Source organism: Scleropages formosus, chromosome 19, assembly GCF_900964775.1.
Source record: "Scleropages formosus chromosome 19, fSclFor1.1, whole genome shotgun sequence".
NCBI lineage: Eukaryota > Metazoa > Chordata > Actinopteri > Osteoglossiformes > Osteoglossidae > Scleropages > Scleropages formosus.
This window is the reverse complement of record NC_041824.1, coordinates 13750505-13894683: the sequence shown is the minus strand read 5'-3', so window position 1 is coordinate 13894683 and position 144179 is coordinate 13750505. Positions and strand designations below refer to the sequence as shown.

Sequence of the window (144179 nt, the reverse complement as noted above, 5' to 3'; positions counted from 1 at the left end):
CTGGAAGTTGTACAGTAGGTTCACATTCCACCTGCTGCTGAAGTACCCTTAAGCAAGGTGCTTGCAATGAATTGATACAGTAAAAACTAACCGGCTGTGAAAATGGGTAAATCGTTGTAAGGTGCTTTGGAAGACGGTGTTGTCTAAATAAAGAACTGTGTTGCAGCATCTTATTGTGGATTCTCAACTTATAGTTTTTTCACCTTGATCCAGTTTTGCGTTAATGTACAATTTCCATAAGCTGCTTCAAGCTACGCCCTCTGCGGAGGTATAACAGCATGGCCTTTAAAGAAGCTCAGCCTCAGTCTTATCCCCCTGAAGTGTTTCCCCGAACAGCAGATGCACATTTACACTCTTCCAATCTCGTGTCACGGCTTTGAAGCGTCCTGTGCCATCCATTGCACCATATTCGCTTAATTTTGAACTGAGCTAAATTCCAATCCTGGACTGTTTTTTTTTTTTTTTTTTTGTCTTGCAGGCCTGTTCATACTCTTTTCATATGAAGGCTATGATTGGTTTTATATGAGGTTTATGTAACATGAAGCCTTACAAGTTATTTTGCCCCTGGAAAGATACCTTTCTTACTGAGAGAAGAAGCCAGCACAGGTTCAGCCATGAGCATTTTGCACCACTTGCAGAGGAGTACATCACTCGAACAGCACTACACAGAGCCACTTCAGATGTTTTTCATCAGTTTCTTATGAAAAATTAGCGCTTCTTTGTGATTTGGGCTCGCTGACATTGTATGTTGCGTGTTGGCGTGCGAGAATGGTTTTGCTAAACACAAAGACTGTATTCATAATTCCTCCGTTTTCAACACACACCCTTATTCAGTGCCATGCAGGATGCAAGCAGTGGACACACATTGCATATGATGTTCTGTTGCTACAATTGTTTTGTTGAGGGGTAGGATGAAGTTATCTTGGTGGAACAGTGTGTACTGACCCGGTGCAGATGTCCACTGAGCTCTGTTTCTCCTTCCATTGCCATGGTGGCCCCTCAGTGTTTTTTTTTCTAAAATGATCTGCTTGACAGATGTGCAAGCAGAAGGAGTTTTCAATGTGATTTGTCTGAGATTTGTTTCCTAGACAATTTGCATAAGGGGAAATATTAACATTTTGTTTCATTGCCCATGGGTGTAGTAACTGAAGGTTAAATGTGTGCACCAGTAGGGTTTTGTTCGGACTCGTCTCTCCTCCTTGTGCTGTTCTTGCTGAGGGGATCTTGCAGCAGTTGGCATGAAGGACTGTTTCCAAGGGGACACCTTGCTGTCAGATGATGCTGCCAAATCATCTGCATGAACTGAAGGTTTTGACCTTAACTCCCCCAACTGTCAGACTCATGCAGGTGTTGGTCACTTCACAACATTCTTCCCATTATTACCTCCTTATGAATGATTGTGAAAATGTACCACAATCTTTTTCTCCACATTTGATTGCGTTTACATTTATTGTCTTTTCTCCAAAGTGTAGCTTTCAGAACATACAGTGTTAAACTGCTTAAAACTATTTACCCATTTACAGTTGGGAATTTTTATTATTTTTTTTAATTGGAGCAATTCAACATAAATACCTTACTCAAGGATACTACAAGAGGAGGTGGGACTCAAACCTGCACTCCTCTGTTCCAAAGGTGGCAAATCTAACGCCGCTATGGTAGCGCCAGCTTGCCGCTCATCTCAGTGAGCTGTTCACATTTGTATCTTCTTTCCCTCTTATTTCTTCTCAGGTTCTCTCGATCAGATGAGCTCTCTCGTCACCGACGTTCCCACTCCGGCGTGAAGCCCTATCAGTGTCCTGCCTGTGACAAGAAATTTGCCCGCAGCGACCACCTGTCCAAACACATCAAGGTGCACCGCTTCCCGCGCGGCAGTAGGACATTGCGGGCCACCAACTGACCCCGAGTACTGTGGCTGAGGGAGGGGGCACGCAACATGTGCCCTAATGTCCACGTGTGGGTCTGTGTCAATGAGCGTTGACATGGCACAGTTACGGTACTGTCGTAATTTATTGTTTGAGGCAAAAAAATAATAGACGAAACGAACGGCAAACAAAAACTGTTACTTGATACTACGTCCATTTGGATGTTCTGAGCTTCTTGCAGATTGATTTTTTTTTTTTTTTGTGTTTTGCTTCTGTTTCTCATTCAGATTTAAATTAAAAAGATCAGTAGTATATCACTCAAAGTATTGTTTTTTGTACTTTGAGATTTGGTTTATTATCAGTAGTATATTGCTCAAAGTATTCTCTTTTTCTACTTTGAGGTTTCACTTTTACTGGTGTACCCTGCTTTTAAAGTCATTTGAACAGTAACGGAAGTATCAACATTCCTTATTTTATATAACGTTGCCTGTTTTTTTTTTTTTTTTTATAGAAGTTGTTGCTTAAATCCTGTTAAGCATACCAAGAAATGTGTGAAAACTTGAACTACTGATAAAAATCAGGATCATGTCACTATAAGCTACAGGCACACTTTTGAGATGTTTGTGTTGTGATATTGAAGCTTCATTAAAAAAAACAACTGTTCACTCATAGAACTTTAACTGAGTAGCAGGTGGTTGGATGAGCAATGAAAATGACTATAGAAAAGAGACTATAGAGTGTGACTATAGAGAAAAGAGACGTGCACATTAAAGATTGTGAGGTATTACGTTTATATGTGAGCCTGCTGGCCTTCTGAACAGTATTGAAGATTTTTATTCATATTTCATTTTTGTTTTATGTTTTACTTTTTAAGCTGGCGGTTTTATCCTTTCTTGGGTTCTTATGTTTCATGTTAACACATCATAAGACCAATACAGTTTGAACACCAAAATGTAACACTTGCTGGACCTTAGCAAAATGAACCAACCTTACAGGGGCCAATGTTTTTAGTTTAGCTATTTATAATTAGCCAGATTTTTTTTTTTTTTTTTTTTTTTTTTTTTTTTGGGGGGGGAAAAAAAAGCCATGCCATCAGAAAAATGATGCATGTATTTGGAAAAAGCAAACGAAAAAAAAAGTTCTCAATATTTAGCAGCAGCCATGGGACTCGAAGTCTCCCTTGCCGACACAACATCTGCCTCAAGTCAGCAACACGCAACTGAAATGGCAACTGCCTTTATAGCTGGAATGGAGCTCTTGCCAGCTGCTGTGTTTGGCTGGGCCACGGGCGCACAAGTTCGCTGGAACCGCAAGGTGCTAAACTTCCTTACGGGCACTTAGGATAAACAGTTATTTCTGTAGATCGTGAAGAAAGGTAGCTACTCTTAATAGCATCACTGCCTGACCCCCATGCATACCTTCTGTTTGTTTAAAGTGCTCATCCGAGATCAGTGCACTGACTGGAGCTCGGATTAGTATTCATTTATGGGTGGTGGTATAGTAGGGGTAGAGACGGTGCAATGTTGGCATCATCCTTTGCGATCCTGGTTGCCCATAAACCAAAACCGTGCTGGCCTTTATGCTACAGTATGATGAACACTCAGTAAAGGGATGCTGTATTTGTGTTTAAAGGGACGAGAGGAGGGAGAATGTGCATATGATAGTGCATTCCTCCTATTCAAATGAATGCTCTAACAAGTGTTTATCACACACAGTGAATGTATGTAAATAAGCAGACATGTACATACGGTTGCTGCATCTTAAGAGACTAAAAGATTCTTCCAATAACACCAGAAATCTGTGACCTTGTAAATTTATAGGTGAAACTGTAAACAAGTGTACATAACATAACAATTCATTATATATAAATATAAATATATATATTTTCCTTGTTCTTCATAAGAAGCATTTACAAATAAAAATTAAAAAGTAAGTTTTGTGTGCTGTAGTTATTTTTTGCCTTTTCATCCCAAAAATGTCTGGCATAAAAAAAAGTATAGAGATACCAGAAGATACTTGAATCTGTGGATAAATCATGACTCCATTATTGTAGTACAGGCTGCATGTCCAACTGAAATGTAACATTACTCTGCAGGTTAACAAGATTTTATAGATAAGTATAAAGAAAAACACTAGCACAAAGAATAAACTGTGATTAATTATTGCTATTCCCTGCATTGATGCCATTTATGCTAAGGCAAACAAAAGCAGGCCAGAATGTTCTGGCAAGAATGTGTAAGGATGGCTAGGTTTTCAAACATTTTGTAAAATTTTTTTATATCGCTTTGCCAGCGAACGGAGACAAGGCTATGTTTTTTGTTTGTGAGTTACAAGGATACTGCACGGACTCAGTGCAGGCCATATGGAGCTCATTTGCAGAGTTATTTTCCCTATTTACTTAACCTGCACTCCAATAGGAAGTTGTGCTAATCTTGGAGCCGTCTCTCAGGAGCCAAGCAGTCGGTGGCCAACGCCATCCCAGAAGCTGCTTAGTCATGCCGCTGGGGGGAAGGGGCTCCGCATAAACTCAGTTCTGCAAAGGCCAACGCTTCAGATTTACACCCTTCCATCAACCCTGCCCCATGCATGCTGGGACACAAGAGGACCTTAATGCAAGCCAGCTGTCCAGGGCCTCTCCGGAGTCATGTCGGCCTTGAGCCTGCTTCAGAGGGTTAGGGACAAGTGGCCCATCCTGTTCCCCTGCTGGGGGGCTAATTTGTTGATCTGCTGCCAGATCAGTGGTTATTGGAAAGGATCAACATGCTTTGTCACAATGCTTGCTGTATAACCAGATATGATGAGCCTGACACATTCCATAGGTTACCATTTAATTAATCTGTGGGGGCCACCTTTAATTTATGATAATTCCATCAATAGTGCTTAGAATACTTCAATTAAAATGGACTTCAAACTGTTCGGTCAACAGCAAGACTACTTTGGCAAGAGAAAGCTACACATCAGTTCAATTTCATTTATTTTTATAGAGCACTCTTCTCACCATTTTGCAATGGACTGGTGTTCCGTCCAGGGTGTACCTGTGCCCAATAATTCTGGGAATCTTCGGATTACCGTGACTCTGCTCAAGGCAAGTGGTTATTCAAATTTGGAAAAAAACTCCCAATCATCACCGAAGCAAGAAAAATAAACCTCTGAGGGTCTTAGTACCAGTTGTTATACATCTCCCCTGGATATTTACTGTGGTAACAGGAGACCTGTGTGTCCACAGTGCGTTGGTCTAATACCAAAAAGACCTGTACAACATTAAGTCTCAGCAACAATCTACAGAAGCTATAATTCATTCTCCAAGCCCAAGGTTGCTGTCAGCAAGTAACACAGTAGTAAGAGCTGCTGTCTTTGGAGTTAGAGGGCCCAGGTTTGACTCCTACTTCCTGAGCTCGTCCTCCTGAGTAAGATTTTCACCCTGAACTGCTCCACTGAAAATTAATGAGCTGTATAAATCAGTGTTATTGTTAGATGCTTGAGAGAAAATGGACAACAAACACAGACTGAATTTGCCTGGCTAAATTCAGAGGTTAATCTATCAATCATGGGCTGGACTGGGGAAGGTATGCCAACTAGTTTGGAGGACAGGTAATCCTGGGCCATTTAAAAATACCCATGGAGTTACACTGACACCAGATGACTCTGTGCACATGTGAGGTTGCAAATGTGCTTGGTAACATGGGTTATATTTAACAATGATGTCCAGCAGGCAGATCTGTGAGCAAAGTACAGAAAGCAGGGTAACATGACACCACACCTCCTCACCTGATCTATGACCAGTGAAGTCCGTATCTGTAGATCTCCGTTACCCTAAGCCCTCAGAGAACATTCCACAACTGTCTTCCTTTGAAATGGTGTCATTGACACCAGGGAGAGGCTAAAAGTGATCTAACTGCTCTTCCTTGTTAACAGTTTGTCTCTAGGCTTACACCATTTTTCCTGTGTTCCTTACACTTTGCAAACTCTGGAAAAAACTGATAGGCGCTTGGCGAAGCCAAATTTTGGAGCTGTCCTCAATGTTGTATCACTCTGGAAATGTCACATAACCTCTTGCTAATAAAGAGTATTTCCTGTGATTCTGAAATTTAAGACAAAATTCTCAGCGGTTATGGCGAAATTTGTTTTTCAGCTTGCAGACTCATGAATTTGGGATGTCAGCTGTAGAGCCAAATGGTCATCAAAAAATTTTACACTTATTCCACATTTAGAGACATGGCTCCAGACATTTTGATAATAGTGGCAGTTTGTTAGTAGAGAGATTTCTCATTTTGCAGTTATAGCACAAGCTATGATACATCTGAAGCTTTTATTCAAAAATCAAAAGCCAGAAAGGTTCTTGGTTCTGGCTTCAGTGTGGTGGAATGATCTTCTTCTCTTACTCAGAACTGTGGGAGGAAACCTGAGCTCCTGGAGGAAAACCAGGCAGACATTGGAGGAACGTGCAAACTCCACACAGACTGAGTGGGGATCAAATCCATGTTCTCTCACACCACCCAGGTGCTGTGAGGCAGGAGCACTACTTGCTGAACCACTGTGCTGACCTAAATAAATGTAAATGAAAACCTTTATAAGGGAAACTCATTACATAACTGATAGTTCTGGGTTTGAATGCAATCTTCCTTTGCCATTTGTGAAATTAGGAACAATCTGCACTTTGTATTTAAGTAAGTCTATTGCATGATTATTATTTTCTGGATTTATTACAGAAGACAGATGGGACAAAAATGTGATGATGATGATGATGATTATTATAGTTATTATTGTTGTTGTTGCTGTTGTTGTTACTATGCTATTGTTATTACATTTTTTTAATTTATAGCTGAAACATTTGTCCAAGGTCACTTAGAACTATATTCTGTGCTAAGCGCCTTACAAGTGTCTACCCATCCATACAACAAATCAGTGCAACACACATGTATACAGTCACACACTAAAGGAAATTTGATGTGTGAACATGGCACAAATGAACATTTCCTTCTTGTGTGTGACATCGAATGCCAGTGGGTGAATTTTAACCAAAGATATATCTTTACAGGTGATTGGAGCCCAAGAGAAAGAACAAATCTGGGGCACACACTGCTGTTTGAATAATACTTTCATATATTACATAAACATAAAAATAAAAACATTTAAATACAGGCAGCAGAACATCTGGGTCACACTAAACTGACCCCATTTTAGTATTGTACATAAAAATCAAGACTACGTAATTTGTTCTTGTTTCAATGATTTAAACAAGCTTTTATGAAAAGTTATTGAACCAAATAAAAAAATGAGGACTTATATACTGAAAATGCAGAAAAATGAAGGCAAATATGAATAAAAAAGTTAAATAACATTTATTATAGCACCAAGGCGGTCAAAAGGAAAAGGTAATAGATTTAGCAAATGGGAACACCAAGTACAAAATCAAAGACACAACAAAATAACAGCATAATATTTAATAACTGCTGCAGTAGCTCTGGCAACTGCATCTGAATAATTTGCATTGAAAAGGGCCTTTTTCTTTCGGCATTTCTTTCTTTCATTCAGCTTTAGTTTATCTCCAGCTCTCTGCAAAACCCTTCTACCTAAAATAATCTCATCGTGTCAGAGGTAAAGGGAGAAAAATCTAAGAAAAAATCAGTACACCACTGCTAGTTAGAAATGCTAGATGAATACAAATTTGAATGCTTGACACAGTCCTCAGCGCGTTAGACAGTTTCGGAGGAACTGAGCAGAGCTAGAGCAGCAGTCATTACAAATGGAATTGTGGGTTAAAAATAAATGGTACAGTATGGCACAATAGGTAACACCGGGGTTAGAACTGCCACCTTGAACCCCAAGCACCCAGGCTTCAATCCCTGCTCAAGCTATAGTACCCTCGATCAACGTATTTGCCCTGAACTGATACAGTAAAAATCACCAAACTGTATAAATGGGTAAATCATTAAATGTAGTTTCACACTGTAATTCTCTTTGGGGAAAAGCATCAGCTGAATAAATAAAGAAAGAAAACAACAGTAAGGAAACAAAAATTAAGCTCTGTACCTGACCAATTATTAATGGTTATAGGATAAAAATTGTTAACAGAATGTTATTAATGTCTAAAGGCAAAGTTATTCTGTTTTTCCCTGTTAACATTTAATGGACCCCTCACTAGTTTCCCTGGCAACCACAGAACGCTTTGAAGTCCAATGATAAAACGCTCTCTTCTTGCTGCCTTTCTCACCTGCATTCCGTGACCCTGGCAGGGGGGCAAGCAAGTAGGTGAAGGGGTGACTGTGACACCAGGGCTGATCAAGGAGGTGCTGCCCAGGATGGCTCCAGGGTGGAACCGGTCCAGAACAAATCCTGAAATGTGCTTGATTTCTTCACGTGTGCCTCCCATCTCTTCCTCATTACACCGGGTTACTGCTCATTCCAGTGACTGGGGGCTGTGAGGACTTCTCTTGAGTTGTCATGGAGATGGTCCATAACCCATACCCTTGATAGGATAGACAGAAATGATCTGTGTGTATTTTTCAGAATGCAAACGTACTTTTATGAGGATCTGTCAGATGACAATGGATTCAGAATGGACAATAACCATTGACTCATGGAAGACTCTACCATGTCCCAAACCTTTTGGAGCAAAGCTATTTGGCCAAGCAAACTTAGAGAACAGAGGGAAATTGAAAGGCTTCTTTCAGGATGGTTTGTGTTTGTGTGCGTGTCATTGTAAAGGAGGGTTCGAGACATGGGAACACTTTTGGACATCACCCTGCTCTTTACTTTGCCCCAAAGCATCACTGGCCTATCAATTTACAACATGACAAATGAGCAAACAAATTTTCTCTGGCTGTGGTTTTTCCCTTCTGTTCCCCATTCGCTTTCACTGCTGAAACAGCACTTTTGTAGGAAATAAATATGTATTCAAACAAAGTTAAACACTACAGCCTGGTAAATGGATGCATCAGCCTGTAAAGGCTCTTGCCCTGAGACTGGCACTGCTTTTAGGTGACAGTGACTGTGACTGATTGCTGTCAGTTTGACATGAAATTCATTTTTCTACAGGTTTCAATTGCTTTCTCGTTGGCACCTGCCAGGAAGCTGTCAGGGGCCTGTAGTTTACCACTTCTCATCAGTGAGACATGCAGCTTCTCTGATGGGTTTCACATTGTACTGCACCTTGCGCATCTTGACTGAGGGTTAAAATATGCTGAAAATTCACTGAAGACATCACACTCCTTCTGCCAGGTACGTGGTCTGCAGTGGGGTCTTGTTGTGTCCTTATTACTGTAAAATTTAATTTAGTGGCCCATAATTATAAGTACTAGATTAAAAACTATAGCTTGAATGGAAATTAACATCACTTGGCTTTTGCAAGTAAATGCACTGCTTAATATGAAAGGGGAAAATTGGTAAACTACACTTGCAGGCACCTCATCGTGCTTAAATCTGTGTAGTTCTTGGGCACCCTGCAAACATATGGACCCTACAGCCCTGAAAAAGAATGGCTTGCTCCCGTTTAAGTACAAGGTTAAAATATTGGCAGTAAAATCCAGAAATTGTCATTTTTCATGACTCTGTCTCCACTATGTTTAGGGAACATTGAAAAAGTCCTATGGATTACATTTTCTGAAGGGTCCCATCTTGACCGGTGATTATTTTGTGATGTTTTGTGAATCACTGATGCAACCATAAAGGTTTTTGCTATAAATCACTCAAAACATCTGCAAGGCATTGCACAGGTTCCAAGTTTCCCTGTTGTTTTCAGCCCTGGGGGGGTGGGGGTCGGTGAATGAAGCAAGAGCAGCTCTTCATCTCTGGTGTTCTAACTGTGTTGTCTATGTGTGGGTGGAAATGAAATGGCCAGTGACATTTTGTGTTGGTCCACCCCCTACGAGTCCCCATACAACCCCATGAATTTACAAGGACTCTGAGCGCCATTCATTGCAAACTGTGCAGCACAAATACACGCCATAAAGGGAAATTAATTGTCTTGTTTGGCAATGCTTTTCTCTTGGCATGTTTCTTTGATTTTGACCATACTCTGTTTACTTCTGCTTTTAGTCTTTAATTGTGTGCAGAAAAATATGGCCTGCTTACCTTTTTGCAGCATGTAAGAGCTGTAAATTTTCTCATTGGCAGGTTTTTGTTGCAACTCGAATGCCTTGTGCACAATGACCATTGTGTCATTGCAATGAGTGTAAGCAGCGGCAACACAGAAGGCAGGGAGAACAAAGGCCTTGAACTTGAAAGATAGCCATTGTCAGCTGGAGCGCTGGTGAAGACCAGGCCATCTTCTGGGAAAATGGCCTTTGAAGGCAACCCTGTCACAAAAAAAGCCTTGTGTGAAAAAAGCCCTCTTTTCCCCTTCTGTGAGACACAAAATTAGTCTGATCAACAATAGAAACAAATAAATAAAAACATATGGGTATCAGATCAGGAAAAGCTTGCTTTGATACATATATTTCTAAATGTACAAAGCTGCATTATATAATTTTATAACATCTTTTACACTGATGTACAGCATCAGCGTTGTTTTTCATAAATTAAATGTTGTTTTGGTTGTTTGTCGGCTGCGTGGGTGTGATTCTTTGAGTAGGTTCTGAAAGCTGTGATGTCGCGCTTGTAAATTCCTCAGGGCTGAGAAAATAAGGGTGCTGGAATACTTTGTTAGGGACTCACAAACTGTTTACAATTATTTCAATTAAGCAATCTTCTTCTGTACACAGGATTTCTGCTGTGTGACACCTAACTGTGAATTTATTCTTTCAGATGATGCTTTTCTCCAAAGCAACTTATATTTTTAAGGTACTTAACTGATTTACCTATTTATACAGCCTGATCATTTTTAGTGGAGCAATTCAGGGTAAGTACCTTGATCAAGGGGACTACAGCAGAAGGTGGGATTCAGACTTGGGTTCTTGGAGTACGAAACAGCCTCTCTAACCATTATGTTACACCAAGGATGAACTAATTCACGCTAGAGGCAGAGTGGCACAGTAGATAGCTGCTGGGCTGTGTGACTGGAGATGGATTTGAATTTGGCTCAGTCTGTGCAGAGTTTGCATAGTCTCCCCTTTTGAATGGCTTTCTTCCAGATACTCTGGTTTCCTCGCACACTCCAAAAACTGCACATCTGTTTCGGGTATATTTTTAACTCCAAATTGCCATTAGTGTGTGAGTGTGTGAGTGAAATGGTGCGTGTACTTGCCCTGCTGTGTAATGGTGTTCTGTGCAGTGTGTAACCTGCCTCAAGTGCCATGCTTCTTGGACAGGATCTGAAGTACTGTGACCCTGCATCAGAAAAGTGCTTAATGTTGATGGATGGATAGAATGGAATGGATGATTTGGAAAAACTAATCCCGTACATAAAATGAAAATGACTGAACAACATGATCAGTGCCAGCACTAAATGCTGAGCTTTAATTTGGGTGCTGAAAACCTTAATGAGAGAATAAAATAGAAAGAGTGAAGGCCAGCCTTCATGAATATAAAATAATTCCTCATTTTTCAGCATGCAGCCGTCTTCGCGCTGCTTGCAGAATGACATGGAATAAATACATATAAAAGCAGCACACACACATTTTCATATGACATTCTGTTGCTACGACTGGTTTTTGGAAACTTGTTTAAAAATGAAATATCTTCGTACACATTATGATCACATCTGTAGTGAAATATGGAAACATTTTTGCTTCTCGAAGAATATAAAAAGCTATAAACATCATCATCTGTCAGATCAATCTACAATTGCATTTATAGACATACAACACCAAATAATTTTGTTGACATTATACAAATAAGCAAATATAATACTAACCACTTACTAATGAATTTAATGTATTTTATCTGATGGGTGAATCAGCCATGTCTTTAAATTTAAGTTCCCTAACAATAAAGTGTAATTAACACATCCTAACTGTCAAGAATGAATGTCAGATTATTTACACAGAGAAGGAATTTAGAGCCCTTAACTACCTCTGCCTTCTTCAGAATCATAGCTCACAGTATAGGCACAGGCAAACCAGTCCCTGTGACTAATTTAAATTAAATCCTTCATTGCTGTTGAACAAGGATACAGACCTAATATATTTCTTTTGACCTCCCTGCCCCCAGTAAGATGGAGTTGGGTTCTCATGTTCTGGGTTGTAAGTGATGCCATGCGTCTTGGTCATGGGTGTCCGCTGAGGTCAAAGTGAATGCTGAGGTGAGTGGGACAAGATCTGGGCACCAAAGAAAGTTATGGGACCCGGCTGTCCTCAATTGGCCACTGCTGCGTTTGCTGATTCAGCCAAAGGCCCTCTGCTCCTCCTTGTTATGCAAGAGCTCCCCTGAGGCCAGGAGCAGGATCATACCATGTATGGTTGCACAACCCGACGTCACCGTGGATCACGGTGCTCTGAGGTCTCTGGTCTGCCGAGTCAGCTGTCCAGCATGTCCAGCATCTGTCTGTGTGCGTGTCTGAATGTGTTTGGCCTCATGCAGGAGGTTAATACATAGCTATCATTTTAAAGTCTCATCCATTGTCTGTTCCTGATCCAGAGCAGTGTGAAAGGTGGAAGTTCATAGCATGTCTAATTGACAGAGCTGAGAACTTTGCCCTCTAGTTCAACTGCAACATGAGGAACTGCAGCGAGGAGACTTTACTACTTACTACTACCACTATCATTCACCTGATAAGCAGATGCATAAAGAAAAAGGTTCAGATTGCGATCACAGTAAAATCAAAGCTGAGAATGGTGAGGAACAGGAAAGTCTCCAAAATGATGTTTTAATTTTCTCTTTCAAGAATTTTGAATAATAACACAGAAGTAGCATGTGTTTCTTGTACACATCAAATTATTTTTAATGACTGTTATGTGCTTATGGCTTTTTTGGCATGCACAATGTGTTTTTCATTAAAGATTAAAGTGTATGTGCATACCAGGGGAGGCACATAAAACTGCACTGCTGGGGAAGAGTGTAGTGCATCTTGGGAAAATTATGTTCCTCTATATTTGACTATTCTACGACTAGACATCTGCATTTTTAGTCAAACAATTTTGTTACTAGTTAAATTAACGCAACGTTGTCTATATAATCTTCTATGTATGGTCCATTCCTTTACTGTTCATAACTTTCTGTCCTAATGCAAGGTTGAAGTGGTCTACAGCCTACCCTGGAAGCAGAGGCCACAAGGCAGGGTACATCATGGAAAGGGCCCCAGCCCAACACAGGGCTTCCATGTGCTGTTGTTGAAAAAAAACAACCTCTGGGGGGACTTAATGAGATTAGAGAGTTTTTATATAGAATAAAAAACAGGACACTGCAACTACATTGATCACTGACATGTCAGAGAACATATAAATCCTAAACCTGGATTTAAAGGCTGAGACAGATGGGGCATTCCTGACAATACCTGGTAGACTATTACAAAGTTTAGGCACTCCATAGCTAAAAGGCATGCCTGCCTACTAAGATCTTATTGATCACAGGTACATCAAGGTAACTCACATCCAATGAAGGAAGACAATATTCTGAAACATAAAAATTAATAATTTAACTGAAGTAAGAAGAAGCAATGCCATTTACTGCTTTATAGGTCAAAAGATTTTGTAATCAACTCTAAACTTAACTGGAACCCAAGGCAGCGATTTAAGTATTGGTGTTATATGGTTATACTTTCTAGTTCTTGGAACAATTCTGGCAGCAGCACTGAGTGGGATATAATCTGGTACAGACAGCCCGATAACAGAGCATGACAATAGTCCAACCTACTTGAAACAACAGCATGAGCTAATTTCTCAGCATCCTGCCTAAATTAAAATTTGCCCTAATTTAGCTAAATTTCTCAACGACCTAGTCAATGGAGCAACATGGGATAGAAATGATGGGTTTCCATCCAAAAAACACCCAAGTCCTTAAAACACTGTATGCATAAAGCTTAAATCATGGTTGATGAAGAGTGATGTGGCTGTGTCAAGGGTTTTAACACAACCATCCACCGCAAGTAACTCTGTATTACTGGCATTCAAAAATGATTACTCATTCACAGTTTTATATTAGTTAAACAATTTGCTAAAGACACAATATGTGATGAGCCATTAGAATTAAACAAAACATAACTGAGTTTCATCAGCATAGCAATGAAAGCTTACATTATGCTTAGAAATAATTTCACCCTATGGTAACATATACAGTAAGAACAATAAAGGACACAACATAGAGCCGTGAGGCACATCATATTCAATCATAGGCAAGAACGAGGGAATGCAGTCATCAGATTGTAGCACAAATGGTTAGATAAATACAAACAGAACTACTTCAGAACAGTGCTCCTTAGTCCAACCAGGGATTCATTTGTACTGAGTAAGATATTATGATCAACAGCATCAAACGCTGCATTCAACTTCAGTAGCATAATGAATGAGGTATGACAAGCATCAAAAAAGTTGAGAATATTGTATCAACCCATGTTACTGAGAAGTGTCATGTTCAAGTGGATAACAGTGTTCATTGTAAACAGTTGGGAATAATGGGAATTGTGGGAAAGATGTAAAATAGTTGTTTAACCGTTGTGGGGACTGACAGGAATTATAAAGGTGATTTGAGTATCTGTTAGGGAGTGGTTCTGGCTGATATCTCATGCTGTGTGCTGATGTTCCAGTAAACATTCATAATGAATGCTTTCTGTGTGTCCTTCTTTACCCCATTTGAACCCAGTGCGTTATAATATCATTAACAACATGGGTGAGGGCCATTTCAGTGCTATTACCAGGGCAGAAACCAGAATGAAATTTTTCAAGTATTCTATGATGGTTAAGCTATTTTGCAATTTGGCACTGATTCCCTCTCAAGAGATAAGAAGGAGACAAGATGTGGCACATGGCTGGGTAATTTTTACTCCAGTAGTTTAAGATGAATACCTTGCTCGAGGGTTCTGCAACAGGTATTTCATCTATCTATGGTCAGGCCTAGAAACAGAAAGTTGGGTATTGATACCAGTGTACTTAAGTTGGCTTTGTTCATCACCACTTGGAAGGTGTTCAGTGCATTAAAGAAGGTGAAGAGGAGCTTGGCATTGTCTTCAGTGAGAGTTTTATTCTGTGCTACTGTCCTGCATGTCACTGACCCCAGCACTGTGGTCAAACACAGATAGCCTTAAAGCAACTTTTTCAGAGAGATATGTAGGCAAAGGGTTATTTCTAGACTTGTCACGCTGCTTCTGCAAGAAAAGAGTTGTACAGAAGGGTAAATGTAACGGTGCAGATTACAGGAGGCTGTCAGTCTAAGTCATTCAGGTCTCAGATGGTTTCACTGCTGCAGCTTTTTTAGGATACAAAAAACTAATTTACAGCTGAAGCACCAAGTGACATGACATTATCCATCACACAACCACAACCACAACCGCTAGTACCAACCAGGGTCGCAATGAGCTGGAGCCTAACCCGACAATGCAGAGCGCAAGGCCAAAGAGGGGGGGGGGGGGGACACCCAGGACAAGACGTCAGACCATCGCAGGGCACCCCAAGCAGGGCTCGAGCCCCAGATGTACCACACAGCGGGCAATGGCTGAATCCGCCACGTCATCATTTTTCCGAAACAACTCAAACTGTTGAACATTACTTATAGTAGTTAGCCATTTATACATCTGAGCCATTTTTACTATATTAATTAAGGTGAAGTACCTTGATCAATTGTATGACAGGAAGTGGGATTTTGAAGCAGGGATTTTTGAGTGCACGGTAATGTCTCAAATCACTGCACTGCCAGCTTTCCTGGTTTAGTGTGAGCTACACCTGCTCTAAGTGACCTTTATGAAGTGCTGTATGTATGGGAACAGCAGGTAGCGTAGTGGATAGACCTGCTACTTTGCACTTTAAGGATTGAATGCACATCCTGTTGTAGTACCTTTGATGAACATATTTGCCCTGAACTGAAAAAAAATTGCCTTGCTCTATAAACTGCTATGACTTTGGCAAAAAGTATTGCAAAAATAAAATTACTTTCCCTTTAAGTTTAATTCTCTCTTATGTCAATCCTCCCATGTGTCACCTTTATGGAAAGTTCCAAACTGTTCGGTACTTGCTCTGTGGTTATCTCATTTGGCAACAGGTTTGAAGGTCTTGAACCTGAGTCCGCTTGTCAGCATGATCAGTGTTACCGCACGCTTTCAGAGTGCAGTTGAGCTTCACCCAATAGGACAAGCCTGCTGAGACTTCACCTTGTGTCCATCAGGACGCACTTTTGTGTACTTTTTGTCTCTTGCCATTATAATCTTGTCCTTCGGCTTAGTAAATAAATGTCTTGTTCCTCCTTCTGTCTTATCCTGTGTTTGAGGCTTTTTGAATCAAGCTATTTTCTTCATTCCCATAACCAGGTTTGGTGGCTCTTATGAGCTGTGGTTGTTCAGGAAGCTTAATGACCTGGACCGCTGGGCACGGGCCAGTCAGGCAAACTGGGGGCACTTCAGGGACAGAGAGTCAGCAATTGTGATTTTCATTTCTGGAGGAAACACATAAGCTCAGGAGGCAAGCATGGTGGTGGACTCAATACTCTAGCCTATCAGAGCTACTTTCATTGCCTGTGATATGAGTGACATGGTACTGCAGAGTGAGATACAGGTCCCTCACAACACCTGGACCATTTGACTGGACATAGGTTCAGTTCCTCTTCAGTCCATAAGCAACTGGAGTGTTGTCCCTGTGTGCCCATATGTGCTACATTGCTCTGTAGTGTAGTGTGTACCTACTGCTGCAATTCATCTTGGGTAAAATTATCACTTACAAATTATTAATAGGCTTTTATTTCAGATTGATATATAGAGCTGCACAGTATTACGACAGTAAGTCACTTTATTGTTCGCTGCCATCTTTTTCACATTGTTAGGACATATCATGAGCTATGATATGCCTCTTTGGGTACAAATATTTTAGGGTGTTGTTGATTATGTGCCTTGTATCAGCCTCCATCACTACCTTTCATCAGTGACTTTTGTGCCACAGAACTGGATGCTTTTTGACTTGCTCAGATTTCCGTGTTTGGCTGCATCTATAGTGTGCAAGTACATTTGCTGGAAACTAGTTTTCGTTCATGAGGCATGTGGTGAACAAGTTTGATCGGAAAATGAGTCAGATACATCTCCCCAGCTCTTCTCCCGCAGCTCCCATAGATTTGGGATACTTGTGTGTTGCTTTCACTCTTCCGTCCAGGTCATCCCATACAAGTATTTTCCGGGCGTCCCACGTGTACTCAAACTTTTGACCAGTGCTGTATGTGCACGTGTGATTTGCACAATCCTGGTACTTGGCGCCTTGCAAAAAAGAGGCCTGGTTTTAATAGGCAATGGCTCCCAGGGGAGGACTCAACTTTTTATGTATGGAATCTGGCTTGTTTCACTGAAAGGAGAACTCAGTTTACAATGGAGAAACACACAGCTGAAAATAGTGAGAGGCAAAGACTCCTGTGGAACATTACTGCCTTGTTACATAACATGTTTGCTTTGCATATGAAATGGTACTTAAAAGAACAGGGCTATTCTTTGCAGATTTTTATTTCCAGTGTATCTAAACTCTTGGAGGCCCTGCTGATTTACCTAATTTGTTTGCTTTTTGCGGCTAAACGCACAACCTAATCAGTGTGTTGCATTTCATAATGCAGGCATTCGTAAGCATATTTGCATAAAGCTGAAAATAACATATAGGCCTCTTCTTTATTATTACTATGGCCCTCTGTGCAAAGGGCTGAGGGGCCCTGGCTCTTCAAAGAGCACAGCTGGGAAGCTCACTCTCATTACTAGTAATGTGGGCCTTACTCTACTTCTCGGACACGCCGACACACTGCTGAGCTTTGTGTTAAAGGGCTTACTTGGCTCAGCGTGCTTTAAGACAGACTTTCTGACATGTGTGCTGCGGGATGATATTTCAAACCATGAGAAATTGATAACCCTCCAAATCAAACGTCAGGCGAAACATTTATGTTCGAGGATCCGCTGCTGTTCTGCAGGGCTGCGGGCTGTATGTGAAACATCATTGTTCTGGGGTGTCTAATACTTTAAACAGCAGTTGGACAAAGGAGGCCTATTTTTCTCGTAACCCAGTTAACACGAGTCCCAGAACGTACTCATTAGAGGGGCCGAACGTTGCACTGCCTGCAGTGCGGATGCCAGTTTCCCAGGCTTGTTAAGCGAGAGGCTAGAAATCCACTGTCCGACAACGTGAGGGGACAGCAGAGGGCAATGCCAATCGCTCCAGCAGCACAATGGCAGGCTGTGCTCCTTTTACACCACTGTCAGTTGTGTTTTTTTTTTTTTTTTTTTTCTTGTTTTTTGGCCGCTTGGCTAGCAGGATAATGTGCTAGCGAGCTAACAAGCTAACGAAGACCTGGATATCCGCTGTCAGTCAAGCCTGGCTGCTATGCATTGATGACAAAGCAGTGTGGTGTGTGCCGCATTGCCAAAACTCACTACAACCCACACACACGTTTGCTGAAGCCACTTGTCTCAAGTGGGGTCACAGCAAACCAGAGCCTAACTGGGCAACACAGGGTGCACGACTAGAGGGGGAGGGGCCACACCCAGGACAGGACGCCAGTCCATCACAAGGCACCCCAACTGGGACTCGAACCCCAGACCTGCCAGCTACCAGGACCCAGCCAAATCCGCTGTGCCCCCTCGCCACCACATCCCCCTCTCGTGACACCCTGTACTCAATATTAAAGCACTGAGCTGTGCTCATCATATTCCTACACAGGCGAGTTCCACAGCCATCTGCTCTGCCATTCGGATATATTATGTTCAGCGTTTCATATGAGCTGAATGGGAGAGGGACACGAAGAACAGCTCTCTTTTTTAATAAATGACATTTCTTTTTTAAATATATGATAAATATTTTTGAATTATGACTGCAATATTCTCATGTCAAGAGCATGAACCAGACCATCTGTGGACCAGTCATCATTTTGGAGATTTGGTTGGACTTTGGTTCTGCTACGTTAGGTTTGCTGGACAGCAGGACCACAGCTGTTGCATTTCTCCAAAGCCCCTTCCATCATCAATCATCACCAAGCTTCCTTCTATTTATATCACACGTAGTGTAATTGCAGCAAGTTTCCCTCTAGTATTTGTGTGCTGTTTCCAGGAAGCTGTTTTATTTCCTAGCCCAAGGGAGGATATGTTGCACAAGCTGGAGCTTGTTGCATTTGTAAAGGTCCAAGAAATGTTTCTTGGCACCGGTGCCTGGATTATCTCTGTTAGTTGTTTACGGTTGCCAAATGTACCCTGAACGCACTTAATGCGCCGATGTCTGTAGGAAACACAGTCAGGCAGTTCTGTGGAGGGCTCATTATGTATATGTGTGTGTGTGTGTGTGTGTGAGAGAAGGCATGTGTGGGATGCTTCTGTGTTCCACTGAATCCCTCTTTCACTGCTCCCCAAACCCCTCTTTGCCAAAAATTTCAAGCAAAAGCCAACAGAGGGTCGCTCGCAGTATGTTGTGGACTGGCACTCACATTACATTTATTTATTTAGCAGACACTTTTCTCCAAAGTGACTTCTAGTGAACTCTATGTAGTGCTATCAGCTCACACACCTTATTCACTGCGGTGACTTACACTGCTAGATACACTACTTACACTGGATCACTCATCCACACATCAGTGGAACACACTCTCTCTGTCACTCACACACTATGGATGAATCTAAACAGCATGTCTTTGGATGGTGGGAGGAAACCCATGCAGACCTGAGAAGAACATGCAAACTCCACAGGGATCAAGCCCACGTCCTCTCACACAGCCCAGGTGGTGTAAGGGAGCAGCGCTACTCGCTGTGGCATTTGAGAAGGTTCTTTGTCAGTTCTACTCCAAGACACCTTGAGACCTTTGCCCTTCACTGGACCGGTAGCTCAACCATTAATATTTACATGTACATTTATTCTTTCATTGGATACTTTTCTCCAAACTGTTGTACAACTCAGAATAAACAAAAGTGCATTTCACCAACAGATGGAGGAATACAGCTGCAGAAATATGATTTATTGATGGTATGCAAACAGTTTAAAGCCCCTGTTTTTGCCTGCATAAGCATAGGTATGCACACACACACACACACACACACACGCACACACACACATGCACACACACACTCTCTCTCTCTCTCAGAAACCGCTTGCCCTGAGCAGGGCTGCGGCAAACCGGAGCCTAACCCAGCAACACAGGGTGTGGGGCCGGAGGTGGAGGGGACACACCCAGGACAGGACGCCAGTCCATCGCAAGGCACCCCAACTGGCACTTGAACCCCAGACCCACCAGAGAGCAGGCACAGGCCAAACCCACTGCACCACCATGCCCCCTACATAGGTATACTATATATAGAATTGATAAGGAGCAATTTAACAGACACTGTACAGTAGTGGAGGGAGGTGTGGTGGCACAGTGGGTTTGGCCAGGGCCTGCTCTCTGGCGATTCTGGGGTTGAGTCCCGCTTGGGATGCCTTCCGATGGACTGGCATCTCGGCCGGGGGTGTGTCCCCTCCCCCTCCCCCTCAGGCCCTGTGCCCTGTGTTGCTGGCCTAGGCGTCGGCTCGCCGCGACCCCACTCGAGACAAGCGGCTTCAGACAACGTGTTTGTGTGCATGTGTACAGTAGAGAAAATTGGAGTAGATGAGACAACGGAGGAGGAGGAGTGGGTCAGAAAGGTGTGTTTTGAGACACTTCTTTAAGGTTAACAGGGATTCAGCAACTCTGAGTCCAAGTAGAACATTTTTCTACCACATTGCAGCCAAAACAAAAAATGCACTCTTGATTCTGGATGCATGGTACCACCATGTGAGCAGAGCTGACGGAGAGCAGCAGTCCGGTTGGGATATAGGGAGTGATGCGACCCTGTAGGCATCAGGGAACAGATTCGTTAATGGTCGCTCACCTTTGCTTTCCTGCTCTCCCCGTCTCTGCTCCCATCTTACTTGCAAGATGGGTCCACCTTTCCTTTCACGGATGCTTGGCCATCCCCTTCTCTGTGGGGGTTTTGCTGGAGGTACAACATGAAAGATGCCCTTCTAAGGCAATATGGGTTACGAGTGAAACAAACTGTGTCTCTCTCAAATAAGCCTCCATCTGGGACACTGAAGTTATTTTCCCTTTCTTGAGAAAACGGAGCAAGCTTACATCTGGGTTTGCTTTCCTTGGTTAATATACCACAGTGATAAAATATGGAGCTCATGTCAAAGAGAGGGAGAGAGAACGTGTGGGGAGGGGAGGTGGAGATAAGACAACGACCGTGGCATTCATACAACAGCAGAGGTTTCGTGTCACGGGGCAATGACAGCACGAAGAAGGGCAGGAAGGTCCTCCAACGTGTGACCCATTATTGTCATAATTTCCCATTATTTCCATTACAGACTCTGTCAGATTCTTGGTAGGTTAGTGAGTTGCTGTTTTATAATAACCCATGACATCTTCTAAAGATTTATAAAATACAAGCAGAATGAAGTTGTGTGCTGGGACCCTAAATCAAACCCCAGAAAATTCCTGGAAAGATCCATACCTGGGAGACGGCTTAACTTTGGTTCTTTAAGGAATTGCATTCTTTTCCATATTTGAGCTTTCAGAGTTGTTGCATCTTTCAGGAATGCTTAGTGAATGCTATTCACACACTGAAGGAATGACGCCATGCACAGTTTTTTGTCCAGCCCACTGAACATTGCCATTACAGCTCCTGAGAATAATACCCAGAATGACCATAGGGGCGCCATTCCTTAACCACCTAATGGAATCAGTGCACCTGATCGCAATAGAAGTAACGCTCAATTCCCAGCTATATAATACAAGTGAAAAGAAGCAGATTGTGGATTCTTGATCAGCCCACAACTGCCTGACCTGTGACAGTTTGCCTAGAGAACACTATTCTTGTGCGTTTCTTTCCCGAGTCCTGTTACTAATGTGTAACCATGACTAACAATTAGACAATGTGGGAACTGATAGCATAGCAGCTAGAGGTGTTGTCTTTGGATCCAAAGGTTGATGGTCTGCATCTCACCTATGGCTAATACCCTTGAGCAAGGTGCTTACTCTGCATTGCTCCAGTAAAATTATGCAGTTGTCTGAATAGATAAAGTATTTAAACATTCTAAGTCACATTGGAGAAAAGTATCAGCTAAATGTTGCATTGCATTGTCTACAACCGTTCATCCGAAGTGGGGTTGCGGTAAGCCGGAGCCTACCCGGCAACACAGGGTGCAAGGCCGAGGGTGGAGGGTCACACCCTGGACGGGACGCCAGTCCGCCACAAGGTACCCCAAGTAGGGCTCGAACTCCAGACCCGCCCAACAGTGGACACAGGCCAAACTTGTCATGCCACCATGCCCCCCTCCACTAAATATAAGTCTTATTCTCCCATCTTTGCAAGATGTTCATGTTCCCTTAGCAACCTTGGTCTCTCACCTTGTTTTCTCTAGAGCTCTGAGTTCCCTCACGTGTCAACTTCTCCAGCTGTCTCCTCACCAAAAACACCTGTGCCTTTTTGTTCATTGCTCACAGTGTCATCCCAGCACCTTATCCCTATTCAGCACACCTGCAAATAAACTTCACGCTTGACTTCACGCCACTTCACACCTATGTCAGTTTGTGACAGTTGCTTTGAATGAGTGACCAAAATCAAGATTCAAACCAGCACCAAAGTGTTGCATCAGTCGCTCTTTCACAATCTCTGAAAATCAGACTCAGGATGAACGTAGTGGGTATTTCCCCTGCAGCCACATCAAGCACACCCGAACCCGAGCAATAGGTTCTTGATGGGTTCTTTACTGCGTTTTCTAGCAATTACCTGCTTGTTCTCGTCCTGTGTTCCTGCCTGAGGTAAGTTATGCTTCTGTGTACTCAGTCAGTTTCCCTTACAGGACACTCTGTGTCCCGTTGCCCTGTGTTCCTTCACGCACTTTGGCAATTTGTTTGCACAGTGCACATACAGTTCTATGCAAATGTTTGGGCACCCCTGGCCAAATTATTTTGTTAATGTCGTAAGCAAAAAGTAACTGCTGCTGGAAAGTGTTAAACATATTTGCAGTTGATAATGCAGTTACTTTATGAACTTCAGAAAACAGGGACAAAGACAATTGTGGCATGTGCAAAAGTTCAAACACCAAAACTCAGTATTTAGTAACACCCACTTTAGCACATAGCACAGCTTGTAAAGACCTCTTGTATACAGTTAGCAGTCTTTCAGCTCCTGTTGTAGGGATTTTTAGCCGCTCTTCTTTGCAGATCACTTCTAATTCCAAGATATTCTTTGGTCGTCCTACATGCACAGCATATTTAAGATCTAATCAGATTTTCAATGATGTTTGCCAGGTGACTGTGATGCCCCTTCTATATCTTCAGCTTGCTTTTCTCCAAGTAGCTCATGGTAGATTTTCAGATACATTTGGAATCATTGTAAAAGCCATCCCCCTGTCAGCTTCAGCAAGACAACTTCTTGGCTGACCATTTAATGCCAGCATCCAGAATTTGCTATTTAGTGGAATCCATTCTTCCCTCTATCCATTAAATGTTTCCTGGGGCATTGGTTGACAACCCCAAGGCATAATGCTTGTCCTGTTTTGCAAAATAAACCTTTGCTGATTGTGGCAGAATAGTTCAATTACTTCATCAGTCCATATCACTTGTTTCCAAAAGGCCTGTAGCTTGTCTAGAGGCTGTTTTGCATACCCCAGACATTGACTTTTGTGATATAGCAGGTCAGGCTTCCTTCTAATGACTCCTTTTGCAATTGTAAGCTAGAAATATTTTGCAGTCTTCTTATAACCTTCTACTGGTTTGTAGGCATCAGTTAGCTTAAATATCAGATCCTCACTCAGTTGCTTAGAGGAGCCTATGGTTGTTGAGTGACAACCCAAAGTCTGGAGTGTCAGGGGATTTATTAAGCTCTGCAGCTGTCAACATGTGACAACTCCTAATGGCTATTAAAGCTTAATGAGGTTATTCGGGTCAAGGACTTTGCAAAAAAAATGTCTTTATCACTGGACAAGTGGAGGGGTGTCCAAACTTTTGCACATACTACAATTGCTATTTTCTTTATTCCTTTGTTTTAATGTTCATGAAATAAATAACTGTGCAATAACATCTGCAAACACGTTTAACACATTATTTCCTGCAGCAGTTGTTTATTACCTTTCCCTAACAAAATTAACTAAATATGTAATTTGGGCAAGGGTACCCCAACTTTTGCATAAAACTCTGTATATATTCAATCTGCTTTTGAGAACATCACCCTTTTTGTCTGCTTTTAGAAGCACAGCAATATACGTCTGTGTTAGCTCCAGATGTGACACTCTTTCATTCACATTGGTCAGTAGGTCTCAGATGGCCACTCACACTGTTTTTCTGCAACCTTTCTGCTGGCAGCTGATTTATATTTGGAATAACAGTTATTGGGAGATCAGGGCTTAATAATAACCTTAATTTATAAGTAAGGTGGAACCACAACCAGCAGGTCCTTTCCAGTTTCAACCTCTACCTTTAGAAAAACTTTTTTTTTTTGTCTCCTGTCCTTAAAACAAAATCAGAGAAGGCAGGAATGTGTCTGTTTTCCGTTCCAGCTGAGCTCTTAATGACCCCCATTAAACCAATTCATTATTTGACTGAATGACAGTTTTTAGCCCTTTGCCTAAAGATATAAGGCTTGGGATTCCAGCTGAGCTGCTTCCGTTCAAGGGTGAAGTTGGTGCCCCTGTCTTAAATGAGCACATTCCATGGAATAAAACTGAACGACTTGTCCTCCAAGAGATGTATAAAACAGAAACGCATAAAGCAGGCTGCATGTTTGCTAGTGCTGTTTAGGAACAGCAAGGACCTTTATGTTAACATGAAACCCTGAATGAATATAGGTTCAGTTCTATGGGTCACACCTTTTTTAAATTCCCTCTCTCCTCTGGCTGCAGAGACTCATTCTTTACAGTGATGCCTCTCTTTATGCCAAACAAAGATCTCAGGATATCACAAGACCTTGTTGTGCTTTGTGAAACTGTTACGTTTATAAAAAGCTCTGCCATCTTTGCTCATTAACCTGTTAATACCGGAGAATCACCAAGTATTTATTTGGGAGTGTGTGGCTTACTGTGACATTCTGCGGGGAATCTCTATCCTGTTTGACCAATATTTTAATCATGTTTACCTATTACAGTTGAATATGTCTCTAGAAATTCAAGTCTTTAAGTGCCTCACTCAAATGTAAAGCTTCTAGTGTACAAAAACTCAAATGCTCTTAAATAGAAGATGAGTCTTCCCAACAAAATGTTAGAAACATAGTCTGAATTTTATCTTTATTTCCTTTGGCTTTATTAATGCAGTAATAATGTTTTGTTGTTGTGGCCTGTATCTGAATGTTCTGTAAAATCAGTATATGCATGACCCAAGGGATGAATTTATTTGCTAGAAAAATGTATTAATTTGCATTACAATTTATTTGACTGTTGGACCCCTCTTTGAATAGTGCAGTTTTTATCCTTGTGTACCCATAAGATGATGCTTCAGTTTTTATTTTGCCATGACCCAGTATTACTGCTGTTGGGGAGAAAAAAGTTGTCTGCCTGCAATCGGTGCATGACGATTTTGTGTATCATTGTAGATTGACTGTGGATTAGCCAGGTGACATATAAGATTTAGACATTTGAAAGTGTTATGAAATGAAAGTGTTATGGTCTGACGTGCCTCATAAAAGAGTGAGACAGGAGTAACATTAAAGAGTGGTTCCTGTGCATGTAAGTATTCTAACTTCTGTTTATCAAAAGCAAAATAAGTTGTGCTCATTTTGCCCATTTCGACTGGGAACACAAAAAAGGTATTCCTGAAAAAAGAGTGCAAGAGATGGAACGGCGGATAGGAGAAGATGTACGTCAGACAGAATGTGAGGTAGAGGCAGACAGTTCAGGAACCTCCATGTCAGGGAGGAGCCAGTGTGTAGATGTGTAGGGATTTAAGCAGTTGAGGAGTGGAGTTATAGCAACATGCAAAAGCGCCAGCAACTGGCGCCCTCATTCAAAGATTGATGATAATGGGCCCTGGTTACATAAGCACAGGAAGACTGAGAACCGGGGAACAAGGAGTGCCTTTTCTATGAGGGCTGCAGGACTGCCAGTAAAACCCATGTATGTAGCTGCCCCACAGCTCTTTACACACATGGTTTATTGCTTCTAGAAACCTGGAGGTGTTTTTTATTTATTAATTTATTTATTATCATCACACTTTGGTTCTGTTTTCACAAGAACTTTAAAAAGTAGCCATCACTTACCCACAAGGAATGCCGGACTAGAGTAAAATGCAATGTACATGAATGGAGTTTGTAGCCAAGGCTGTTCAGAAATACAGGCATGAAAGTGTTGGTCTAAAGTTTAAATGCCCGCTAGGTAATTAAATATGTGCATCTCAACTTTGTGCCGCAAAAAAACAGCTTTGCAGGTATCCCCTCCTTATTTGTTTCTTGATAACCAGTCCTCAGTATAATGAGGGTGTGGTTTAATGGTTAATGTCTGGTACTTAGGTGGTGTCGTACTATTTCGAGCGTTGTGGGACCTCTTCCCTGCCGCCAACTGGCCATTCGCCTCATCGAGTTGCTGCTGAGGCTCCTTTGTTCCCCTGGAGCAGTGACAAGAGCATGGCTGTTGGGTTTTCTGCCCAGGCCGGTTTAGGCTCAGGAGGGACTTGTCTGCACATTGCAGCTCTCGGTCCAGACAGAGAAAACAGTGGCCCCATTGAGGGCTGCCAGAGTGTAAACTGGACTCAGCGGGAACCGCACTAAGGAATGGGAAGTTGACTGGAGTAGGGGAGTAAGGGTAGGGGTGGTGGGGTATCCTTAATGGTCACCATCTGGCCCTCGTTGCTCTTATGTAACACAACTGAACAACACAATGTTCAGGACAAGCTATGCTGCTCTCATCGTTAAGTGCACCCCTACATTTCACAGACAACACACATAAGCACATATGAGAAAATATCCATTCATTAACATAAAATGTATTAATATAAATCTGTTGTAGCCAAGAAAAAACTAACTAGATATATATGGTAGATAACTATTTGCATCTATGTGGCACTATGGAGACAAATGGTCTGAAAGTCAAGGGAATTTGATTGCTGTTTTTGGTGAAGACTTTTTAGATTGGATTATTATTGCCTCAATGGCTCATCCTCTCATTTTCACTTTTATTTAATTGGTTATTAACAACTTGTATAGTTTGGCATTTATGATTGTACATCATGCACCCTAGGATTGTTCCCAAGTGTATACCAGATGCTGTGAAAATGCTTTGGATCAAAAAATGCTTTTTGGCCTTCAGTGCAGTTTTTAATCCCTATTGCGCATAATCTAATCTTTTCTGTGACTGGCCAGAAAGATTTGTGTGGGATGTGGGAGTGGGCGCAGGCTTGGGCGTGAGGCCCGTTCCATACTTTGGCTTCTCTTTTCTCAGCAGGAGGCTCAGAGTTTCCTGTGTCAGGGGCTGGTCTAGGAAAAGGCTCTGTTCCAGTTTCAATATTGTAACCTGTGGCTATGTGAAGCAGTACTCATCTTACATAAGCATAAGCAGACCTGCACATGTTGATGTGTGCTCTTTAAATCTTTTGTGCTGGATACTTCTAAGAGGGAAGAATGTTAAAAAGATTAGCACGTGTTAAAACTCGGACTCTGATCTGGAGAGCTGTATATTTCAATAAAATTCATGAAAATCTGTCTAAACATTGTCCATGTATAGTATAAAATGCATTTTAGAATTGTGTAATTCCACTTTATTATGTATAATAAATGCATTTTGCAATTATATATGTAAATTCCAAAACAGTGGATGGGTGGATTACCTAAGATCATAGGTTGAGACTCATAACCATGAAACTTATTTTCCGGTTGAAGTCCAGGCCAGAGAACCATAGCTATCATACTGTATGCGGTTGCTCCTAGTGGGTCAGTGAGAGACCCATGAAGGGCTGTTTCAGAGATCAGCTGACTCAAACAGGGCACCATCATACAGGTGCACACATCCTGCAGGACTGGAGCTTTTTTGTTTTTGACTGCGTGAAAAACAAACATCATCATATGTGAAAAATTTCACCTTAAAAACTTGAGTATTCATATTTGTGGAGAAGATTGGAGACAAGGACAAAAAGCACAAGTCAAGCAGCCATTGTCATGTTTCCTTTACTTACTTTCCTCCTGCTTTTCCTTCTTGCCGGATGGAGATAACTTGGCTCTCAGAATGTCCAACCTACAACAGGCAGTAGTGTGGACCCCTTCGGTACTGCGCACTGCTGAACTCATTCCTTCATTTTAGAACGCCGCAGGAGAATATTGTTGCTGACAGGATTAGATTACATTATCATTTTGCACAGCCAGTGCTTTTCTCAGCTCAGCTCAAAAACTGCACCCTTTTACCAGTTTATACAGCTGTGGTTTTATCAATGCGATTCATGCTTAGTGCAATAGTTCAGGGGTACAATGGTAGTATATGTTCCTGAACAATTATGTCCTGACTACAACTGCATCCTCTACAGCATAAAAAACTTTTAGAAAATGTAGAAAATGGATAAAAGAAGACATAGCTCATGTAGACATCTCCATGTAAGACTGCTTGCAAGCTTTGGGTTTGACCTTGTAGCCTTTGGATTGAGAATATATCCCAGCTGCTGAACTTCGCTGACGTCCTTGGAACAGCCGGAAACCGGGAGCACAAGGTGGCCTCGAATACTCTGCTTGAAAAGAGGAGACAAAGCAGAAAGATTAGAAGCAACTCATTCTGGGCCTTGTTGACATTTCCCAGAATTCAGTCTTCCTGTGACCTTGGAACCATTTCAGAGCAGAGGCAGCACAAGGCTGTCTGAGGTTAATGAAATGCCACTGATAACGGCCACTGCCATCGTGGGGGACAGGCTTCTAGAAGAGTGTGTCTGGACACTTGCTTAGGAAGTAGGGACAGCAGTATGGCTTCTGGTTTGTTGAGTTGCGGACTTCAGAACGGCAGAGGCCCTCACGGTAAGTAGGAGTTGCATGATAGATTGAGCTGAACCCATCCTTATGTAAAACTCTGGAAAGTCCATAAACTCCCAGCAAAGTTCAAAGTGCCTCAAAGCTATGTGCTTTAAACATACAACACAAAGGAAGGATTTTCACAAAAGTCAAGTAGGACAGTGGGATTCGAACTGAAAGCCGGAACACTCTCTGTAATAGCTGGGAGGTGTGAACTAATCACCTCCAAGCTTTTGGTAACCAGTTGGGAGGGTTGGTCATGTTGAGCAGCAGTACAGCAAATGATCCTCAGCTAAGTAGCACCTGTTGTTCCAGAGGCATGGTTTCACCTTACTGTAATTGCCTAAATGACCTGATTATTTGAAATTCCATAATGGAAGGTATTATTTTTGATAACAAAATTGAAGCAATTATTCAGGGTTTAGGTCAAATTATCTTTCCTTTTTCTAGGGTAGGATTGCAGTGGAATAGTCCTCTAATGCTAACTTTGAAGTTTTGTACCTAGGATGGCCAGGATTGTAGGAGTATGAATATGGATGCTCTTCTTTCCCTTGAAGAAGTATGAGTTGGCAGCAAGTGATTTGAGGGTGGATCTAAATGAAATCTTGGCCTCAAGGGAAACTCTGCTTTTGAAAGAGTTTCCATTTTAGAGCTTCCAAGTGTTAAAAGACTACAGTTGTTCCAGAACTTCTCACAATTCTGCTTTTAGACATTCTAGGTTGCGTAAAGAGGCACTATATTTATAGGTAAATGCAAATTAAGTTACACCACGTTCATGAAGGGAAATCACCTTCTCTGTGAATATTTTAAAGGCACAATGTATTAAACCCCCGGTTGGCTGATCACAACAGGATCTTTTCAATTATGATAATTAGCAACTGCAGATTGATCATTTCAGGGTTAGCTTATATTAAAAACCTACTGAATGAACTTAAAGTGACACCTGACACACACAGAGAGAAAGAGCAAACTAACTGCAGCACAGCAGTCACAGGTCCTCCACATTCCAGTGGAGTACACATTACCTGATGGAGGGATGCTCACCCTTCATCGCTTTGTTTCTTTTCAGACCCTGGCAACATAGCCTGGTCTATTCATCCCACAGCTCTAGTTTAACAGTGGGCCTGGAAAAAGAAGCCAATGATAAGAAGTGATAAGCGTCTCCTGCTGAACATATCCCCAGTGGTTGTCCTTGTATCAGATTTTTTGGAGGCTCTCTACAGAGTCACTGAAAATAGTGGCACCCATAACCCAGAGTCATTCTAATAATGGCTCTCCAATGCTATTGGCCCTGTCCACAATTCAATGTGTAGTTTTATTAAAAATGATTTCTAATCCTGCTATTATGGTTATTATGTTGGTTGTGGTTATCTACTCTGAAGATGTAGTATGCCGATAAGATGACCTGTCAGCATGGAAGAGGAAAAGGAAATATATCTGAGGTTTACTGTGGTTTCTCTTTTCTCCTGCTCGCAGTGCACTTTCAGCAGACCTCAGCTCATGTGTGCCAGCATGTGGCGTGAGGGACACAGTGAGAGTCATGGGCATAGCTGATCACAGCACTTTGAAGGTCTGAGATCAACTATCAACAGCTACTTTATTCAGTAGCTGGATGAGTACTTGTCACATTGGGGAAATGGACATAAAGAAACTCCGTGTTTTGCAAAGGAACTTTTACAAAGTGGACTAAGACAAAGGGAGGACTTCAGTAAGCTGTTGTCAGTGTGCATACCTACACAAAAGTGTATCACAATGCTGACCTGCATTGTGAGCAGGCATGTAGACATGTTGTTGAAAAGACTGCACAACTGATTAAGGGGTTGGGACTGGTGAGCTCCAGTCCAGGTTTTTAATGGATTAACAACAGAACAGAACAGAAGAGAACTTGGTCACAACGACAGAGACATATTGAGATCCATCATTACCAGCTTCTTTTGTTAGTTGCTGGGTGAGTACTTGCCACTTTGGGGGGGGGACCTCATGTGTTTTTGCAGAGTGGAGGAAGATGAAGCAAGGACCTTGATAGACTGCTATACTGACCTAAATTATGAACAGGCAGCAAGACCAAATTGGTTTTGTTTTTACCAAAGGTCCCATAATGCTCCATTATGATATTTTATGTATTGCTACAGGGCCTTCTATCTGGGACAACAAAATAGCTGGGGTTTCTTTGTTGAAAAGAGAAGTGCTGAAAACCAAAGAAGGATAACTGCACTGCAAAATGTGCCAAGGAAGTCACCTGTAGAGTCAAGATGTTCACAACTGCTGCCAGTGGGGAGTACATAGGCTAAAAACATAGACTGGTAACAACACTGTACTTCTACTGAGTGGCGTATTTTAGTTTTTCCACGACTGGACATTTTTTCAACAGAGAAAATATTCTGGACTCTTTCTCAAACCACAAGCCATTTTCCCAGAGCAACAGGGAAAGTAGCTAAGGAATGAAAACAAATTGTAATCAGTAGTATGTGTACTATAAAAAAAAATTATTTAAATTCAAGTCCCGGGGCAGTCTTGGTTACGAAATGTATTTTTATCCTGTTTGAAAGGGGTTTTTAAGAAATCCAGATTTTTCTTCATGCTGCTTCCTATTTGAAAAAGGGGTGGCCTCTTTAACCCCTACCCCATGAGCTCCCTGTGTTGCCTACAGCTGGATCCCACTACACTGCTGAAGTCTCACAATGTCAATCACTGACCATGCTACATTTAGGAAGAGCCCCAGGAAAATGGTGTCTTCCCAGGTTAAAAAATAAATGGCTCCCAATCAACAAAGAAAGGGAGGGAAAAAATCCTCTTGGGGTTCAAGCGTCAGGGGCTGCCCACCCTTCCTTTGAATTCTATTGTGATGACAGGGGACCTGTGCGACCATGTGTTTAAAAAAAAAAAAATTAAAAAAGACAAGTCAAATGTCAAGACTTAGCTACTGTCCATAGAAGCTAAAAATTTGTCATCCAAGTCCGTAGCAGCTGATTCCATTGATTATGTTGTGTTGTGTTGTCATCTACTCTCCGTGGCAAAGTACATCATGCGTTCTGCATCGCTGTGTACTTCAGGTTTACTAGCATTCAAAGACAAAAGGTTTTAGTTCATCCACTGTTGTAATTCTGTAAAGTAGTTAGCTAAAGATAAATCAGACAAAGCCTCATTTGATCTGAAGGAAACAGAGCTGAGAATCGTTAGCATGAAGAATGAAAGGTAATTTTATGCTGTATTTGCATTTACCTATGAATATTATGCTTATTTATGCAACTTAGAATTTCTAAAAGCAAAATTGTGAGAAGTTCTGGAACAACTGCAGTCCTTTAACACTTGGAAGCTCTAAAACAGCAGCTTTCATTCAAAAGCAGTTTTCTCCTTGAAGCTAATAATATGCCCCAGTGGCAGTATATAGAACTGGAACAGTAATGGACCCAAAACTAAACCTTGGGAAGCATAACTGACCTTAAATAAGAATGAAGGGACACCCTCGTTGGATTTCTGTACGAATTGTTCATTATTTGGTAAGTAGGCTTGAAACCACTAAAGAACAGTACCTGATATTCCCACCAGATATTCAAGTCTACTAAATAAAATGTTGGGGTTAACATGATTAAAGGAAGTTCAACAATATAATAACTGAGGTATTTCAGATGAAATTAAAATATTAACAAGATGGATTAATGCTGTTTCTGTGCTATGACCAGAGTGCAACTTAACTAGAACATATTGTAAGACAAAGGTAATAGCAACCATAATGATAGTCTGTAAAAAATTGCCAGATACCTCCTTACAATTCTCCAGGCTAAAACAATGCTCAACATTTTGAAATTTTCAGGAGAATATGTGTGTGTGTGTGTGTGTGTGTGTGTGTGTTTATGTGATAGAATGTTATGGAATTTTCGTATGAAAGGTAAGGATCTTAACAGTGTTAAATTTCCGATTGCTCTCTGGCCTCTGGCCACTATCCCACCCGCCTTCTTCAAAGATAAATGCAGAACGGGCTGCTGGGGGTGGGATTCAGGCTCCGGGACAAAATTTTGTAAATAATGATAAGGAGACCTGTGTAGCCAGATCCTCTTTAAACTTCCAGATCGAAGTAAATACTTGGCGTCTAGCACACGCACGGCAAATGCTTAATACCAAAGTACAGTTGAACTAGTTAATTACTAGTTAAAATTAGGATGAGCATTCACCTGCATTGCCTGAAAGTTCATAATAAAAGCACATCACATTTAAAACTTCTGGGACTGTTTCAGGTTTTTTCAGGTATAACAGTAAATTGTCAGCATAAGGAGACATGCAATGGTTTTTTTTCTCATAGCCTTATATCTATATGGCCTTTTTGTTCCTACTCAGTTCTGCTGAAGATTCAGTCATGTAAAGTGTGAATATTTAATTGAGAAAGATATTCCTATATGGAATACGTCTGACAGCAATCCATTTGTATTAACTTCTGCCAAAAGGTTACAGGAGGGAAGCTTAATTATGCTACTGAAAATATTACTCATTTTAAACTTTTACTTTAATTCAATTCAGTTCCATTTATTTTTATATAGTGCTCTTCTCATGCAGTGACACAGAGCGCTTGAGCACAGGCATAAGGCAAAGAAATAAATACATCAGACAAAGAAGACAGTTGACTACAAAACACAAATAATATGAAATCCCCCTCTAATTTGTCAGATGCTTTCTCTGGATGAAGAGGAAAAACCAAGGCAAGCTCATAATTCTTAAAAATTAAATAACTGCAGAGCCACACCTAATTTCAGCTAATCCTGTCCATCAGCTATGTTGCTTATTAATATAAAGTATGGTGGGATTCTGCTGCCTAAACCATGTATGGTGGCACGGTGGCACAGTGAGTTGTTCTGCTGTCTCACAGCACCTGGGTGGTGTGAGAGAAGGTGGGTTTGATCCCTGCTCATTCTGTGTGGAGTTTGCATGTTCTCCCTGTGTCTGTGTTGGTTTCCTCTGGGTGCTCTGGTTTCCTCCCACAGTCCAAAGACATGCTGTTCAGGCTCCCTCACAGTGTGTGAGTGATAGAGAGAGTGTGTTACACTGATGTATAGATGATTGACCCATTGTAAGTAGTGTATCTAGCAGTGTTAGTCACCTTGCTGAGTAAGGTGTGTGGGCTCATAGTAACACTACATAGGATCCATCGTAAGTCGCTTTGGAGAAAAGCGTCTGCTAAGCAAATAAATGTAAGTGTAATCTATGGGAAGGGGGCGTGGTGGCGCAGTGGGTTGGACCACAGTCCTGCTCTCTGATGGGTCTGGGGTTCGAGTCCCGCTTGGGGTGCCTTGCGATGGACTGGCGTCCCGTCCTGGGTGTGTCCCCTCCCCCTCCGGCCTTACGCCGTGTTACCGGGTAGGCTCCGGTTCCCTGCGACCCTGTATGGGACAAGCGGTTCTGAAAATGTGTGTGTGTAATCTATGGTAGTATTACCCTACTGCACTCTCACTTCATCGGACTCCCTTCTGCACTTGTTTCCTTTGCCGCTTAGCAAATGTTCTGCATGATTACATCAACTGCTGGCAGTTAAGAGACTTTGTCCATTGACTGTCTGGAGTCTTCCTGGTCATATTCAGTAAGACCACATGTACTGTTCAAAGGCCCTTGACCCAGTGCTAATGAGAAACCAAGATAGAGCACGACCCAGAGAATGTGACAAAGGTAACCCATTAAAATCCAACTCTAAGTTAAGTGTCGCTGAACTGTGTTCAGATTTAAATATTTTGTTCACTTTATGCGAATCAGACTGAGTGAAAAATCCAAATATGAGACGTCTTTGGCTGCTTGACTCAAGGAACAGTGAGCATCCCTTGGAGAAATTAAACATATCCATTGATTCTTTTTTTTTTTTTTTTGTTTTCTTTGTTTCCCTTCAAATCCCAGCCCTGTTTTCAATTTGCGGAGAGCACTTCTCTTTGCTTTTGTTGTTCCCCTCCAGCGTGTTCACATTGTACTGCATGGCGGGGCTTTGCTCTGATGTGTGCTCACTCGCACAATGGGGCGACACTAAGCCGTGCTAAATGCTGCCTGTTTTCATTCATCTCGTGGAGATACAAGGAAGTGTTGGTCTCCACTTACCCCCAAGGAAGAGTTTGAGGTTGCTTTCAAAAAGGCACGCACAAGCACTGCTTCACATGGTGACACAATTGTAAACATAAAGTGGAAACACAACAGTGCAGTTTGCTTAAGCAATCTGCATTATTTAAAAATCACTTTTTTTTTTTTATTTCTTAAGAGCTTGAAAAGGTTTGTGCGCTATAATCCTGCCTCTGCCACCTGAAAGTAATTATTAATGCCTCTGATTTTTTTTTTTTTTTCACATAGAACTGCTGAATTAACGTTTCTCTCATCGATTAACATCATTCAGCTTCTACAGCTTTCTGTGAATCAGTGTGCACCCTTTTTATAATTTGGAAAAAGAGAATTAAGGATATTATATTATGGCAACGATTTAAAGTAATGCAAAAAACTGTTGAAGGGCAATTAACTGCATATTAAAGCAGGTTGTGCTTTCAGCTGACATCTAGTCCTTTGCAGTAACTGCAGTCTTCTGGATACAGAAATATTTCATTCTTGTGTGAATCGTTTGGCTTTTACTCTCGCAAAACACCTGCTATTCTTTAACACAGACCCACTTATATGACAGAAATCTGCCTTCAGCTACAGAAAATTACACCTTTTCTCACCATGAAGTGGGAGCTGCAAAGGCATCACTTTATGACTTGATCATTTCAAGCAACCTTGACAGTGTCTGTGCACAATTTGCATGCTGTAACATAACAAAGATTGACATCAGAAAATATTACTAAGTCCAGATAGTTACATCTTTTTTTTGTATTAAGAAAAATCCATCTATCCATCAGTAGAGTAACTCTGTTCCTGTTGATTTTGAAAGTTTTTTGAGTTGAAGCTGCTAGTGCTCGCTTTATTTATTTATTTATTTATTTATTTATTTATTTATTTATTTATCTGCCTAGCAAAATCTTGACTGAGGTGCTGGGTAAAGAATGAAATGTGACCGGCAGCATGCAGTAAAGCGGATCTTTGTGCCAGTGTCAAGACACCAGTGGTCCCAGGGGAGAAAGCAAAGAGACTTATGTGCGTATACATGTATTTAGGGGGGAGGCTCTCCTTCACCATGTAATTTGTGGTGGAATTTCAAAATTGGACCCCTTAACAACTCTGGCTCCAGCTGGATGGTAAACAGACGCGGGCTGTGGTCAGGGTGGAATGTGGGAAAGGGAGAAATCAGAGGAGAAGAAAAATATCCCAGGAACTCACTTTCATAATGCACTTTGGCTTTCTTCTCATTGTGAGTGTGAGTGTCTGTTTTGGAGGGGAATGCTTTGTGGTGGTTGTGAGGAATAACACATTCTTCTTAATTTTATTCTTCTTTTTCATATTATTATTATTATTATTAGTAGTAGTAATATCAGTATTTTTATGCTGCTTAGCTGAAGCTTTTGTTCATATTAACTTCCAGTGTGACCCATTTACACGGGCAGATATTCTACTTGAACAAACAAAGCTGAGAACCTTTCTCAGGATTACTAACAAATGACACTTCCTAGTCCTTGATGTGCCATATTTTGGATTGCTCTCTGGCCCCTGGCCACTACACCACCTGCTGTCTTCAAAGATTAATGCAGAAGGGGCTGAACGGGCTGTTGAGGGTGGGGTTCAGGCTCTAGGACTCTCCAAGAAGATACACCACAGACACACTAGTAAAGCGGCACCTTGAAGTAAAAAGGATAATTCTACTGTACATTGCACTCGCTGCATTGGTCCCTTTGCATCATGTGCTACTGTAAAAGGCAATGAAGTAAAGGTTCTTACACAACTGCAGTCTTCTGCAGGCTCGATATCTCAGTATTGTACCACAGCATTTAGTCTGATCGTGCAACTTTTAAAAGCAAGTAGAGCAATACAATTCTCTTAAAGACAAGCAGTTGATTAAACCAGGTCTGCAAAGGGCTTTAAATGAGATCTCTTGAAAAAGTGTCTGTTAGCAATGGGTTACGCCAACACTAAATAGCATATTTTTCTCAGTGCTTGTTGTACTTAATAATGTGTGCAGAAGGACTTAATAATTCAATGAATGCAACAGTACAAAAGAGTTCAATGAGCATTTTTCAGTCTTATGTTTTGAAAGAAATATGAATTAATCTCTGATTAGCAAATCAACTTGGGGACTATAACTTAAAGGGTAGGAATCTAGTTAAAGCCAGAAAAATGAAATCACACAGCTGGCTGTGTAGCAAGCTGAGCCATTAATTTAAATGGTTTAATAGGAATGGCTGGTGGTATTCACTGAAATAGTTTAAAGGAAATGACTACATTCATTTAAATTCTTTAATGAAAAATATGAAGTCTGTGCCCAGCCATATTCCCAGGGTGCGAATGTCTTCCACGGTCAACAATGAAGTAACATCAGAGAAGGTCACACTGCAGCAACTTGGCATTGTTTTCATACAAAACTGTCATTCATCATATTGGAACGTAACTTCTATCAATTCAAGGTTCTTTGGAGTTTCGATTCAATTCAATTCATTTTTATATAGCGCTCTTCTCACGCAGTGACACAGAGCGCTTGAACACAGGCATAAGGCAAAGAAACAAAGAAGACAGTTGACTACAGACTAGCATAAAACATTAGCAATACTTTTATAAAGCTATAAGTATGCCTACTGGCCAAGGAGGAAAGGAACAAAAATTCTCAACTGAAAAGCAAGGGAGAAGAAAACCTCCGGGAGTCCAAGTGCCAGTGGCTGCCCACTCCTTCTGGGCATTCTAGATTAAATAGGACTTCTTATGACTAATAAGATTCAAGAATAAGGCAAAACAAAACTTTAAAAAGTGCCTTTATTACCATTCTCACCAGATGTTATCCATCAAAGATATGCACACCTGCATGTTTCTCCTGTATTTTCCTGTCGTCTTGTACCAAGAAGTGTCAGTGCTGAATAACATAACAATCATCAAAGAATAATTAAAAGCAAAAGTAATTCACAGTAATGAAAACTCAATCATGGGGGGCACGGTGGTGCGGCGGGGTTGGCCTGCGCCTGCTCTGGGTCTGGGGTTTGAGTCCCGCTTGGGGTGCCTTGTGACAGACCGACATCCCGTCCAGGATGTATCCCCTCCCCTTCCAGCCATGCGCCCTCTGTTGCCTGGTTAGGCTCCAGTTTGCCGTGACCCCACTTGGGATGAGTGGTTTCAGACTGTATGTGCATGTATGTGAGAAAACTCAATCTCAGTGTCTTAAATATGAAAAGTAAATAATACATTTGTAAAAAAAAGACTCATCAACAATTAGTAAAATAAAAGAGTGAATAGTGATGTAATCAAAAGCCAATTCTAAAATTAAAAGACTAAATACACTCCAACAAGCGGATCATAATTAGTTTCTATGTTCATATTTCTGAACCACTGTACTTTATGTGGTGCAGTGGCACAGTGGGTTTGACCGGCGCCCACTGTGTGGCGGGTCTAGGATTCGAGTCCTGCTTGGGGTGCCTCGCGATGTCCTGGCATCCCGTCTGCCTTGCACCCTGTGTTGTCGGGTTAGACTCCGGTTTGCCATCGCCCCGCTCGGTTCAAGCAGTTGTAGGCATTGTGTGTGTGTCTGTGTCTGTACTTTACTTATTATTATTAACATTTTCCTTTATGTTCCTGCAATGTGAGTATAGCACTGTGATTTTTATCAACCACATTGTAATAGTTTGGCGGTACACTGTCTCCACACGGTGCATGAGGTCGTTCACTTTAAGAAGCTCAACGCACTTCTGTTCTCAGAATGTCAGGGAATAACGGGGCCACATCATTGCATAGCCTTGAAACGATCACGTTTTGCGAAAGTCTCATCAATAATGGTCGCTCTGCAAGCGTAGTCAAAAATTTCCATAAATTTGCAACTGTGCTTCTAAGTGCAGCTTCCCAGAATATTTGCACAATGTAAAACATATGCCTTGACCAAAGCACCATCACTCCAGTACATTGTCATATGATGTGGGGAAATATACTCTTAATTGGAGGGTACCCTGCAGATCGTAATGTTAGACTGGAGTTTACAAGGCTGTAAAAAAAACACACACGCATAAATCAGTTTGTATATGACTATTTTGTGAGAAAGTGCTCTGAGTTCAGCAGAGATGTCTGAAATTGATCTTAAACGAAACCCGTGGCGTGTGTGTACTGTATGTGTGTGTATCTGTATGTCAGTGTTAAACTTATGAACGTGTGTAGCCAACCACAAGGGACGTTTAAGAGTCACTGTGGTCTGACCAAGGAGAGAGGAGTGAAAGCGGCTCGTATGGGCTGTTCTGGGCCGTTCTGGTTTGGACTGGTTTAGTTCGCTCTGCTACTATGCGTTTCCCCATTTGTACCTGAAAAGTTTTCTTTTTTCTATTTAAAAACAATTAAAAAGCGTATCTGCCTTTTTTCCCTTGTCAGGTTGCTATAAACCCTGATTTGCCAAAATATACTAATAAGCATTAAAATTATTTTTTAATACATCATCACATGTCACAGTATAGTAATACGTATTTGCAACACAACCACAAGGCTATTTTCACGTGTAGATCTCCTCAACCACATGAACTCTTCCTTCATTGGGCTCAATGTTGCCTTGTAGTAGAAGGACCCAGGTTTGAATCCCACCTTCTGCTGTGGGACCTTTGATCAAGGTACTTACCCTGAACTGGTACAGTAAAAAAAAAAAAAAAAATTGCCAGTTATATAGATGGCTAAATAATTGTAAGTAGCTCAACATTACAAGTCAATTGCATAGCCCGGGCTTTCTGAACAAACGTTCTGAGATTCCTGCGACAAGGCATAGAGCCTGAACCGTTTCAGCAAGTTTCCACCCATACATAGTCGAAAATACAGAATTTTTGGCTCAGCGCTTCCTACAGAATGTTGTTAAATGTAGTTTAAAGGGCTTCCGGTGCACAAACAAATAGGGAGAGAAACAACAATAGCAGTGAACGTCTGCATTTGGAAAGGCGTGTGTGTGCGTGTGTGCGTGTGTGTGTGTGAGACTCGATGATGGTTCGAGGCCCCTCTCTGACAATTAAGTGTGAAGACGCTAGAGCCAAAGTCTGCGGCCGGGGCTGGAAGCACCTGGGCCTCGGCTATCCTGCCTTCGGGAAACCGCTTTGTCCGGACCTGCTGCTGGTGCTGTAATTGCACCGGGCTGTGGGGACATGTTATGATCCAGGGTCACAAGGATAAATGAAAGCGCTTCCTCCCCTGAGGTACGGCCAGCGGAAACACCATTTCACTGTTTCTTCGTTTGCCGTAGTTTCTGCTCTGTTTTCTCTACGGAAAGACAAAATGGATCTCAGAGGGATGTCACATTTTTTTCATCTACCTAATCATAACTGTAACAAATAGACACACACTGTCTGAAACCACTTGCCCCAAGCGGGGTCGCAGCAAACCAGAGCCTAACCCAGCAACACAGGGTGCAGGGCTGGAGGGGGAGGAGACACACCCAGGACGGGACGCCAGTCCACCACAAGGCACCTCAAGCAGGACTCGAACCCCAGACCCACCAGAGAGCAGGACACAGCCAAGCCCACTACACCACTACGCCACCACACCCCCCCATAACAAATAGGAAAGTATAATTATTCTATAATTACTTGTATACCTCTGAGGTCGACATTTCCTTTTTTATATTAATATGAATCTTCATCTGCCTCTTTGTGTTATCTACAACCAGAAACAAATACAGAACCCCAGAAATAAGTTTAAGCATGGAACCTAAAAGGGCATATATTTGAGACCACACATCCAAGAAGGGGATCCAGAGAGAACCACTAAGCAGAGATCCTTTCCAATCTCAGCTTTCGTTCCAGAAAGTACAGTAAGTTCCTTATGTCCAGCTTCGGTTCCTCTCCCCTGCCCCCCCGCCGCCAAACCCTGAGATAACTTTATGGATGAAACCCTTATTTACCCGCCTTTCTTCCCGCCACAGGTATTCCATTCATCTGCAGTAAAACCTGAGACCGCAGTTCCTCAGAGGATTCGCGAGCTCCTTTCCAAGGCTCACTTGCATTGTTCTCTCCCTCCTGCACCCTTCCTCCTCCCCGCCATTCCAGCCTCCTTCTCTCTCCTTCACTTGTTCCTCCAATTACATCAAGATATGCATTTGCCCGTAGTGTAGAATGCAATGTTCTTGCTCCACTTTACCTCGTCTTTGTCTTGTGTTTGAATGTGACGCAATCCCTGGATCGGAAAGAGGTGCGGAAATGGAACAGGACTCTGGAACCGGGCCAAAGCAAAGTGAGCCTGTGACAAAAGCATGTTAAGCTCATTCAGACAGAGAAACACACAGTTAAGGCCAAAAAATGAGCATCATCTCGCCTTCAGCTGTACGTATGGATCCTGAGGATCTCGCTTTCTTTTCAAAGTGCTCTTTGCCCTGAAGAAAGACAGTAGAAGTACTGTGATTTTTTTTTTTTTACAACAGGTGTTACTACCGATTTTCTTACTTTCGACTTTAATACAGACCCTAGCCCTTCTAACACACACACCAGGCAATATAGGGAAAAAAAAACTTGAAAAAATCAGGACAAAGTTAACTATGGTATTATTGTAGTTGGCCTTTCCTCTATGGAGAGAATTTAACTGTGAAGAACACGTTGTGAAACACACCATGTGGTTTTGAGGAGCTTAAGCAGTTTAGTTTGCCACTGGAAACCATGTATATCCTGGTAAACACAGTAGTTCCACCGACAGAATGCAATCTGTTTATCATCACTCCACCATTTACCGCAATGAGACTTTCTGAAAAACTGGAGCTTCTCAGCCTTCCCTTATCGCCTACTTTACTCAAACACTTTGTGTTTTTCTCTGTTTTTTGCCCTTCTTTTGGAGGCTGACAGATTGCCAAAATATGAATGGGTGTTCCTTGAGCTGAGCGAGAGTTCGTTTGTTTCTTCTTAGCCCTGGTGGGTGGTTTTAAAGGCTCAGGTATCCACCTGCTCTTGCACAACCTCTTCCCGCTGTCATTAGTGTTTGGCCCCCGCTGCGGCGTTGTCCCGGACCAGAGCCGAGAAGTTTGCGTGTCCCTTTATTATTTTCTCTTTTTGTAGGAACACATCTGTGTGTGTATGCATTTGCGTGTAAGCACATGCCTGTGTTACACATGAGTGTGTACAAGCTGCATTTGCCTATACACGTGCACGTTGCATGATAGGGACTTGTTCTCTCTTTTCTAGGTTTATCATTGTAAGTGGTGTTGCTGAAATGTTTCCTTCCTGTGAGCAGAATGGAAAAGCCCTCTGTTTTGCTCTTATGTGCCCTGAACATACACACCGTAATGAAGACGTTCTTCGTATTGTGCGAGTTTTGCGCTTTCGTTGAGGCGAAGTGCGCAAACGTGTTATCTGGAGATCAGGACAATCTTCTTAAAAATCTGAAGAATTTCGTCTCGTTATTTGAGGACGGTAACAGAGCCGTTCTCTCATGGCCGTGAGATTCCAGTTGTGTCTTATAAAAATCCCGCTCACCTGTTCCGTGTTTGTGCAGTTACATGAGCGCATACCTGAGACGGCTTCATTGTGGAGTGAAACAACTCACGTCACCCTGAACACGTGAAGAGCTGTGTCGGAGCCCCCATGTAGTTTTAAGGCAGCAACCTTCTTTTTTATCCTACATAAGACCACCTTATGCCATAATGAGACTGCTAAACTCTTCCACCTCTGCCTGCTTCGTGGTCCCATGCACAAAAGGTCCAAAAGCTCAAAGTTTCTCAGTTCTGGCTCCAAAGTGTTGGAATGAATTTCGCCCATCACGCATAAACTTCCACTGCATTTTCTGTAAAAGAATTGCGTTAAAAAAGTATATGAATTCTATATACAGCTATTCATGCTATATATGATGGCAAAAACAGTGACATTGAATAGACTGTACTTTGAGAACCACATCTCACCATCTGTACCTCTCTGTCTGCTGGTAGAATGCACTTCTGTTTACTTTGAATTGTAGACCACTTTGAAAGAAGTGTCTGATGAATGACTAATCGTAAATTTACACGTAAATACAAAGAGTACGGCAACCAGTCCAGTGGAGGGCAAAAGGTCTCAAGGTGTCTGAAGATGGTTCCTTCTTTGCTTTGGAGAAAAATGTCTGCTGAATTAATAAATGTAGCTGTTAGATTGCAATAGGGAGAGAAGAGTTTGTTGTGGGTTTGAACTGGTGTCTTGCTACATGTTGCACATCATGGATGCTACGTTTTGCCATTGGGGACAAAATACATTTACCTTTACATTTACATTTATTAGTTTAGCAGATGCTTTTCTCCAAGGCGACGTACATCTCGGCGAAAACACAATTTCTATATAAAATGAAAATGACTATTATGACTCCAGGACACTATGATAGTGCCATCATAAATAGTCAATCATCTCAGAAAGCCATTTATGTTGACTTTTGAGTGAATGTTTTTTTTTTTTTTTTTTCTGTTGAGAAAATGCTTTGATTTAAACAGCAGTTACAGATCTCTCTCAGCTTATGGAAGGGTTCTGTTCCAATGACCAAGCAGCCACTTAAACATCTAACCAGTCAAACATTTTAAACTCCAAAATATGCTAAAATTGAAAATTAACATAAATACTAAACAGTATTATGTTTTCATATTACACTGTTAGTTTGACTTTAATTTCTAAACCTAATTCTAATCATTTAATCTGTACTTTATTCGCTTTTTATTTTCTGCACCACCAGAATACTCACATTTTTACTTGTTGGCCCTTTTAAATAGAAAGTAACTTGACTGGAAGCACAAACCGAACATTCTGTAAATAAAACAACATTTTTATAAATAAAATACAGTAGCTGACAGGGCTTTGCAGCAGTGAGGCCATCTGATGTTATCGTACAGCAGATGATGCGCTTAGTGTTCGACATTATGACCAAAACACACACACACACACACACACACACACACACACACACACACACATTTTCAGAACCGCTTGTCCCCTACGGGGTCACAGGGAACCGGAGCCTACCCGGTAACACAGGGCGGAAGGCCAGAGAGGGAGAGGACACACCCAGGACGGGACGCCAGTCCGCCGCAAGGCACCCCAAGCAGGACTTGAACCCCAGACCTACTGGAGAGCAGGACTGTGGTCCAACCCACTGCGCCACCGCATCCCCCATGCATGACCAAAACATCTTGACTCAAAAATAATATAATTACGTTGAAGGAACGGCTGTCTTAAGTCTGGATTTTGGTAAGATGCATGCATCATAAGTCACCCGCTACTTATACACCATTTAATGTTCGACATGCATCCTTGTGTATCTGAACTTTGTGACTGTTACAAAGTGCTTGTGGAAAGCCCACTGAAGCCTTTGAAAAGCTCCTTATTGATCCGGCATGTTGCAGCAATTTTATTTACAGTGTTTGCGGTTGCTCCATTCAGCCCTGTCTGAGAAACTGTGCCCCGAAGGCTCGGCAGCGGATAATACAAGGTACCCAACGGTATGTAGCACACAAATAATAACCGATGCACGTGTGTCCTCACTGGGTCTCCCTAAGGTCCAGGTTTAGAGAGATTCACAGATTTCATATTTATTTAGGAGAGGGCAAAACCGTGTCATTTCTAGTCTGCTGCTCTGCGTCTGCACATGCTGGCTTGCAACCTATTCGCTTTTCTTTATTTCTGTTATCAACTTATACACCCTTTGCTGTAACTACAACTCATTGTGTTGACACTTTCTGTTTTCTGCCTGAACATCCACATTTCCCTTTCTCCCCAACCTTTTAATTCCAAATTCCCATTCTCCTTAATACAAGGGAGGAGCCATGGATGGTTCAGTGTAGAGGGGGCAAAAAAAGTGAAACATCAGCTAGGGAAGGAGCTGCAGGGAGCAGACTGCTGAAGAATTGTGTAACTCTGGTCACAGGCTGCCGAGCAATGAACTTCTGACCAGATCTGTGTCTTAGTGACAGCGGTGGGTCTGGACTTCCACCACATCCCTCGTTCTGGCTAATGGATCACTACAGTGCTGCAAAGTCTTGGTGCTGACAATCAGCCAACCTTTCTGACAAAGTGTCCACACCATTGCAATTTTATTTATCTTCATGCAGCTGGGTATTTTTAATGGGTCAAAACTGAAAAAAAATGAACTCTCCAGGTTTCGAACTGGTGCCCTTACTCATTAATCATAAACTTTTCCCCAAAGTAACTCGTATTTGCAGTGATTTACCCATTTGTACTGCTGGGTAGTTTTGGCTGGAACAGTTTGCAGTAAGTACTTTGCTCAGGGGTACTACAGCGAGCGGGATTGGAACCTCCAAGTCCAAAGGTAGCAGCATGAACAACTGTGTGATGTGGGGAAAGACCTCTCCTATATATCAACTCCTTCAAGTACATGTGCCAGTAACAGGTGCTGAGACACATTTATAGATGTTTTCACACAAATTCAAGCCGCGACATAAACACATGAACATTGTGGGTAGGAGCACAAACAATCACACACCCATGAGTGCACACACAGTCATTTTTCGGGAGTTAGATGGATATTTATTACCTTCTTGCTCTGTGTTCTGCTAGATGTTGTAGCCAGAGCAGCACAAGTTGTGTTATTTTAGCAATAGCAACCCTTTAAACCACCCAGCATTCCCAAGATACATCCAAGTTCCAAAGGAGAAGACTTCTTATTGCCATTCTGCTCTGTTTACCAGCCCGACTGGGGAATGCACCACTCCTACTGGGCCTTTCCATGAATAGAGCCTTGACAGCAACTGGGCCAATGAACCCTGCTGCTGGGAGTGTACAAGACATGTTTAGCACTGTGAATATCCCCTTCAGTGTATCCTCAGGAAGTGGGGGGCATGAGGGCAGCCTGCTGTACAGCGAACCATTTTAAGCTGCCGATGTAGGTGTGACGTCACGGCTCGCATGGTTTTTCTGACCTCTCAAGTTGTTTAGTAAGTTCTTGTGATTTGTGATTGTATGCATAGTGCATAAAGAGACTTGAACTTGATCAGAGTTATGGAAGCACAAGCTCATTCTAACATACAGAGAACATGATGTATGGCAGTGTTGCTAAGACTGAAATTTTTTGAAAAATTGACAGTTTTCTTCTACCTTCAAAACATCCTATATATAAGTATAGCCTGGCACATAAGGTGCTAATAACAGACGGCAGGGAAGTTTGTAAGGGTCACTGAAAGGGGGGTGTTACTGTGGTGAAGGGAACAGCTGTCCAGTCCCGATTTTCCCACAGCCCATCGTTACCTGTGTGAGCTCTTCAGGTTGGCAGCTGGTCATGCCTGGTTCTTGGCTCAGAGCATGGTGCTTTCAGGAATTTTCCTAGCATCTTATGTCACCTTGGAGAGAGATTGGGAAAGTGCCTGTAACGTCATGGATTTACCCTCAAATAGGAATCCGGCGATGGCAGCCGTTTGACCATCTCGGATGAACCCTTTTCAGACAAGTTAGCGGAATGTGTTAAGTGGTGTTGGGTTATTGCTAATCCTGGCCTTTACAACCACTAGCGGTATTTTTACAGTCGCACGTCCCTCAAGCATGCCCTCCTGTGGCCAGGGGAACATTCCAGAGATGTTTGAGGGTATTTCCTGTTGACTGCTGGTGCTGTCTCTCTCTGGTCTGCAGGTGGGCACCGTGTAACATCGAGAGGTGGTGGAAGAAAGAGCGCACGTGTGCCGTGGCAAGGCTCCAAGGCAGTACGGGGCCTGTTCGCAGCCAGGGGCCAAGAGGCTGTGCAGGCTGCACATGGGGTAGAGGGGCGGCCCTAAGGGCTCCCCCATGCAGAGCGGCAAACACTGATGAGACCCAGATGTGAGCAAGAATGAGCTGCCTTGGACCACCGCCGGGCCGCGCTGCAACACTGGGTTTTATTGTGTGGTGCTGAGGGCTGAAACTGATTGAAACAAACGCGGCTGCCTGACAGGAGTGTCACCACATTTATTGAGAGGCACATCCTGCTTTTTCTTCTCTTCTTGTCCAAGGAAGACAGTCATTTACCTACCCATAGATGGACAGCATTACATACACACGCTCACACATACATGTACACGCGCGCTTGCATGCACAGTACGCTAAAGTACTGGCAGCAGTAATAAGCGCACTCCCATGTAAAAACGTGAACATACACGCACAAAATCACAGAACGTACATACAAGCCTGAGTGAAAAAGATGATTACCTAAAGCCACACTGTATCCCTATGCTTTTTGATGCTAAATTGTGAAAAAGCAAAATTGCCAAGGTTGGGGACTGTCACACAAAACAATGCACAAAGCCTCTTTAGCAGTCTTATGTAATATACTTACAACGGTCATCTACAGTACGTGCACAACACTTCCTGGTCAACAACATCGTGGTCAGTGTTACGACACCGCAGGTTTTCTTTTTTAAGCACATCAGAGCCCTGTTGTGTTTTTCCAACAGAGCCAGTAATGACATTCATACCATGTCCTAATGCAATAATGACTGGAGAGAATAAGAGCCAACAGAAGGGTGGGGGATGAAGCGATGAAGTGCTCTGATGCCTGCCAGGCTGGTGGGGGACCAGGTGCGAGGAGTGCCCCATCGGGTACACGGGTTCAGGGTTCTCGCGCAAAGGCCACAGCGTACAAATCAACTGCAAGTGTTGTAGCCGAGGACACAGCTGTTGAGCAGGTGACCTGTTAGACGGGGAATAAGGCCCCTGTGGTTGGTTTACGGGTTCCGCAAAGCACACATGGCCTGCGCTGTTATTTCCAATGATTCTGTTCTAGCAAATGTTTCTCACCGGGTGTCTTTTGGAACCCCACAGTCGACATTTCCAAAGCAACGTTCCACACCTTCACGAAATGCCTCCGATTCCAGTGTCACCCTGTGTTTCTTTAATTTTTAATCACACGCCTTGATGAAATTTTGGTGTCAAATTTTCCGTCTTACGTATTTATCTCTGACACCTCTCCAGCTGCAGTCTCTCAATCAGGAAGTTGTGTCTGAGCTGACGAGCGTTATTGTTCGGTCCTAGCTGTCATGTTATGGAACCTTTTGTTTTTTAATCCGGTTTCCTTTAAATTGAGAATTCATTCTTGAATTATTTTCTTCTTCTCACTAATTCGTCATTACCCATCTAAACATCTTTCATATGTGTAAGTGCACACCTGGAGGCATGCGTACTGAAGTTGTCAGGAAGAGGTTTAGGGGTCTTGAGACACTGGTTTGTAGAAATGCATTTACTACTTGTGTTTTACATGGGATGATCACACACCCATTATCTCTAGGATTGTGCTCGTGATGTGGCTATCACTGTCAAGGTAGGGTTACTTTTAATTTTTTTTTTATTTAACTGACACCTTTCTTCAAAGTAAATTACAGTCTTAAGCACCTTCCATGACATAGCCATTTGGACAGGCGAATAATTTTTACTGAAGCAATCTAGGTTAATTACCGTGTTCAAAGATACTATAGTAGGAGGTGGGACTCAAACATGGGTTCTTCAGGTCCAAAAGCAACACATTTACCACTCCACCCCATCTGCTCCAGCTGTAGTGAGTGCCTTATGGCTGCTCCAGGGTACCTGCAAAGGCTAGTGAATAAGGGACTTAGATCTTTAATGAACTCAATTCAGTCACCAACTTTCAGATGAGCTCAACTCCTCCTCACCAGGACCTCCACACAGGAAACAGTGTGAAATGTTATACCCCGTAACATGTTCAGCCACCCCTTACAGCTTGCAGCTTGTGGAAATGTGAGATGCAAAAGATATCCATTGGCCACCTGGGAGACAGAAGACAAGGTTCTGAAGGTTCTCTCCAACGGTTCTTATTCTCTTTCCAAATCCTCCAACACACTCCCCTCCCAGCCTCTGAAGGCTGTTCCATGTCTTGTAACCAGAAAATTCATTCAGGTCAGGATATTCATTAATTTAACTAATTTGACAAATGTATTTAGTCCAAGTGAGTTAACACAGCACTTGTAAGGCCTACAATCATACATCTGCTGTATTACTCTATCATGGTTTCTTTCCAGTACAAGCTTTTCGTTATATACTCTCTTTCTTTGCCTTTTGTGTGACTATTTCCCTCAGGACACATTTTCCGGGATAAAGCTGCAGAATATCCCTGCGCCAGCCAACAGCTGAGCATGAGCGTAGAATTGACAACAAATGTTTGGAGAACTTTTTAAAGAGAATTTTGGACAGGTTTGCAAATGGCTATCTCCGTAAGAAACGCCCATCAAGCAGAAAAGAGCTTGTTTTCATTTCTGGGAAAGGGAGAGGATTTTTAATGTTGAGCATACATTATTGATCAGTTTGGCCTAATGCAATAACTTTGACCTTTTCATCATCTCTAGTGAAAGATTAAACAAGCTCACCTGATCTTTGGGAAGTAAGCCGAACATCATCAGTATCCAGACCTTCGGACAGCAGCTGGGTTTACAACATTACAGCTCTTCCTGCGGTTATTCTGAGCCCAACAAAAACCTTCTGTTGCTGAACATCATGAGGTTGGGATACATTGGGATTGCAATGAATGGCATTGTGGGTGAGATTACATCCATGGCTGCAGGTGTTTTAAACCCTGCTCGCCCTGTATGTCAAGGTCTCATGTTACAGAATCTTGAAATAAATGGAGCAGCAATGTGGCCATTCAGAGTGCTTCAGCTGAGTCCTGCTGGTGAAGCTGTCATCAGGGTATGCTGGAATGCTTGTAATTATTTCCATGTCTCACCACAAAGTTTCTTCATAACTTCTTCCAAGCATGCAGCACGACGAAGACCTGAGCTTTGAAAGGAGCGGGTGTAACGTCCGTAAACGGAGTTCTTCTGCCAACCCCAGCTAAATCAATGAGTTGCTTTTCACTTAATGTTTCATATGCACGTCCTTGCACAAATGCACATACAGTACAAGCATAGAGACAGGCATATGCACACACGCTTACACATGCACGCAGATACATGCAAATGCTCACGTATGTGAGTGAGAACATAACAATGGACAGCCATGAACAAGCACACATTGGCCTTTTACTCACAAAGCTCACTCTATGGTACCCCCAGAGACACCCCCAAGTGGGCAGCCAAAGTCTACAGGTATCCATGTGACCTCAGGTTCCATTTTCCACCAAAACATCAAGTTCCGCTCCCGGGTGCCAACCAGCCAGGAGGGGAAAACGCTGTGTCCCGCGTAAATTGTGCATTATGACGGGACCGCAGAGGGGCCTCTGTGTTTCTGCACCCAATCACGGCTTTGTCAGACTTCAAATTGAAAGTAACAGCTGTCTGCTTTTGTACTCGTGTTCAGTATTCAAGCTCCTCATTAGACCTTTGCAGTATTCAGGGCAATACAACACATTTTTGAGATGTGCACGTCCAATGCGTAAATGTATTTTTACAGCATGCTGAAATTAAGGACATTATACTGAAGGTATTTGAGTTACAAGTGGGAGATTTATGACAAAGATGTTTCATCTGCCTACACATTTTCACTTTTTTTGTGCAGCAAATCTAAGCTTTTTTCATTTTGGGAGTCAGATATGGTTTTGCTTCACTTAATCTGAGGCATTAGCATTAGCACTTCTGTAGCAGTCACCAACATCAGTGGCTGATGGGCTGAAAAACTGAGAGAAAACCCAAGTGGACCAGACTACATTTGTAAGGAACCGTAACGGCCCACGTTATCGTGAGTTTGAGCAAGAAAATGTGTTCATTGTAAATAGTTGGCTGTCGGGGGGCGCGATGGTGCAGCGGGTTTGGCCGGGTCCTGCTCTCTGATGGGTCTGGGGTTTGAGTCCCGCTTGGGGTGCCTTGTGACAGACTGGTGTCCCATCTTGGGTGTGTCCCCTCCCCCTCCAGCCTTATGCCCTCTGTTGCTGGGTTAGGCACTGGCTCACTGCAACCCTGCTTGGGAGCAGCAGCTTCAGCCAGTGTGTGTGTGTAAATGGTTGAATTATGGGAAACATGGAATTGAGTGTTCAACCACTGGAGGGAATTGGGGGAATATAAGGGGGTGACTGTGTTTGCCAGTGGGAAGGGGATAAAGCCTTGGGGGTGCTAAGCAGGCTGGGAAGGGCTGGCTTGAGGTGCAGGTCCTTGAGAAAAATGGGTCCTTCGACCGAGAGCGTTATTTTCCTGTGTGCTGGTGTTCCAATAAATGTTCGCAATGAAGGCTGCCCATGCGTCCTCCTTCACCCCATCTGAACCCAGAGCGCGGCGCGCTACAGTACTATCCTTGCAAAGAAGAAAAATACTATGTGAAAATATTCAAGATGCTGTGGCATGTGTTATGCTATACTACCGGAATGAAGATGTCATATGATATTATACACAGCATTATAATGGCAGGAGTGACCCTAATGAAACGAAGCAGGTGAGAAGTCAGGCTGGTGTCACGGCAACAGAATAGGAGCTTCAAACATGAGGACAAGCTGGTTTTGTTTCCAATCCACCATCAAACAGGCTCTGTGAGAAAGCCGTGACTGTTTTGTATATACTTCTTAAAATTTCACACAGAGTGAATAAACAGCCCTGGGCAAACACAAACGAGCTTCAGCTCTATTGATGGACAGGTCTGTGTGTGAGCACAGTATGCACATTTATATGTGACTGGGTGCGTGTACATTTTGTCCTTCTGCTCAAGCACACATTGACTTTTCCCAGATCCAAACCCATGGGAAGGCTTTGTGTGATTGAGTCAGATTTGTCTCATACCATCCACTTGCATGGCTTTCTTGGTAAGAGAGGGTGCAAAAGTGGTTTATCGTTGCCTTCTTCTGTCCAAGCCTTTGGGCTGCAAACACAGGGAGAGGATGCAAAGTGTGCAGACTGAGTCAGATTCGAACCTCGGCCCGAGCAAGCATCTTAAGAAGTCTGAGGCACCAGCTTTCCCTGCTGCGCCACCATGTCGTCAAAACCATGGGATGGCCATATTATTTTACATTTCCATTTATTCATTTAGCAGACGCGTTCTCCAAAGCAACGTACATCTCATAGAAAATACTATTTGTTCATTAACTTCGGAGAAAGAGACGTAGCTGCAGATGTGTGACTCTTAAGTACAGTTAGTTTGTTTCCTTCACCATATGCGCCGACGTTCATCACACAAGTATCTGCATGAAACTTTACCAGAATATCGCTGATTTCTAATCACTTTCCTAGTAATGTTTTTTAGATACATATAAACAAATAAACAAATAAATAAGCAAATAAAAATTTTGACAAATACAAGGCCCAAACCCAAACTGAGGCCGGCGTGTCGGCAAGAAGTGAGACGCACATTTATTTTGAAGCTGTCTGTTTTTCAGCATCCAAGTTAAAGAACCTGGGTTCCGCGCTGGCGTTCATGTTTGGGAGTTAGGCTGTGTTTGGTCTTGGTTAGAGCTCAAAGACTCCACTACAGCCCATCCAATAATCAAGTATTCTTCAGATGGAGGGTCATATGTCATCATGTACCTGCCACCTTACTACCACGTACCAATGTGGGATCAGTTTCTCTACCACAAACATTGGCACAGCATATTTAACACTTGCACTCTCATGTCTTTATAATAAAAAGCCTTAAGATTGTGAGGTTTCAGCAATCTCCTTTAAGAGATTTGAGTTGCGTGTAATGTTTTGCAAGGGCAGTTGACTGTGGAAATGAGCATGTTGTGGCAATATTTCACGGAACATTCTGTTCCTCTGTGCTTCGCTTGTATTTCAGATCAACGCTTAAGTAAGCTTTCATTACTAAGTAGAATGGCACACCCATACCTCGACCATGTCAGAGGATGCATGCACTATCTGTGCAACACACACGGCTTTGTGCGGGCTCCCCAGACACCAAACCCATGAACTGTGTACAGTTCTAAATTACAGCCAATGACTGGACTAATGCACCCAGTGGTTATTGCTTTAAATATATTCTTCAGCAAGTGAGCTATTTATGATCACCGGCTATCAGTCCAACTGAGACCCAATTCATACGCAACGTGCAATGGAGATCAGAAGATGTCTGTAGATGTCTGTGTGATTTTTGTAGGAATTCGGACACAGACAGGGTGGATTTTTGGTGAACTACTCTGAGGGAGGCTCTAGGGACCGCAGGGCACCGTTGTGCTAGGACTCCAGCTTGTGACTGGGATCCTTTCCTCAGAAAAAAAACTTTTTAAGGAATAGCCCACAAGGGAGCCTGACTCTTGCTGCACTTCCTAGGCTCTGGTCATCATGGAGACCAATGTAGAGTTGTAATCCAAGAACACTGGGGAATTTGGGGATATGACCTGCCCCAGCAGTTGTCCAACTCAATGCCTTCTCTGTTTGCACTTGATGTCACTTGCAAATGAAATGTGCTGTCACCAGGGCTCACCCCACCTGTTTGTGTACTGTTGAGTTTCATATTGGGCAATGCTAACACACACACACACACACACACACACACACACACACACATTTTCTGAACCACTTGTCCCATACAGGGTCACAGGGAACCAGAGCCTACCCAGTAACACAGGGCATAAGGCCAGAGGGGGAGGGGACACACCCAGGACAGGACACCAGTCCATCACAAGGCACCCCAAGCAGGACTTGAACCCCAGACCTACCAGAGAGCAGGACCATGGTCTAACCCACTGCGCCACCGCACCCGTCAATGCTAACACTCCCCGCACCATTTCCAAAATGAATATTCTTTCAAAGAAACTTTTATTGCTAACTACAAAATAAGATGGCATTCAGATGAGTAACCAGGACCAGCCGTATGGACTGGAAGGGTTAGAATTACGTCAGCACAGATACAGTGAACACTAGTCATTACATGAAGTCTTAATGTGTCTTCGGCAGGCTGTGTACATTGTGAGATTATATAAAGAAGTTTCAATCTTGTGAAGTCCACCCCAGGTTATCAAGCCAGCAGTTTTAGAAGAGCTCAGAATTTAAAAACTGGTTTGTCATCTGGAATGAATAACTTTATTGTCAAATGCACTGCTGAGGACTACCTTTGGCCCAATGCCTGCTGTATGTTTCCCTTTACTGCAAAAACAATAAGATGGCACAGCACATTGAGACCTAGAAAACAGATTTGTCATCAAACATGCGTTTGTGGACATCCCAGGACCACTAAATGTGTCCTGGGGTGCATGCAAAGGCGGTGTGGAGCCCATAGACAACATATTAACAGACTCCCATAACAGAAACCCAAGATTCAGGGGAAGGAAATTTTGAGTATCATTAGACACGAAAGGGTTTGATAACTGTAGAGGAAATGACAAACAAAAGAGACTGCTGACATATAGACTACTGAAGTATCATCTACAGAACTTAAAGCTCTGCATAAAATATTTGAGAGGGAGAGAGAGAGAAAGAGAGAGAAATACATGACTTCAGTACTTTTACACCTACCTTTGACGTCAGCATTCTCACACTCAATAAAGACAGTGTGAGTTCCCATTATGGACAAAGAACATTATTATTCTCTTTGACTTTTATTCTTAAATGTTTTACAGATCACTGCAGAGCACTGCCCCATGCTGGGAAAGTAGGCCCATGCTCTGTCAGGACACCTCTTAGCGAGGTAACCAGGCACAGTGCTCATGGCTGCTGGCTAGGCGTGGGTTGAGATGCTTATTCAACCTCCTTGTTCTTTCATTCCTCTCTGAATCCTTCCTACTCCTCACCAAACAACACAGCCTTCTACTTGACTTCATGTCCTTTCCCAGAGCACCACATTAGTGTCCCAGTGTAGCTGACTTCATCACTTTTTCTGGCAGCACAAAAAACACCATTAGATATAACGTTTCACCCTGGAACAGTGGCTCCTTCTGGGGCCTTTGATGGTTTTTAATTCATGTTATGAACTGACAACTTTCTGTCTCTGTGGAGCTGGAGGAGCTGCTTTCTTGGAACCGTAAAAGATGACGTCCCTGACAGTTGTGTGCAGCGAGCCCAGTCTGTCGCCTGTTGTCTTTCTGTTTCTTTAGGAAGGAAGACGGGACACAATGTGCCATTTCAGCCCTGTATTATGTAACGTTGTTCTGGGAAGGGCTGGTTTTTTTAATAAGGCATACCTTTAACCTAGAATCCACAAGTGTGCTTTTTCTTGACCCTCACATGTATCTTTGTGCCATGGGAGTAAATATGCTTAATTTTATGTTTTACCATTCCAGTTCATTAAACTATGTCTGTGTAATGTCTCGTATTTCAGGTCAAAAGATGAATATGACTTGAAAGTACAGAATGCCAGCTTTTATTTGTGGGCAGTGTTTTTCATACAGGTTAAATCATGTGGGAACAATGTCATTTATTGTGTTCAAACCCCAGTTTCAGTTGAGTAAGTATTGTAACAAAGTCAAAGAAAAGAAAGTTTTATAAAGTCAGTATTTGGTTGTATACCCCTTAACTGCAATAACTGCCTCGGGTCACTAACACATTGATATCATCAGCCTCTTGATACCTTTCTTTGAGATGCTCTCCCAAGCTTGAACAGCAGTCTCTTTCAGTTGATGCTTCATCTGGGGATTTTCTGGCTTCTATGTCCTCTACAAGAAGTGAAATGTACCCTCAAATTGTCACGATGAAACGGGACGGAAGGACTCAAGTGCGGGGTCGTTCGTCTGTATTCAGAGGATCAGGCAAGTTGTTCTCGGTATCGGGGACAGGCGGAGGGTCGGTCGATCGGCGGTCTGGGTCAGAGAGGGAATCTATGGGCGAGGTCAGGAGACGAAGCGAAGAGTCGGTCGAACTGCGATTGGAGTTGAAACGAAGATCCGTGGACATGGTCGTGAAACAAAGCGAAGGGTCAACAACCGGAGAACGTGAACTGAGAACTGGAGATGAGCAAGGAGTCACAAGGAAGAGTGGTTGTCTCTGATGAGATTCCACAAAGGTATGGGAGCTGAGGAGGGTCTTTTAAAGGGTCAGTGGTTAATCTGGTGCTGGAGCAGAGTCAGGTGTTGTCGTTTGAGATGTGGGCGTGGACGTGACACAAATGGATTTGAATCAGGAGGCTGAACTGGCCAGTTTAAAACTTCCCAAATCCTCTGCAATAGCACTAACAGTCATAACATCTTCACAGTTGCTTGTTTTTCTGCTTTTCTTGCTTTTCTGTCAATTCTCTAGTTTTCATTTTGGTTTATATCTTTTCGCCCAAAACATATTCAGAATGGAAACTCCAATGGGTACAACCAGTCCTGCACACTCAGGGCTCTTTTATGTTTCACAGGTGAGGGAACACGGAACACAATCCAGTACTTATGATCTGCTGAAATTGGGGGAACTAAATGCAACAGATGACACTGTTCTAACATGGTGTAGGATGAATGAAAAACATTACCTAGAAATAAAAGCTGACATTCTGTACTTTAGCCTCATAATGGAAATCTCGTGAGTATACAACAAAGCAACCAGATTTACTTCACTCTATACTTATGCTTCCAACATCCTCTGTGTGTGCTTTTATTAATTTAGAGATATTGCAGACAATGTGTCAGACAGACTTTTGCCTAGGGGTGACAAAAATCCAAGTCCTCATTCCAGGGGAAAAGGGTGGTGGGGTCGGTTTTGATACTTTCGGTCATGGATAGCGAGAGAGCCTTCGGCACAAGGGGGTGAAGCACTGCCAGGCTGTCCCTTGCTCGCGAAAGGTGGAACGGAAAGAAGGCTCTGCTCTTCCACAGTGAACTGCCTGCATCCAGAAAGTCCTCCTCTGGAAAACTGGTATTGGCAAGGCTTTGGGACTCCATTGAACTCAGTCCATACAAACATGCCTTCTTGCCCCCAGAGTCTTCATGTGGCGTAGGAAAACGGATGCTAATGCATGCACCAGCTGCTGGGGAGCGTGATCTCTCTTTCTTTCCCTTTCTATCTTGCCAAGCAAAGGAAAGTAGGCGATGGTGCAGATGTGACTGTGCTCTATTGTCTTTGCCTTCCTCCTTTTGTGGGATACAGACCCAAAGAGGTTTCAAGGAAGCTGTAGCTGTCTGGATCTTTGGTTGGCTTCCAAAGTCATGTTTCTGCTGAAGACGTGAGTGCAGCAACAGGGCAGGAGCACATGCGCATCATGGAGAGCATCGGGAAGTGGGCAGAGGCTGGAGAAAACATTTTACTTCATACTTAAGAGACTCCTGGCAGCTGCGAACCACCTGGACCAGTTAATTTTGACTGCAACAAAAAGAGCTATTGTATATCTTCAGAGTCCCTGGGGTGTCCATGAAACTCCTCAAAGCACAAGTTTAAAGTCCTCCGGCTTCTCTCTGGTGTCAGTTACATTTGCAAAACAATATACTCCACGGACACCAGTGAAGGAGTAAACTAAGGAAGATGTGATGTTTTGAAAATAAAGATTTTGTTTTCACATTCATTATATTTTGGCAATATTAAAATAATACTGTAAAAATAACCCAAAGTATTTTTACTGCTTTTATTGATGCAGCACACATCCTGGGAATGAAATGTTTTGCATGGAAAGTAAAATTACTTCTATGGAATAGTAAATCAACCCATTTTGCTCTGTAAATTTGTGGATGACTGAAGTATTTAATTTCTTCCAGTGCACAAAAATTCAAAGGAATTCTGGGATCTTTGGACACCCTTCTGGAACTAATTACCTAGTGCTAATTCTTCATCCCTGTGCAATATTTTAGGCTTTTGATCTTTTCCTTTTTTACGTATGCGGATGCATTAACAATTTCTCCGTGTACTCTCTTTGTCTCGATTTTTTTTTAAAAAATTAAAAATCAAACCTTTTCATTTAAATTTTTGTTTTTAGTGTTGATCTTAAATCTGAAGGTCATGGAGTACTGTTACCACAAATGGGTCCACTGCTAGGGGGGCTGCTTTATTTCCCCGTGCGTAGCATGGATCCTGATCTGTGGCTACATTACAGCCCTGTGAACCATAACGTAAAGACAGCGGTTGAGACTGTTGAGACAGACATCATGTTCTGAAACCACAGACCCTGAACCATAATTAATGTTCTAGCCAAAATAATTACTATTAGTCATCAGTGAGAATGCAGGGTCACTTGAAGTAGTTCCAAGCATGTGGTCATATATTTTGACTTAATGTGCTATAATTATCAACATTACTAGAATTAATAAGGCTAATGAAGAGTACGATATAACGAGTCACTAATTGAGGCGATTGGCTGAGCGAGGGGTGTAAGCGAATGGGCGTTGAAGGGGCTGGGGGGGGGTCACATGGGCAAGAAAGCTCTGCTGTGTGTTCCCCTGTTAGGGTGGGGAAGAACCCGTCCAGCTTCCTCCACAGGATATTGTGCACTGAAAATCCAGCAGGTCCGGTCCGGTGCGTGCCTCCCTAGCACTCAGCTGCTATTGTTCTGCAGGACCTCGTGGCACAGCCATGACTTCACTGGGCAGGAATCGACACCGCCTTGCGCCGGTGCAGGCGAACCTCAGGGGATAAGAACAAATGAAGAATTTCTGCTGGCTGGAGAGGAGGAATGTGAGCCAGAGTCAACGGACAACAGGAGCATATCGCTCCATTCTGAGGACATGGGAATTAAACGAGTTCCATTCCCTCTCAGAGGTGTTCGGGGATCTAATCCAGATCGATATCCACTTGGGAGCTATTTCTTTCAATCCTTTTTTGTTGACATGGAGGAAAATAGTCCCAAAAATGTGCATGTTTTTACCGGGGACTGAAACAGCACGCATGCTCCTAGCACTTATAAAATCTTTTCCTGATATCCTTAAATGTCTCCGTTGCGTTTACATGTTTGAAGTTTGTCTGCCCACATGACTCGGAAATACCAATTTAGCAATGGCGATATAAATGTTGGTCCGTAAATATGAACAGTGCTCCATTTACGTGCACCCACACGGTGACCAAGAAACAGGCGGGTCCGACAGGCGGGTGTGGCCCACGGAACGCGGTTAAAGGGTTCTGGTTACGAGCCTCAGTGCTGGTAGCTCAGACCACAGGCAGGCAGTACAGACCGGTTCTGAACCAGTTTGCCGTTATCAACACTGGACACAAAGGGACATTTCACACGCTGCACTGCTTGGTCAAGTCTCTAGTGGACCGGCGCTGGCGCAAAGGCCACTCCATGGGACACATCAGTTGGCTACCAGCCCCTCCAGATTCTTTCTGGAGAGCAGCATTCTCCTGAACAAGTTATCTAGGCTATACTCCCTCTCTCCCCTCAGAACTGCTGAATCCTTTTCAGCATTCAGGAACCTTCTCAAAGCACATTTCCTTCAAACCCATTTCCATCCTGATCTTCTAACAGCTCCTTAAAGTTGCACTACCTTCACTACATTATCTGTCACAGTTACATTTATATTTCCTATCAATTTTGTAAGCAGTGTAATGTGCACCAGCAAAAATTAGACTAACTGCCTGCACGCTTTTTGTCGACTTTTTTATACATCACTTTGGAGAAAAGTGTCATCTAAATTAATAAATGTGCATTTGCCCAAAGGTTTCGGAGAACGGTGCATGACTACCGTGATGGACTGTTACCATGTTCTAAAATCACAGGTACTGGCCAGTGAGTCGCTGAACCATAGTTAATGTTCCAGCCAACATAAACACTATTAGTCATGAGCGAGAATGTAGGGTCACTTGAAGTACTTCCAAACATGTAATCATACACTGTCACTTTATGTTGTTTGAATCACTATTATCATCAAATATTAACAGTATTAACAGTGCTAATGGAGAGTATGTCATAATGAGTCACCTTCAAATAGATTATGAGATTAATTACTGAGATATATGTATGTAAAGCAGTGTGTATTTACCATTTTACCCACACTACTTCCTTTCTTTGCCTTCCGAATGTGTGTCGTTTGAGTGGCATTTAACCACTGCTCCCTAGACATCGCTTTTTTAACCTTTGGGCTGTCTTCAAGACAGCTTTCTATTTTTGGTGTTCCATTCCAAAATTGGTTGGCCTGTAAAAATTGCTTATGAAGCAATTATAAAACATAGGTTATCACCCACTGTTGTGTAACACCCAAAGGTGAGTAGTAATGGAATAAATGTAACTTGTTACTTGTACGAAAGTAATTTTTTTGGAAAAATTGTACTTTTCGGAGTAATTTCTAGTGTCTGTACATCACTTTTATCATTTGTTACTAAATATTTTTTTGCATTTTTTTACATTCTCCCATTGAGAATTGTCTGTACACCATGATGTCAATAGATGAATAATGAAAGCTTCTTACTGCCAGCTTTCCTCTGTGGAATTCACTGGTCATCATTTATTCTCGACCAATCAGTTTATTGCTGTGTTTCCTTGCACCTTCATTCTAGGTGTGGTGGTACAACTGAGAACAACATGTTTATAGAAATTTTGGGGCTTTTAGAAGAGTTTGTACAAATTGTTCTTAAACTGAGTTTTTGGGTAAGTTGCTCCTATTTTAGTAAACTACGTGGTAACAAAAACACCTCTTGGTGTTTTGCTAATATGCAAATAGAAAGTGTTTGAAAAGAACTGAAAAACTCACATGCCACTATGGTAAAGCACTTGTCTTTTCAGGGTCACATCATTCAAGTTAAATTACTGGAAATCATATTATTTAAGTATCATTCATCTGAACTCTTGATGTAGGTTGTAGTGGGTGCCTTGCACTGTGTAGGCTGTACAGTTGGTCATGGGTTCAGTCCTCCTTTAGTCTGTGTGTTTTCCCTTTGTCTATTTTTACTCCCACAGTCCAAAGGCAACATGGACATAGGGGTGTGAAACTCGTGTGAGTGAAAATATAAGTGCACAGAATAAATCAGGAGCTAAAGTGCAGATGTGACAGGAGAAACAGGGCACTTTATACAAGCACAGAGTGGAACATGACAAGTCCACCAAAACATAGCTTAAACAGGACTGAGAGACGGGACCAGAATAGGGATACAATGGACAAGCACAGAAACACACTGTAACAAGAACTTTGGAAACCAGCAAGTAACCAGGGCCCAAAGATTGCTATAGAATTACAAACCATAGATGATCAACAATCTGCAACTCTGCAGGCTTCGTTTCCCTTTTATAGCTTTTCTGCAGTTGTATCATTGGGAACAGCTGTGCCGCATTCTGCCAGGTGATTTAGACCCAGACCTCTGGCGGTTACTTGCCTTACTACTGATAGCAGACATGACAGCGTGGAATTCAATGACACTGATTATCATTAATCTGATGGCAAAAACTCACCTAGCTGTATAAACAGGTAGATAATTATGTCACATTGAAGATAAATGTAAATTGATCAAATATGACCAGAACACAACAGGAAGGTTAAGTGCTGTTGAATGAACCTTCTTGAAAATAACTCAAGGAGATGCAACTGCATCTCCTGAATGATGACTGTAAAACTTTTCCATAAACTCATGGGTGTCAGGACACAAGCAATTGGCTTGTGTGGAGGTGGGAGGTGTAAGTCAGGCCAAAGAGTGACAGTGGGGGGCATGTAGGGGGAAATCAGGTGCCTCCAGGGTTTTGAGGGATGGGGACATGTATTTATAGCTGGTGATTTTCCACCACTGCGGCCAGAGCGCAGACTCTGAAAATACCCTTTGTGCATTAGAGTGACCCTAGAGGAGGTGGACCTGTTGTATTAGGACACTCAACCATGTGACCATCTAAGTTCTTGGATTGGAGAGTGAATAAGATAAAGCAGAAGGCCCATTTACATTTATTCAGTCAGCAGATGCTTTTCTCCAAAGCGACATACATCTGAGAAAACAATACAAAAGTGCATTACATCAGCTGAAGGTTGAGATTTGGATGCAGACATGTGATTCTTACAGTCAATTTGTCACATACCACTGTATGAACCAGAGTACTTTACACGATTAGGTACATGTAGGCTTTCCATTATTAAACAAATTATTAAAAATTATTAAACATAAGAGGGGGTGCGGTGGCGCAGTGGGTTGGCCCACAGTCCTGCTGTCCGGTGGGTCTGGGGTTCGAGTCCCGCTTGGGGTGCCTTGCGACGGACTGGCGTCCCGTCCTGGGTGTGTCCCCTCCCCCTCCGGCCTTACGCCCTGTGTTGCCGGGTAGGCTCCGGTTCCCCCGTGACCCCGTATGGGACAAGCGGCTCTGAAAATGTGTGTGTGTGTGTATTAAACATAACAAACACATACATGTTTTTCAAGCATGTACAACATAAGGGTAGAAGTGAGTCCAAAAGAGGTGAGTTTTGAGACCCTTCTTAAATCTAAGTATAAAAATCGGCAGTTCTGAGTGAGAAGGGGAGGTCATTCCACCACATTGGAGCCAGAACTGAAAACTTTTGATTTCGAACCAATAGGCATGCAGAGGTGGAGGAGCGTAGCAGCCTGGTTAGGGTATAGCAAGTGATCAGGTCTTGTAGATATCGGGGAGCAGATACTTTGATGGTTTTGTAGGGAGTACTCAGAGTCTTGAATTCAATCCGGACAGCTATAGGAAGTCAATGCAGAGAGACAAAGAGGGTAGATACGTGAGAATGCTTCTCCAGGTCAAACAGAACTCGTACAACAGCGTTCTGCATCACCTGTGGAGGTTTCATGGCAGAAGCCGGAAGGCCAGAAGGGAGAGGGTTGCAGCAGTCCAAACGGGATGCCACCATGGCCTGGACCAGGAATTGCATAGAATTTGTTGTGAGATAAGGGCAGATCCTGCAGATGTTATTCAATATGTATCTGCAGAATATGGGTGTGACTTTGATATGCTGAGAGAAGGGCAGACCTGAGTGAATCGTTACTCCAAGCCTCTTAGCTGACAAAGTAGGCAAAATGGGAGAGTTGTCCAGTTTGACACAGAGTTCTTGCCAGGAAGATGGACCAGCTGGGAGCTGAAGGATCTCTGTTTTGAAGAGGTCGAGTTGTAGGTGGTGATCTATAGCTCCAGAAGGAAAGGAGAGGAAAAGCTGGGTATCATTGGCGTAGCAGTGGCTGGAGAATCTATGGGAGGTGATGACAGGGCCAGGGTAGATGAGCAGTTGCAGAAGAGTATGGTGTCCAGTATCGAACCGTGTGGAAAACCATTCGAGAGAGGCTGAGAAGATGATTAGGAGGTCCATCAGACCACTTAGTAAAGACCCCCTATAGGTAGGACTCCAACGATTTTAGTGCAGTTCCGTTAATGGCAAGCCGTCTAAAAGAGGACAGTAAAATCCAGTGGTTGACAGTGTCAAATGCTGTTGACGGGTTGAGAAGGATGAGGACCGAGAAGAGGGAGACCCCTCTAGCCATCCGAAGAGCAACTGATATTGCAAGGAGAGCTGTCTGAGTGGAATGTACAACTTTGAATTCAGACTGATATCTAGAGATCATTCTGGTCAAACAATGCAGATAGTTGATCATTTGTTGTCTATCACAGAGTTTTTGACAGAAAGGAAAGGAGGGAGACTGGTCTGTAGTTGTGGACTGTGTCTGAATGCAGAGACGGTTTCTTTAACGGTACTGAGATGAGGGCAGTTTTGAAGGTAAAGAAAAGGAAATAAAGACACGTTGTTGATGTAGGTCCCTTTGCATTTCAGCACTTCCCTTCCTACCCTCCTTGAGCTTGCTAAGTGTGTGTCTCACTTCTGAGTCTACAGTAATGACACACTGTACAGCTGTTGGTCTGTGTGCCTCTGGCATGTATTACAGCTTCACTGTCTTTTTATCGCTCTGTGGACAGCAGCTCCATTTCTCCAGCTTCTATCACCACTTTCATTTTCATACTTAATGAAAACATGGCTAAATAATTGTGAATACATTTCAGCTGAAGGTGTCAAGGTCAATTAATCCCTTTCCATTCATCTTCCTTTATATAAAATCAATGATCAATGTATGGAGGTGGAGTATTAACATTTGCTTAATTGTTTTTGCCTTTTATATTTGTGGATGCTTTTCTCCAAAATGATGTACTGTGATTTTTAAATAGTACTTATTCACACCTTTTTTCGAGGTGACTAACAGTGATAGATACCATGCACTCCTTACAGTCATTCATCCATTGTAGCAATATAATACACACAGAAAATAGAGGCAATTTCATCTGAATTGTGGGAAGAAACCCATACAAACTCTACACAGCCTGAGCAGGGATCGAACCCACACTCACATACGATAAGGTAGCTGCTCTATCCCCTGCACTACCTTACTGCTGGAAGGTAAAAACAAGAAATGAGGAATTAAGATTTATTCAGTTTAAATATATTCACAACTCACTTCCTGCAAATATTATATACTTTTTTAATAAGGAGAATATTGCCAAAATCCACTGACTGTCTAAGGTTGCTGACGTGTTGAACACACAATCATGCAGTGTCACAGTAGGCTACAGTAAACCACAATACACAACGGCTGAAATTTTTTTTTAATGGCTGAAGCAGTGAAAACAGAAATCTCTGGGAGTCTCGGTGAGCATGAGACACATTCTTGAATGTGCATGGATCTTATACGGGGTGTAAATTTATGTGGAAAGAATCTACCTTGATTCCACACTTCACATTTTGTGAAACTGATACCCTCCTTTGGGTGGATCGTGCTAGCACTGTATTCACAGGGCACCATGTCAATTAGTTCCATATGGAAAAGTACACACATGAACACGCGCACATACTCACAACATGTCACACACACACAAAACCAACATTCCACCTCTCCGAAGGGCAAGAAGGCGTTAACAAGCTGTTGAAAATAGGCACATGTGGCCAACTGTATCATGGCCAAAAAAAAGACAAAAAGGACCCCGTGTAAAGAGGGGCCTCCACGCTGGGCTTGGCTGCAACATTTCTAAGATAAACATTCTCTCCTTCTGAGCCCACAATTCCACATCTTCAGCATTATTACCCTTCATTTACTTGATATCTCTGTCCAAGGTGACTTACTATGTCAGATTACAGTAAGTATACTCATCTTACAGTTTCAATTCTGAGCATTGATCAAGGGTACCAGAGCAGGAGAAGGTTTGAATTGAGGATTTTTAGATTGCAAGACAGAGACTAACCCTATACAGGTCCAAAGCAATCCTGAAAAGATTTAACACCATTAAAAGAACTATTACAACTGATATGCATATAATAAGGAAATAAGAGTGTGGTATTATGTCAAAATGGAAATGCATGAGGATTTACAAGTGTTTATTCAGAAGGATATTTGATGTTAGGATGTTTAGTGTGGATTTACCTCAACATTCTGATTTAATCTGGAGTTACTTAGAGGCAGATTTACCAAGGGATGGAAAAAGCATCCAACCTCCAGCTGGTTCCAGCAGAATTGTGTGCAGAACTTTAATGCTTGGCTGTTGACTGCCTCCTTGTGGTACAGTTGTGTTCATTGAACCTTTTGCCACCTCTATGAGCTGTTTCAACTGTTAAACTTTGCACTGAACTTGCCCTCTTTTTCATATACTTTCATGGCAAATTAACCCACAGTGTGAGCAACTGGAATGTTGTCTTTTGATCAGCTACTGCAAAACAGCATACACCAGATCGTAGTGTTAGACACATTTGAGTTAGTTTTTTGAAAGTACAAACATTTCCTCATTGCTTTCTTCTTTGTAAAAAATTTTTACAGTCATTTTTAATTGGATTTTAATTTTACTGTACTCAGCCACCATCCTTAACCGCTTGTCCAAGTCAGGATTGCAGAACTACAGAGTCTATCCCAGAAGAATAGGGTCCCAAGCTCATGGTTAACACCCAGGTGAGGACGCCAGTCCAGCACAAGATAGCCAATGACACACATAACGCTGTGCTCACCAGAAATACATGTGACGTGACTGTAGAAGCAAACCCATGACAACATGGAAGAACATACAAGCTCCACACAAAGTGAACCCGATCTGGGCTTACAGTGCATTCAGAAAGTATTCAGACCCCTTCACGAGTAGCAGTCTCCGAAACACTTCTCAGGAAGGGAACTGAGGCCACACGGTTGGTATAGGCTAAGACATACCAGCATTTCACAGCGGATCACTGGAAAAAGTCCTATTTACTGATGAATGCAGGTTTAAGATTTATGGCAGTAACAGAAGCGTTTATGTAAGGAGACAAACAAAAGAAAGAAAACAAGAGAGACTGATACCACAGTGTATCAAAACAACGGCGAAACACAGCGGTGGGAATATTCCAGTCTGGGGATGTTTTGCCTACTCTGGGGTTGGACAGTTGCACCATATATATATATATAAAAAATTAATCTCCCATATATATATATACATATGGTGCAACTGTCCAACTCGTATATATATATATATATATATATATATATATGGGAGACACTGCCAAAGGTGGTTGAAAACAGCAGAGCTAAGGTCCTGCGGGACTTCAATTTCCAGACTGACAGGAAGTTGCTGGCCAACCAACCAGACATAGTGGTGGTCGACAAAGAAGAGAAGAGGGCAATTGTGATAGATGCAGCAATCCCAAGTGACAGAAATATCATAAAGAAGGAGCATGAGAAGATCGAGAAGTACCAAGGGCTGAAGAAAGAATTGGAACAGATGAGGAAGGTGAAGTCCAGGGTGGTTCCAGTGGTAACAGCAGCACTCCGGGCTGTGACCCCCCCAAACTAGGACAGTGGCTCCAGCAGATTCTGGGAACAAGATCTGAAGTCTTTGTCCAGAAGAGTGTAGTACTAGGAACAGCTAAGATACTGCGCTGAACCCTCAAACTCCGAGGGCTCTGGTAGAGGACCTGAGCTTGAGGAAGCAACATATGCAGCTGTATGGTGGTGCAGCAGGTTTGGCGGGGGCCCCCTGTGTGGGGGGTTTAGGGTTTGAGCCCTGCTTGGGGTGCCTTGTGGCAGACTGGCATCCTGTCCTGGGTGTGACCCCTCCCCTTTGAGCCTTGCACACTGTGTTGCCAGGTTAGATTCCAGTTTCCTGAGACAAAAAGTTGTATGTGTGTGTGTGTGTGTGTGTGTGTGTGTATATATATATATATATACACACACAGACACAAAGAAAAGTATATCTCAGGACAAACAGTCTAAGAGAAGGGAAATACTATAGTAAAATAGTGTACTTCTCTCACAACTTATTCAGGTATAATATCCACAATACTGATAATTGCAAGCAAGAAAGATGGGGGGATAAGAGTGGTACTGGGTCCTGTTAAATGAAATGGGGGACATAATACATTGCCTGATCTATCATACATACAAAAAAAAATCTGACACGTACTCTGGCACTCTGCTGTTTGTAAGCTGACAACGCAATGTACACCTAACCAAGTACTCTACAACACAGGCACATGTTGAAGAGTTATCACATTTTTATGAACTTTACTGATAAATACTATTGGGCTTTCCATTTGAAATGGCAGCACTTCTCTTCCATCCACTTCTCTTTGGCGTTTCAGTGGAATATTTGTGCAGTGCAGCACATCACTGTGACATAATCAGCTGATTCCTCCGCTGTCATTTATCATCCTACTGCAGAAGTGCAGGGATCAGAGAAGGTCACTGTGTCACCTGATAATTCTGCGCATAACATCAGCGTTAGTGTGTTTCAGGGACAGGGTCATGTTTATTCTGGAAAACTGCTCAGTACACAAGAAAGATACTGCTCTATTCAACACTTATTAAATAGAAGTAATTAAGTAAGTTAGCAAGAATACTCAAACTTTTCAACTAAAAGAACTGCTACAACACTGGGGTAGATTGTACATAAACTGAAGAACAGCCAGAGGACACCTGAACTCACAGCTCTACAGCATTTTTATTGTTCATCACTGTATATGAGACCTTTCACAGAGGTGCTACAGATTAATATTTCTATGTTTTTTAAGCAATAGTAGCTTGCAAGAGGCCATTCTAAAAATCCCAGGAATTAGATTTTTGAACTGCAAAAGTTACAACGATCAGCATAAATATACTGTAGATGTCGACAAAGGTAACTAGTGTAAGTAAACTGGGTGAATCATTAATTTCACTCTTTTAAGATATACATTAATTAGGTTTATGTTGGGGATTTAGTTGTCTGCATTTAAAAAGGATACTGCATGTAGCTGGCTTCACTTTTCATTTATGGCCTTATTATTTAAAGCTGAAATAGTGTTGTTTCCAGAAACCACCAATGAAAGTACAACCTAATGCTGTGATTGTCCTAATGGACATGTTCTTCATCTGACAAGCACATGCAGACTCATGAATTGAAGACTATCTTGCTGCTTATCTCTCTACATTCATCTGTACTCATAGCACTAAACTAGAAGTTACTCAGATTTCTATTTTATCATCAACTGGGAGGCTTTACACACACAATGTCTACAACCGCTTGTCCTGAGGAGGGTAACAACAAGCCAGAGCCTAACCCCGCAACACATGGCATAAGGCTGAAGGGGGAGGGGACACACCCAGGACAGGACAGCAGTCCATCACAAGACACCCCAAGCAGCACTTGAACCGCAGACCCACCAGAGAGCAGGACCCCGCCAAACCTGCTGCGCCACCACATGGCTTCACTGAACATTAAAAACATTACTCATATTAATTTATACTTATTTACCCCATCCAAGCGGGGTGAATGACCTTACCCAACCCCAGGCAGATAACACCCGTTAATGTAACTAAAAAATATTAATGAGATTTTAGCTGATGTATTTATTTCATTGTAAACTGACTAATACAGGGAATCCAATCAAAACTGGATAATTAGGTATTAAGCTATAGTGAAAACCAACATATTGTACAGCAAAGCCTTCAAAGTCCAGTCCATTGTTGATGTAGATGATTAAAAGCTGGTGAACTGATGAGGCCCAATTGAGAGACTCAGGTGGACAAGCTGGTGGGCCTGATGGCCCGACACCTGTATATTATATTATTACAGTACTGTACATGGGAGCTGCATGGCTAAGTCATTGCTCAGTTTCTTCCGACTGCCATTTTAAATACTTTATGCTTTTCCTAACCTTTTCCAAAATAATACTGCATGATAATTAGTTCAGTTAAGTTCACTTGTGGAGCAATTGAGGATATATACCTTGCTCAAGTGTATTACAAAAAACTGACCTGTAACCTTCAAGGTCAATGGCAGCAGCTCTACACTCTCATCCCTCATCATTGTAACTAGAAGAGTTTGTCTTTTACATACGATTAGAAGACCCTTTCCAGCCATGCAAGTTTGGACCTATCTTGTATCACTGGTGTCAGTGAGAATTTGGTTTTCAGGAGCTTGCAAACTGTAGCAGACAATGTGTCAATTCACCAAGATGACACAGGCGTTCTGATTATACTCTCCTGGTTCTTCTGGCAGGATGATGCTAGGACTCAGATTTCTGAAATTCAACAGTAGGCTTCATTTGCAAGAACACAGGACTAGAATGAGGTCTGGGGGAGAGGGGTAAAATACAGACAGACTGGTAGTAAAACCATGAATTTCAGAACTCTGGTCCCTCTCTTTCTGTTTTCCATCAATCAGCCCCTTTTTAGTATGGACAGAGGGTTTCTTTGTCTCTAGAGTTGAATGTCACCAGAGTAACAAGATTTAGATAATGACAGTTAATGATTTTAATAAGATGTTGCAATGAACAATGTAACGAGCACCCAGGAAACCCGTGCAAAAATGGGGAGACCATCCAAACTCCACATAGACTGAGCTAGATTCAAACCCACATCCCAAGAGCTGTGAAACATCACTACCTGCTGCACCATCATCCAAATTTGAATTAATGAATGAAAGAACTGTAAGTGCCCATATATGGCACCTGTGGGGACAGCATAGTGTAGTGGTTAGTGCTACTGCCTTTGGACCCAAAAGTTATAGGTTTGAGTCCCACCTCTGACTGTAGTACCCTTAAGCAAGGTACTTATACTCTAAATTCTGGTAAAAATTACTCAGCTGTATAAATGAGTAAACAGTTGAAAGTTGCTTTGGAGAAAAGCATCAGCTAAATGAATAAATGTAATGTGGTGACACTGTAGATATGGGTTCTTCATAGTGTACGTGAAACTGTAGAAGATACCTTACCTGTTATGTAGTCAAGTCCTTAATCAGAAAATTTACACACAGTTCAAGTACAACACACACCTGTAGATTCATATTAATAGATCAATACATTGACTTTCACAGGGGGAGCACCACTGCAGTTATAAATTAGAATTTAAAATTGATGGTTGGCTACATAATTATTAGACATGTTTTAAAGATACAAATAAAATGGCAAATATCTGCATAAATATCATTAAAGTGCAGGCGGTACCATGCTGCAGCAGGTAGTAGGTTTGTATTTGAATCCAGCAGTGTGCATGGAGTCTGTATGTTCTTCACTTGTTTCTGTGTGCTTCCCCTACAGTCCAGAGCACCCATAGTGTGTGTGATTGCTCTGTGATAGACAGTTTACCCTGCCTCACACCAAAGGCTTCCAAAACCACAGCAACCCTGCACTGGACAAGTTGTTGATAACCCGTGGATGGATATTAAATGTTTGTAGAGTATATACTACCGTAATGAGACTTTTTCATCGGGTGACCATTCTGACAGCTATCATTTAAGAAATCCTTCCCAGGTGAGACCCTCCAGATGCACATTGAGCTGTTTCCCCTGCACATTGAACATTTGGCATTGGGCAATAGGCAGTGTTTAGCACGCCATCACAGCAGTTTGTATGTTTGTGTTTGCTTGAATCTGTGTTTGAGAGTGCGTTAACGTTGTGTACAATACAAGGCATGCTGATAGTATAGCTGGACACAGACGATTAAATCAATGCTTTGCAGAAGAAGCTGGAGGGGTGTGGGCTGAGGGGGTTTCTAATTTGCCAACTGGACTGAAATTTAAGATCGCCTCCCTGTCCCGTGTCGATGAAGTGTGGAGCCCCCGCCCCCCGTATCAGCTGTTCCTGGCACCTTCCACAGATCTGTTTCTAACCGCTGCCTTTTCCCACTTCGAAACGACTCTGGTAAGGTGTTCCATTACCACGTCTTCAAACTGCCTTCAGGAGTAACTAACATACGATTATAAGTTTTTCTTTAATAAACTTATGCTGATGTTGAGTGGAAAACCAAATTTAGTAGCACTGTTATATTGTTAACCTTGGGCTGTATGTCATTTTGGAGAAAAGCATCTTCAAAATGCATTTTAGCAGACACCTTCCTCAAGGCAACCTGTAATGTTAGCATGACAACTTTACTGCTTCTTTGAGACAAGACACAGGCTCCAACATCTTAGTTTTGACTGTAACCTTATTTTAGGCTGAGCAAGGTTTCGAGAAGTGGGGGTTCAGGATTGTAGATTAAGGCCTGATCTCTATAACTGGAGTCCCCAGTCCTTCTCTATTCCTTGCTCCACCTAGGATCTAAATGTCTCCATGCTGAGGACAGAAGAGGCTTAAACAGGGTAGTCATGGTAACACACTGTCAAGTGTTGTTTTGTTGTGTTTTTTATGTTAGTTGTAACCAAGACAGGTTACCAGGTGCACATGGTGTGGTGCATTGTGTCAGGGTGTGGGCCATGTGCACCTCAGTTCATTAACCTTAGAGTTAATGACCTTTTTATACAGTACGGTAATTCTTATTGTATTAGTTCAGGATAAGTATGGTAGAAGAGCCCTAAACACACTGTACCACCTACTGGCCCTTAGTTACCTTTACCTGTGCTAGGCTTGCACAGTAATTATCGGTACTTTTGATGTAAGTACACTGCTCTTTTCTGGCCTTTCTTAAAAGATATTTTGTATAATAGTTTTACATTTAAATTTATTCATTTAGCAGATGACGTTTTTCTCCAAAGCAACGTGCTCCAGAAAAATAGTATGAGTTCATTACATCACAGAAATAAGACTTGGATGCAGACGAGTGATTCTAAAACAATTTGTTACATTGCACCAGATGATAAACCAACGAATGTATAATTTCACGAGTAGCTAAAGTAAAGGTTTATCCTGTTAATGAAAAAAAAAAAAATCATTATCGTTTAGTTTCTGAACATAAATATTATGTACACATTAACATGCACTAAGAGATGGGGTTTTTATATAGCATCTATAATAATGTTTCGGAATGCTCTTCAGTTAATTTATTATTCGTTGTAATGTATTTTAACGTCTCCGACGAGCTACTGCTAACGAGTTAGCCGCGTCGTTACAAACACTCTCGGTAGTGAGACGGACCCCGGCGCGCTCGCGCTAAGCCGACGGACCAATAGGAGCGCGGGACGCTTCCTGGACACCAACGACACGCCTCTGCCGACCTGACGAGCCGCTGTAATGGCCGCGCCTTGCGCTCGCTCAGCTCCCGTGCGCGCGTTTGTGGGCTCGTAGCGTCTGCTTTTCCAGACGCCTCTATCTAGATGTTCCCGGGTGTCGGAAGCGGCCGCGACGCTGCAGTGGACGGCGGGGAGCGCGTACACGGGTCTCCGTGGGTGATGGGAACAGGGGCCGTTCGCCATGTCCGCCCGCTAGTTGACTGAGAACAGAGGCTGCAGGAGCCCCGGACTCTCAGGACCGCGCGAAGTGGCTCGCAGAGGAGGTAAAGGCGGAGGAGCCGCCACCTCTGCGCGGGCGCGCGCGCGCCCACATGCCATCCTCGCGCTGCGCGGCTTCCATTTTGCATGCGCCGAGCCGCAAACGCGTAGCGCCGTTCACGCGTTCACTCCGTCGTCGTTTCCCGTTACAAGCCTTGGGTTCTGGATAAACGGAAGTGGCTGAACTGTATGTGAAGATGCGCCCGTGAGCAGCCAATCATGAGGACACACCCCAGCTTCCACTGTATAAATCACTCACCATCATTTTGAGCATTTCTCTGGAGGTGCCTCATGAATTTAGTACTACTCACGTAACTACTAATGAATAAACTCATTTCATAACGTACCTCGTAGTGGAACAGCTATCAGGAGGAACATCGCAGTGAGACCCGATAGATAAGACATAAGTGGAAAACCTGGTGCTGGTTTTAAGACGTAATGAAACCTTACGACCAAATTATGCACAGATTAACATAGACTATGATAAAGCTCGTGCGCGACGACGTGGACGTGGAACCACCCGGCTCCACGTTGAAGCCCTAGAAGGGGGCGTGGCCGAGAAAGCCGCAGAAAGGCGCGCGCTTGACCACGATAAAGTATTATTATTACTATTTTAAACCATATCGTACCATGATGAACAGGTGAAATATTAATCAACCGCAAAAGCAGTCTCGTAGTTTAAAATCAGTGTAGTTTTGATCCAAAGCATGCATTAAAAAGTGCGTCTTTAAAATGAACAGCAGCTCGGTTGTTCACGTCAGAAATGTTGCTGAAGCGGACTGTGTGTCGCCAGTTTCCACAGGTCTGGCGCTAAGCATCGTTATTAGCTGGCATCCAAACTATACATACTTAAAATAAAATTTAAAAAAATGCGTGAATTTTCCTATGAAAATTATACTTAGGATGTTGTTCACAGTCTGGTGGCAGAGTGCGCAGAGGACACAAGGCAGCACTGGGCTAGAAGTTGTTTTACAACTATTACTATTCAGCAATACCTTTTATAATCATATTTACCTTGGGTTTGGGTCAAATGGACCATGAAGAACATGTTGAATAACTTTTGGAAGAGAAAAATATTGAAATATTTGAACGTGACCCAAAAATTTCAAAGTGTCAAAAATTGCAAACACATTTTCATAGAAGACTGACATAAACACTGGGCCGAACTAAGCGTTTGTGTCACGCACCCTTCTTTGTACACTAAATATCTACAACCGCGTTTCTCTGGTTTATTAAAGTCCACGTTTTAGAAACTGATTATGTGACATATACTTTTGAAATGACGCATTACTAAATACTAACTTGCAGCAGTTTTGCTTGGCCAGTTTGCGATGCGGTCAGAGTCAATGATTTTGATGTTGAAGTCGGTTTGCACCAAAAACTGTTCCCAGAATAATCGGCACTGTGTTTGTCTTTCTCTCCAAGTATTTTTTGACATATTATCCATTTATTTGTCAAATAATTGTATGAATTCAGAAACGGGGATATGTTTGGACGTATATTTTTCTTCCATGTGGGTTCTGTGGTTGCCCATGTTGCTCTAACGGTGTGTCTGTTTTTCTGTTTTCCGTGTTATCTTTACCGTGGCCACAGAAGAGGCGTTCTGCAGCTAGCATGCCGGGAGAAGAGGTGCGCCAGCGGAAGGGAGGAGGACGGTCTAAAAAGTCCAGGTCGAAGGGAAAGGGTCGGCAAAGCGGTAGCGCCAGTCTGGATGGCCAGGATGTGCCGCTGTGCCCCCAGCCGCCTCCAGCTGCATCCCAAAAGAAGATGGCGGAAGAGAAGGCCAGAACGGCTGTGGCCAAAGTCGACGAGGAGTCCTCTATAGCCATCTGTCTCCAAGTGCTCTTCCCCTACCTGCTGGCTGGGATGGGCATGGTGATGGCAGGCATGGTCCTGGACAGTGTGCAGGTTAGGGCAAAGAATCGAGCTTCCCCTCTAGTTGTATGTTGCCATGGCGCTTCTGTCTGATCAGTAGCGTTGTGTTATATTTACATTATTTACATTTATTCATTTAGCAGATGCTTTTCTCCAAAGCAACATACATCTCTGAGAACAGTACAAAAAATGCACCACACCCAGCTGAAGGAGAGATTTGGATGCAGACACTGATTCTTGAGTACAGTCAGTTTGTCACATACCACCACGTAAACCAGTATACTTTACACTAGTAGCTGCATATATTTTTTTAAAAAAACCATTACATAGTACACACAGTTTTTGGAGCACATAGGAGAGCGTGGGGGGAGAAGCGAGTCCGAAAGAGGTGAGTTTTGAGACCCTGCTTGAATGTTCAGAGAGATTGAGTAGTTCTGAGAGAACCGAAAACCTTTGTTCTTTTGATTTTGGACCTCTTATGTATGTGATACCAAGCAGTTCTCTCCAAGAGGTGGAGGACAATGGAGAGAGGACCTGTTGATGGTTATGTAGGCTGTAGCCAGTTTTGAATTTGATATTGGCAGGGAGGATCCTGTGGGTTTTATGCCGGATGTATCAGCAGGGCCTGGTTGTAGCTTCGATATGTTAACAGAAGGACAGACTTGAGTTGATCGTTTACTCCCAGGCTCTTAGCCAGTTAAGTAGGTGAAATGAGCGAGTTATCCAGTTTGACAGAGTTCTTGACAGGAGAGCGGATGAGCTGGGAGCTGGAGGATCTCTTTTGGTGAGGTTCAGTTGTAGGTGGTGATCAGACATCTAGGCAGAGATGTCCAAGAGGCAGGAGGCGATTCGTGGGGAAATGTCTGTAGCTCCAGAGGGAAAGAGAGGAAGAGGTGGGGTTCATCAGTCCAGCAGTGGTAAGAGAATCCTTGGGTGTGATTGTTGTTCATCATTGTTAACTTGTTACTTTACTTGAGATTGGAGGGCCACTAGGAGATGTTCTTCTGACACCATATGCTCTTGGTCAGAGTGAGTGGCTCTATTGGTGCTGGGCACTCTTCCTTTCGTCTTTACACATTAGTCTTCCATCTATACTGACAAGTTGATAAAATGTTTTATTTTTTCTTTTGCATTTTGTCTCAGATTTCTGCAGAAAGACAGAACATTCCTCCTTTTGTTTTGCGTTGATCGTTTTATTGCCTTTCGAGCTGCAGAGAGGAACTTGAAGACTTTTCAATTTGACGTGTGACCAGTTTTTTTTTTAAATTTTTTTTTTTATAGTGCTACTTTTTCAGCGTGTCCCAAACCTATATTGCAGTGTCTAATTCTTCTGGTGACAGTAATTCATTACAGTGTTTTAAAGGTAAAATAGATGGCTTGAAAGGGTAAGATTAATGGGCATGTGGTTTAATATCTTAAATATCTTTTTTTGGTCAGGAATTACCCACTTTGCCCATTTAAATATCTTTATGTAGTGTTCATAGGCATCGGTCTCTGTTCCATCTGTGTGAGGATTTACTAATATAGGTGACCTGCAGAGGCCTACTAAAAATACATTTAGCTGATGACTTAAGATGTAACCAGCTGGCTCCACCATCTTCGAAATGGATGCGCATGGCATTTTAAAAGCACATTGAAATTTTTTTTTAATAAAGCCTCCATTCTGTTCACTTTTTTTAAGGGAGCAGACTGCATGGAGGTTATTAAGACCTTAGGCTAAGTCCACAGCCTGTCAGGGCACTGCCTTCTGTATTTCGCTGTCCTGACGTTTGTCTTATCTTGGGAAGGGAGGGGAGTGAGGATCTCACTGGTCCCCTGGCTGATAGAGGCTGGTGTCATGTATCATTGCCAGCAAGTTTCCTGTTACTGTGTTCCTGTTGGCGGTGTCAAGGCATGACGCAGTGGCCATGTCCTGTGGCCTTGTGTAGCTGTGCATGGTAGTGTGGCAGCTTCATTATTTCCATTAGATTGACCATTTTTAATAAGCTGTTATCATATGATCAAAAAAGAGATTTTTAATGGCATAGCGCAATTTTTAAGATGTAAAATTGGCTTCATGTAGCCAAAGTTTAACATCTGTATTGTCGACGTTTGTCATATCTAGTGGTGTGGGCGTGTACGTGGAGCAGTGATCCAGCAAATGTTTTGCAGTTTGTTGCTACTCTCTGCATGGCCATCCAGGGCTGTCTGCTAGTCCCATTTTGTTCATGTGTACCCTGAATCGGCTTTGCCCGGTGCATAATCAGTTTAAACACTCCCAGCAGTGTCAGTGTAGCTGGCTTCCAGGCGGTTCAGAGGATGGCACTGGGATAAATCTGTGTCGCCATGAGTTGCCAGTCTTTCTCCATTTCTTTTGCCACTCAGCTTGTGGCCAGGTTTTCGGTGATGCGTTATCGTTGTTGTCAAGTAGTTGTATCACGTATTGATGGAATGGTTTTTGAGATTTCAGATGGAGTTGCTTTTGTTAGCCAGAGGTAATTGCGGTAATGCTTACAATAGACAATTCGTGAAATATTCATGTTTTTGGGCACTTTCTGATGCAGATAGATGGCTTTCTGGACTCCTGCTGTCTGGTCAGCAAGTGGCGAAGAAGTGCAAATAGTGAGGGCTTGCAGGTCCCAGTACAGCGTTGACCCTGGGACTGCGAGCACTAGCCACAGTCAGGGGGAAGAGAGACAGCTCACAGCAGACAGGACAGATCCCAATATGGACAGCAGAGTATTCTGAAGAAATATCAAGTCCAGATTTAAATGTTCTGATGGAAGAGGTGTCCCTTACAGTAGTATGTTGCACAGTTTGGGGCTCTGTAACTGGAGGATTTGCTTCCTCCCTCTGATTCTTTGATTCTAGGTCCTACAGGTAATCCAATGTCCTGCGATAGAAGAGAGTGCCATGTCCACAATAATAACATTGGATAAACTCTTCATCTCATCTGATGAGCTCTGTGTCTCTGTGGGTTTCCTTTGTGTGCTCTGTAGTTTCCTCCCGCAGTCCAAACACATACAGTTGAGGTGAACTGCTGATACGAAATTGCCCGTAGTGTGTGGATGGGTGACTGAGAGTCTGGCTGCCCTGCAATGGACTGGTGTCCTGTCCAGGGTGTATCCCCCAGCCTTGCGCCCAGTGATTCCTGGATAGGCTTCAGACCGCTACGACCTGCATGTAAAGAACTTATCTTTGTTATTTTGTCGACACACTAAAACTTCTGTAACTTATATTTTAAAAGATTTTATTTTTCAATTTTTACCACAGGAAAAAACTGGGACCATAATTTGCTAGTATTGATAAATATATGTATTTTTCAGCAGCAGATGAGTGAAAATAATTTTATTCCTTTATTAGCTGCCCTGATAGTGGCATAAAAAGAGGGAACAGTACTGTTTCCAGCAACAAACCCTGATGAGCAACAACACTAACTTTGAGGAACAGCTGCTAGCGATTCAGTTCACTTTATTAAGTAAAAAAGTAAAGTAAATAAGTGCTCTTCTCACACAGTGACACCGAACGCTCAACAACGACATATGACAGATAGTTGGTTATACATTAAATTACTACAATAGCCGTGCAATTACACAATGTAACAGAAATGTAATCATGCGTTTTCCATTCAGTTTTTTTAGAACATATTTTTGGTGTTAGTACTGTATATCAGTTTTTAGAAAATATTCCACATTCTTAAAATTAGCAAATTTTGCCAAATTTTAGCTCTGGGTTCCAAGCCTGAATATTCCGGTACTTTTTAGGACCTGATGATTTGTAGAATGTTTTGGTACTTTCTAGAATGTTCTGGTGCCTTCTAGAATCTTCGAATGGCTGAAAAAATACCAAACTAAAACTGACACTCTAGAAGAGCTAGTGGTATTTTTGTAATCAGTAAATTTTTACTAACCATAATCAATGCAAAAATCGTTTAAAAATGTAGTTGCGTTGCATTATTAAAGCTGTAAGTAAGTTTATTGGCCACAGAGGAAAGGAGCAAAAAACTCTCAGCCAAAAGGCAAGAGAGAAAAAAAATTCTCTCGGGGTCTAAGGGCCAGTGGCTGCTCACCCCTCCTGGGCAAATCTATCGGACTATCGATCAGTTTTTATGCTTTACACATGATGCAAACTCATTTCAACTCCAGCACTCAGGTGAGAGGAGCATGATGTGCTGTATCAGACTGGTTGCACTAAGCTCTAGAAGGATTACCTTAGTAGAAACACCTGCATCAGAACGTAACAGTATGTCATCAGTATCCATAGCACAGCTTTTTTTTGCTTTGGCCACTATAAAAACAAGGCTGTCATTTTTTGTTTGTTCTGTACCAGCCAAAAGTTTGAGTACACTTGCTGGAAAGTGGTTTTTTTTTTTTTTTTTTCCTTTTTCTCAAGGCATTATGTGAACAAATTTGATCAGGAAATGAGCTTCCATGAGTGGTTTTTCTGCCAAGATCTATGGGCTTCCCAAGTGTACTGGTGCTTTGTGTAGTGCACATCAAAATATTTTTGTAGTTGTGAGGTTGTTACATGCTTGCCTGAATTTTTATATTCCACACTGTATAATGTGTGTAATGCTCCACATGTCTTAATGTTACACTGTATTGTGTGTGGGTAATAGTTGTGAGTGCTTCTCTTTGTATGCAAAAAGTATATGTGTCCATCTTCTACCACAGCACTGGTCCCTGTGACAGAGTAACAGAGTACCACCCAGTAGCGAACCCCATCCAGAGGTGCCTTAGTGCTGAATCATGGCCCGAGTCACAAACACCTTCCCGCTTGTCTGCGTGCCTGCCACGCTGATGGGTTGTGAATCACAGAGGAGGGTCCCTTAATAAGCCCCCAGGTTTTGTGCTGCACCACACATATGTGTCCAGGTCCCCTCTGGGGCTTCTGCCAAGCCTGCTGATAACGGTGAGCGACTGAGAGTGTGAGCAGAACGGGCTTAATGGGGAGGGGGGGTTAGCGAGGGAGAGAGAAAGAGAGAGACTGAAAGCAGACAGCATGAAAAAGCATTAGGGTGATGAGACTTGCCCTGTGGACTGAGCTCTTACAAGAAACAAGGAAGAAAGGACATAAAGGAGAGGAGGATCCCGGTCTTCACAGTCGGGGCGTGTTTCAAGGCCACAATGCACCTGTTGCCTTAAGAAGCGCGGGTTAGAAAGAAAAAGACAGTCACGGCAAGACAAGTGGTAGCTGGGGGCTCCCGCTAACTCTTCGGGAAAGACCTCCAATGTGCACAGCTGCGACCTGAAGGACAGCACTCTGGTGGATCCCTGTCAGTGTTATCCTGCCAGGATCCAACCAGAGCACCACGGATTTCCTCTGGACCGACCCAGGAGCCACAGTGTGAGCGCAGAGCAGGAGGACTGGACCATAAGCACAAGTTCTCCATCTTCCACAGGAGGGTTCAAGAGTGTGGTCGTCTGTGTGTCTGAGGTCACAGCTCTAACAGAGGACGGGTGACTTTGTGGTACAGCGCACTCATTTGCTCCCCACTTCTGCACAGTGCGCCAAATACCCAGGATAAATGATACTTTATAAGTTCCACACAGCCTTTGCAGGCTTCTTTCACTGCTTTTGTGTTTGTTGATGTTTCAGTAACCTTTGTGTTTAGTAGGGAGAGAGGCCTTGTGGAGGTGTGCTGGTTGGAGTAGAGCGCCCCCTTCAGGCTGCACCCAGGTGGGGATGGGCTAAGCAGCCATGGTGGTCACACAGCTGGAGCTGGAGTTGTGCTACCGGGGCCAAAAGCTGCGGGGCTTCACCTGCAAGCTGAAGCGCTTCGCCAACGGCTTCGTGCCTGAGGGCTCCTGGCTCATCGGCGCCCAGGTGCTGCTACCGTACCTGGTGGCCGGACTGGGCACAGTGGTAGCAGGCATCCTTATGGACATGGTGCAAGTATGGCCTATGTGTGTGGGTGATCCTCATTGTGTCTGTGTCTACTTGCTAGTAGGCCAATATTAGATTCTTTATTAGTATTTAATGTAACTGCTACATCTGCCTGTAGAGTGACTTTGTCTCCAAACATTACTGCTATACTCATTTGACTTTGCAGAGCTAATATAAGTACTTTGACTTAACAGCAACAGCACTTGCTGTTAATTCTTAATTACAAGGAGGCTTGTTCTAGGAGAATGTCTTTTCTGTGTGTTGTGCAAAAACACCAACGGTAATGTCCTCTAACACTCTGCAGTGTAACTTTAATTCACAGGAATAGTGTAAAGTGACCTTTAAGATGAAGCGAGGAATGTGTTAAAGCTAGAAGTGTAAATGACACTGTGCTGAAGATCTGCTTTGTTTCTTGCTTTTGAAATTGGTGTAGGCAGCGGGTAGTTTAGTGCTTAGAGCTCCCACCTTGCACTGAAAGGACCAAGGTTCAAATCCCATGTTCTGCTGTAGCACTTTTGATCAAGGTACTTGCCTGAGTTGATACAGTAAAAATTGCGCAGCTGCGTAAATGAGTAAATCAGTGTAAGTAGTTATGCATTATAAGTTGCTGTGGAGAAAGGTGTCTGGTAAATACATAAAAGTGTTTGAAATGCAAATGGTTTCAAGTGTTTCCGAGGTTCCTGCCCGTCTTCTGTAGTTGCAATTACGATAAATAGAAACAAAATGGGAAACAAAGGTGTGGTCACCTGTATTTTACGACGTGTATCAGTGGGAAAGAATGACCATATCTAAACGTTACCATGTTTGCCCAAGTTGTTCAAATCAGTCCAACAGATGTCACCTTGTCATTGGTATGTTTGTATCGAAGGGCTCAAGGTGTGTGTCTGCGAGTGGGGAGGGCTGCAGTGGAGGGGGCTCTCATTACTTTGTAAGCGGGAGTCTTCAGGGACGACTACTGGAAGTGTTGTGAGGTGAGAGAAGATGAGCTGTAGGTAGAAGCCAGCATGTCCAGCCTGGGGGAGGGAAGAGGGGGGGGCCTATAACCCTCTTCACCTTCTCAGCCTTCACAGGGGCACAAAGTGACAGCCCAGAGTGAACGTGTTCAGCCAGGGCTAATGCTTAATAGCTGCTAAATATAGCCCCCCCATACTCAACGACAGCCATCTTATCTGTGTACATACCGCAGTACTTATTTTCAGAGACTAGCCATGGGAAATGTCTCAGGCACCTCTTTTGACAAGGCAGCATGGAGTCTGTCATTCAGCACAGAGGTTCGCTGATTGCTCTCTTTCTCTCCTGCTAAAGCAGAAATCATGGAAAACTGCCGTGTGTGGTCCCTGCCTTTTTGTCAGCATTAGTTTATTTGATGAATCATGTGTTCTCTTTTATGGTTGATATATTCACTTGCAATATTGCATTCCTGAGATCGGTCAGTGTCTGATTCTCCATGGTTCCTTACATTATGTGTACTCATGCACATTTGAACATTAGTTAGGTCTTATGCATCTTTGAAAAGCGCAAATACCGTATGGTATGTTACAATAGTGTACCTGTTCTCACATCTAATGTCTTTTACAACGAAATACACTCCATGTTGCCAGTAGGCCCCTTGCTTGTGTCCACAGTGTGTTGTGCTTTTTTCCAGCACTGGGAAGTGTTTAAGAAGATCACAGAGGTGTTCATCCTGGTACCAGCCCTGGTGGGCCTCAAAGGCAACCTGGAGATGACCCTTGCCTCCCGATTGTCCACAGCAGTGAGTATTAATAACCATCAGATCTGTTTTCATTTATTGTTTTTCTACTCTTATTACGGTATGTTAGCGGGTACTGTTTCATTGTCCTTTATTTTAATATATTTCTTTACCCTGTATAGGTGCTCAAACCACAGCAGCACTGAAATGACTGACAGTCACATTCTGACTCCAGTTTACAATGTATTGGTGACAGTGAAGTGCATAAAATGTACTGTAATGTGAGCAGGAAGAGCTTGGGTCATTCTGATTATAGCTTCTGTCAGTGCTATTAAAATGCATTGACTAAACAAAAAGCCTGGCTTTTTCTCTTCAGGTGTCAGGCTGCCTCACATCCATCTTTTACAGTCTGTTTCTTGTTAATCTGCTGCAGTATCTCCCCAGTGAATTCTGTATTTATTCTGCTGCTCCACCATTATGTTCACAGCGACAGGTAACTGCACTAATGCTCTTGAACAGACAGTAAAATCTGTGTGGCTTCCCTCTCGCCCTCTCTCTGTCTCTCAGGCCAACACTGGCCGGCTGGATGAGCCCAAGCAGCAATGGACGATGGTGTGCAGCAATCTGGCTCTCATTCAGGTGTGTTACATCTCTGGCAAATGTCAGCATGATGGACAATACTCATGCAGGGTTTCCTTTTCCCCCTGGATGGAGAGGAGGGTTTAGTTGGCTCTGTCATTTTTGTGAATCACTCTTGACACAACAGATCCATATGTAGAGTGAAGGATATTACAGCTGAGTAAAAGTGCAGTTATTTACTGGCCACTAGACTTGGACACAGAAGTGGGCATTGGCGGTACACTTACCCCCCATTAGTCCTAATTGGTTCCTGAAATTGGGCCAAATATCGAGAATCTGTATAATTAAATTACTCCTTCCTTTATCCCTATCCTGGGTGTGTCCCCCTCCCCCTTCAGCCTTGTGCCCTGTGTTGCCGGGTTGGGCTCCGGTTCATCACGACCCCACTCGGGACAAGCGCTTTCAGCCAGTGTATGTGTCTTTCCTTTATTTCTTATGAAAAAGAATTCCTTTTTGTTGTAAACCCATCCCGAGTTCACTCCAAAGTCACCTATAATGATGCTTAATGTCAAGAAAAAAGTTGAGAATGAAGAACAATAATATATAACGGAAATTTAAAAAAATGAGGATTTCTTAAAGCAAACATTGTGTGATAGTGTGAGTGCACTTGCTTCAGCAAGACGAAGGCTATATATGACATTTAAATTACTAAATACTTTGAAAATTGAAGCACAATGGCGTGAAGCAGAGGACGTAGGCAAGACCATTGTGTGCCACAAAGTGACTGATGGCGTCGGGTACATTTTTCCTACTGTGCAGTGCGTCTCACAGTCTGTCTCACTCAGCCATTTGGCAGTTTTCAAATGCACTCTCAGGTTCTTGCATTAGACAGAATGATGCAGAGCAGATAAATGAAATTGTACATTGATTAATAAGTGCTATTAATAATCCCAGACTGGGTAAATGAAAAATTAGATATCAGTAGACTGAAAAACGGGATGAGTAAATAGACAATGATGGGGGCCTAAACTTTTAAGCTTGAGGTAGGAGTGCATGTTTGGACATCCTTGCACAGGTCCAGGCCACGGTGGTGGGTTTCCTGGCTGCCCTGGCTGCCGTTGGCCTGGGCGCGGTCTCCAGGGGAGGGGTGGAACTCGACCAGGCGGCTGTGCTGTGCGCCAGCAGCATGACCACTGCTTTTGTGGCAGCTCTGTCTCTGGGTAAGCTTTCAGCATTTTCCTCTCCACGGTGTGTGCTGCTTTGATGTTTTTGTGGCTCTGAGTAATAGAGCATAAACAGAGAATGTTGTAAGAATTAATGAAAATAATTGCTCATCTTTTGAAACAGGTTTGTAAGCATGGTGAGCTGGATGTATGTGGGTGCTTGTTTAAATCTCCATTCCTGTGTAATTAGCAAGGAAATTCTGCGTTTAAAAAATAATCAAGTATATTTCTAGCAGCTATTTCAACAAATTATTGAAAAATAATTAAATGAAAAATAATTGCAAACAAATTGGATGATGGATGTGTAGCATATAATTACAAGTTTTATAATTCACACTTATTGTATTCTTAATTAGAGGGGGCGCGGTGGCGCAGTGGGTTGGACCGGGTCCTGCTCTCCAGTGGGTCTGGGGTTCGAGTCCCGCTTGGGGTGCCTTGCGATGGACTGGCGTCCCGTCCTGGGTGTGTCCCCTCCCCCTCTGGCCTTACGCCCTGTGTTGCCGGGTAGGCTCCGGTTTCCCGTGACCCTGTATGGGACAAGCGGTTCAGAAAATGTGTGTGTGTATTCTTAATTATGTGAATTTAGAATATGTCGCTGAAGAATGATAAATTCTGTTCAGTTTGTTTTCTTTAATAAGACATCACATCAGTTCTGGGGTCTTCGTCATGACTTCAAAGCCAGTAGCCTTCAGTATCTGTGTTTATGTGCTCTTTGGAGTCACCCGGGGACCTCCATACAGGTCTCAAGCCTCACCTTCTCTCCTCTGTCCTCCTGCAGGCCTGGTGATGATTGGCGTGATAATTGGATCCAGGAAGGTGGGCATAAACCCAGACAACGTGGCCACGCCTATTGCTGCCAGTCTGGGAGACCTCATCACCCTGTCGCTCTTGGCTGGGGTTAGCAGTACGCTCTTTGAGTATATTGGTACGTTCTCACTTGGCTCAAATTTGTTCTGTTGGTTTTACCGCCTTGGTGCCTTGGGTACATGGCTGTAAATATTCCTGGGTACTGGAACGTTTGTAAAAGTGGTTAATGTTTTTGGTGCCGTTAGGGTGTCTCTGTGAAGAATCTGTGCCATGGGAAACTCAGTTCCTGTGTTCTACACACTTCCTGGGAAGTCTGGGAAATTCTAACATGATACAGTGTGGGAAAAGTGCTATTAAGTCAAAGTCCACTCACGGTTACCACTCACCTGGTTTTCATGGTAAGGGATGGTGTGGAAATGGTTTACTGTAATGATCTTACATGCGTGTCATTGGACTGTGAGCACGGAGAGAACATACAAACTGCACACAGAGCTGGACTTAAACCCACGGCCAAACTCACAGCCCAGCAGTTATGAGGCAGCAATGCAGGCCTCTGCACCACCGTGCTAACATGGTGAGTACCACAAAATTTTTGATAAATCAGATATTTAAAATGAATTTAGTAAATCCCTTATAATTTTCATATCACGTCAGACAGTTTGCTGTAGAGCTAAATTTAGGTTTTGCACCATAATGGACAAACAGAATAACTGTAATAAGAAGTTTTATTGTGTGACACCAATATTCACCTACTGCCAGGAAAAAAAACGCATAACAGTTGTAAACAGGTAGCAGTTAATGTAACGGCACAGAAACGGTAACCATTTTTAATGGTTCTTACATCTCTTTTATTTATTAGAATTATGATGGAGTAGTGGTATCAGTAGGAACAGATAAGATTAGGAGGAGGCGTTGTGGCAGCACTTGAAGGTATTTGAAAACCAAAGAGAAAGAACAGTAAATTGTTTCTATTTTCTGAATTATTTCACTACATGAAAGTTTTAAAAGCTTATTTTAAAGTCTGTCTGTGTCCTGGTATGTTTCTGTTTTTGTGTTTTTGGACCTCTAGCAGTTTCGTAGGAATGGTAGTTAGACGGCTGAGCCAGCAGATGTCGGGATGAGCCCAGAGCTTTAGAATCCAAACTGGTAGATGGTTGTTTTTACTATGCTGTTGCAGTACATAGCGTTTAAAAATGAAAACTTCAAGTATTTCCATGCCATTGTAGAGCAGTAGAGAGCTGGGTCATAGTAGTGGGTCATTATGGAGCTGTGCGTGTGTGTGTGTGTGTGTGTGTGTGTGCTGCTGCCACATCACCTTTGGTGTCTTCATATGGGTCCAAAAGTGATTGTCTGAAATGTAAAATCCTCAAGGCAGTAAATGTGATGGACAGACATTGTTTCTGTAGTACCCTTGAGCAAGATACTTTCCCTCAATTGCTTCAGTAAAATTACCCAGCTGTATAAACGAGTAAATAATTGTAATTAACTTAACACTGTAAGTTGCTTTGGGGAGAAGCGTCAGCTAAATGAATACTTGTAAGCCATCAAAATTGTCTGAACTCTGTTGATAATTGCATGCGTGCCCATGTTTCCCTTATTGCAGATATCTGGTACCTTTCCCCTCTGGTGTGTGGACTCTTCCTGGTGCTCATCCCGCTGTGGGTGGTCATCGCCCGCCGTAGCCCACCGATCCGGGAGGTGCTGAGGTCCGGATGGCAGCCGGTTATCATCGCCATGTCCATCAGCAGGTACCCGAGTGGCTCTGCACACTCACACTTGATCAGCCCATAGCTCTGTTTGAAAGCACATCACATTGTATCTCAGTAAACTTTGTCCTTGGAGGATATATTACTACACAGGGTGGTACACTACTCTGTAGCACACTGAATTTCAGTACACAATGATAAACTGTGCTGTAACCCCCTGTAAGTGCAAATTATTCCATATAACCTATGTACTGTTCAACACATTGCTTTAATGTACAGCATTGTACCATGTTATACCAAAATATACCTTAATATGCCATACATTATCTTAATATACTTTGCTACTTTAACATGCTGTATCACAATACATGTCAACACCATGATATCCCTGCAGACAACATTGTGTTACACTGCAGCCAAATTAATTATTTTAACTAATGGTTCAGGTGTATACCAGAGAACAGCACATTATTTTTTATTCATTTATTTATTTTTATGTATTCCTTTAACTTCCACCTCTCACAAATTGCCTTACAAATGCTTTACCTGTTTATATAGCTGGGTAACTTTTATTGTATTTTTTCAAGGGAAACACCTCAAGGGCATTGGCAGGGGAGATGAGATTATTTACATTGTTATTACAGCAATACTTGTTACCTTTTTTCTAGCACAGCCATAAAGAGCAGTACAACACAAAACACAATTACAGGAACAACAATATTCCTCGGAGCGACTAGCGTGCCTTAAAGAAGACTGTGGATCTCAGACAAACACATCATCGTGTACCATAGTGGGCAGTGTAGAACACTGTAGTTCACACTGTGCCATGTGTTCTTCATGCCTCTTTTTGATGTGTTTTTTTACTCTGGAGGAGTGTTGTTTCTATCCAATAAAATTCTGTCCGTGGAATGACTGCTCTACTATAGCAAGATGGCAAATACATGTGTGTTGAAATATTCATGTTGTGTATGTTGCTTCTTGATAGATAAAAGCTGTGCTCATTGGACACTAGTCAGTTATTGTACTTTGACGTGGTGTTGAGTCTGCGCCCAGTCCAGATTTACAAATGGCTGAGTCAGTTTTATTTATTTACTCTAGCCTTGTTCCAGTCCAGTGTTGTCTGATAGGACTGTCTTGGGTTTGAATTTTAGCGTAGACAAGTCGGGTGTGAAACTTTGGTCTCATGAAAGCATCTGCTCTGAGTCTTACACGAGCTCACATTATGAAAGAGTTTTTCTGTGGTAAAGGTTCTGTAATAACATCTCGGGGTGCTGAGCCTTGCTTAAGGGGACAACGGATCCATAAGACGCTGGCTCTGCTGTAATCATGTCATATTGAGTAAGGCAAGAGTTGTTGACAGTCTTGTCTGCTGCCACAATGACATGCCAATGAGCGTGACCTTTGGCTGTGAGTGCGTGAACCACTTACGTAACGAATGATCCTCTGTCCCCAGCATTGGTGGCCTGATTCTGGACAAGACAGTGAGCAACCCAAAGTTCGAGGGCATGGCTGTCTTCACCCCTGTCATCAACGGTAGGTGGACGTGGCCTCTTACTCTGACAGTAGGAAACTGGTATGTCCTTCACCAAGTATCCATTGTTCATTCTGATGTCGAATCCTCTCTTTAGAGTTTTCCAATGCTAATGCGGGGAGAACGTGCAAACTCCACACAGACTGAACTGTGATCACACCTGTGCTTCTCACCCATTCTACATCATTTTGGACAAAACCTTCATCCTATTAAATAATGTATTTTTTTAAAAGCTGCATAGATAGCTAAATCACTGTAAGAAGTCTGACATTGTAAGTCACTTTGAAGAAAGCATTGGCTAAATGAATTAATGTAAATGTAATAATAATTCAATTTAGTTTATTCACTAAGGTGACACAGAGTGCCGAATAAAGTTCCAGGGAAAGATATCAAGTAACAGCAGTTGTAGTTATGATTATTAGGAAATGTCAACTGGCAACTGAGGAGAGGAAAATAAAAAAAAAAAATCACATAACCAAAAAAGTACCTTTTTCTCTGTATTTTCAATAGTAACAATAATAATAAAAACAAGAGTTAAATATCAGTGCTGTGAGCCTCCTGACTAATACCACTGACTTCTGCTGTACTACCTTGCATGTAGTTGTTTTCACATTGTGATCCAATTAAGAGACCAACTGGGGGCAAATAAAATTAATTTCTAAAATAAACTTCAGCTTCTGTATTTATGGATTTTTGTGTTGATTAAGGCTTTAAAGGCCCTGTGACTTTGACCCATGTATTACAGAGCACACATCTGTCAAAGTGTTAACAGAGAAAACCACATAATATTTCTGGGAAAAGCCACATTCTCTCCCTTCATCGGCTCGCTCAAGGGTTGACCGCGGTAAACAGTTGTTTTTGTTGGCGTCCAGATGCTCCGCTATTTTAATTTGAGTCAGATGCGTTTCAAACGAAGCCGGTCAGCGCAGCTCTGTTTGATTTTGTTAGCCGTCATTCTCGCTGGAATCAATGCGAGTTTTTCTGATGTCTATTAAGGTCACGGATTTGAGGGAATGGAGGAAGATGAGAACATGTTCCGCTCTGCTCATATTTGAATTTTACTGGAGCAAGATGTTATTTCATATGCTTGGCGGTCTCTCCGCAGAGTGCTGGAAGGAAGTGCGGACGAACCATGCATTCGCAATAGGGGTGACAGACCTCCAGCAACGCTGCAGTAGAGCGTAGATGTTTGTGAAGGTTTATGTGAGGTGCCACAAGTAAACAGGTGTGTGCTGTACAAAGCGGGGGTTGTGTTGTTACGCATTACTCTGGCTGAAGCACCTTGTCTGCGTTGGCACAGACTCCTTAGGCCAGCAGAGCAGGAGCAGACAATGAGAGCGAGTCGGGGCATCGCACAGCGACAGCTCCAAAAAGAAAGAAGTGATGGGATTTGTCACTAGGGGCTGCGTGCCTTGAATGTTGAGCGTGCCTCCTGGTTCGGATTTCGAAATCTCTGCGACCCCTTGCTTCGCTTCCTGTCCAGCTTGCCAGCCTTTCGGGGGAGGAACCGGGGGGGCCGGCGGGAGTGCCTGACTCACTGGTCTAGCTGCACCACTCTTACATCAGGGTGCACAAGTTAGGCCAAGGCATTCATTCCATCTTTTGCTCCTAAGAAAGATTATGAATTTTTGGAATTAATCTTTTTTCACAAAATCTGAGGTTCTTTGGCATCTCAATGATGAGGCACAATAAATGGTGAAAAAGGGGTTTTATTACTGTTCTGAAGACTTTCACCAGGTGTTATCCATCACTGATTAACACACACATGTGAGGATCGTACAGCCATGCTTATGTTAATGTGCCTGTGTGTTTCCTGCATGTCTCTCTTCCATCATTTAATGCAGCCTGAAGTTTACTTGTCAAAACAACAACCATGCAAGGTCCTCCAGCATCAAACCACAGCTCAGCGGTGCTTCGTATTCTAATGTGCATTTGACAGTGATGTACATAAGAATGGAAAGAATATAAGAGGCAAAGGAATAATATGGTGAAGAGTGTGTAGTAGGTCAATTAGATTAAATAAGAGTAAATGGTAAAAATAAAGTAAGTACTCCAACACAGTGTACATCCAGTTTGTCGTGTTTGGTTTTTCATATCAACCTGTACAGTTTTAATATTTGCTCTGCACATCTGTGCACTCAAACTTTTAGCAGAAGCAGGTCTCTGCATCGCTTCAGTCACCTCAGAGTCTTCCAGAGAGCCAAAAATATGGAACACATGGTTTATTCCTTATTCCTCTAGAGGAAACCAATTCCCTTCCTTTTCGATTCTGGAGACGTCAGGTGTTGCTACCTTTTTGGTTACACAGCATGAATGAGTGAATACCGGACTAAACTAGTGTATTTGTGAATGCGATTAAAATGTCATGTGTTGTGAGCGATGTCCTACTGTTCTTCCTTTTTCTTGGCTCCTCCCAGGCGTGGGGGGGAATCTGGTGGCGATCCAGGCTAGCCGCATCTCCACGTACCTGCACTTCTGGAGCATGCCAGGGGTGCTGCCCTATAAGATGAGGCAGCATTGGCCTAACCCCTGCGTGACCTTCTTCACAGCAGGTAACCACGAAAGTGTTGCACTTCAAACTGCTCAACTATCCTTCAGAGAGGAACTGCCTGAGAATTGTCATAGGCTGATGCTGGCCCCTCCTCTGCACATTTCTCAGGTGTCAACTCCAAGTCGGCCAGGGTGCTGTTCCTACTGGTGGTCCCGGGCCACCTGCTGTTCCTCTATGCCATCCACTTTCTACAGGGTGGTCACATAGACATCAACCTGACCTTCATCTCCTGCTACCTGTGTGCTGCTCTGCTCCAGGTGTGTAGAGGGGCTACGAGTGTGGTGAGCAGAGGGGGTACACTCTTTTTAGATCTGGCCACAGTTGGCTGGGGGGCGTTGGGTCAGGATTAAAAAAAATGCTACGGTGATTATTAATAATGATATGTGGATTTTAAGTTTGTAAATGGAGAGCGAAGTCTTTAGGTTATCATGGTTCTGTCCCAGTAACATGTATAGTAGTGTACTCAGTCCACAGGTAACAGGTTCCCCATGTGACAAAAAACTGCTTCCTACTTCCTGTCACATGTAGGCCAGTTGATTCAACCCTTGATTCAGGTAAAATCTAACATCACAACTGGAATAGTAGATTCATTACCATTATCAATCATTAATTAATTCTGCTGACACTTTTCTCTAAAGTGACTTACAATGTTAAGCTACTTACAGTGACTAACACATTCAGACAGCAGGGTAATTTTACTGGAGCAGTTCAGGGTAAGTACCTTGATCAAGGGTACTTTAGCAGGAACGGGAATCAAACCTTTGTTAGTCATGCAGCTCTCATAGCGCAGTGTCCGTTAGTGAAAGACATAGTAGTCAGAGCTCTTGTGAACTTTTTCTGTACAACATAAAGTGTTAGCAAAACAATTATAGGGTCTGTCTGGGGTGAACCTTAGTGGAACCCTAGTTTTCCCAGATAGACTCTGGAGCTGTGTGACCCTGAATTGAACAAGCAGTTAATCATAATGAATGAATGAATATCTTTAAAAGGCAAGGCACACATATACATTTTTTTATATATAAAGTAAAATATATTTGTCATGGATAAAAATACCTTGTATTTAATTTTAGATGAGCTATCATCCAGGAACCAGTAATTTTTTTTCTGCCATAAAAATAATGGTAATTCTACCCCTGACACAGAGGGAATTTTCCAAACGGGTGATTTCACAGAGAAAATTAACCCTGTTACATGAGGAACAGCTGTGTTCACATTTGACATGACAGTGATGTTAGGGTCACTCATGAGTTCTCAACTTACAAGAATTTAAATATTTTCGATGAAGCAATCCATGAACTTAGTTTATTCAGCTGGAGAAACAACTTTTTTTTTTTTTTTTTTTTTAATTCAGCTGATACACTTAATCAGCAGTGTGACTCTTGGTTCAGTGACAGCAGGGATCATGTGTGGTTTGGCACCAGCACGCGCTCATTCTGTCTGAGGGGGCCAGGTTCTGTACAGTACAGAACAGCACAGTAGGTCTCTTTCCAGGAGCATCATTCTCTTGACTTTATATAACTTTCAAACCTTGTGTCCTGTTTTCTCTGTTTGTGACCACAGTAACAGTGACATGGGCTCTCACTGTGTGTCCAGGTCGGCATCCTGCTGTACGTGGCGGATCTGATTGTGCGCCTGATGTGGCGGCGAGGACTGGACCCTGACAACTTCTCCATCCCATACCTGACAGCTCTCGGGGACTTGCTGGGCACGGGCCTCCTGGCTCTGTGCTTCCACGCAGTCGCACTCATGGATGCCACAGGTTTCTGAGGCTCTTTGACCACTGCCGTTCCGTCTGTTTCCCATCACATCAGTAGGAGGGCTGGTCGGCTTTGTGGCGGATTGCCCCTCCAACCGTGCAGGCCTCTTCATAGAGCTAATCTTGCTCATGAGCGTCATACAGCCTTTAAACCTGCTCTCGTTTCCGCTGCTCACCAGCCGTTTTGGAGTTCACATTTCATGTGGCTCCTTGCTGCAATGGTGTGGAATGGGCAGACAGGGGCTTTGTATTAACCAGTTGTGAATGTTGATCTTTAATTTAACTTGCCATATAGTTTTAAATGTGTGCCACACACAGGGACTTGTTTCTTCATTGCGCTTTATGGGGTTGGATCAAATCCTCAGCGGGATTTAAGGTTAAATCATCATTGTCTCCTGGTTCTCTGAACCTGGTGCCCCTGAAGACCGCATCTGCATCGTGTTTTGCTCTCTGTGCTTCTTTTCTAAGAAGGCGTCTGTGGCGGATGCTTTGTAGATGAAGTTGCTAAAATGTAGCCAGACTAAACTGGAAGGTCGGAATGACCCGGAAAGGAAGTGCTGACGGACGTAAGAGAACCAGACTCACTCTGGACACTGATCTCCACAGTGCTGTGAGAGGAGCTCCCAGGCTTTGCTCAGTCCTCATTCACAGCACGTTTTAGTCCGAAATTTGGTCGTTGACTTCAGACAATGTACATAATGGCACCGCTCCCACAGGATTTGAAATGTCTTTTCCTGACAACCTTTCTAAGTACTAAACCAACTGTACCTTAGTGTAGTCTTTCTTGAATCAGTTTTCCTTGTTGTGAGCTATACTTTATCAATGCTTTTCTGCTCTGCGTCACCTGAGGTTAAGGAATAGTTGCCCTTAGGCTTGTGTGGCTTTTGGTGTCCAGCTTAATGCTGCCATGTCTTTATTCTGTATCTGGGGTCCCACACCCTGGTCCAGGTGGTCTGTTGCATACATTGTATTTACTAGTAAGTTTTAACTGCACACAAGTGCTTCAGCTTACAGGCTCAGTGATGAAAAGAAGACTGATTGAGCTGTTTTGGGGACTCCAGTGCTACCTGAATGCTTATTTAATGCGGTACAACTGCGTACACGGACCAGTATTGGGGACCTCTGAATTGAAGCATTTTCTGTCAAAAAATTGGAGTAGATAAGGTATTCACTACCTCTCTTGCCCTCCCTTAGTTGTTATAATTCAAAGTCTGTTTACGTGCAATTATACAGAGTTGTAGTGAGGAGGTGAAAAATAACAGTGGCCTGTTGTGTTTGTCAGAATAATGCATTTAATTTGTTTTGTTTGTGACATATTTCTGTAATCATTTATTGGAATAAAATTTGGGATGGTGGATCAAAATTATGTCTGTATTTCAGCTGTGATCCATAAACTGCCTATGGGGGCCCGTTTTCTAAAAAAAAAAGTTAACGGTTGAAATGAGTTTGAAAGCACTGCTGGATTTCAGAAACTGTTCAACAGGTGGCGACGTTCTTAAGTGCCTGGACTTCTCACTTGATGGATTGATGGAGCAGCTGCAGTGTTCAGAGTGCCCTGAGATGTATTCATGGAACACATATATAATGCATCACACAATGATCACGAGGCTCGTGTTCCAAGTGCGGTATCCGTTTTATTTAAAACAAAGGTACCCAAAGTGCCACTGAAACTAGGGACAACATTCACATGTGTGGAACACAGTATCCTAATAAATAATGCACTTTCTTCATCGTCAGCAGCTGAGGGACACTCATGAGTCCTTTTAATATCTCTGCTCCGATTCCAGTGATCTTTTCAAGAGCGACAACACAGTCCCTCAAGCTTACGTCTTCAAAGTGTCTCCCATGATTCTTACAGCCCCTCCCTCCCCCTGTACTGATTGTCAGTGTGGATCATTTAACACACCTTACAACCTGGAAGTATCATTATATTGTGATGGCTAGTGCAGGTTTAATTCACAGTTTCTTTGTAAGTACAACTTGTATCACGTAAAATGATGGTGCAATGGATGCTGTTTGCAAAGTGAAACAGGACCATGTGGTGGCTGAAGGAACACAGTGAGACGAAGAGAAACACACCTAAAGTACAGCCACCACCACGATGTCAACTTTACAATGACCAAAACACAATGCCACCTACAGCTGACATACTCAACAAGATGACCTGTTGCAGACTGTGGCCTAAGCTTTCCTGTTTGCTGCCCTCCTTATCAACAGCAAAATTAGTGGCATAAATGGTGACTTTAAAAAACTAAACTGACACTTGTGCAAGTTGCGAGTTGTGCAAGTGAACTTACTTTTCAATTTCCCTTTTTCTATGGCACGCAGCAGAATGGGGAACCTTGTCTTCTGAGTGAAAAACCACTGAATGATAACTGAAGCTGTGTAAAAAGGTGTAATGCTGCAGAAAATGTTGCACAAAGTCACACACACTAGCGCAGAGTGGACTGCATGACAGGCATGCGAAGGCGACAGGTGACCAATAATTGTTCACATACTTTTCTTAAGCACAAATACACCGTTTTTCATGGGACAGAATTAGATTAGAATCATATTGAATATTAACATTTAAAACAAAAATGATCTGCGAGGGTGCAAATGATTTTGCATTAAGGCCCGAAACAAACATCTGGCCATTTTCTTAACTGCCAAGCTGAAGCCTGCGCTGCCTGCTGACAGCTGGTGTACTTCTGTAATTCAAATAAACATCAGCAAACACATAATAAGAATGCGCGCGCGCACACACATATTAAAAGGATTTTTTATCTAAAAGTCAAGTATGATGGCACAGAGTAGTTAAAGAGCAGGAAGTCCATCCTATACAGGTTGTACAGCTTCCTCTGGTAGAAGGGGCTGATATTGTTGAAGAACTGTGCAGCCATGTCACCCGTAGTCCTTGTGTGCTTGCCAGTGGTGGGAAACTGAACCTGGCTGTCCACGCCGGCCAGCTGGAGGACATAACGAGAGTCCTGCTCCAGTGTCTCGTATTTGCCTATCACGTCATAGTGGATGAGGCAGGGGTGGCAGAGTGAATGGATCCGCTCCCAGTGCTCGTTGAAGGGCTCCTCCCTCTGAGTGTGTGGGTCCACCAAGTAGTAGACAAACTCCTCAAAGGAGACATCATCACCACGCTCCAGGGCCTCTGGCTGCGGGTCTGCCCGGTGTCGCCGGATGATCTTGGTACCGTAGCGCTTGTGGAAGGCGTTGTTGTAGCGGCGGGTGAACTTGTTGCGGTAGGCGGACACCAGTCGCTCGAAAGGCTCCCGCACAAAGATGAATTTCAGGTAGCTGCGCAAGCGGCGGTTGATCTCAGAGGTCGGGTACTCGGAGAGCGTGCGCAGGTTTCCCGGGACGTGGGCTTCATTGGCGGGAATCTTCAGGGGGTCTGAGTGGTGACCCTTCCCTGTCAAAACCATCAGTACACGCTTCCAGTTGGTGCAGGCCACCTTCGGCACGTAGCAGTAGAGCATTTTGTGCTTGTCGTCCACGATGAGGTGCTTGAGGTCCTCGGGGATGAGCACACGCCTCTTTTTGGTGTGGGAACGGCACGCCTCTTTCAGCAACTCCCGGCGCCCTTGATGAGTCGCATGCACTGCGGATTGTACGTGCTGCAGGTGAACAGAGTGGGAACCGCAGTGAGGAGGAGTAGGTAATAAGGTGGATAAGTGGGATTAGGGTGGAGGGAACAAAAAAGGAAGTCAGCAGATGGAAAAGGAGAGAGAAAGGCTACGAAAGGTCAAGAAGAAAAGGTTAAAAAAATAAAAGGGAAACTAGTCTTCCCACACCTTGACACTGAACGTAAGTAAAGGTGGATAAAGGTGTCAGCTGCATTCCAGTTATAATCATTGAGCACTGCCTCTCAGAAAAGCATCTGCTGAATGAATAAATGTAAATGTATGCGTGCGTCTTCTGCACTCTGGATTGATGTGCAAAATCAATGTGTTTTGTCCCTGTAAACAAAAAAAAAACGTCTCAAGTCGAAGGAGGGGTACTGAATGAAACTCGTGAAGTCGAGCGGGCTTATCTCGGACATGACTGTATACGTTAACATAACTAAAACCGGAAGACGAGTATCAATGAAAATATCTCCGAACCCATCTCCTGAATCCTCCCCTCCTCCTGCAACCCTTCGGCTAGTGTCTAATTAATTAACACGTAATTAATGGGAATAAACGCATTTGGGCTTGGAGCTCAGCTACACCGATACAACACCTCTGGCACAAAGAGGAAAAGAGAAGTGCTCCCTTGAAATAGTTCCTACAGGACATCAACCAAACCATTTAAATACACACACACACACACACACACACACACACACACACACACACACACACACACAGTGTCTGAAACCACTCGTCCCAAGCAGGGTCACAGCAAGCCGAAGCCTAACCCAGCAACACAGGCTGGAGAGCGAGGGGACACACCCAGGACAGGATGCCAGTCTGTCAAAGGGCACCCTAGGCAGGACTTGAACCCCAGACCCACCAGAGAGCAAGAACAGGCCAAGCCCGCTGCACCACCGTGCCCCCACAATAAATGCACCAACAAAAAAATTAATTCTGGTAAAATTAAAAATAAACTACCACTTCTGTTATATAAATAAAAGCAGTGAACCAAAATAAGTAAATAAACAATGTAATACATTATAAAAATGGGTCAGTCCACTCCCATTTCTAAGGTTCACTTGGCACACAGAGTGTTTCTCTGACAAACAGAGGACAGTGTGAGTGTTTCACTAGCATTTCTGATGAGTTGAACTACAGAGTGAGACCCAGCATGTGGCACAGGTAATGAAATTCAGACGTGCACCTCGGCCTCCGTTTCTCACTGCACCACTGGGAAGAACTGAGCATGGAATTAAGCTTCGGTATTAAACAAAGCAAAAATCAGCAGCACCTAAAAAGGACTGCAGTCTCTGTTCTTTCATCACCTTCAGCTTAACACCACATGTGCTTTTGTGGCTTGAAAATGGGCCTTTCTACTCCAGAAGGAAATGACAGCACCTCTCATTGTTAACCTGCTGTTCATTAGCCACTGGGAGAAAAAATACGTACAGTACACAAAAACTGGGAGGAAAAAAATACTTAAAGAAAAAGGAAGTCACCCGGTAACGCCATTAAGATTTTATTGTACCCATGAGGAAAAGAAATGGGAAAGATGAGAGCAGATTTTCAGTTCAATTTTGCAATACAATATTTGATGGTATAGATTGTATTTGAGGGGGATGTGGTGGCGCAGTGGGTTGGACTGGGTCCTGCTCTCTGGTGGGTCTGGGGTTCGAGTCCCGCTTGGGGTGCCTTGTGATGGACTGGTGTCCTGTCCTGGGTGTGTCCCCTCCCCCTCCAGACTTACGCCCTGTATTGCTGGGTTAGGCTTCAGCTCCCCGTGACCCTGTATGGGGTAAGTGATTCAGACAGTGTGTGTGAGATTGTATTTGCTCATTTTTATTACAAATGAGACAAAACATATTTTTCTGTTTGCTAAATATAAATTGTAATAGATACAGTCTAATATTTTTTTTTACCAATAATATATTCCTCCTCCGCCATAAAACCATACACTTTCGATGCTACGATCAGCATTAATGGGCAGTTTTAATCACCCACATAATTTTTGCTATTCTGGACCTTGACATGTTCAAGAGCAAAATTCGGTGGCTTTAACGACAGTATTTCTAAAGAGTAGAGGTGGTAAGTGTGTCTTTCTGTATTCCAGGCTCCCACTTGGGTCTCATTTTCAGGGAAAATGCCTTCTTCTGCTCTCAAGTTGTGCGTGGCAACACTTTGGTACACATGGGCATAAATGTCCAGGGTGAGAAAACATTCCAGAGTGGCACCCAATGTTTGTGAGAACTCTGGATTTCTAAATCCCAGAAGAAATGTGGCTTGCTGTTTTAACTTAAAAATAAGACTAAGAGGAAGGAGAAGGAAGTATCGATGTGGTCTGTGAGCTCTTGTGGCCATCACTCACCTGGTCAGCATAGTGCAGAGACTGCAGTGGGCCTCTCCCAGACTTCCCCTGTCTTCTGGAACTCACATCACTGTGGGATGCTGTAAAAACACACACACGTACACACGAAATAAACTTTGTAGAAAAACACTCTTAAAAAAGCTTTGATGCTCAGAAACACACGTAAAATATCTTAAGCACATCTTCAGTTTTCCAGTGAAATTTCTTGAACGTTCTGAGGTCGGGGCTGCATTATCTGATTTCACTGCTGGTTTATCTGTTTACATAGATATTTACTGGATGTCGTGCATCTAAGACACCGACCTGCAACTTACTCTCAGCCACTATTGTAGCTGCTGCCAGTGCTTGTGTTTCAGGGTTTCGGTGAGGTTTCCATGAGGACTTGGAGTGATGAGCTATCCCATCAACAGCATCCTGCGGGGCATCGCCCGTCACAAATGGCAGGCGTACAAACACAAACAAGCCGCGAGAGCCAAGCTGTTGCAGCGTACATATTTCACATTAAGAAAATGTACACATGACTCGTGATACCACTCCTCTCCTGCGACAACCCCCATCCTGCTTCACAGCCAGCAGCTTGCATGTGTCCGTGGATCCCCAATGTGGACGAGTGTGTGAGAGATTCCACATGTGTGCACCAGCACCATGGAGGAGACACTGACACAGAGCGACTCTGCGCGCTTTTGTAGCACGTATGTAAACGTAGTCTTGCGTTGCGGTGCTGACGATAATGGCTAAAAACTAAGGACTGCCAGGACTAACATCAAAACACTGCAATCAGAGACACGTTAATTATTCCACCACAAAAAAATGAATAAACCTTCTCTGAACTGAGGTAAAGTAAAAATCACCAAGCTGTACAAATGTGAAAATCTGAGTAAGTAGCTTAACGCTGCACGAAACACACACTCGGCGAAGCCGCTTGTCCCAAGCTTTGCCGGACCCTACCCCGGCAACACAGGGCGGAGGGCCGGAGGGGGAAGGGACACACCCAGGGTGGGACACCAGTCCGCCACAAGGCACCCCAAGCAGGACTTGAATCCCAGACCCACCGGAGAGCAGGACCCGGCCAGACCCGCTGTGCAACCTCTACTGCACAAAAGCGTTCTTTAAATAACTAACTAAGAGGTCACTAGAGCAGCGTTTGTGGCACGACTGCAGTCTCCACTCAACGGAAACAAAGGGTGACCGCAGCGCTCTCCACTCTCGCCTACGCCGCACCAGGACTCCTGAGTGGGCAGCCGGCAGTGTAGGGGTTAACGCTAACAGGGATGCTTGTTCAAATGCCAAGAGGGGTGCTGCAGCAGTACCCTAGAGCCCTTTGAACCATTCAGCTGTAAGTGACTGAAAAGCTCATGTGCACGTAGAGGTAATCGTGTGTTAACAACCAACGGAAACAACGCAGCAGTTACTCGGTAATATCCTGGTTGTGACCAGCGAAACGCTACCGCCGGGGACTATCCAAAGAGACTGTAAACAGGAGCATGCTGAAAAAAAAAACTGTACAAATTTGTTTACACAAGAGTGCAAAGGAAAGGCAGCCGGTCTCAGATTGTTCGTTCGTTCCCAGCCGGGTGCCTCTCATCCGAGAACAGCACAGAGGAAGGATTCTGAGGGAGAAACGATGATAGTTCGGCTAAAACGATTTGTCAGTTATGGCACCTGTGTTGCAGCTAAAGCAGTTACCGTGGCCTGCGAGTGTCTTACCGCTAAGAACACAACGTGGAGAAAAGTATGAAGCTTTGTGAACTTTGCACGTCTCTCCATTGAGCAGCTAAAGAAACAACTGCCACATGGTGCATATTCAGAATGAAGAGATCTTCACCAAACACGTGAAGACTTCAAAAACATACGAAGCGTTTCTTACATGTAATTTTCTTCCTTGTACAATGCAGAGGTCGTCACAATGCCATGCAGAGGGAGGCTTTTAAAGGAAGGCATCTACGCAGAGAAAGCGCTTAGGAAGAGGTACAGGAAGAGGTTTTCGCTTATCGTGAGACTTGCTCAAGCCCACAGTGACTTGAAATCCAACTGTCATCCATTTATCTCGCCTTTGGAACTGGGCTGGTTTGACTGGACTCACTGAGCTGACCAAATTTCTCATGTCAAAAGAACCCTACTTCTCTTCTTCACACTTCCTGTGCTGAAAACGTACCGATCCCAGGCAAGATATCAATGTCGTCACTCCAAAGGCAGGTTTCTACAAGAGCAGATAAGAGCCGCAGCCAAGAGAAAGGCAGCATCTGAAGACAGACTTTGAACACGCAACCCTAAACGAGTTAAAAAGAAAATAATACCAGAGCTAAGTGCAAATCCCCCCTCCCCCCCGCAACTGAAAGACACACGATTCATAAATCATCTCAAAACAATTATTTGTTTTCTCCAAAGCGACATGCAACTCAGAGAAAAAAGTGCATTTCAGCAACAGACACAAGCTTCTCCATGTAGTCACTGAGTCCAAAACCACTGTGTTTTGCCAGCGTACAGTACATGGGTAGAGAGTATTTTGTGAAGCAGTAGAGAGCTGGTGACACCAGCACAAAAATGATCAAGAAAATACATTTTGGTGAACACTGAGGTTGGGGTTAGGGTCAAACACAAGGGTTGAAGAACCTTAAGCACATGAACAGCACTGCTGACATACAGAGCACTACTTGCTTAGTTATTCCTCCTGCTGCTGCACGAGTTGTGTTTGACCTACCAAAGCATCCCCATGTATCTTCCATCCTTGTCCCTCTCCATTGGCTGACTGTGCCTGTCTGCATCAAGTCCAAGACTCTGGATACAGCCTACAAAACCACATGAAACCAACAGACCTGCTCCCCAGTATCTACAAGGCCTGACTACTTGCCGCACCCCAACCAGACTGCCATACTCCTCCACGCAAGCATCCCAAAATCAAGCACTAATGTTTCCGGTTCTGGATCCGATGTGGTGGAATGATCTCCATCTCTCACTCAGAACTGCTGAACCTTCTCAGCGTTCAAGAATAGTCTCAAAACTCACCTCTTTCGGACCCACTTTTCCCCCGATTGCCAGCGTGCTTGATAAACACGTACTATATTATGTGTTTCATAAACTTTTTAAATAACCCTAAATGTAGTTACTAGTAATGTACATTGGTTTATACGGTGGTATGCGGTAAACTGACTCTTCAAGAATCATGTGTCTGCATCCGAATCTCTCCTTCAGTTGGTCTAATGCAGTTTTTGTATTATTCTCAGATATGTACATTGCTTTGGAGAATTGTCTACTAAATGAATAAGCATACTGTATATTTAAATGTATTAATTTATTTAGACTGATCCAAGGGTACTTACAACATAAAAGACAGAAAACGGAAAGCATGAATGAGTTGTTGTAATTAAATTGCTAGTGATTTTCCAGTCTGCTTCCTTTCTCTAGACCAACATCCGTAATAGAGGAGCCACCTGAACACACTTGAGCTGTAACACACAGTCTGAAACCGCCCGTGCCGAGTGGGGTCGCAGCAAACCGCAGCCTAATCCGGCATCACAGGGTGGAAAGCTGGAGGGTGAGGGGACACACCCAGGACAGCACACCAGTCGGTCACAAGGAACCCCAAGCAGGATTCGAACCCCAGACCTACCAGAGAGCAGGACCCAGCCAAACCTGCTACGCTACCCTTGCTAGAAAACAAACCTTCTCAAAACTGTTATAAAGGCTCCAACCTGCTAATATATGATAATGACTTATGCGACAGAGGGCAGCAATGTAAATTTTTTTTTCATTTTTTAATTTACACGATATAATGGGGGAAATCTGTCAGCTGGTTTATGTTGGTAAGCGGCTGCACTGATTCCCAACAGGATCTGACAACAAGGGGCAGGGCAAAAGAGGGAAAAGCCATTTCTTATTTCAGTAATTTGGACTGCATGCATTTTTGGTCAGAAGCAGATTTTTTCGCGGTGATAAGTGCATTTCCATTTTCAACACTCAAAATCGGCCAAGGCGCCGGATAAAAATTATTAACTGGCCAGACTTGGCCATCAACTGAGGAGCATTGCTCTGATGGCTGTTTTTTTTTTTTTTTTTTTTTAAATAATCTCCAGAGACTTGTGAAATAGGCTCAAAAACAAAGCAGAAGAAGCTTTGCTCTTCAGAAGACTTACAAGATTTGCATAGATTGGTTTCCAGTGGAAGTGGGGATTTCTGAAAACGTCCAGGAGAAGGCAGGACCTTTGCTTTCTCACTGTGCAACAGTCGAGTCGCTCCCTGCACAATTCCTCCTTTGTCCCCGTCTGCTGTTCTTCCATTGTGCTTTAAAGGCTCCAACATGTGACCCTAACCCCCGCCTCCTAATGCAGCCCAGTGCATTCTTGTTGGTTGGGGGCGGCACAGCAGTGGGACCGGGCTCCAGACAGTGGCTACGGGGGAGAGGAAGGGAGGACCCCAGCAGTCTGAAGACGTGAGGCTGGGCCGCTTCCTGCAGAATCCTCCCCGACTTCCTCAAGGCTATGCTTACCACACAACTGCACTCAGGGAATGAGATGGTGGCCGTCCAAGGCTTCAGAGGCCTTTGGGCTTTATTACAATGTCGAGCGTACATGTCTATGTGCCTTATGCATTAATTCATTGATTGCATGATAATAATCTTCTACAGAAAATTTTCTCAACCACATCTTGTTGCGTATCTGAGAATTATTAGGGCTGGGGTGGGGATGTCTATATAATTCAATATTTTGCCTGAGTTTTCCAACCCCAGTGTGTTGCCGAAACAACATCTGTGTTCCCACTTAAAGCACAATACCATTCCACGTGGCCTCGCTTGCGTACAGAAAATACATTTTGACACAGATGACTGGAATTTTGTAAATATACATCTATCTGAAAAAGGCCTCCATGAGATGAATATGATGCAAATTTGTCATGGTGACAGAAAACTTTCATCCACAGCTGTGTCAGTCAGCAGTAGGGAATAAAAGAAAAAAGTAAGTATGCATAAATTTCGCAGCCATCAGTAGGATTTTACTACCTTCCCTTAAATGGCCTGACAGGATGAGGTTTCCAGCTGTCGCTGTCAACTTTGGTGGTTTAATGACATCTATCCACTCCTTTAGTGCAACACTCATTGTGACTTGCTTTCCCCACAGCACGCCTAGAGAGGCCCACTCAGTCGACACCCTGCGGTTTAACACTCTCTTTGCTACCCTGAGCGACAATCTCCTTGTCCTGTCATCTTTGCTCTGTCGACTTGGGTCACATTCTCTTTTGCAGCCTGTGAGAAAAAATGCAGTCAAGATCATTTTGATCAGATCTCGGAAACACCCTCAAAAGAAAACAGTTCCTCACCCAGCTGTGAGAGTCCAACTGCACTGGCCCAGTATTTGGTGTGAGTAACATCCTGACATAGCTTCAAAACAAACCACCTTCGTTTTGGTGTCATGGGTTTTAGGGGGTGTTGTCACATCCACCTTAACACATGAACCAGCTATCTTAATATCAATACCGATGAGCAGCATTGCTAACCCTAACCCATCAGAACAAATGTTAGTGTACTAATTAGCTTCTACAGTAATGGTGTATTAAAGATGCACTTTAAAATCATTACATAAAAACACCAGAATATTAACGTCAATTACAAAGCTGCATTCTAGTTACACTGGTGTATACCTCAATAAACTAAATTTAATCTGAAGGAATACTACCACCACCACCACCACCACCAACAACAACAATAATAATAAAACCAAGGCTACAACAGTCTAACTACATTAAATGTGAGAAAATCTCCTTTCTGCATAACAATGAGGGTAGATTATACTGGTTTAGGGCTGTATTTATTCGTACTGTATACCTCTGTATTCTGCAGTATAAGACACCGGGCACATGTTAATAAGCTCCAGCTGACAACTGGGAATACGTCTGCACACCAGCCGTTGCCCTGTCTCCTCCGCAGCTTCCGCCGGAGTTCCCTCTGTCTACCCCTTATTTCCTGGCCCCAGTGCCAAAGTCCTGGGCTCTTAAAGAGGACATAGGGCGGTGAGCTGATGCCATCTGAACTGTCTATCAGCCAGCTGTCTGCATCTGCTCTGACACTGCATGGAGCTGTCTCCTAGGGATATAGACGTTTACAAGGTTTCACCTTTGAAACAATGGTCATCGAACTCACTCAGACACAATCGAGCACACAAGATCAATGAGTCTGCCACAAGAGTCGACGTTCACAAATTCTCAAGATGTTTACAAAATGAGGTCTTGCCTGGGCCACGAGACCTTATTCAGTCATGCTCTAAAAAGGTCTAAACTGTCCAACCTGTTTGCCTTTGGGACAGTCAGAGGAGGTGACCACCAGGAAAGCTGGGCTAAATTAACATGTAAAATCTCTGACTCCATTCATTTAAAGTTAAGCAGAATGGAGAGGGAGAAGTTTACTCAGCTAACAAAGCCTACACTGTCTGCCTCAGTTCAACACACACAAAATAAGCTTTGAGCCCCACTTCCATAAAATCTGGAAGTATACTTTAACGAGTTTTTTTTAAGATTTTTTTTTTTAAATAGTCTCATATAAATGAAAAAAAAAAAAAAAACTTATGGGAACATGCACGTAGCATCAGAGTCTGTCGACCTCACTGTAACATCTTTGCTCAAAATTGCAACTACTGACATAAAAAAAAATACCTGCACACTTACACAGACACACATGGGTAGAGCCACATACATTTCCTGGAAAGTTACTTGATAGTCTGGAGCAAGAATTCCCAGCAGCCCTGGGGCCCCCCTGTCTCTACTGAGGATGAGCTTAAAAAGCAGTGATGGGTATGGGGAAGACAACTACGGCTAAAGAGCTCCTTCCATTCACACCTCAAATGCTCATCACTAGCAGACACGAGTCCAGCAGTCGGCGGGACGCACCCACTGTTGGGTATTGCTATCTAACTGTCATAATCTGGAACTTTCCAATGGAGTCAAACCATGGATATTCAGTTGTAAACTTTACGAGAAATTACGATGATCACAACAAAAACAATAAGACAACAGTGTGATTCCAACAGAACTGTTAATTTCACTAAGTACTGTATAACAGTATGGCCTATTTGTATTTACAAAACCCACACACATCGTCTGAAACTGCTCATCCCATATGGGGTGGCAGGGAGCCGGAGCCTAAACCAGAAACACAGGGCACGAGGCTGGAGGGGGAGGGGATGCACCCAGGACGGGATGCCAGTCCATCGCAGTGCACCCCAAGCGGGACTCAAACCCCAGACTCACTGGAGAGCAGGACCCACTGTGCCACTGCCCCCCCCCCCCCTTACAAAACCTCTAAAAACAAATCTCCACGTAAATATTCTTCACTGAAGTGACTTTAGTGAGCTACAAATGCTTGGTGTACAATGGTTGCCAAGGTGTGATCTCTCCCAGCAGGAATGAGAGATATCACACTGACCTTGTGTCTGGCCTTTTGGCAAATACTGTCAAATGTTATGTGCTCAGGAGGAAGACGGAGAGCCTGAACAGCTATACGCAGAACCTACTGTTACCATGTTGCACGATTACTGTTACTGCATCTGGTCCGTGACTGAGAGCTTTGGTAAATCACTTTGCTAGTGTTTACCTCGTTCCAAAGAGCCGACAGAAACCAGACTTGAGGTCCGTTGTTAACGAGAGCGGTAGAAGTAGTCAATGTAAGACCACAGCTATCAGTGAATCTAGAGAAGGTCCGGTGGGGGACCCCACTATGAATGATATGTGTCAGACTTGATGACAGAGATTTACACTAACTTGCGCTACAAATGTTCATGTTACAGATTTTGAGAGAAACAAACATTTTACAGTTTGTTTATCATTCACTGCATTCTTTTCGTGCATCTATTTTATTAAATTTCTCTTTGCTGTAGAGTGAAAGTAAAACGTGCACTCCAGGTGTTACCTGGCAGTGAAACATACCTAAACAGAACAGAAGTGTGAGAAAACGTTAACTATACACACTATTACAGTGGTTACAGATCACAGCATAAACAAATTGAGTTACAAACACACTTGTGTTTGTAAGGTGAGGAGCCTCATCAGTAATAAAGCAGACACAACCAGATATACCGTTCAGGTTACCTGGAACCAAAGCGTACTCATCATTCATTTTTATTAATGGTTGCTTAATCGGGATCTTCTCGATCACCTGGAAATGACTGATGTGAGTATAGAGCAACATTTTTGATGAATCCCACTTTAAACTCCCCAACCAACTATTTTTCTAGATCTGTTCCTTAAGGTTGCTCAAGACGTCCCACTCTTGGCCTAGAGGAATGCAAGACAAAGTGTGGCCATGACTTAATAAAACATCTACCTATTTTGCATCTGGGGCAGCACAGCTGGGGAACAGGAATCAGTTACAGGAAATTAAGGTGACGCAAACACAGCAAAACACCTACAGATATGGAATCGAAACCAACCCCATCAGCACTTCCTGGGCTTGTGTTCTGAACCAGCTGAGACTGGGACAGGGTTTGCAAAGGTGCAATATTTCTAGCTTGTTTTCACACCCCCGAAAGGAACGTTCAAAACAAGAAAGAGAGGACATCTGTGAATGAAAAGGGGAATCCTCGGCAAAAGGACAGGGTGACTCACATGCTGACAAATTCCAGAGCCACGCTATGAGGGCCAATACATTACAGCCTTCAAAACTTGAACCCGGTCAAGATCATTCTTTAGATGAGAACGGAATACATTCAAGAGAGCCACTTTTCTGAAAAGAAGACACAGTGATTAGAGAAACACATGGGGGCTCCCCATAAAGTCCTCCTGATTTGAACTGAGAAACTTCCATTTCTTCGCATTTGCATGTAGACAAAGTAAACGTTGACATTTTCCAACAATTATATAAAAATGCTAACACCTTTTCTCATGTGGGTTACACCTTCTGAAAGGATAACATCAAGTATACGGAATACTGACTCAGGCTGAATGAGTTAATGGGTTAAACAGGAGCCATTTAAAGATGTTAAAGTAAATTTTTGTTTCCAAATGACTGTGTGTGTGTGTGTTTTCTTTGTGCATGACATAGAGGAAAAAGGGGATAAAACTTGGAGGGAGGTGCGTTTTACCAGATTCGTGTCACTCCTGGGACAACTGAGCACAAGGCCCCATCCAGGTCAACAGTGAAGTAGCTGAGGGGCAAATCGAAGGGAATGCGGCAGGGAGGCCTTGGCTACAAAACAACCAGTCTGTAAGAGGAGATGGCGGGAACCAAGCAAGAGCCCAGTTTTCACCATTTTTCCGGCTACAGAACTGAAAAATGGTTTTTCACTGTTTGTTTGCTTATTGGGCAATAATTAAGTTTGTTCTGCCAATAAAGACCCATAAACTATTAAAGACAAAAAACAAGGCAGGAGACTTATGGCCAAGTCTGTCACCACAGTTCAGGCACACTGAGCTGCTGAGCTGCCATGCAATGGAGAAGGATAGGTAACTAACTATCTGGCCTTGTGTGTAATCAGTGTTCCATGTCTATTTGAGATACCAACAGGGCAGACAGTTCCTTAACTATGTCTAGGAGATATGAGTCTCATGCAGTGTGAGACACAAGGTATGGGCAGAACAACAAACGAGCACATCCATAAAGTCACAAACCACTGGCAGAATAAACTGTGTAAGACAGACATCATCTGTGATATTACGCCAGCTTGCAAGTTAATGTCCAAAATTTTAGGTCACTAAATGACAAAAAAAAAAATCTGCCGCTTTCTTCATGGAAGTGATAAGAGCAAAGAAGCCTCAACGTATTACGTAAACCTCCCATGTGGGAATTAATTTTTGAAAGAAGGAGAGCTGGAGTTGAGTATTACAGAAAAAAATGGAAAGGGCTAGAGGAGATGATCACTTTTTCATCCTTGTCTCACTGATAAAAAAGGCTCTTTGCTGGTTGGAAGCAACTCAAACAAACCACAGCCCCTCCTTCTTGGGTGTGAAGCCACAAAACATTGACAAAAATTTGGTGGGGTTACAGGAACACGGACATAGTATAAGACAACGGTTGTAGCATGTGCCTTGTGGTTTGATCAATGACTGTTAACTACAGAACAATGGACACTGGATTTCAAAAAATATTATTTCTAGAAAATATTACAATTTATGAAAAAGAGACACAGATAAACATTAAGACCACAAAAAGTGTATAAATTAATACATAGACATACATATAAACATACAGAGATACCTGTGTATGAACAAACATTTGCAAAATGTTTTCAGAAAAGCCATGTGTGTAGACCTATCATAGTGTTGTAGATCCATTACTCAGCAAGCCCAGGACATGACTCAATGCTTCCCTCTCTCAAAGTTTGCAAAGCAGGCTCTTGTTAGTGCATTTCGTAGCACTAAATATCCATTGTGTTTTATAATTCTAACTTCCATTGTTTTCTCAGAAACATACATATGTGCATTTATATTTACATTTCATTAAACACTGTACATACATGTATGCATGTATTTATGTATGCATGCATGCATATATACAGTATGTATGCATATATTCTGTATATTACATACGTATGTATATGTATATTATATATGATATAGTGTGTATATTATATATGATATGGATACAGTCTATGTATGTGTGTGCATGTATGCACACATACATAGACTGTATCCATATCATATATGCACATATCATATATGAAAACATAAAATGTCAGGAACTGCCACCCTCATATAATCTGCTGTCCCAAGAATGGACTAAATCCAGTTTATCTGGTCCCACTGGTCAAGGGGCTGTGCAACACTGCTGCTTTCATGGGCAGAGCTGTAGCTGGCCTGAGCACTTCTCTGTGCTCGTCAGCTCTTACACCCTCATGTATGTGCATGTATACATACATTTTACACTGACTTTACCTGGTGGACCACTTGTTGCTCCTCTGTCTGTCACACTTTGTTTCAATAGTCACCTAGCTCATGTGAACTGGGGAAATAAATTACTTAAAAGCATTTAACTGCTCATAAAAAGACACCCTCACTTACATTTGATAGTTAATGAGACATCTGCTTTGCATCTATTTCATTCCAGAACACAAATTAAAGCAGCATGGTTTTAATACTTAATTTGTGATACCTTTGCGGGAGAGAGTAGGAGCGATGGTGACATGCCAGCTGAACTGCACTCAGGACTTGAGCTAAGCATGAGTGCTGGAAAAGGGCAGCTCTTTCATGTGAAGAAAGGGAGGAAACCAAGACAAACCCAGGGAGCTTCTGCATTCAGCAAGTACACACACACACTTTCAGAACCGCTCGTCCCATACGGGGTCAACGGGGAACCGGAGCCTAACCCAGCAACACAGGGCGTAAGGCCGGAGGGGGAGGGGACACACCCAGGACGGGACGCCAGTCCGTCGCAAGGCACCCCAAGCGGGACTCGAACCCCAGACCCACAGGAGCGCAGGACTGTGGTCAAACCCACTGCGCCACCGCACCCCCCAGCATTCAGCAAGTATTAATAGGTAAACCCCCGAACGAGGTTACGGTCCCCTGAATCTTACAATCATATCAGTGTCGGTGAGGCATCTTAAAAAACCAGATGAAATCCCTCCTTTTTGTACCAGGCTATACTGGGGTACTCAAAATGCGAGGCTTTAAAAAAAACACATGAAAAAAACCCAAGAAATAAAACATCTTTGTTAGCAAAATCCTGTTTGCCAGGCACACCAGCAAGTAAGTTTCACAGGCAGGCAGCTGAATGCTGGCCATAAGCAATTCCTCCACATCTGTACCTTATCATAGAAAAAGCAAGGAGTTGTTGTCCAAACCAGATCCCTCTAGGATCGCTATTACACTCAACATCTGCATCCAAAGAAGTCTCTCACCACCTGGACCAGTTTAAAGCAATTACATTTCAGCAGAGTCAATTTCTACCAGCAGAAACAAAACATTGCAGCATTTTAACGGTTTTCTAGTAACTCAGCACAGATAAAAGCTACATGGTATCAACAAATGTAAAACTGCAGGTAAAAATCTTCCAGGAGCAGGCGGGATGGTGACATGCCAGTTAAATGTAAATAAGGAAAAAATAATGAACAATCTATAAAGGTTGTGCCGCAGCTCCTAAACAATTTTATCAGTCAACCATATGCAAAGAAAGATTGTTGTTTTTTTTTTTTTTAATTTCTTATTCTTCAAATTCCAAGTCAAAATCCACATTATTTTATAATTAATAGGGTGTTCCTGCAGGGGGTGTGGTGGCACAGTGGCGCAGTGGGTTTGGCTGGGTCCTGCTCTCTGGTGGGTCTGGGGTTCGAGTCCTGCTTGGGTGCCTTGTGACAGACTGGCGTCCCATCCTGGGTGTGTCCCCACCTCCTCCAGCCGTATGACCTTTGTTGCTGGGCTAGGCTCCAGCTCACTGTGACCCCACTTGGGACTAACAGCTTCAGCCAGCGTGACACAGTGTGTGTGTGTTCCTGCTGGTGTTCTCTTTTGTCATTTGGTTTTATGCCACATCCTCACTCCTAAACACAGATGGCAATGACAGGAACACCAGTTTTTTTATGAAAACAGCCTCAACATTCTTCCCAAAGGTGAGGTATACTGGGAGTACTTCAAGTATATCGGCAAAACTCGCAGCTTGACTCATTGGGAGTTTTGCCGATATACTTGAAGTACTTCCAGTATACCTCACCTTTAGGAAGAATGTTCCTGCTAGTCTGGGTTGATGGACTGGGTTGTGAAAAACATCAAACATACTGTCACTAAAGAGTGATGAAGCAACAGAGCCCATGGTTTCCTAGAGGAGGGAAGAAACCTCAAACAGCTGGCATGCTAACACAGATAGAGCACTGACAAGGCTGACTCCCTAGCTCTGCCAGGGCAGGCGTGAACTTATCTTACTTGTGAGAAAGGAAGGGATTTCAATTCTCACTCTGCACCAGCTTCATGATTTCCTCTTGAGGCACAGGTATGGACCTGGAAAGCACCCTTCTCCACAACCCTTCAGCCCCTCCCTATATCCGTTCCTCCACCGTCGGCAAGGAACTGGAAACCTGAGAGGTGAAAAGGGTGGAAAGTACTGGTGTTCCCGGAGGAGGCCTTAGAAAACATTCCAGGGGATTCTTTTTTTTTTTCCCTTTTATTAACCAAGTATAGAGTGAATGTTTGTGTGCCTCTCTCATTATGACTGTAGAGTATTCCTGCAAAACCACTGACTCTCACAATCAGAGACAGCATCGTACTCCGAGTCTGATTTTACCGAGTCTTTGTCCTTTTTGAACATATACAATAAAGCCAATAAACAGCGCACAGGATACGCACGACATTCTTTGCTCCAGTTTACGCTACTTCCTGCCATGACGGATGAAGAGAGGGATTGTGGCAATGTTCATGCTTGACCCCATGCCGAGGCCATGCAGAGCCAGGGCAAAACACCCAAGTACCGGGCACATCGCACTGATTCAAACATCTACGCAACAGGAGTAAATGAGTAACACTAATGTGTAACTACCTGTACGAAGTTATCAAGACAAAACACAACTTCCAGTATTCAGGGTTACTAAGCTAACCCCCTAGCTGAGGTTCACCGTAGATGGCAACATTGTTTTCACCATGCAAAATGAGGCTTGGAACACTTCTCAGAATACAAAGTGCAAGTACCAAACAACAACAAATGCTGTAGCTAAGAAAGCACTTTCACAGAGTAGGTCCCAGAGGTGATTCTGACTCACCCTTTGGGACTCAGTCAATGCTGCTTTAGTCAGAGGACTGAGAATGAGTGCTGGGTGTCCCCAGGCCACTGCCTTTTCAGTACTGTAGCCTAGAAACAGACACCGCTTCGAACAGGCCGTGCACCAGCCTGCGGAGTTAAGACACCAGAATCACACACAAAAAAGAGGAGAGCTGACCTGTCACACATAGATTAAAAAAAAAAAGAGGTAATCCTTGTCTGACACACTTGCCGGCCGGAATCTGGCTTCGGAGTGAGCCTGTAGGCATCGGAAAAGCTTTCCCTATGAACAGAAAACTATGTTCTATACACTGCAGCCGTTTAGCTCAGTTGGTGTGTGAACAATCCTGGGTTTAATGCCTGTATTTGGAAGGGCCCCCTATACTGTTATAGAGAGCAGCTGATAACATAGGCGTAGAGCTGCTGGCTGAAGTCTCACCTACTGCTATATTTCTACTAAATAGCTCCTGTAAAACTTGCCAGCTGTTGAAATTTGTGAATAACTGTAAGCACCTTAAAATTGTAAGTTGCTCTGGGAAAAAAAAAAAAAAATGTTGGCTAAATTAATAAATGCAAAACCATCCAGCTGACAGGTAGAAACTTGATCATCAAAGCTGATGTTGTTCCGTCTACCCCGTGCCCTGCGCCCAAGGCAAATCAGAGCGTTAGGTACTCAACTTCACGCCGGTTTACCTATTTACACAGGACAGGGAAATATTCTTACTGTATCAGTTCAGGGTTAGTACCTTAAGAGAACCACAACAGGAGCAGGATTCAAAACAATTTTCAGTCAATAGCCTTAACTGTCATGCAACCTGTCAGCCTTATTCAGTAATGCAATAGCAAAGTAAGTTACTGCATATTTAATCTGCGCATGGCTATTTTTTAAGTGTGTAAAACACTGCATTTGCCTACATGTTTATGCGCAGGTGGGCAGTCCCTGGGTGTCCGTCCTGGAAGCGTCGCGGTCACCAGAGAGACGCCGAGCGACGCGACTCCGCAGACGAAAGTCGCGGATACAGGTTATGCGGCTCAGAGTCACACTCAGAGCGCGCGAGAGCAGTGCAGGGGAGCAGACCGAAGGGGGCTCTCGCGCTCCCCGTGCTCGTGCGCACGCCGGCGGTTTGGAGTGTCGAAGCTCCTCCGAGCAGAGTGCAAGAGCCAGGCTTGTGTGAAAAAGTGTGTAACCTTTATATGCGGCCGGCCGCGGCGGCCTCGGTGTGTCTTCACCCCCCCCCCGTGTCATCGCGCGGGGACGCAACCTGCCACTTGTCGCGGAGCCGCAGCGGCAGAGTCGCGCAAAAAAGCGAAGGGAACCACGTACGTAGGAACTTTTACTTACGCCGTTACGGGCTCAAAGTCGGAGCGCGTTTCCACACAGCCGAACTACATTTTTTTAACGGCGCCACAGCGGAGGGAAAGGGCAAAACGAGTCGCGCTCGCACGATAATAACAGGGTACATACATTTGGTTGAACGGGACGGCAGGCGGGTACCGCGCAGCGCTCCGTCGTTACCTGGACTCGAGTCTCCCTGGAGGTAATACACGAGCAGGAAGATGGAGCACGCGCCTGTGGCCAGCACCATCCGCTGCCGGCTCCCTCGCGGTCTCCACATGCTGGGCGTCACGAGCGGCGCGCATTCAGCGGATTCAGCCGGACGACCGCGACGGGGTCCCGAGAACGCGGGTCCCGCGCGGGGCGCTCATTCGCGCGCAGGAGCAAGGGTCACCAGCGAGTGCGAGAGAAGGGATGGGTGGGGAGGGGGGAGCTCTGGCAAAAAAAGCTTTCAGTGAAGTAGCGGCACAACTCAACTGATCCCTACTGCGAGCACTTCGTGGTAGAGCTTGTGTCAGAAAGTCCCAGAGAATTCGTCGGCAGACGCGTCGCCGCTGTCACACCCCTCAGTTATTAAGATAAATTGAAAGGACATTCGCTCAACTTTTTTTTCCCAGAACATGGAGGGCAGGCAGTGTCCCCGTGACGTGAGCAGCCGCCCTTTACCCGCCTCGTGCCTCCAGTCGAGCACCGCGGGCCCCTGCGCGTCAGGCTTTGTGACTCACGTTGAAAGTCCCTGAAACAAAGCAAAGTGTAAATCGCGCGTAACGCGTCCGAGTTGGTTTATTGCGTATTTTTGTATTTGCCCTCATTACCGCGAGTTGCTTCCAGAGAGGAGTGGAAACTTAAAGCTGTCCAGATGGTGTCATTTACAGTCCACATTAACTTAAGTGACTGACGTACTGTGGCAGCTCGTGTGTGCAATCCTTAAGAGCTTTTATAACATTTTAATTATATATGACATGTATATCATATATTTAATTTCTAATTACGATAAGAACCGTTATCGTACAGTGAGAAATTTCTCCCTCTCAGAAATGCATGAACCGCCAAGAAATTGGAAGTGACGTGTGAGTGAGTTGTTGATGTGTATGATATACAAAAAAAATACAATAAATATAAGAACTGCACTTTAAAACTCCTTGCTCTAATCATAAACATATTAACCTTACAAAATAAAACATAATTTCGACCTGCCTGGCCCGAGGGTTTTATTACATTTTAATAAATGCATGGTATGTCTAGTGTAATGTCTTAACAAGTCAACACTAGTCCACATCGTGTCATTTCTTTCTCAAATGGAATTAGAAAGGAATTACACAAAACGCGTCGCGGTAATGGCCACAAATCTACCTGAGTTCAAATGTATATACTCAACTCTGTTAGACTATGCCTGCGTAAATGAAAATATAAAATATATTCTCAATTTGTTTTCCCACAAGGAACAGCCGTTAAACGACTAGCAGCACTGGCATCTGAAACCGTTTTAAAACAACGGACTATTTTATTTTACTAGACGCAAACTACCACTCGAAATTTCTGAAGGTATTAGTGGCACACAGTTCCGAAAAGCGAACATCTAACACATTATCTGTTTCTTTGGTCTCATTACGAACCATCAAAAAGCTGAATGTCACGGTTAAGAAACACAAATATTCTCGCAAGTCCTACAGCGGGAATATAACTTTTAAATGGGACTTCAGCGTCCAGCAGTGACAAGAAGGCGGCTAACGACAGCTAAACTCGGAAGTTTTCAGGTTTTTAATAATATAATATATTTTTATCATTATTATTTTTAATGTTATTGTTATTACAATATATTAAGCACGTTTTCAGTGGCGTTCCAAGTGCGCCTGTACAATATATGTCATTTTAGACCCCTCTAGTGGTCTTCACGACAACAGTTGAATTGTACTCAGGAGTTATTGTTATACATTTTTTTTTAATCAGCAAGTTGAATTAGAGAAAGAAAGTGTTCATGTAGTATGTTAGACCCTCGCTCAGTTCTCTTTTCTAAACTAAAAGGAAGCTCCTTGGCTCATGAAACGAAGTAATTGCAGCTGGAAATTCCTACTAATCAGAGTCATGGACTGCTTTGGTGAAGGGGCACCGAAGAGGAAAAGAGTCCTGTACCCCACACACTTTGTCGCCTCAGCTTTTCTTTCATGGAAAGGCTTATTGAGCACTGGAGGGGAAGGGGGAAAAAAAAAAAAAAACATGCAAAGGAAATCAAACCCACAAGAGAACTTTGACATGGCCTAATCCATGATACTGTCAATAGCTGAAACCCTTAAAAATTCAATGAAAGGAATAAAAATGAGTGATGGTGCCTGTATGGCATTTTCAGATAGGTTAGTCTAGAAAGGTGTTCGTTCAGTGTGTCTAAATGGTGCGAGTCTGGCCGTGTGTGGGATACCTAGTGTCCTTCCCGCAGCTCCAGTCAGATCTCATTTCTCAGCTCATGATGTTTAATGTTCATGCCTAGATTTGCACTGAGCACATGTGACCTTTAGGACTGCAAGTCTTTGAAAGTCCAAGCCTGAGGTATCACTTGAGGGCATTAAATGATGTGCACAGTTCTTCACAGCAACAGAATCGTGTCGGTGGACGTCTCACTGACAGTCAAACCAACAGCAGCCTGGTACACGCTCCACCTCTCCCGACCTTTCATGTTACACCTATCTCATTTGTTTGTGAAATCCTTTTAAAAACCAAAGTAAAATTTCAAAATATTGATCAATATAGCTTTCCATCCTAAAAATACCAGCTGTAAATCTTGCTGGAATGGGACATTCATCAAAAACGAAAGGGCACGTTTTTTTGAATATTCGGAACAGTATTCTTTCATAACTATGTACATTACATATACTTATTTATGTTCTCCAAAACAAAACATTATGCTACCTACAATGACTTGCCCATTCATACAGCAGGGTAATTTTTTGAAAATTAATTTCATGAGCATCACAGGATCACAGCAAAAAAAGAGACAGAGAGCACACCAAGAAACTTCAATTACATCCGAAAACGTAAAACATGGGCAGAAGGTCAAAAAAAATATCAAGAAGGTATTTGAAGTGTAAATATGATGATCAAAGACACTACAGTTCTAGTGGGATTTAAACATGGGTCTTTCGAGTGCAAGGGAACAGCTCTAACCAGTAAAATATCTGTGTTTTATGTGAATATATTAATATTTCTACTCAAAATTACTAATATTTTTCCATCTAACTTAAATTAGAAATTATATTGACAGCATTTTGATAACTTTTCTAGAGATCATAGTCAAACTTAAGCTGAGAGGAACACCAATTTGTGATGTGGAGCGGAGAGCACATGACCAAAATGAGGCCTAAGTGTGTATTTTGATCTCTCACATGACACCCACCCTCAGCTGGAGTGCAACCGGAATGACCCATCACCTCAGCAGCCTGCCAGGCTTAGTATTCCAGATCTCGGTTCACATTTTCCAACTGAGCCATTATGACAGGTGGCACTAATAACAGCTGCAGCAGACCAAGTGTATTTCGCATATTTTATTTATGGTACGTAGGATGAGTTTTCACTCACCATTTGCTGAGAGCGTGGGTGGGAGGGGTGTGGTGGGGATAGCTTAATGTTATTGTGTAAAATATATATATATATATAATACATATATATATAGGGGTGAGGTGGTGCAGTGGGTTGGACCAGGTCCTGCTCTCTGGTGGGTCTGGGGTTCGAGTCCTGCTTGGGGTGCCTTGTGGCGGACTGGCGTCCTGTCCTGGGTGTGTCCCTTCCCCCTCCGGCCTTACACCCTGTGTTGCCGGGCAGGCTCCGGTTCCCCGCGACCCCGTCTGGGACAAGCCGTTCAGAAAATGTGTGTGTGTGTGTGTGTGTGTGTGTGTGTGTGTGTATATATATATATAGTAAAATATATGTATAAAAGTGTAGGAGACAGTCTGACCCATGTCCACGTATGTGCTATAATAAACCAAGATGTGAAAGATTGCGAACATCAGTAATAAAACAGTTGAAGGGCAATGCCAAGGTGAACCCAGGTGAGGTGTTCATTTACAAAATGATATGTGCCAGTGCTGGATGGTGAACTTGACGAGTCATAGTTGAAGGTGCGGTGGCTTAGAGATGAGGAGATGTTGGAAAAGGACAGGAGCTCAGAGGATGGGGATGTGTCATCATTTGGTACCAAGCTTCTTGAACACAGGTCAGTATCTACTGGGTGGACCTGCAAGGTTCATGACAATTTCCCTTCAGCAAACTGGACCTCTCTGTTACCACCACAGTTATCAAACAATATCTTTAATCTCTAACAAACAAAAGCACAATGTGTATGACCAAAGAAGAAAAGCGGTCTTCCTTTTGCCTATGTCAGTGAGTTTACGTACAGTAAATGACCACACAGAATACGTGCAACAAAAATGAGCGAGATGGTAAGATCACTAAATCTTACAGTATCTCATATTCACACTGGATCCTCAGTTTGAATCCATCATTTGAGCTCTGGCAAAACCGCAACTGAGATCTCTTCGTTCTTCTTCCTCCATAAGAAAGAAGAGATCTCGGTTGCGGTTTTGCCAGAGCTCAAACGATGCCAGGGAGACAAACAAGGGTTGAGAAACTGCACGTTAAAGAAAGCAGCCAGAGTCTTACACATGCAGTGTCAGGGAAACGTTAAATCCAACATTTTTGTCTGAAGGCCTCTTTGTAGACCCAACATGACCTGATAAATGTGCAGCAATGTCAGCCTCTTCTTCTCCGCATGTGGAGGGGGACGACAAATGAGAATCACGTCTGTCATTCTGTCCCAGACAGTAAACCTTTCGGCGGGACGTAACCTTGAGCTGGAACACACCCACCTGCCTACCACAGAAACAGAGCAGATTCAGATTTGAGGGAGAACATCTGTATAACATGTTAGCAGGCAGCTGTGTTTGCCAGGGGATCCCGTGTCCCACCTAATCCCCCATCCCCAATAAACTCTAAACACATTTCACTGCAAACAGATTTTCACAAGGAACAATCATAATAGGATCACTGTGTTCTTGCTTTAGTGAACAATTTAAAGCAATTATTATTTAAGCAGTTATATGCACTATTTCTAAGCATGTTATATCTATCTATATATATATATATAAGCAATTATATGCATTATTTATAGCAATCTACTCTCATAAAAGCAACATCTGTTTGTAACTGAATTCATTTGTTAAAAATAAAATATTGGCAATGTTGAAATTCCATGGCCTCATATAATAAACATGGGAAATGGGCACAGCATGACTTCACGAAGTAAATAAATGCGTTCTATCTGTGGTGTGGCTAAAAGTGAAAAAGGGCAGTTAGTAGAAAAAAACAGAAGAAACATACTGTGTAAGTTACTTGGTTCTCCTTGTAAATCTCTTCTACTGCTACTCTTGTTAGAACAATAAAGAAGGCAGATGCCTTTGGGGAAAAACAATGACAAAGGCGGTGAAGGCCAAATATTCCACATACAGCAATTCAGGTTACAAGAATTTCATATAACATCCCTACTTTATCTTTCAAGGCAATTTTATTTTTGCATTTATGAGAACCAAACTTGGATTTCGAGGTTCACCCAACAGCCAAGTAGTGCAAGGCCAAAGTCACCATGCGGTATTTGCAGTTATACATATATACTGTATGGTCTCCAGTTTGGCTCATGTTGCGTTATGTTCTCAACCTTTCCCTCTCTCGCTCGCAGCTGAGTTCCTATCAAAATTGAAGCAGTCTCAAACCATATGTCTTTCAAACCCACTTCTCTCCGAAGCTCCTATCTAGTCCATGAATTTACAAAAAACTTCTATATTTCTTATCAGTTCTATATGCTGCAACTAATGCTATATATTTTTTATCTTTATATATACATTGGGGGGGTGCAGTGACACAGTGGGTTGGACCGGGTCTTGCTCTCCGGTGGGTCTGGGGTTTGAGTCCCACTTGGGGTGCCTTGCGACGGACTGGCGTCCGGTCCTGGGTGTGTCCCCTCCCCCTCCGGCCTTGCGCTCTAAGTTGCCGGGTTAGGCTCCAGTTCCCCGTGACCCTGTATGGAACAAGCGGTTCAGAAAGTGTGTGTGTGTGTATATATAAATTTTTAAAAATGTCATACTCTACCAATTCTATATGCAGCTGCCTATGTAATGTATACTGATTTAAATGGAAATTAATTAAATTAAATTTAAATAAAAATCAGAGTGACTGGTCTCCAGAATCATCTGTTGTTGACAAGCACTTTTGTTTCTGGAAGGTGCGTGTAGCTTTGCAGAAAAGTGTCTTCTAAATGAATAAATGTAAATGTAACACAAAAGACACGAGTGGAGGGCAGAACATTCTGGAGGAACTCTGTGGGATTGTCTAGACTCAACATTGATTTGGCGGCACTTAAGAACAATAGAAAGGGAATGAGAGAATGGGAGGACTGCTTGTTCTGTGACACCCAGTAAAATAAGGCATGAGGTAATGGACACCAGTACATACATTTATTCATTTAGCTGATGCTTTTCCCCAGAGCCACTTCTAGCATTAAGCTACTTGCAACTGTTTACCCCTTTTGTACAGCTAGGTAATTTTATTGGAGCAATTTTAGGGTAAGTACTTTGCTGGAAGTAGGAATCAAACCTGCAACCTTTTGGGTACAAAGGCAACAGCTTTAACTACTACACTACTACTTGCCCCGTATAGCATATATACAGCAGTGGGGCAATCACATACACTCATGAGGGAATGAACATATTCTACGGGCAATCAAGGGCCACTAGGTCAGCTTGGGGGGGGTGTGATGGCGCAACAGGCTTGGCCAGCCCCTGCTCTCTGGTGGGTCTGGGGTTCGAGTCCCGCTTGGGATGCCTTGTGACAGACTGGCGTCCCATCCGGGGTGTGTCCCCTCCCCCTCCTGCCTTGTGCCCTGTGTTGCGGGGTTAGGCTCTGGTTTGCCACGACGCTGCTTGGGTCAAGCAATTTCAGACAGTGCGTATGTAGTTCAGCCCAAGCTTTTGAACTGTGTGAGAAAACCAAGGCACATGGAGCAAATCCTCAGAAATACTGGGAGAACAAAACTCAGAAAGGTTGATAATAATAATAGGAAACTGAAATACATGACACATTAGAAAATGAGACCCCCCTGAACAACTTTGAGAGAAAAGCTCTGATTTACGCTCTAAGTTGGGACATAGGAACTACTTATTTTCACTAACCACTTAACCTGGACAGAATCATGGTGCTCAAGAGCCTATCCCACAATCACTGGAGCAACACACCTTGGATGGGATGCCAGTCCATTTCAGGGTAGCCATTGACAAACACACTCACTAACCTATTCACATACTACTGGCAATTTAGTGGTACTAATTCCCTTAAACTGCATGTCTTTGGACTGTTTTGGACTCGTTTGGAAATATTCACACTGATATAAAAGAATGCTGATATTCTTAGTAATATTTAATTTGAGCATAAACCAATGTTTTTTGAATTGTTGAAAAGGAAAATTACTTCTGTGTGTAAAGTAGAAACCAAATATTTATTTTTATCTTTTGATTGATGTGTGTGTGGATTAGTAAAAATTATATTTCCATTTTAATTTTCATTAAAACCCTATTCACATCTGTATGGATTATACATTTAAATCTGCATTCGACAAGTGCGCAGTTCTGTCACATCCCTGGTGAGGATTCTCAAAAACACCAACATTCAAAGCAACTTTCATCAAATGAAGACATAAAAATTAATGTTTCATATTTATTATTATTATTATTTATTAGACCTTATGGACGCAAAGAGCACAGTGCAAATTTACTCTGAAATCCTATTTTCATAAACGACCAAAAGGCAAGAATCTATACGGAAACAGAAATAAGTATGTACAGATTTCTTTAATTTTTATATTCATGAAATCCTTGTAATATAAAAGCATTATCAATTAACAGAAACGGTTGGAGCACAAAAATTCTGGAAAGAGAGAGCAATGCATCTGGTGTCCAAACTGCAGTTCTGTAAACACAGCTGTGGCCCAACATAGACAAACTTGTGTCTCAGCTTTGGTTAACACTGCGTAATGAAAAAGGCAGAACAGAATTTCCATGACATATGTGCGACAAAGAAACTGTTGTAGTTGTAACATTTTTGCTCACCATCCAAAAAAATAATACACACAGACCTAAAATTTACAGGTGCAACAGTGAGAAATATGTAGTATGAAAACTAAAGTATACAACATGATTCTCCGGGCACAATGACATGATTTGACTCAGGTTCTACTTGGCGTCATAGTACTCTCCAACCAGAAGAAGAGATGACTGGAGTTCTGGGGAAAATAATCCCCATTCCATGGTCACTCAGAGGACATCAGCCTTGGCCCCCCGCAATGCCTGGGTTAAGGGCCAAGGCATCATACAGCGTGATGAAAGTGCGCTTCTGAGCACTATGGCAGTATAAGTCAGAGTCCCCCCACTGTTTAACAGGCTGCTCCAGTGACCGCATTAACACCCCCTTCTCTCAGCTCCACTGCAGAGGCCTTGGTGATTTTGGGATTTCCCCTGCTGTAGATATGTTCTTGTCGGTAGACTAGTGGTGATGTGGCGACTTCACTAAGAAAGAAGTTTCTCAGTTAAGTGGTTAAAGAAGCCTCAGGCGGCTTAAGGAAGACCGTGAGAGGAGGTGAATAGCAGATCTGAAAGGGAGTGCCTGTCAAAACAGCAGGGTTTAACCTCAGCAGCCAGCTTGAGTGATGTCAGCTCCTGATCTCTTTGTTATCTCCATGGTAGTGAAGATCTGCCAGACAGAGACAAAGAAACAGTAATTTAAGACAAACTCAACAATATATTTGAGTTAGTTTCGTACCTAAGCAAAGCGATGTATCAGAAATTTCTTTTACTGCATAATGTCTTCGACCAGTCAACTCATCCAGCAAATGAGATATGGTGCGCCGTTAGTGACAAAGCTGTCAGTACAAGCGTAGTTTACCTCTGCACAGGTTGGGTGGATACCAATCGTGATGTCTAGTTGTTCCTTAGTCATGCCGCACTTCATGGCTGCTGCATAGCCCTGGGTGACCTCACCTGCGCTGGGACCCAAGTAGTGGAACCCAACCACTCGCTCCTAGGGTGCAACAGTAAGAGTGAATGTCTACAGTACAGGCAGAGTATGTAAAAGTAAAGCTCAGTGAAAGGGAGCACTTACACTGTCCAGTTTGTTACACACAACCTTAGCGTAACATTTGTTGTTGTCCCTTCCAGGGACAGTGAACTCCAGCGGCCAAAAGAGGCTATGGTACACCTATGGAAAAGGAGATGATACACTTGTAAAAAGCTGTGTCATCAGACAGAAACACACACAAAGAAGTAGATATGATGTAATGAGAATGCTAAAGTCACTGCCCTAAGGAGGTTACGTATTACGTAGCACCACAGTGGACATGTCTGTCAGATACCTCGATGTTCTCCTCTCCATACATCTCCACAGCCTTCTCTTCGGAAAGTCCACAGCATCCATACTCCAGAGGTGTAAACACAGTGGTGGGAACATTTATGTAGTCACACTGAACACAAACAGGTAGTTAGCCCAGGCTCTTCTTACTTATCATACTTTTATAATCTCTAAACACATTTTTTTAAATGAATAAAGATATCAGTGGAAATCACCATGAAGAAAGGCATCAGAAGAAGGACACAGGTAAAACACAGGGTTTTTGGATGGGCTGGGAATGAATTATTTCCCCTCCATTTAAAAATAATGGGAAATAGGCTTTCAGTATCTGAAACTTCAATGTCTGCCCTGTTTTCAGGTACAGACTAATTTAATAAACTGAGGTATGCCTGTAATAATTTAGCTGATCCCTTTATCTAGAGTAACTTTTTAATCTATTCATGCAGCAAGATATTTTCACTAGACAATCTGTCACGTCATTACAGAAATGGTATGCATGAGAACTGATCACGTAAACTTCAGGATACAAACTGCTCTCCTGCCTCTTGGTTGACCATGAACCACATAGGAACCACACCTTCACTGTGGACCCTCCAAAGAGTCGGCGGGCCAGCAATTTCCCAGCCTGGATAGCCACGGGTGTCAGTTCCCACTTCCCCTCCAGAATGTCTCCGATGGCATAGATGTGGGGCACGTTAGTCTGCTCTTCGTCATTCGCCGGGATCTTCCCGTTCCTGTTGATGTGGAGTGTACTTGTGTTAGTATCGTGTATTCACTTTTCAGGTATCCAGTGTTGAAGTGGGGTATGTCATTGATGGGCAGTGGGAGGACTGGTGTAGAAGAGGGATTTTAAAGCTGACACGGAAGTACAGTACTTTGAACAATAATAACTAAGTATTTAAAAGTTCTGAGTGCACGATTCTTCAGCTAGACCAGCCCTTGGACACAGATGTCTCAAGCAGCGTGTACAAAGCAGTACCCTCTGACCCATTACTACACAGCCAGTTTGTAGACAACCCTTTTTTGATCCAATCTGTCACTGAGTCTGAGACCTCTGCCACCCGTTCTACTTTTGTTTGCCCACAGTGAGCGAAAGCGGGGATAAAAAGAAAACATACTTCTCGTTGACCTTGACACCAGCTTTGTCGAGGCCGATGTTGCCTGTGCAGGCGTCGCGGCCCACAGCAATCAATACCTGCACGAGTAAGAAGATGTGCATCAGCTCTTTCCTGTTTTAAAGAGTAACAAAGTCAAAGCAGCCTGCCTCTGCCATCGCTGTTCCCTCTCTAGTGTCAAATCCAGTAGTTTAACTGGTTTACTCTGTGGTGAACAAGCTGTTTTTTCCAACCTTTTACTCATAATGAAGAAATAATGGGCTTCAAAGTCAATGTGGCAGCCGTAGAAGCATCGTTTTACTAATAAAAGGGTGGGGTCAACTTTGCCCCAGAATGACGCAGAGGTTGTAATCATCAGAGGGAGGGCTGAGTTCCACTAGTATGGAGAATGCAGCACAAAAAAAATAAAAACTGTAATCTTCATTAGATCACATTATCAATTTGAAAAAAAGACATTAACGAAAAGTGGGTATGTAGTGAGTCAAGGACACATAATGGTGAAAACCAAAGCACCATTCATACCACCTACTGAGCAAAAAAGAAGTGATAAAGATACTACATGTACGTACAGTATTGTACTCTCCTTCAATGGCTTCATCAGTTTCTGTTGACTTGGCTGTGACTTTCAACCTTCCAGGGGACCCAGTTTCCAACTGCTCTACCTGGGGTATAGTTAGGGCTACAGTGAGAGCAAACCAATTGTGGCGAGGAGACAGCTGCAGAAGGAATCCCATCTGTCACCCTCTATCTGGCAATACCTCACCTTAGTGGGAACAAACTTCCGGAGGAACCTGACCCCATGCTCCTCCATGTGTTCGCCAACACGGTTAGCCATGTCCTGGTCAAAGCCACGGAGGAGAATGGAGCGCACCATGACAGTGACATCCAGCCCCAGTCCTGCTAGGAAGCCAGCGCACTCTAGGGCCACGTAGGAGGCACCCACCACCAGCGTTTTCCCCGGGCAGTAAGGCAGGGAGAACAGGTCGTCGCTGTAATGCAAATGTGTGACAGTGACAATGTGTGCTGTGTCACACACAAGGACACTACTCCTCTGTGTATCAGAAATGCAACACTACCATTCAAACTTCTAAGTACAATTAACATTTCTGTCTCGTTGGCAACACTGCTTCTGAGACACTGCTCATGTAAGTGATATAGGTGATTCCTGATTTACGATTGTTTGACTTGCGATTTTTTCGACTTTACGATGGTGAACTGGGAATTAACATTCGGTAGAAACCGTACTTCGAATTTTGATTTTTTTTCCCCCAGGCAAGTGATACGCGGAGCGATGCTGGGCAGCAACAGCGATACGCATCTCCCATACTGTCATGCATAGGTGTATTAAAAGCATTTTCAACTTATGATATTTTTGACTTTATGATGGGTTTTGGGCAAAGTAACCCCATCGTAAATCCGGGCCCACCTGTATTTTAAACTATGGCAGTTTATCAGCTAAATATTTAAGCAACACTGGGTCATGGTAAAAACTCAACATTATAGTCATTTTCAAACTGGAGTCGAGAGAGGTCAGTGCCGTATGAGAAGATGAAGGACAGCCTCACCTGGTGATGCAGAACTCCTTGTCCCCAGGGATACCCAGGTAGCGTGGACGCTCTCCGGTCGCCAACACATACTTCGCTGCTGTGTGGAAGGTCTCCTTTCCTCGTTTGTTTATGGCCTGCAGATGCAAAGGGAAAGTTGGGATTTTAAAACTAACAGAACAAAGAAACATACCTGTATTAAAACCATATGATAAATAAATATTCAGCTTAAGCTAAACTTTGACCATCCTCAAGAGTCTCAAAAGGCCGAAAGAAAAAACACTCACTTTGATTTTGTGAGGCTCCATAAACTCAGCGTAAGAGTTGACATAGCTAACGTTCTTGTCACGCAGCTGCACCCTGTAGCCCCAGTTGAGGGAGCTGATGTAGTTGTTCACAGCCGTCTTCATAGTCTCCCAGTTGTGCTCCACTGTAGGTCAAGAACTAGTACAGTGGACTGTATCCTTACAGTTTTACCTTTCTAACTAGGAATTAAAAACATTGTACAAAAAAAAAAAAAAAAAAACCACAAACACCTCTCTGACTCTTTCTTAATGCTATTGTCTCTTTCCGCACCGGTGTCACCAAATCCTTTACCTTTCTTGTCAAACTCCCAACCAAAATTACGAGAGTCTTGCAGCGCAGTACCCAGCAGGGCTGTCTGGTGCATGAGCTTCTTTGGAATGCAGCCCACATTCACACATGTGCCACCCAGACCTGAAGGACAAAGACGCACAAATCAAGACATTCCAGACTATGTCCAAAATCCCAGAGCATGTCTTTTGAATGGCAGAAGACTGGCGAGTGTCAGTCACCCCAAGTTGTTCCGATTGGCGTAGGGACCACGTAGTCCAGGACCATCACCTTCTTGCCCAATAATGCTGCTTCCTGTCAAAAAATCAAAATGTTCCATTTGTTAATGTATACTGCAGTTAACTTTTTTTAACCATAGCAAACACAATGACTCCATGATGTCGGTCTCACAATATTTTTGTAACGTTCCAGCAATAATGAAGACAGGTATATCTTACACACGTTCAAGTCCGACAGCTATTCAGGTGGACATTTTGCAAAACACCACCTTCTCGATTCTGCCATAAACTGGAGAGGGTCATAGTGGTCCAGAGCCTATCCTGGAAGCATAAGCCATTAGGGCTTGGGAAGGTATACCTTGGACAGGACACCATATCATTACAGGGCAGCGACACAAACGCATTCACTCACAGAAACACGGACCATGGGCAATGGGAGAGAAAACTCATGCAAACACAGGGACGACATACAGAGTCTGCTCAAAGAGAATGGGGATCCAACCCACGCTTGATCACAAGGCCAAGGCACTGAGGCTCCAAGGCAGTCCTCGTAAGAACTGCATCACCACACTGCCCTTATTTTAAATCGGTATCTTTGTAATCTTGACCTGTCCAACGGAACTTGACAATAAATTTATCCTCAAAAATTTACTGAGACTCACTCTCTCCATTAAAAGTCTAACATTATTGATCATTTTGTGTTCTGCGAAGTTAACTAAGTCAATTCTGCACGCTACATTTGTTCTGCACACACTTCTTTTTCAAAAAACGGTCAGAAACAACAAACCATTTGAATACAAGTTAAAAGAAAATTTGAAAAAAATATTTCTAAATCTTTGGATTTCCACATCAACCTAACTTCGGAAGTTTGCTGCCTCGACATTCTCTAATTGCATCTTTGATATTAAATCATGCATGGAAAAATAACGAGTAGAGGCAGGTAAGAGTGTGAGCGTGTTCTTGTGCTGTATCAGTGCCTCTGAACAACTGATTGTACTGTGACCACTGAGAGCTTTCACATGACATTTTGTGTGCTCGAGGGAACTTCTGGTTCCTAGATTCTTATCTAATGACAGGGTGACATGATCAATTCTCTGAAATGATACCAGCTGTTATGAAAAATATAACAATATGTAAATCATGACACATGGAAAACTGGCTCTGCTGCCTCCAATGTGTTTCCATTTCAGCACAGCGTGGGAAGCCTCATGGTTTCAGGGACTCTGTCTTGGTCACTTGTTATTTGCTGAACATGTTTTTGTTCATGGGCTGCTACAAATGTAATGTTCGTATATACCAGAGAGTTCTGAGCCCTGAAGCCATTATTATACTAAGTTGACTGCAACTTTTATTTTTTCAGAATCTGGTAGAAATGTTGCACATCAAAAAGTTAACCAAAACAAATCAGCCTTACGTGCAAGTACAAAGTCCAGATGTCTTTTGCCAACAGAACCACTGATACTCAAATTTCTGTTCCTGTAAAAGTGGCAATAATTGAATAATTTATGTATTCCGACAGAATACATCCTGATTTGCGCTGTCACCCTTTCTGGACAAGGAAGGAGATGTGAAGAAGCACTAGGAAGCAACAAGAGGAGTGTGGAGAAACTGTGCAAGATATGTGCATCGATACAAGCCCCACCTTAGAACAGGCAAGCCCCCCTGAGCCTCCCCCGATTACAATGAGGTCATAGTCATAGGCTGGTTCTTCTTCGCCCAGCAACTGACGCAAGAGGCCATCCTTGTGAGCCTGTGGGCAAAAGAGTCAGAGAGAAAATCAAACTGAGGAAAAGTTACACTAAGGAAGCAAATGTGTAATTGTGTGATTACATGTTCTGTGCAACGTGCGGTACTTTACAGCATTAAGCGGCATGTGGACGAATCCAGAACAGCTCATGCACTCAGGAATTGTGAGACGCAGCATCTGTTCTCCACATGCTGCTCCACCATGTTGACTTTAATATAAGAGCATGACCTATAGAGCATCAAGCGCCCTCATCTCATTAGAGCAGACTTCCTCACAACTAAAGAAACTGTTCTTTACTTGTTACATAAGGCAGAAGAATGTCTTTGGCAAAATATCATAATATTTCTAGAAGGAGAAAGAGAAACGAGCATCCTCTGAGTATGGATTTGGCGCCGATTAGATAAAACCACAGGGAAAGATTTTGTACAATCATCCTTCCGCCGCTGCTGAACGATGATATCTTTGCTGATTCTTGGCACCCTAAAGCACACTCGGGCAAGAATCTGAGATGCCGAGGAGCACAGCACTTGACCTCTGGTTTACACTAGCTTACACAATGAATTCTGCATCTTTCAACCTACACATCAGACAGAATCCAGTCATTTCTGACAGACCCTTAAAAGTCGCAAGGAAAAATCAGATGAGCAACTCCTGACAGCAGTTGAAGTAAATGAATCTCCCTACACTCTGAGGCACAGTAAAACCAACAGAGCTGGTTAAGGCTTCTGAAGGGGAAAAAAAAAAAAAAAAAAGTACCATGTTTTTTCTTTTTTTTTTTTTAAATGGCAACATGCAGTGTTTCCATTGACTAAGAGAATCTTCCATACACCTACACCATTACATTAAACACACTGTCTTTAAGTTAAGTGTCCATCTTATAAATCAGTGAAGTCCAAGCCAATGCCACAGAGCACGGGAGCAAAATAGGGAAAGTCTCCAGGGTTCAACAGAGGTGACCTACCTAATGGGTCCATCGGAGTGCATTAGGAGCGCTTGGCACAAACAATGTCAATGCTTCCAGCTGAAATGTGTGACTAAGCAGATAGATACGCAATTGACAGAATTGACGCAAATGAGAATCAAGGATCGCACCTGCATTGTCTTGTCACAGCCCCCGACGTGGGTTTTGTTGATGAAGACATTTGGGACTGTCTTTTGCCCGGTCATTTCAAACAGCACATCCTGATAGCTCGAACCCTCCTCTGCGAAGAGGGCAGGAAGGGTGTCACTTGCGGTAACACGTTACGGAGCAGATCAAGGAATTTAACAGAATTCGGAGAAAAGAAAAACCCATTTACAGTGAAATATGCAAAAAGAGGACAAAACTGATCCATACACAGAATTCGTTGCCATCTGTGGGGAGAGACACCGTGAATGCAAAGATATTTGAGATATGTGCTGCTGGGAAGGTGGAGCCCAGCAAAGCCATGACATGAAGTCATTTTCAACACGAGGAGCAGGGAGCCAACCAACAACACACCAGGGGAGTTTTGGAATGCTGCCATCTGCACTTTACGAGTGACTCAGCACATTTTCTGTCAGCTGGCAGCCAAATCTGACAGGCTGCAACTCATTAAAACTGCAGCAGGGTACAAATAATCTTCCATTTTCACCCAGATATCCACAAGCCTGTAACTTTTCTTTCAGGAAGTCTGCAGTGATATTTCACAAGACCAAGAACCTTTAGGTTTCATTAGAAAACAAATTATGTAACAGATATGCAGATAAAACCTTGCACAAAAGAAAAGCATTCCTATCCTTATCTCGTTACTAAAAAAAAAAAAAAACAGTAAATTAAGCTGCCAGTCTATGTTAAGGAGGACACAGCACTGCATCTGAGTGCTGGTTTGCTACTGAATGTCTCCATTCTTACCCACAAGATCCAGCTCCAACACACCAAACTGAACGTTGAGGTCTTTGAAGAGATTCTTAACCTGGAGAGCAAAAATGATCCCATCAGACAGATTACTTACAGCACGCAGAACATAAAAAGCTGACATAAGAAATGTACATAAAGGTCACAAAACAGCAGCAGTTAGTCTGTTACCTTTGCGCTAAATGTAACAACCTGCTGTTTTTCCAAATAAAAATATCCACTCATTCCTCCATAAATCAAAAAAGACATTTTGTTCAGGCTGGCTACATACTCAGATACATGTGGGATTGAAATTAATGAACAACTAAGTCATAGTTCAATAATCAGAAGCTGTAACAAGATACATTAAATGTGATATTATGAACAACTTTCATGTAGCCCATGCCTTAGTGTCCAAGGTGACTCGGAAAGTCAGTTTTTTTAACAGCAAGCTACTTACAATTATTCACACACGTACAGAAGAGTATTAGTATTTCATCGAGGGATTGAAAGCACAGGTGGGAATTCAAACTGGAGAACTTTGGATCTCACACACCATCTGAAACCGCTCGTCCCATACAGGGTCACGGTGAACCGAAGCCTAACCCAGCAACACGGGGCGAAAGGCTGGAAGGGGAGGGGGGGTACACAGGACGGGACGCCAGACCATCGCAAAGCACCCCAAGCGGGACTCAAACCCCAGACCCACCGGAGAGCAGGACCTGGACCTACCACCACATGTAGTAATATTTACATATTACTTTACTTAACTGACACATTTGCAAAAGTGACATGGAATGTTAAGCTACTTACAAGGAGTCACCCATTTATACAGCTGGGGGGACTTTTACCATATCACTTTAGGGTAAGTACCTTGATCAAGGGTTACTACAGGAGGAGGTGGGATTCAGTCCTGGGACTTGTAAGTGCAGGGCAGCAGCTCTAAGCACAACACCCCTTCCTGTTCCTATTTAAAGTTACCTTCATTCATTTTTAGCTGACACTTTTCTCCAAAGCCACTCATCAGGTAACAGAGCTGGTAGTTTTACTGGAGCAATTTTTAGGAGCTCGAGGTGGGACTCGAACCTTGGGTCCAAAGGCAGCCGCTCTAACCGTTACACCAGCCAATTAGCTGCAAATTAATGAATAAAGTAGCAGAACGGAAAATGAACAAAATGGTTAGTGGATATTAATTTTAATAGGTTCTTATCTTTAATATGAGGTTCAGGTGTGACGACAACAACAAGCCCCCCCGTATCGGACTGTCTATCTATCGTATCGCGATATGAGCAGACGGACCCCGCTGTTTCCTGATCGGCCAGCGACCACCATCCATCCGGCCTGCGCGGACAGAGCGAAGTGGCCCCTCGGGGCGGGCAGGCAGGTCGTCCACGGCGCGGGGTTTGACCTAAATAACGCTGTTCACACTCAGCAAGCGGTAAAAAAGTGAAATTTGAGCTCCTCGCCCGCTGTGTCGAACCGAACGTCGTGTCGTGTGTGACGCTTTGTCCCTCCCGGCCCCGGGCGGCCAACCAGCGCTGTTAGTTACAAGTTACACTTGTAGATATACACGAATGTGAGAATCACGATGCAGTGAAGGAGCGGTACCTTGGTACAGTACGGGCAGTAGCTCTTACTGAACACCATGACCCGCTGCGACCCGATCAGACCCTCGATTCGACTCCTCAGCTCCTCCCGTTCGGGACCAGATCCAGTTGGAGGCATATTCGACACCCACTGTCTTCCTACTGTATAATTTTACAGATCTTCCCTACTTATACCTCTATAAGTATTTGTAAAACGCGGATAATACGATCAGGCGGGCCTCAAACGCTACATGCTACCGGCGACTCGACCAGCCGCGACAGCTTGGAATCCCGCGAAACTACTCCCGCTCATCCTATGCAGTCGAACGAGAGCTTTGGGGCAGCCAAGTATGTGCCTGATCAAAATAACACTTTTTTACCGGACAATAAAAAGACGAAAAGTGTATGTTTGTTGAAACGAAACATTTAAACACCCCATAGTACATAATCCATTTCTGTCTGCATCTTTAATCCGGTGGCTCGAAAGTTTGTTTCGCGTTAATTCAGGCAAGTGAAAGAGAAGCCATTTCGGATTTCTGCATTACAGCGACACATAGCGTTGAGAAGGTGAAGTGGAGCGTCAGCGTCGTCGCGCTCACGAGGGACGAAGAAGCGGGCAGTTTTCCTCTCCTCTAGAACTTTCCTTGAATCATCACTAATTCGGAGCTGTGGAAAGCGTTTTGTTTAATTACACCTTGGTTTTCCACGAAACCTCTGCAGTTTAATCACCTTTTCTATGGGTGTAGCAGTGAGCAGGTCTATCAGAACATACTTGAAGTGGCTTCAGACACTCACAGTCATGGTGTTCTATAGACTATTATGGAACACTACTCACTAGTAGTAGCTGGACCAGTGACTGCCTTGAAATTGTTGTCCAAACCATTAAAATTCCACCACTATTCAGGCAAAGAGTTATATTGGTTGGGAGTTTATCCAAACATAAAATGATCAGGATGTAGGAAAAAGAGTAAAAGAACTTGCTAGATTTGTGTTGCTTTTCCACATTTGCTCAGGCGACCCACCGTTTTTGGTCCATTGCTCCAGATCATGGTAAATGTTGTGGTGCTGGCAGTTCCCTCCCGCAGTCCAAAGACAGCATTGGGTGGACTGGAGACTCTAAACTGCCCTTAGTCTGTGAACAGGTGGGCGAGCGTGTGCTACCCTGCAATGGACTGGCATCCCGCCCGGGGCGTACGACCCTCAGCCTGTTGTCCGTTGCTTTTTGTCCCGCTGACTGACCCTCCCTGCTCATCACATGTGGTGGTTGAACTTGGATGGATGGATGGTCTTGGAGTACAAGGGTTCCAAATCACAGCTATAAATATCAGTTTTGTGAAGCTGGTGCTAAACCTTTTGCTGATACAAGGACACACAGATGCTGATTCAGTTTTATGATAATTTTCAAAGTGACTTTTTTGTTTTGTTTTTTTTTTTTTTTAAAAAAAACTGCTGTTTTGGCTTTGTGAGTGAGCTTCAATCTTTAACTTGTTCCTCTTTTCCATATTTGAAGCAGGACTCTGATATTTGGCACCATGTCTTTGCCAACTGAATAGATAATAAAAGTTAAATTGTTTGGGAGTTTTTTGATCACTGTACCCACAGTTTGGACACCTACGAGCTGTTTAATTTGCAGCCCTGGGAGTTGTTGCAGGACAGTCTCATGTAACAATGTGTTCATTGTGAGGTTGATTTTATAGATGACATGTATTAATAAGTAGTGGTAAACTTAGTATCGCTTACCTGTATAGCTGACTTTTTATAACTGTGATTTTAATTCTGCATTTGCATATTTCTAACTTGTTCCTTTTTCTTTTTTTGTTTCTTGTATTTTATTATATATTTTTAAAAGTATCTGCATAGAGAAGGATTATTTCAGATGATTATTGCAGATAATGACCGCACTACTGATGATGATGTTTAAAAGTTGATGGTTCCATTTAGTCAGTTTCTTTAGAATGTTTAAAATGTACTATTAAAAATCCATGCATATTTTCAGCGAATGTGCCGCTGAGCACAGTTTATTAGCCTGTTTCCTTCCAGTAATTGTGCCTCTGCTTATCACCATTGTTACAAATAAGTTGCCGTGGCTACTGTCATGACTTAGTTTTATTTGTGTCCTGAAACATATATACCAAATTAGCTTTTATAAGGCACAACAGATAGTGAACAAGAAAACAAGAATGCAACACTGTGACAAAGCGCTATGGAAAAAGTAGAGAAAACGAGAAAAACGCAAGAAAATAAATAGAATGGAACAGGTTTCTACATGCCCAGGGCTTGCTGTAGCACAAGAAAAGGGCAGTATACCGTGGTGGAGCCCTGAGACAGGTCTGTTTCCAAGACAACATCTCAGAATCTTTCAGGTTAAGGTTACTACATATAACTGTTAGGACACAGCAAACTGGACAAAATCCTTTTAAAGCTGGATTTACTTTTTCTTTGGGGCATTCAGATCTGTGCAGTTTACTTTTTGATTGCTCTATTTCATTAATTTTTGCAGACTTTAGCCAAAAGAAATGTAAAGAACTGACAAAAGACGTGCAACTAAATGTTCACGCTAGTAATCTGTTTTACAGTGTTTATAGCAGTAAAGTTGAAAATCCAGTGTGAAAGTTAACTAATGTATGAAATACAGATGCTAAAATACACAGAAAAATAGAAAAATAGCTGTGTGAAGAGCTTGATTTTTTTACCTACAGATTTCTTGTCTAAGGTATACGAACAATCTACAGTACTTAAACCTAGCATCATAAACATCACACTAACTTACCATTTTCTGGGTGCATACATTTCTGGGAAATACTCTATTACTGTCTTAAATTTGCTTGTACAGTAAGAAGTACTATGTACTGTGCTTTGATTAATGCAACATTTAAAATTTGATGTCAAAGCATAAAAGTGAATTGAAAATGAGGTTTCCAATGGATCTTTAGTTTCTGCTTATCATTAATGACTGCTTTCAAGGCCAGCTCACTCTTAGCATATTTCCTGCACATCCTTGGGACAGGGGATCTTTATGCTGGAGCAATCTGAATTTCCCTCAGATATATGCAAATAGATAACATTTTTTGGAGTGCACCAAACAGTTGCATTATTTACATACTTTGCAGCCGATCTTTTTCATGCCAAGTGACAGAGCTTGTTATTTTAGAGTTAATTCATCTTACTATGTATCTGAGCAATGCATTTTAAGAGCCCAGCTCAAGGAGAGAATAATAAGGGCCCCTCTTGGGAGGTAAGCGGGGAACATCTTGGTCACATTATTATGATTTCATCATGCACTCAAAATAATCATGAAGGATAACTGTGCACCAGACCTCAATTTGCAGCAGGATGGTATTCAGTGCATGTTATTTTAAAACAAACTGATGTACATCTTTTAAAAGGTATATAAATGATTGCTTTTTTGTTTCTTTATGACAATTGCTGTCAAAGTTGTTAGCTCAGCCGGTGGGTATCTCTACAACTATGCAATATTTAGTTCTAGGAATTGCTGAAGTCTGATATCGTGTGCATGTTGTATGCCATTTCCGTCGTACATGTTGCTCAGAGCACGGTCTAGTTCGTTACTGAGAAACAAATGGTGTATGTTTTCAGTTAGCAAAACTTCTGAATGTGGCTAAGCAGAATGATCTACAAGGTCAGAAGTTTGTCTCATTTTGTGCAGGTAATTTTAATTTCTGCATTTTTTTTCTTTTAAAATAATTTACTGAACATGAAAAGAACAGCACACAATTCTTTAAACAGTTTGATTTTTTTTTTTTTTTTTTTTTTATTGATTGCATTGTGGAGTATTTATCATGATACTGTGTTTATGATTTATGGTTTGTATCCCGTTTTTAATGACTTCCATTTGTGAGCAAGTGGTAGTTTGTTGGGTTCCACAGGAGGGCGCTGTTGCACCATTTCTCACTTGGTCCAGTGCGGCGTGTGAAGTCCGTGTCAGGCTGGACTCCTGAGGACAGCTGTACTCTTCCCTTCTCCCAGTGATGGAATGCGTAGAAAGGTCTTGCAGGAATACAGATGGTTTAGTGTGTTTAGATGCTTCTTCCTTTGTCATGCTGGCTCGCACACAACCGCAGCAGCTGAACAAATGAACAGATGAGCAAATGAGCCCATTGTAGGGATACATGGATAGTGTGAGAAGTAGACTGTGGAATATTTTTCCATGTCTTGGAGAGAGTTATGACAAATTCCAACTGGACACATGAAGTGTGTGTGTGCACTCATTTAGGGTGCTGCTTTGTCATGGTCCCATTTCAGCTGCAGTGTGGACTGCAAGATCCCGCTGAAGTGACAGCTGCGAGCCCAGTGATGTGCTGTGAAGACCTCATTGTGTTAGCACAGTCTCTTCTTCCCAAGTGGCGGTGCTCAAACCCATGTGCTGGGTATGCTGGGTGTGTGTGCCGATGCCTTGTCTTTACTCTCTGCCGCACTCGCCCACCGCGGGAGCCCAACAAAGCTTGGGGAGATCATCGGCCTCTGACGCGTCTTCATAAATGAAATGCAGGCGATCGCAGAAAGCGGAGTTCCGCTCACGATGGCCAGTCTAACGCGGCAAATAGACTTTGTGCCGTGGCTTCAGTTTCGGTGTCTTGCTTGCAACCCCCAGCCGCGCAAGCATCTGTAGCGTGTCAACAAATAATGTGCCGTACGCTCGCCTCCGCACGCAAGCCGTGGGTGCTGGAGCCGTTTCCGCGAATCGAAGGATGTCTGGTTTATTCCCTCGACGCTGTCAATTAGAATGCAGAGGCACAGAGATCTCGACGTTGCAACACCATCATCGGTGTGTGTGCGTGCATGTCGGTTTAGAGGAAAGTCTCTGCTAAATGAATATATGTTTTTAAAAAAAGTGTAAGACAGGTATTTCAGTAGCAGCTTCTGCGTTGGACAGGCTGCCCCTCTGTCGAATAGTGGTGAAAGAAATGGAAGATGAAGTCGCTCCCGCTACTGTGTCTAATGTCCAGTGTTTTATTGTATCTAGTGCTTATGCTCTGCGTATGTGATGCGTACCGCGCTGTTCTGTATTTGCACTCATCTGTTTGTAACACACTGCACTATATGTTGTATGAGGCACGGTGGTCCAAGGAGAAACGAAATTTCCTTCTCCTTTATGTGTGACTCACCTATAGGTGGAATGACAAAGTTCACTTCGAGCTTACACAGGTGATCAAATGAGGACATGCACAGTTGCGTAAATACTTTTTTTAACCTGACACTTCTCTCCAAAGCAGCTTGCAATAATGTTGATGTGTACCGTGGAACTGTTAAGGCTGCAGACTTGCTAGGTGGGTCTGAGGGTAAAACACCCTGGTGGAACCTAGATGTCAGACTTGCCCTTGGAACCAGATGGGGGGGGGCTGTACTGGGTAACAGGAGTGGTGAGGAAAATCTGTGTCGTCTTGTAGAAGAAGGTGGAGCCCAACGCTCCCTGATCAGTTTGAGACGGATCCTTGGAACTTGATCTGATAAAAGAGCCGACGTGGTCGCTCCTGGTGAATGTGGTCTGGGAACTTGGCACGAATCAGCTGCAGTCGATCTGTATCTGCATGACCTGAGTTTAACTTCATTTAAGTGGCTGTACTTCTGATCTGATTGATCGAACCAGTTGGCGCTGCAGAACGCGTATGCTTTTCTAACGTTTTGTGTTTATCGTTTCTGAATATTTGAACATTCATTACGTTCATGCATCCTCCAAGCGCTGGCAGATATGGCTGCTTTGGAAGTCACCTCCCATGAAGCGCAGTCATGTAGCGCGAGCAAATCGGAGAGGGAAAGAGTGAGCAAAGGCGCAGTAAACCCGTGTTAATACCCAGCACAGTAAGATGACATGTGAGAAGATGGCAGAGCAGAACGTGACACAATGAGTCCATGAACCAGCAGCACACAGGAGGGATGAGCACCAGCACAATGGGCGGGTATGAGCCTTCATGAACTGTCAAGTTTGTTCTGCCTATCAGTGTAAACTGTGCACCCTAGAAGTGTGTGTGTGTGTGTGTGTGTGTGTGTGTGGTTGCTTTCAGGGGTGAGAACAGAGGACTTGGCTGTGTCACGATCTTGAGCTCTGCAGCTTTAGAAGCTGATGTTTGTTTATATTATTTACTCTTTCCTTTTTTTGATAGAACAAACTGAGCAAAAGTACTAAAACCTGCGGTTTTGGAATTAACATAAGGAGATTATAAAAGTTGCACGATGAAAGACACTGAAGCAGCAGTCTGTTAAACTTCTAAGGTTATTCTTTCATCACTCCACAGCCTTGATCTCTCCTCCAGTCCCAGGTAAATCTGTGTCGCTGACAGCGGGTTTAGACTTTTTCACTTACAAACATGGAACTTTCTTCCCAACGATTAGAATTACTGTTATAATAGACATGCTAGAGATGCAGAGCATCTCAAATGCACACGTAAACCGTTACTTTGGAAAAGTCTAGCTCTTTCTTTTCCATCATTGTGTTCCTGGGAAGTGTGATTATGCCTCTGTGATTATATAGCGTGAAGTGTGCATTACATGGAGGGGGGGGGGAAACGTCACTGTGCACCGGGATGCATGATCAAACCAAATTTAAGATTTTCACGTCTACTTATTCCCTCACATGGAAGACGAAACACACGCACCAGCAATGATGGGACTCCAAGTAGGCGTGCCATCCCAGCAAGTCTCATCGGTTTTTTTTCTTTCTTTTTTGAATGCTATTTGTTCCACTGTTGGAGCAATTTTCATTTCAACAAGTAAATAAAAAAAAAAAAAAAAATAATGAAAAATTTGGAGGCATGACAGATGAAGCCAATCCTCTCCTGCTCCATAGGTGTTTTAACTGAACTATTCTACACGGGCGATCTGCCCCATGCGCTGGCATAGGTCATTCTCACATGGTGATGCCTTCACTGTGGGGGACGTGCTAACATCTGCAGCACTTCTCTGAAGTCCTCTTCTTGATTTCCCAGCAAATGAACTTAAACTCTGTGAACTGAGACTAGCTCTGAGCTGGATGGCTGCTTGTTGTTCAGCGGAGCCGACAGCGCTGGAACTTGGAGGAGTGTGCCTCTGCATGTCCAACCTTCGTAAATCTGACTACTGTTAATGCTCGCATCAGACGAGGGCCGAACTGTCTTGGTGACTGCACGACCCTTGTTTTCCACCCTGCCTTGGAGGTTAAATTAGTTTCTTTTATGTGGCTTGTGGAAAGAAATATCCTGCTGTCACATGAAACATGAACGGCGAGCTGTCGCAGAAGGAGCGTATTGATTTTCACCACAGGAAAGAATAAAAACATTTGATGTGTTTCTGCCTTTTCCTTTTTTTTTTTTTTTTTTTTTGTTTTTTTTTTGTTTTTAAAAAAAGCCTGGTCTAGAACCTTTCACAGAAAGGTGAACACACGAAGTATAACTGAACAGGATGAAAGGCACACATGTGCACTGCAGTCCACCTCCAGCTGTCATTCTCTGGCAGCCATGGTTCCAAAAAAGAGTTGCCACACTGAGTCTGCACAAACATGTCAACCAACTCAAGTCACCTGCGAAGAGCAATCTGCAATCTCTAAATCATCTAGAAAGCATGTGGGTGGAAATGTAAATCAACGCACTGAAAATATATTTAGCGGGTGCCAATGTTTACAGCGGTCACACAGGGTGTAAAATGTGTGAAGAACATGGCCTTTCTCGTCATTTTCGGGGCCGACGCATATCGAAGGTATTTAAAAAGTTGTTTGTTCCGGGTTGATACTTTGGGATTACTTTGCAAGGAGGATTCAAAGGGCAGGATCTCCAGAACATGTTGAACAGAATGGTGGTCCTGCTGTATGAAGATGCACTGAGGACTGACAAGAGTACAGTGGAAAAACAGTGATGAAATGCTGCTGGGAGTCAAGGTCTGTGATTTCCTCCACTATGCGGAAGCGCTGCAAGTGGAAATATGAAATGTTCTATACCACGGTGTTTGCTTGCAGCTGCGAAAGCCGGAGAAGAGGCGGGCGGTGAGATGGGAGGCGCAGGGTGTGCTTGGCAGAGCGGCTCAAAGCGAAGGATGCATTTGATAATCCATTAACACGCCGGAGATGGAGAGAGGTTGGCATCTGCAAGGCTGTGACCGACATATTTCGCTGCTGGGCTGAAAGGAAAGGGCTCAACATCTGAGAGGAGGCAATAAGGCAGCGTTTACAGCCAGGTGACAGGAGGTGGGGAGGCTGAAATTACAGGACCTGTGAGGGTCTGTGACTAAGGACCAATCTAACCTTCCATTCGAACACAAGATGTGGAAAGCGTTCCGACTAGCAGGTTGCCACTTGCGTACATCTGTATATTTTTCTCCATCGCTTGTTGATGCTCCGTCAGACATTTTTTAAGAGTATATCCTTAAAATCCTGCTTTTCACGACAAAGAAGTCTTGGTTTCTTAGCTGAGGACAAGGGAGAAAAAGTCAAATGGCGAGGATTGTTGTCCTCCGCCCAACGTATGACGTCGATACAATCTGGCTCACAAACTTCAATGGCGGCCTTGCCGCCGATAATCTGATGGGCTGAATGGGCACTCATTGAAGCCTTGAAAAGGGGACGGCGCAGCTAACCGGATTACTCTTCAGAGGAAACTCCGACTTGAAAAAGAACATTCTAGGGCAGAGTCAGGCGGCACAAAAGGAGTCACAAGACTGGATGTGGGAGGGAAAAATCACAAGGGAAGTCACAGAAGTTTCTAGACTTTTAAGTATTTCTTTAATTCTCTTTACAGGCTGCCAACTATTATCACGTCTCTCTTCCTGTCCTACTACCTGGATGCTTCTTGAAGCAATCCTGCAATGTCTAGGAATGACGCAGTGGCCCCGGCCACCACAGAATTTAACAACAAAAAAAAATTCTGATCTATGGTTTTCTCTCGTTTCAGTGATCAGCACATTCTTCCTCTCTAAACTTTACATTAAGTAGACTTTGCAGAACCTGCCAGACTCTGTGTCAGTCAAAGCCTAGGAACATTCCGGACACAGCAAGGCGTGTCACTTGCTTCTCTTCATTTTATTTCTCTTCTGGCTGGTGTATGTGGTTGTGCATCAGTGGAGAGTGCCGTGTCTTCTTGTTGCGGCTGATCCTGCCCGACTCTCAAAAGCTCCTCCCGTTCCTCCTGAACTCCTCACCAAAGCGTTGAGGCCGGTGGGTGCAAAGCCGGCTCTTCGGCCGACAAGACGAGCAAGGCTCGCGCTTATACAGCCCCCACTGTGTGCCTTGGACGAGTGACCACCCCTGTCCCCCACCATTTTATCGTAGGTAAAGATGTTTTAAAATATTTGTACCATGAATGTGTAGACAAATTCGAGTTTATGAATCAAGTACAAGCCGTAGGCTTTAAATTTAAAGGTTTTATATGAAGGCCTGTTTCCATTTGCTGTGAACACATTGAAAAGTTTATTTCAATAATCGAGGACCGAAAAATACAAAAAAAAAAAAAAAAAAAAAAAAAAAGAAACGTTTCAAACATCCCTCTAGTCCCAATAAACATAGTTAATGGTTTATTAGCTTTAGATAAAGTCCCATGTGACTGTAGCTCTTTCCTGGGATTATTTCTTTGATTAAGAGGCACAAATCTGCGGAAACATTAAACAGTGGAACGTCAGGCCTTCTCTGCATCCACAGAAATCTATCATTTGAGTACAGAAACAATGCCATGTGAGGGGATTACAGAGGCTAGCTAAATCCCTGAACCGTTTAGGGATGCTTTAGTGTGCATCCCAGACAGGACTCTGCCTTTATTCTTATCTTCACAGAGCGCCTTATAAAGACACCAAGGTTTGTAATTAAAATAATGTTGTCGTTGTACCCATATGCATTAAAGCCCTCAAAGATGTTTCATAATCACTCTGCTTGCAAACGCTCCCTCATATCTAATTCATGAGAGTATAAGGGAGACGATGCTTTCTGAGACCTCCGCTCTGCCCTCCAAAGTTTTAGTTTTTCTTGCATCGAGATTCCCTCATTTTATTGTTCACGCTGCAGAGCATTGGCTTTGAGAATGTGCGTCTTTAATGTGAGACTGATGGTGGTTCTTTCAAAGCTCCTGCTGTTGAGTGTGTTTAGGCCCAACTGTGAAGTTGTCCCAAGTTGCCCCCCTTCCTCTCGATGCCTTGGCCGGAAAGACGACAAACGTGTCCTTCTCTCAGCGACTCCATCTAGGCTGCTCCAAAAAACTGTGAAGGGCTAATAAAAAAGTTGAAATTTGAAAGATGATAAATACTGTTTTGGATGGAAAGTACACACACACACACACACACACACACACACACACACACGCTGACTGAAACCGTTTATCCGAGGGGGGTTGCGGTGAACCAGAGCCTAACCCGGCAACACAGGGTGCGAGGCTGGAGGGGGAGAGGGCACACCCAGGGCGGGACACCAGTCCGTCGCAAGGCACCCTAAGTGAGACTCGAACCCCAGACCCGCCAGAAAGCAGGACCCGGCCAAACCCGCTGCGCCACCGCGCCCCCTATGGACGAAAAGTAGACCGCTCATATTTTATAGCGTGCTTGAAGACCTCGACAGCATATAGTCTAAGGGGAGAGTTGTAATGTACTTTGGTTGATTGTGGTTCATGGCACAGCCTCAGGAGATGTATATCAGAGATGTATATCGGTAGCTGTGCAGAACACCTAAAAACAGTGGGCGGCAGAAGTATTTGAGCAAATCTGACTCAAGGTGTGTGTACACTCGGCGGGCATTGCAGGGCCTCCGAGAACCCCCCGGTTAACTGAAATAGCCAAAAACTCTGTAAAGTGTAACTGGATGCTCCATGCTGAGCAATATTCATGAAGACGAATGGAGCGAGGGGAACGGCGCGCTTCCTCTATTTGTCACTTCTGAGCGGAGCGAAAGACTCGTCGTGCACGGACGCGGCTTTTGCTTTGCCGCCACCAGTGGGGCTCCTATCTGGTTAGAGGACCGTGCATTCGAGGAGATAAGCTGACAGGTACACAGATTTATGGTGCCGCAGTTGTCTTGGACACTTTTGCTGCCTGTTGTTGCATCAAGAGCGAGTAAATGGATGGCTTCCTTGAAATAAAAAAAAAAACCTTATATTGCACTCCCCTCCCCTTATCTCTACATTCCTCCTTTATAAAACAACAAAAGCATCAAGCTCAGTAAATCCACCCACTTCTTTATATTAGAAGCTCTGCACGGTGAAATTATAATCAAAGAACGGATGCAGGGAATGGCAAAATACTTGATAAAACTCCAAAGAACATGCTGTTGTCAGGACAAAGCTTCCTAAAGGCTTTCCACTTTCCTCCCATTTAACTCAGCCCCAATGATATGCGCACTCGGTGGTACACACAGACCGAGAAACCCCTTCTCTATAAAGTAAACGCCTGTTCCTTGTTAGATATCGACTTTCCTTTTCCTTTAGATCAAAACGGTTGTCTTTACAGAAGGCCGCATTTGGTCGATACCTTGTTACCGCTGAGAAATCAATTACCTCAATGAAGGAGAAGGGAAATCTGTAAACAAAGAGTACTCCTCTGTACGCACATGGCGCCTTTAAATATGAATTCCTAAAGTCGGCACTTCCTCGAGTGTTTCCTGGATTCTCGAGGATGGACCGATGACGGATGATGCCTCCGAAGAGAAGATGCCCAATCGCATGAGGAAGGGTGGGATGGCCCATTGTTGGGATCACTCGGCAGGCTCGGCTATCACGTGCTGCGTGACTACTGTCAAAGGCCACCTTAACAGGTACGAACAAGGACTTCTAAACCATAAATATAATCACTCCATTTGGTGGACTAAATGTAAAAGCTGTAGCATTAGCTAAAGCCCCGGGTATGTAGCCGACAGGGCGACTCTGCATAGGCCTATGGCCGGCATGGATTCTTCAGGCTTTTCCTCTGATTGGGTGGTAAGGACATACTGCATTACGTTTACATTTACAATTTTATTTATTCCTTTACATTACATTTATTCATTTAGGAGATGCTTTTGTCCAAAGCGACGTACATCTCGGCAGAAGTACAATTTATGCATTTCATTAAGAGAAGGAGACATAGCTGCAGACATGTGACTCTCAAATAAACCTAGTTTCTTACCTTCCACTTGCTGCACCGAGGTTCATCGTTCAAGTAGGTGGATAAAACACGATAGATAAATCCTGATGCCCTCCTTAATTATAAGATACACGAGCAAACAAAAACTGCCGGCGTAGTGGCTGACTAAAGGCTTTATCCGGTGATGCTCATGAAGTTACGGTGCATGAACATTTACACCGTACATAAGCTGGAGAGATCTGGGGTGAAATGGGTCCTGAAAAGATGAGTTTTCAGACCCTTCTTGAGTGTAGACAAACTGGCTCTTTTTAGCTGACACTCTTCTCCAAAGTGACTTTTCAATGTTGTATAACTCTCTAGAGGAAAGAAAGAAAAATTAAATGTTAATGCAAAAAAAAAAATTGTTTAAATGATAGCTAATTAAATGAATTACCAATGATATTCATCAGAAATTAAAAAAATGCACTGCCACACAGGAGAGAAATGCCACATCAACACCTTGAATGAATGTTTTTTTCAACAAATATTAAATTTTTGTGCAGTAAAAAAGACAAAATTCAACTAACTTTTCTAAAGAAAAAAGCTTGGCTACAAACTCTGAACAGTATGAAATGGAGACATATCATTACATTAGGTAAGTTCTCTCATTGGTATTGCTAATATATCGAAGGCTATATATACCAGAAAAGGGTTCCCACATTTTATATCCATGTATGAGTCATAAGGAACTTTTGCATTTATTCATAGTGCTGGTGATGCTGGACAGTTTTCAGACATGTTCAACCAGGCGCTTGTTACATGTCTGGCGTTGTTGTCTTATCGCCATGTTCCTCACGATCTTCAGACGTTGCTGAGGACAAGCATCGGGTACTGCATGGATCAAAAGTCATAAAACCCGAACCCGTTCCGAAGCCAGCGGTCCTGTTCAGCGCGAGTACGCTGTCCTGATTGGGCACCATCTTTCGCGTCGACTCGTTTTTACACGCTGGCTTAGGGTAGACATCCGGCTTTTTGAAACCCACGCCATTGCTACAGCGGGACCTGTCGCTCAGAAAGGCAGGAACCCAGCTTCCTCCTTACATTTAGAGCATTTCAAGATGTGCCCAGGGGGCGCGGCGCGGCGCGGCGCGGCGCGGCGGGTTTGGCCTCCGCCTGCTGTGTGGCGGGTCTGAGGTTCGAGCCCTGCTTGGGGCGCCTCGTGGCGGACAGGCGTCCCGTCCGGGGTGTGTCCCCTCCCCCTTCTGCCTTGCGCCCCGTGTTGCTGGGATAGGCTCCGGCTCACTGCGACCCCGCTTGGGATGAGTGGTTGTAGACATTGCGCAAAAAAAAAAAAAAAAAAAAAAAA

The 144179-nt window shown here is 43.1% G+C and overlaps 4 protein-coding genes and 1 long non-coding RNA gene across 8 annotated transcripts in view; 2 read left to right on the top strand and 3 right to left on the bottom strand.

The window, feature by feature from the left end:
• The window catches only part of LOC108939096 (Krueppel-like factor 15), a 9043-nt gene extending 6946 nt beyond the window's left edge, over positions 1-2097 (top strand). Inside the window, exon 3 of the mRNA XM_018760225.2 lies at positions 1729-2097. Within this exon, the coding sequence (XP_018615741.2) occupies positions 1729-1897 (169 nt within the window). The 3' untranslated portion in view covers positions 1898-2097. The remainder of the gene's footprint in view (positions 1-1728) is intronic.
• A 37452-nt stretch (positions 2098-39549) lies between these two features.
• LOC108939245 (uncharacterized) lies at positions 39550-41520 on the bottom strand. Its single transcript, XR_001966492.2, has 4 exons — positions 41476-41520; positions 40775-41109; positions 40469-40530; positions 39550-40134 (listed from the first exon to the last, which is right to left on the bottom strand). It is a non-coding gene; the product is annotated as an uncharacterized LOC108939245 (long non-coding RNA).
• A 29614-nt stretch (positions 41521-71134) lies between these two features.
• On the top strand, positions 71135-93107 carry LOC108939414 (solute carrier family 41 member 1). Of its 3 annotated transcripts, none has more exons than XM_018760742.2 (11): positions 71135-71329; positions 73755-74069; positions 81547-81654; positions 82159-82230; positions 83246-83390; positions 84172-84318; positions 85804-85948; positions 87360-87439; positions 89855-89989; positions 90097-90245; positions 91582-93107. In XM_018760742.2, exons 2-11 carry the CDS (start codon positions 73776-73778, stop codon positions 91753-91755), a joined length of 1449 nt encoding a protein of 482 aa, XP_018616258.1. In that variant the 5' UTR covers positions 71135-71329; positions 73755-73775; the 3' UTR covers positions 91756-93107. The 3 variants fall into 3 exon arrangements, with proteins under 3 accessions (XP_018616258.1, XP_029102158.1, XP_018616259.1); XM_029246325.1 differs by lacking the exon at positions 71135-71329 and adding an exon at positions 71884-72166; XM_018760743.2 differs by lacking the exons at positions 71135-71329; positions 73755-74069 and adding an exon at positions 78467-79910.
• A 264-nt stretch (positions 93108-93371) lies between these two features.
• Positions 93372-113907, bottom strand: LOC108939113 (carbohydrate sulfotransferase 11-like). Of its 2 annotated transcripts, XM_018760248.2 has the most exons (4): positions 112897-113907; positions 97715-97794; positions 97097-97135; positions 93372-95352 (listed from the first exon to the last, which is right to left on the bottom strand). In XM_018760248.2, the coding sequence occupies exons 1-4, from the start codon at positions 112994-112996 to the stop codon at positions 94507-94509; spliced, it is 1065 nt and encodes a 354-aa protein (XP_018615764.2). In that variant the 5' UTR covers positions 112997-113907; the 3' UTR covers positions 93372-94506. The 2 variants fall into 2 exon arrangements, with proteins under 2 accessions (XP_018615764.2, XP_029102200.1); XM_029246367.1 differs by lacking the exon at positions 97097-97135.
• Positions 113908-120583: 6676 nt separating this feature from the next.
• Positions 120584-131139, bottom strand: LOC108939426 (thioredoxin reductase 1, cytoplasmic-like). Its single transcript, XM_018760769.2, has 16 exons — positions 130836-131139; positions 129246-129306; positions 128465-128574; positions 127268-127375; positions 125629-125701; positions 125411-125530; positions 125101-125243; positions 124835-124950; positions 124033-124258; positions 123839-123931; positions 123273-123349; positions 122732-122888; positions 122159-122266; positions 121909-122004; positions 121693-121827; positions 120584-121500 (listed from the first exon to the last, which is right to left on the bottom strand). The coding sequence occupies exons 1-16, from the start codon at positions 130950-130952 to the stop codon at positions 121438-121440; spliced, it is 1803 nt and encodes a 600-aa protein (XP_018616285.2). The 5' UTR covers positions 130953-131139; the 3' UTR covers positions 120584-121437.
• Positions 131140-144179: the final 13040 nt, after the last annotated feature.

Bases quoted from the DNA above. Each gene is read 5' to 3' on its own strand.
- LOC108939426 (XM_018760769.2), bottom strand. From the start codon at position 130,952: ATGCCTCCAACTGGATCTGGTCCCGAACGGGAGGAGCTGAGGAGTCGA. The intron at 125,531-125,628 runs GTGACTGACACT...TTTGTCCTTCAG, and splicing joins GCCAATCGGAACAACTTGGG to GTCTGGGTGGCACATGTGTG. The intron at 124,951-125,100 runs GTGAGTGTTTTT...TTGCATCTGCAG, and splicing joins TGGAGCCTCACAAAATCAAA to GCCATAAACAAACGAGGAAA.
- LOC108939414 (XM_018760742.2), top strand. From the start codon at position 73,776: ATGCCGGGAGAAGAGGTGCGCCAGCGGAAGGGAGGAGGACGGTCTAAA. The intron at 83,391-84,171 runs GTAAGCTTTCAG...GTCCTCCTGCAG, and splicing joins TGTGGCAGCTCTGTCTCTGG to GCCTGGTGATGATTGGCGTG. The intron at 84,319-85,803 runs GTACGTTCTCAC...CCCTTATTGCAG, and splicing joins TACGCTCTTTGAGTATATTG to ATATCTGGTACCTTTCCCCT.
- LOC108939113 (XM_018760248.2), bottom strand. From the start codon at position 112,996: ATGTGGAGACCGCGAGGGAGCCGGCAGCGGATGGTGCTGGCCACAGGC. The intron at 97,795-112,896 runs GTAACGACGGAG...GTGTTTTTACAG, and splicing joins CCAGGGAGACTCGAGTCCAG to CATCCCACAGTGATGTGAGT. The intron at 95,353-97,096 runs GTAAGTCTGGAG...GTTCACCTGCAG, and splicing joins CTAACCCAGCAATACAGGGC to CACGTACAATCCGCAGTGCA.